The 103345-nt window shown below is 42.0% G+C and overlaps 4 protein-coding genes and 1 long non-coding RNA gene across 8 annotated transcripts in view; 3 read left to right on the forward strand and 2 right to left on the reverse strand.

Moving 5' to 3' along the window:
• Positions 1 to 2026, reverse strand: part of LOC120057297 (matrin-3-like) — a 12412-nt gene extending 10386 nt beyond the window's left edge. The window contains exons 1-3 of one of the 2 annotated variants that reach the window (XM_039005864.1): positions 1919 to 2026; positions 283 to 851; positions 100 to 161 (exon numbers count right to left, since the gene is read on the reverse strand). In XM_039005864.1, the coding sequence (XP_038861792.1) occupies positions 100 to 161; positions 283 to 819 (599 nt within the window). In that variant the 5' untranslated portion in view covers positions 820 to 851; positions 1919 to 2026. Of the gene's footprint in view, positions 1 to 99; positions 162 to 282; positions 852 to 1681; positions 1796 to 1918 lie in introns of those variants that run through there. The other variant, XM_039005865.1, reaches the window with a different exon arrangement.
• A 24040-nt stretch (positions 2027 to 26066) lies between these two features.
• On the forward strand, positions 26067 to 27089 carry LOC120056630. The gene is made up of 3 exons (XR_005477817.1): positions 26067 to 26152; positions 26545 to 26572; positions 26898 to 27089. It is a non-coding gene; the product is annotated as an uncharacterized LOC120056630 (long non-coding RNA).
• Positions 27090 to 28566: 1477 nt separating this feature from the next.
• Positions 28567 to 41631, reverse strand: LOC120057300 (matrin-3-like). Its single transcript, XM_039005868.1, has 20 exons — positions 41528 to 41631; positions 39743 to 40299; positions 39559 to 39620; positions 39391 to 39429; positions 39205 to 39283; positions 38977 to 39093; positions 36514 to 36639; positions 36266 to 36430; positions 35984 to 36102; positions 35351 to 35873; positions 32812 to 32905; positions 32664 to 32683; positions 32444 to 32572; positions 32082 to 32204; positions 30382 to 30510; positions 30177 to 30304; positions 29808 to 29922; positions 29385 to 29547; positions 29127 to 29248; positions 28567 to 28832 (listed from the first exon to the last, which is right to left on the reverse strand). The coding sequence occupies exons 2-20, from the start codon at positions 40265 to 40267 to the stop codon at positions 28800 to 28802; spliced, it is 2811 nt and encodes a 936-aa protein (XP_038861796.1). The 5' UTR covers positions 40268 to 40299; positions 41528 to 41631; the 3' UTR covers positions 28567 to 28799.
• Positions 41632 to 59999: 18368 nt separating this feature from the next.
• On the forward strand, positions 60000 to 67073 carry LOC120057301 (beta-1,4-galactosyltransferase 4-like). 2 transcript variants are annotated; one of them, XM_039005869.1, is made up of 7 exons: positions 60000 to 60081; positions 61398 to 61817; positions 62419 to 62651; positions 62790 to 62977; positions 63201 to 63323; positions 65600 to 65704; positions 65807 to 67073. In XM_039005869.1, the coding sequence occupies exons 2-7, from the start codon at positions 61535 to 61537 to the stop codon at positions 65940 to 65942; spliced, it is 1068 nt and encodes a 355-aa protein (XP_038861797.1). In that variant the 5' UTR covers positions 60000 to 60081; positions 61398 to 61534; the 3' UTR covers positions 65943 to 67073. The 2 variants fall into 2 exon arrangements, with proteins under 2 accessions (XP_038861797.1, XP_038861798.1); XM_039005870.1 differs by having other exon boundaries at positions 60066 to 60133.
• Positions 67074 to 71442: 4369 nt separating this feature from the next.
• On the forward strand, positions 71443 to 90362 carry LOC120057302 (rho GTPase-activating protein 31-like). Of its 2 annotated transcripts, none has more exons than XM_039005871.1 (12): positions 71443 to 72142; positions 75562 to 75664; positions 75943 to 76087; positions 78679 to 78761; positions 78862 to 78969; positions 79176 to 79315; positions 79471 to 79678; positions 80040 to 80164; positions 85207 to 85263; positions 85432 to 86142; positions 86304 to 86470; positions 86583 to 90362. In XM_039005871.1, exons 1-12 carry the CDS (start codon positions 72043 to 72045, stop codon positions 88701 to 88703), a joined length of 4068 nt encoding a protein of 1355 aa, XP_038861799.1. In that variant the 5' UTR covers positions 71443 to 72042; the 3' UTR covers positions 88704 to 90362. The 2 variants fall into 2 exon arrangements, with proteins under 2 accessions (XP_038861799.1, XP_038861800.1); XM_039005872.1 differs by having other exon boundaries at positions 80043 to 80164.
• Positions 90363 to 103345: the final 12983 nt, after the last annotated feature.

Below are 103345 nucleotides of genomic sequence, written 5' to 3' on the forward strand. Positions count from 1 at the left end.
GAATTTGAATAAAACCTTGTTATAGAAAATATCCCAATTGATTTTGTGAACTGTATCAGTCCAGTTTCTAAATGTTTTACTTTGCATGAAAACACTTACAGACGCGAGAGTTCTAGACAGCCATCCGCATGGCGTAATCCATTGAGATGTTCCTTCCATGTCTGTGAAAAAAACAAACCCATATTAAGCTAAATTAATGCCATCATGGAAGGTTGAGTTCTGATTAAAATGATATAGAAATACAGTCCAACAGCAAGAATTTTGAAATATAACAAAGCTTACCTTATTAGAATTCAACATGCATAAGCATAGAGAGCATGTGTGTGGGTAAATCTTGGGCACAACTCCATGAAAATCGTCCACTTGATAGGAGAAAGGAATCTTTTGCTGGCTGTCAGATGGTTTTTCAATTGGGGGCCTAGTGTGACGGGAACCTCTCCTTGCTTCAGTCCGCTGTGGTCGCCGCCCTGGTCGACTGTGAATCTCCACTTTCCTATAGTCAGTGTCACAATGGCTGTTTGACCGACGAGGGACTGCAGGGGGACTGTCCTGTTTGCTAAGATCTCCATCATCTGTATCCTCCTGACAGCTGTCTCCCTTTGGGGAGGCCTGTCCCTGCTCCTCTTGCTTGGCTCGATTGGCCTTCAGTTTCATTATCAGATAGGGTAATGTCTCCACACTGATCTCATTCTCTGGAATCTGGGCCAGAGCATCCACGTCTTCTGGAGAGAGCCCCAGAGTGGCATATAAGTTCATAGTGCTCGTCGCACCATCACCAGATCCTTTGTGTGCAGAGCTGTGACCCTCACTGTCCTCCATCCTCAAACCGTCAGGGCACAGAGAAGTTTATTCTGAAATTGGGGGAAAATGGTGTTCAGTCATTTCAACTGATGTTGTAACATATAAACATGTCTAAGGCAACCTATATATCAGGTAGTGTCAGAGGAAGGGCCCCAAAAAGTGTCAAAGACTCCTGTCACCCAAGTCATAGACTGTTCTCTATGCTACCGCACGGCAAGAAGGTACCGGAGCGCCAAGTCTAGTTCCAAAAGGCTCCTACCCCGAAGCTATACGACTGCTGAACAATTAATAAAATGGCCACCCGGACTATTTACACTGCTGCTACTCGCAGTTTATTATCTATGCATAGACACTTTACCCCAACCTACATGTACAAACTACCTCGACCAACCTGTAACCCCGCAAATTGACTCGGTACCGGCAGACCCTGTATATAGCCTCGTTATTGTTATGTCATTTTATTGTGTTATACATTTTTTACTTAATTTATTTGGTAAATATTTTCTTAACCATTTCTTGAACGGCATTGTTGGTTAAGGGCTTGTAAGTAACGTTAAGCATTTCACGGTGGTATTCGGCGTGGTTGGGTATAAAGTGTAGGCCCTAATGAAGAGGCTTGGGAAGAAAGTATCCTTCGCATTTCTGAAATACTACCATCTTTAATCATTCAATAGCTAACTAGATGTCAACTGATGTCCTTCACATAAATAATACGTTTCCCAGCCCAGACCAACGTAGATGCAAGCTAACGTTAGCTACTGTAGCTAGTTACAGCGAATGGGCCTTGGCCGAAGGGCTCGGCACAATAACAGCCAGTTGCTATTAACTAGCTAACTACGCATCTTTAGCTCTGAAAAACGAATCGCCAATATCTCCTCACCCCTGATGAATAAAGATTAGCTATCAAGTATGTCCCATGTAGCTATAAAGTAAGTGCATTATTGTTAACTAGCAGCACGCAACGCTGAAGAATGCTGCCTAGTCGCCCACAGCTAGGAAGCTAGCGAACAAGAAGAAGCTAACCATAGCTTTCTAGCAAGATAGTTTCGGGGTGAAAGTTTATGCATCCAGTTCAACTATCACATGAAATACAAATGGTGAATGCTGTAAAACAAACCTTTTAAGTCCCCTTTCAGGTATTTCGTAAAATTTGGTGGCTAACGTTACAGTCTGGACAAAGATATGTGTAACTATTCCATCAACCAGCGTCTCGTCAGCGACATTAAAAAAGTATTTCCCTATCACGGAATTTAGAAAATGTTCATAATAAAAGTCCCCACGTAATTACATTAATGTATTTATTCATGATATTTGAAAAATAATTGTCTAAACTTGAACTATGATTCATATTTAAGTGAAATTTGCATTAAATGTATTTTTTTCTTCTTTTTAATTTTCAAAGTTAAATAAATGCCCCAATGCAATACACTGTATATGAAATACCTATTGGCTTATAGAGAAAAAAGTATACTATGTGTCAATGTAAAAGTGGGGTTGGGAATACTCACTGGCGTCAGTAGAATCTACATATGGTGTTATTTCATGGAGGACTCGTCTAAATACATAGCAACACTACTTCACCCACTCCACAGCCCTGAATGCAATAAACTGTAGGCCTATAAATTACATTTTGGCTTATAGAGAAACATTTGATGTAAAAGCAAGGCACTTAAGCCTAATTCCTCCTGTAAATCGCTCTGGATAAGAGTGTCTGCTAAATGACTCAAATGTTGTTGTTTTTTAAATCAAACAGACTTCCTAGTTTAGCAAACCGTCAGTTCTGGCTTGCTATTATGAAAATCAAATTGAACAATGCCAATAATGTTGTCAATTTGACTTTTGCCTTCAAAATCGGCTCAAACATAGAACATGTAAGAATGAACTATAGCCATTGAATTCTACCATGCTGATATACCATGCGTTCTAAAATGCCCTTCAAGCCAAACAGAAACAACTATTCAACACATGCCATACCTGGTATTCTAAACTGGGTGGTTTGAGCCCTGAATGCTGATTGGCTGAAAGCAGTAAAAATAAATGACATAACATGCATTTTTACTGCTGTAATTACTTTGGTAACCAGTTTCTAATAGCAATAAGGCACCTCGGGGGTTTGTGGCATATGCCCACTATACCACGGCTAAGGGCTGTATCCAGGCACTCCGCGTTGTGTCGTCCCCAGCTGTGGACTGTTCTCTCCCCTACCGTCCGGCAGGCAGTACCGGAGCATTGGGTCTCGGACCAACAGGCTCCTAAACAGCTTCTTTCCCCAAGCACTGAGACATTTCAACAGCTAGGCAATGGCTGGCCACCTTCACCCACAGTGTATCTGCACTGATTATCTGCACTGACTAAATGCCACTCACAGGTCTCTATACAGAAACCCACACACACCTACACTGACAGTCCTGCACACACACACATACATGTACACACACATGCACATACTATCAGGTGTGAAGGTAAGACCCAGATGCAGACAACGTCGAATTAACAATGGTTTAATAATCCAACAGGGGCAGGCAATAGACAGGTCAAGGCAGGCAGGGGTCAATAATCCAGAGGTGGGGCAAAGGTACAGGTTGGCAGGCAGGCTCAGGGTCAGAGGGTCAGGGGCAGGCAGAGTGGTCAGGCAGACGGGCTCTGAGTCAGGACAGGCAAGGGTCAAAACCAGGAGGGCGAGAAAAAGAGAGCCTGGGAAAAGCAGGAGCTGAGATACAAAAACGCTGGTTGAGTTGACAAACAAGACAAACTGGCAACAGACAAACAGAGAACACAGGTATAAATACACAGGGGATAATGGGGAAGATGGGCGACACCTGGAGGGGGGTGGAGACAATCACAAAAACAGGTGAAACAGATCAGGGTGTGACAGTATCCCCCCCTCTAGGGTCGCCACCTGGCGTCCTACCTGATCGCATACCTGGTTAACCGGGGTGCCTGCGGAAGTTGGCGATGAGGGCTGGGTCTAAGATGTGCTGGGTCCCCGCTAGAGACCTCTCCTCTGGGCCATAACCCTCCCAGTCAACCAGGTACTGGAAACCCCTGCCCCGTGGTCGAACACTCAGGAGGCGTCTCACCATGTATGCCGGATGGCCATCGATGACACAGAGAGGAGGGGTGGGCCTGGAAACAGAAGACAAAGGGCTGTGAGACATGGGCTTAATCCTAGACACATGGAAAGTAGGGTGAATACGGAGGTTACGGGGTAACAAAATATGAACAGCTGTGGGGCTAAGGACTCTAGAGATGGGGAATGGGTCGATAAAACGGGGGGAAAATTTACGGGACTCCACCTCGAGGGGCAGGTCCCGGGTGATGAGCCATACCCTTTGCCTGAGACGATAGCATGGAGCAGGGGTCCGGTGGCGAGCCGCTTGTTGCCTATACCTGGAAGTGGTCTTCAACAGAGCGGCCCGGGCTCTCTTCCAGGTATGGCAACAGAGGTGGATGAACATCTGGGCAGAGGGATTGCTGACTTCCTCCTCTTGCTCGGGGAAGAGCGGAGGCTGATTTCCCAAGGAACACTCGAAGGGCGAGAAACCCGTGGCAGGGCAAGGAAGGGATTTTGCGAGCATACTCAACCCATACCAGTTGCTGACTCCAGGTGGTAGGGTTGGCGGAGAGTAGACAGCGAAGAGTCGTCTCTAAGTCCTGGTTGGCTCGCTCCGACTGGCCGTTGGACTGGGGGTGGAATCCGGACAGGCTGTCCGACGACCCAATGAGCGTACAGAACGCCTTCCAGAACCGGGACGAGAACTGCGTATCCTGGTTGGAGACCATGTCCACCGGGAGTCCGTGGATCTGGAAGACGTGCTGCACCATAAGCTGTGCCGTCTCCTTGGTCGAGGATAGTTTGGGGAGAGGAATGACATGGGCGGCTTTGGAAAACTGGTCGACCACAGTCAGGACGGCATTGTTGCCCTCAGACGGGGTGAGACCCGTGACGAAATCCAGGGAGGTATGGGACCAGGGACGGTGAGGGACAGGCAGTGGTTGGAGAAGACCAGCCGGAGCTTGCCGAGTAGTCTTGTTCTGTGCGCAGACCGTGCTGGCGGCGACAAACGCGGCAACATCCGGAACCATTGTCAGCCACCAAAAGCATTGTCGCACGAAGGCCAGGGTGCGACGAGAGCCCGGGTGACAGGCAAGCCTAGAGAAATGGGCCCACTCCAGTAACGCGGAGCGGACAGCGTCAGGCACAAACATCTGGTTATCTGGCCCCCCCAGAGTTCGGCTGAGACCGCTGCGCCTCCCGGATATGTTTCCCTATACCCCAGCTGAGTGCCGTCGCCAGGCACGAGATGGGAAGGATGGTTTCGGGCTCCAAGGTGGTAACCGTGGTGTTATAGTGGCGAGACAGGTCATCCGTCTTGACGTTCTTGGACCCCAGCCGGTAGGAGAGGGAAAAGTTGAACCGGGTAAACAGCAGAGTCCATCTCGCTTGCCTGGAATTTAGATGCTTGGTTGTGCAGAGATACTCCAGGTTTTTGTGGTTGGTCCACTCAATGAACGGATGTTCCACCCCTTCTAGCCAGTGCATCTATTCCTCCAACACCTCAATTTCTTCACAGCGAGAAGCTCCCGATTCCCCACATCGTAGTTCCTCTCCGTGGCATTGAGGCGGTGGGAAGGCGCAGGGATGCAGCTTAAGGTCCAGGGCAGAACGTTGGGACAGAACAGCCCCCATTACGACATTCGAAGCATCGGCCTCCACCACGAACTGATGGGAAGGGTCAGGGTGAACCAGGATAGGAGCAGTGGTGAAGTGGTGTTTAAGGTCCCGGAACACCCGGTTCACACTTTTCCACTTTAACAAACAACTGGTTCTCCAGAAGGCGCTGGACATGGAGCACATGTTCTTGGGAGGAGCGGAAGAAGACGAGGATGTCATCAATGTAGACGAAGACGAACCGGTTAAGCATCACACGGAGAGCATCATTCACCAGAGCCTGGAACATGGCAGGGGCGTTGGTTTGGCCAAAGGGCATGACCAGATATTCGTAGTGGCCACTGGCCATGTTGAAGGCGACCTTCCACTCGTCCCCCTCTCGTATCCGCACCAGGTGGTAGGCATTTCGTAGATCCAGCTTGGAGAAAACATGACTGGTAGCGGATAAGGGTTCTTCACAGTAATGTCATTGAGTCCCCAGTAGTCAATGCACAGGCGCAGGGTCTTGTCCTTTTTCTCCACAAGGAAGAAACCTGGGCCAGCGGGAGAGGAAGAGAGACAGATAAACCCTGTAGCTAGGGAGTCCCCAATGTAGGTCTCCATAGCCTTGGTCTCTGGTTCCGACAGAGAGTACAGATGTCCCCGGCGCGGCGTGGTGCTAGGGAAAAGGTCAATCCCGCAGTCATAGGGGAGGTGCGGCAGAAGGTAAGTGGCCCGGGACTTGCTGAACACCTCCTAGAGGGTGCTGGTACTCCGCGGGAATGGCGGAGAGGTCCGGAGCAACTTCCGAGCCCCCCAGGAAGATGTCCCGGGGCAGGTTGCACCGACTTCAGACAATGGCCGTGGCAAAATGGACTCCAGCCCATGATAGCACCCGTAGACCAGTTGATGAGGGGATTGTGCCGCTGAAGCAAGGAGAATCCCAAAACCATGGGAATCTGGGGGAACTTGATGAGCAGGAATTGAATGGTCTCCCTGTGATTCCCTGACATACGTGGGTTGATGGGGGGGGGGGGGTGTTATGGGTGACCTGACCTATAGAGCACCCGTCCAGCGCTCTAACATCTATGGGAATGGAGAGGGGCTGAGTGGGGATGTTCAGCTCGGAAGCCAGTGTGGCGTCCAAAAAGCACTCATCGTACCCAGAGTCAATGAGGACCTGGAGAAAGTTGGACTGGTTTCCCCACAGCACAATGACATGAAAAGGGGTGTGAGTAAGGGAAGCAGAAAAGTTCTCCATATGGCCAACCAGAGTACTCGCTCCTACCGGTGAGCCTGGTCTTTTACAGGGCAAGAGGACACAAAATGACCAAAAGTCCTGCAATACAGACAGCTCCTTGTCTTGATCCTGTGTTGCCGTTCTGCTGGCGACAGCCCAACTCTGCCTAGTTGCATAGGCTCGGGAAACAGTGCCTCGGCCGTCTTTGGCGACTCTCGAGGAAGGTCGGGAAGCGTCGGGTGCTCTCGGCAACGGGACCGTCGGGGACCTCCAGGATGACTCGGAGGCGAGGTTGAATCCCTGGACGTGCGAGCGAAATCGAATTTCCTCTCCATCTGTCGTTTCCGCAATCGGCCATCGATGCAGATGGTCAAGGCGATGAGGGAGTCAAGATCCGTGGTTAACTTCCGAGCAGCAAGCTCGTCCTTATGTAAAAATACTTGAAAGTACTACTTAAGACGTTTTTTTGGGTATCTGTACTTTACTATTTATATTTTTTGACAACTTTTACTTTAACTTCACTACATTCCTAAACAAAATAATGTACTTTTACTCCATACATTTTCCCTGACACCAAAAAGTACTCGTTACATTTTGAATGGCTAGCAGGACAAGAAAATTGTCAAATTCTGGCAATTATCAAGAGAACATCACTGATCATTGCTTTTGCCTCTGAATCACTAAACACAAATGCTTCATTTGTAAATTATGTCTGAGTGTTGGAGTGTGCCCCTGGCTATCCGTAAATTTAAAAAAACAAGAAAGTAGTGCAGTCTGGTTCGCTTAATATAAGGAATTTGAAATTATTCACACTTTCACTTTTACTTTAGTAATTTTTTATTAAGGTATCTTTACTTTACTGACAATTTGGTACTTTTTCCACCACTGAATGATAGTAAGACAACTGCTGGGCACAGCACATAGCATTATGGTTTCACAGAACTAGAACAAGACACATGAGGATTTGAGCCACTAGGATGCTACTAGAACAAGACATACACTGAGTGTTCAAAACATTAGGAACACTTGCTCTTCCATGACATAGTCTGACCAGATGAAAGCTACAATCGCTTATTGATGTCACTTGTTAAATCCACTGCAATTCCTGGAGATAAAGGGGAGGGGACAGGTTAAATAAGGATTTTAAGCCTTGAGACAATTGAGATATGAATTGTGTATGTGTGCCATTTAAAGCATGAAGAGGCAAAACTAAGTGCATTTGAATGGGGTATGGTAGTAGGTGCCAGGAGCACCAGTTTGTGTCAAGAACTGCAACGTGCTGGGGTTTTCACACTCAACAGTTTACCATGTGTATCAAGAATGGTCCACCACCCAAAGGACATCCAGCCAACTTGACACAACCGTGGCAAGCATTGGAGTCAACTTAGGCCAGCATCCCTGTGGAACGCTTTCAACACCTTGTAGAGTCCATGCCCGGAAGAATTGAGGCTGTTCTGAGGACAAAAGGGGGGTTGCAACTCAATATTAGGAAGGTGTCCTAAATGTTTTGTATACTCAGTGTATAAGCCACTAGTCCATATAATCATCTAGGAATACATCTCAACCAAACTTGAAATAAATTAAAACGTGATAGAATCTGTAAGAACCAAGAAACACTTTTAAGCATAGCACCAGTCATAGCATACAATGACAACATTAAAAACAGCCATTTCGCAATGTGCTCCACCTTATAATATTATTTATCTTATATAAAGTAGTCATTCTCTTTAGTTTAGATTTTTCCGTGATGTAGCTATAATTTTGTAACATAATTTTAACATTGGCACTATCCAAAGCTGCAAAATAAGATTTTCACCGAAGACTTTTATTTTGAAGGCAAAATCGGAAAACCGGAAGTCTTAATATTGCTGGCGGGTTGCTAATGCTGCTGCTGTGATGCTAATCCCTTGTTCTATCTGCGTCTGGCTCATGGAGTTTTCCGCGCGCCCTGGAGGTCTATGGAGGTACTGCAAGGGGTCTGCGTATTCTTTTGGGAGTGTGGAATATTTTTGGGGATTTTTTAATATGACCCCAAAAAAATCAATATCGCTAGCTACAAGAGAATACCATCGTGAATACCATTTGTATGTCTCTGTGTCCAGTATGAAGGAAGTTAGAGGTAGTTTAACGAGCCAATGCTAACTAGCACAAGCACAATGCCTGGAAGTGTACAGGAACATTTAGCATGCTAGCTGTTCCAGTTAAATAATTATTAGGCAAGTTAATAGTTTTGTATGGGGAAATGAGTGTCGAATTTGGTCAAGATAAACATTTATTGCTAGTTTGATATGTGAGGTTTATTTGATCTAATATAAGTTTCATAATGCTTAGGTTGTTACAAGATGAATCCAGGTGAAGCTATGATCCCTTATTGATGTACACTTCAATCAGTGTAGATGACAGGAGGAGACATGTTAAAGAAGGATTTTAAGTCTTGACACAATTAAGACATGGAGTGTGTATGTGTGCCATTCAAATGGTGAAAGGGCAAGACAATAGATTTAGGTGCCTTTCAACGGGGTATGGTAGTGGGTGCCTGACACATAGGTTTATGTTTGTCAAGAAATGCAACGCTGCTGGGGTTTTCACAGTTGCCCGTGTGTCTCAAGAATGGTCCATGTTTTGGTCCTTAAATTAAATTGGTATATTTTTTTATTTATCACAATTTTCTTTAACAAATTTTGGTATTTAATGCAGGGCCGACAGACAAGTTCCTTACATTTTCCTCGTGCAATGTTTTTTCAATTCTTCAGTGTTTTCGTTACTTAGCCCACAAGAAACTGAAACCACAGTTTGTTTTTTGCTGAAAGGAGTGGACGTCTGTAAGGTCATGGCACAGCTCGGCTGCCATACCCCATTTGTGTCAAGGTACGCCATATAGGGTATAGTTATATAGATTGCAAAATAGTTGGGAAGAGATTTCTGAAGAATTGCAACATTTACCTGGAGCTAACGCTGCAGATAGCAATAGTGGGTGATTTGAAAAGTCATAGTCAATCGATCAATAATATAATACTTTTAGCAAAAATGTTTCTTTAATTTACAAACTGTAGAAACTATGAGAATGGAAAGGTTCAGAACTTTTGTGAAGCATCACAGCACAGTTAAAAAATATATGGCAAATAGAAATCCAATATGGATGGTGTTAAGAGATAGATGGGAGGAGTTGAATGGAGCTGAAGAGTGGGACTAATAATAACAAGATAACAAATGTAAAATATACTGTGTCTGGAAAATGTATATAGGTTCAGAACTTTTGTGAAACAGCACAGTTAAAAAAATATGGCAAATAGAAATCAAAGTGGATGGACATCAGAAATAGATGGGAGAGGTTGGGGGTAGAGGAAGGACAGGACTTAAAACAAACAAAATGTAACTTGTAAAATAGATTGTGTCCGTGAAATGTATATAGTATGTATAAGCTGGAAGTAGAAGCCTAAGTGTTGTTGTTCATTAGTTTACTCCAATTAGGGGAGGGTGGTAGGGTTATAATGGAAAATAAGAAAGGAATATATATATATATATAAAATTATATATGATATATATATATTACCGTTCAAAAGTTTGGGGTCACTTAGACATTTCCTTGTTTTTGAAAGGAAAGCCAATTTTTTGACCATTAAAAATAACATCAAATTGATCAGAAATACAGTGTAGACATTGTTAATGTTGTAAATCGCTATTGTAGCTGGAAACTGAAGTTTTTTAATGGAATATCTACATAGGCGTACAGAGGCCCATTATCAGCAACCATAACTCCTGTGTTCCAATGGCACGTTGTGTTAGTTAATCCAAGTTTATCATTTTCAAAGGCTAATTGATCATTAGAAAACCCTTTTGCAATTATGTTAGCACAGCTGAAAACTGTTGTCCTGTTTAAAGAAGAAATAAAACTGGCCTTCTTTAGACTAGTTGAGTATCTGTGTAACGGATGTGAAATGGCTAGCTAGTTAGCGGTAGTGCGCGCTAATAGCGTTTCAATCGGTTACGTCACTCGCTTTGAGACTTGAAGTAGTAGTTCCCCTTGCCCTGCAAGGGCCGCAGCTTTTGTGGAGCGATGGGTAACGATGCTTCGTGGGTGACTGTTGTTGATGTGTGCAGAGGGTCCCTGGTTCGCGCCCAGGTCGGGGCGAGGGGACGGACGTAAAGTTATACTGTTACATCTGGAGCATCAGCATTTGTGGGTTTGATTACAGGCTGAAAATGGCCAGAAACAAAGAACTTTCTTCTGAAACTCGTCAGTCTATTCTTGTTCTGAGAAATGAAGGCTATTCCATGCGAGAAATTGCCAAGAAACTGAAAATCTCGTACAACGTTGTGTACTACTCCCTTCACAGAACAGCGCAAACTGGCTCTAACCAGAATAGAAAGAGGAGTGGGAGGCCCTGGTGCACAACTGAGCAAGAGGACAAGTACATTAGAGTGTCTAGTTTGAGAAACAGATGCCTCACAAGTCCTCAACTGGCAGCTTCATTAAATAGTACCCGCAAAATACCAATCTCAACGTCAACAGTGAAGATGCGACTCCGGGATGCTGGCCTTCTAGGCAGAGTTGTAAAGAAAAAGACATATCTCAGACAGGCCAATAAAAATAAAAGATTAAGATTGGCAAAAGAACACAGACACTGGACAGACACTGGGTCAACGAAATCAGGGCAAGAGTTAGTTGCCAAAGTGATATCTGGGATTGTAACATACTCTGCTTCACGGAAACATGGCTAGCTTGGGACATGCTCCAACGGGATTTTCAGTGCATCGCACCGACAGAAATAAACATCTCTCCGGTTACAAGAAGGGCGGGGGTGTATGTTTCATGATTAATGACTCATGGTGTAATTGTAACAACATACAGGTACTCAAGTCATTTTGTTCACCTGACCTAGAATTCCTCACTCTCAAATTCCGACCGTATTATCTCCCAAGAGAACTCTCCTCGGTTATTGTCACAGCCGTGTATATCCCCCGCAAGCGGATACCAAGACAGCCATCAAGAAACTTCACTGGACTTTATGCAAACTGGAAACCATATGTCGTCCTGAGGCTGCAATTATTGTAGCTGGGAATTTTAACAAAGCTAATTTGAGACCAAGGCTACCTAAATTCTATCAGCATATCGATTGCAGTACACGAGCGAGTAACACACCCGACTATTGCTACTCTAACTTCCGCGATGCATACAAGGCACTACCCCGCCCTCCTTTTGGCAAATCTGACCATGACTCCATCTTGTTGCTCCCCTCCTATAGGTAGAAACTAAAACAGGAATCACCCGTGCTTAGATCTATCCAACGCTGGTCTGACCAATCGGATTCCACTCTTCAAGATTGCTTCGATCACATGGACTGAGATATGTTCCAGATAGCCTCAGAGAACAATATTGACATATAGGCTGACTCTGTGAGTGAGTTTATAAGGAAGTGTATAGGAGATGTTGTACCCACTGTGACTATTAAAACCTTCCCTAACCAGAAACCGTGGATTGATGGCAGCATTCGCGGAAAAATGAAAGCACGTACCACCGCATTTAATCATGGCAACTGGGAATATGGCCGAATACAAACAGTGTAGTTATCCCCTCCGTAAGGCAATTAAACAAGCAAAGTGACTGGTGTTTTTGAGGGTACTATTTAATGAAGCTGCCAGTTGAGGACTTGTGAGGCATCTATTTCTCAAACTAGACACTCTAATGTACTTGTCCTCTTGCTCAGTTGTGCACCAGGGCCTCCTGTAATAATCAAACCCACAAATGCTGATGCTCCAGATACTCAACTAGTCTAAAGAAGGCCAGTTTTATTGCTTCTTTAATCAGGACAACAGTTTTCAGCTGTGCTAACATAATTGCAAAAGGTTTTTCTAATGATCAATTAGCCTTTTAAAATGATAAATTTGGATTAGTTAACACAACGTGCCATTGGAACACAGGAGTGATGGTTGCTGATAATGGGCCTCTGTATGCCTATATAGATATTCCATAGAAAATCTGCTGTTTCCAGCTACAATAGTAATTTACATGTCATTTACATGTCTACACTGTATTTCTGATCAATTTGATGTTATTTAATGAACAAAAAAATTGCTTTTCTTTCAAAAACAAGGACATTTCTAAGTGACCCCAAACTTTTGAACGGTTGTGTATACACTGTATATCGTATCCTACACTATCTATTGCATCTTAGCCGCTCTGTCACTGCTCATCCATATATTTTTTATTTATATATTCTTATCCCATTCCTTTACTAGATTGTGTGTATTAGGTTTTGTTGTGGAATTTGTTAGATATTAGGTTTTGTTGTGGAATTGTTAGATATTACCTGTTAGATACTGGTGCACTGTCGGATCTAGAAGCATAAGCATTTCACTACACTCGCAATAACATCTGCTAACTGTGTGTATGTGACCAATAAAATTTGATTTGGATTTGAAATAGCCTTTACAGAGCCTGGAGGTGTGTTGGGTCATTGTCCTGTTGAAAAACAAATGATAATCCCACTAAGCACAAACCAGATGGGATGGTGTAATGCTGCAGAACACTGTGGTAGCCATGCTGGTTAAGTGTGCCTTGAATTCTAAATAAATCACTGAAAGTGTCAGCAGCAAAGCACCCCCACACCATCACACCTCCTCCTCCATGCTTCACGGTGTGAACTACACAAGCGGAGATTATCCGTTCACCTACTCTGCGTCTCACAAAGACAGCGGTTGGTAACAAAAATGTCAAATCTGTACTCATCAGACCAAAGGACATATTTCCACCGGTCTAATGTCCATTGCTCGTGTTTTTTGACCCAAGCATGTCTCTTCTTATTATTGGTGTCCTTTAGTAGTGATTTCTTTGCAGCAATTCGACCATGAAGGCCTGATTCACGTAGTCTCCTCTTTACATTTGATGTTGAGATGTGTCTGTTACTTGAACTCTGGCTGCAATTTTAGAGGCTGGTAAAATCTAATGAACGTGTCCTCTGCAGCAGAGGTAACTCTGTGTATTCCTTTCCTGTGGCGGTCCTCATGAGAGCAAGTTTCATCATACCGCTTGATGGTTTTTGCGACTGGACTTTAAGAAACGTTCAAAGTTCTTGAAAATTTCCTCATTGCCTGACCTTCATGTCTTAAAGTAATGATGGAGTGTCGTTTCTCTTTGCTTATTTGAGCTGTTTTGGCCATAATATGGACTTGGTCTTTTACCAAATAGGGCTATCTTCTGTATACCACCCCTACCATGTCACAACACAACCGATTGGCTCAAACACATTAAGAAGGAAAGAAATTACACAAATTAACTTTTAATAAGGCACACCTGTTAATTGAAATGCATTTCGGGTGACTACCTCATGAAGCTGCTTGAGAGAATGGGAAGAGTGTGCAAAGCTGTCATCAAGGCAAAGGGTGGCTACTTTGAAAATATATTTCGATTTGTTTAACACTTTTTTGGTTATGACATGATTCGATATGTGCTATTTCATAGTTTTGATGTCTTCACTATTATTACACTAGCTTCATGAGGTGGTCACCTGGAATGCATTCCCTTAAATGAGTAGGTGTCCAAACTTTTGACTTGTACTGTATATATAAAATATACAATCTGCCAGCAGTGAAGCCGCTCAACATTTACATTACATTCCCCCATCAATCGCCACCCCGACCCACCGTCCAACCCAACCAAAACCACCACCCACCCGATATGCCAACAACCAACAAAAATAAAAAAAAAACATGAAAAACAAAGGTAAACAACAACAGAAAACAACAATGCAAAAACAAAAGACATTAAGGGCAACAAAAATCTAAACAGCAAGGCCAACTGTACACATTTGTGGCAATATTTACATGTGTGTGAGTGTTGCTGATTTTACTTTTTTTTTCCACTTTAAAATGTTTACCAAACAAAAGCCAATGATCGCAATGTTAACTCTATCTACAGAAAATTGTACAAAAACACACTTACTTAAAGAACAGTGCACATACAAAGTTTGGTAACAGAATGACAGCACAAACCGTCATTCTGTTACCAAACTTTGCATCTGCACTGTTCTTCAAGTAAATGTCTTTTTGTAAAGAGTTCAGTGGAAACTGTTAAAGTAGTCCTTGTGCATAGAGTTGTATGGTTTGTTTAACGTTGAAATCATTGGTTTTTGTTTGACATATTAAAGTGAAAAATCTGAGTTTCTCTTAGCCTCATTCTGTTATCGTGGAATTGCCCTTGGGGAGACAGGAAAGGTAGAGGGGTGTTTCAGATGGATGGTGAGTTAGATTTCAACCCTTTCCGACAGTGGTATACTGTAAATGTACATTACTGTATTGTACATAGGCTGGTCATCTAGGTTTGTACCTGCAGACTTTCTATCACCATAAAGAAAAACAATGACCAATACAGTAACTGAGTACATTGAGACATCAAGTGGTTTGTGATGATGTGATGATGTGGCTCAGTTGGTAGAGCATGGTGTTTGCAATGCTAGGGTTGTGGGTTCAATTCCCATGGGGGGGACCAGTATGAGAAAGTATGAACTCACTACTTACTGTAAGTTGCTCAGGATAAGAGCATCTACTGAACAGGAATGAATAGACTATTTCATTTTTCACATTAAAATACATTTAATTTCAAGAAACTGCAAATTGAATAGGTGGCCCAGCATGGTAGAGCAAACATCATACTTGAGTGTTGGGAACTTAGGAAGCAATAGATTGGAAAAGGCACGATTCCCTGAATCCACATCTGATCTGGTTTTAGGGTTATAAGGAAATCGGTCCCAATATGATCTATGACATCCAAATATGACATCCAAATATGATTTAGGACATCAAAATATGACATACACATCTGATCTGGAGTTAGCGTTATAAAGGAAATTCATCCAAATGTGATCAAGATCTATGAAATCCAAATCTCAATCGCAATTTATCCAAATATGATTGAGATCTAGACATCCTTATTGAATAAGCCTAACACCCACTGAGTGGGCAGGATATTTCAAAGGAGGGAATTTCCCACTTTTTTCTTCACATACTTGTCTGCACAGATGAAAATAGGAACATATGTTGAAACCAGGTGTTTCTGAGCACTTTTTGGGGGAATCCTTCCAAATTCAATCTAGGTAGGGGTATGTATCCTTATTTAGTCTAAGAAGCCCCCTCAAACCTTTAGGGTTGCCAGATTATCGTTGGGGTGCATCTAAAGAGCAACACGTGAAGATCAGATGTCTCTGACGTTGTCGGGGCAAGATTTTGACTGTCATTAAAATAACAACTTGCAATGGGTTGATTGACTACTAAGAGGGATAGAGGGCAAAAGCGACATGTCTTTCACCCCAGGTGGTGCCAGAATAACAACCTATCCCTCAACGTAACCAAGACTATGGAGATTATTGTGGACTACAGGAAAAGGAGGACCGAGCACGCCCCCATTCTCATCGACGGGGCTGTAGTGGAGCAGATTGAGAGCTTCAAGTTCCTTGGTGTCCACATCAACAACAAACTAGAATGGTCCAAACACACCAAGACAGTCGTGAAGAGGGCACGACAAAGCCTATTCCCCCTCAGGAAACTAAAAATATTTGGCATGGGTCCTAAGATCCTCAAAAGGTTCTACAGCTGCAACATCGAGAGCATCCTGACTGGTTGCATCACTGCCTGGTACGGCAACTGCTCGGCCACCGACCGCAAGGCACTACAGAGGGTAGTGCGTACGGCCCAGTACATCACTGGGGCTAAGCTGCCTGCCATCCAGGACCTCTACACCAGGCGGTGTCAGAGGAAGGCCCTAAAAATGGTCAAAGACCCCAACCACCCCAGTCATAGACTGTTCTCTCTACTAACGCATGGCAAGCGGTACCGGAGTGCCAAGTCTAGGACAAAAATGCCTCTCGACAGTTTTTACCCCCAAGCCATAAGACTCCTGAACAAGTAATCAAATGGCTATCTGGACTATTTGCATCGTGCCCCCCCAACCCCTCTTTTTACGCTGCTGCTAATCTCTGTTTATCATATATGCATAGTCACTTTAACTATACATTCATGTACATACTACCTCAATTGGCAAGACCAACCAGCGCCCCTGCACATTGGCTAACCGGGCTATCTGCATTGTGTCCTGCCACCCACCACCCGCCAACCCTTCTTTTACGCTACTGCTACTCTCTGTTCATCATATATGCATAGTCACTTTAACCATATCTACATGTACATACTATCTCAATCAACCTGACTAACCGGTGTCTGTATGTAGCCTCGCTACTTCTATAGCCTCGCTACTGTATATAGCCTGTCTTTTTACTGTTGTTTTATTTCTTTACCTACCTATTGTTCACCTAATACATTTTTTGCACTATTGGTTAGAGCCTGTAAGTAAGCATTTCACTGTAAGGTCTAAACCTGTTGTATTCAGCGCACGTGACAAATAAACTTTGATTTGAGAAGAGTATTTAACAAAACATTGCAATTTGCTCATCAACTCTCCCCTGTTTTTCAGTTGACACAAAAGTCTTGATGTGTATAAGCCCTAACACCCATTGAGTGAGTTTTCAAGAAATTTCAAAGGGTGGAATTTCCCCTTTTTTTCTTCAGACACTTGTCTGCTCATATGAAAATAGACACATGTTGAAACCAGGTGTTTCTGAGGGTTTTTTATGCCCTGTTTTGGAAGACTTCCAAATGTAATCTAAGTAAGGTATTCATCCATTTGTAGTCTTTCAAACTATTAAGGGGATTTGTCTGGGGGTCATAGCTTTAGCGTGTCTATGTTGATGAGGGGATATGCATATGTGAGTCTCAAGCCAATCTGACCATGTATATAAGAAGGCTTGCCCCTAGACACTTGTAACTTCAGTGGGTGGCTCAATGTGGCACTCCAGACATCATACTTGAGTGTTGAGCCAATATTAGCATATATATTAGAGTTAGCCTTATGGACTTTGGAAGTGCCTAATTGTATAGGACACGCACCCTCCCCCCTCCCCCAACATGCCCCATGACTCCTCGCCAAATCAGAGCAATGAAAGATTATATTCGGCTCTAGGCCATCTGTATATCCATCTATACATCTACTAGATTAGATTTCGCACTAGACACTTACCATGTCCATCCATACACCTACTATAGGCTGGAAGACTGAACTTAGCCCCCTCTGGTGGCCAAAACACCATGCCATTTTTGAAATTGGATTTCCATATTCGTGATCCAATAGAAGATTTATGATAAGCACAGGCCTGGATGTGACATCCAAAAGTTCGCCCTCCATTTTCACATCTATTTTTTTCCGTTCGCCCTCCATTTTCACATCTATTTCAATGTTAACTGAGGCCAAAATGGAATCCTGGCCACCTCTCCTGAAAGCACATACATGCCAGCCCCCAGTGTGCTGCCAACTCTCAGAGCCACCAGGTCAAAGGTAGTCAGACATCGTTTGAAACTGGACACCTCCCGCTCTGGCTCCAGGGGCTTCCTAAGAGATAAGCGCTGTATGAACAGTAACAGTCTGGCACCAGACATTCTGTAAGAGCAGAGGATCTGTCCATCAACATATCATTTATCACATCATTTGGACAATCAACTTATTTAGAACGCTGCAAGTAATGGTAGGCCTATATTCAATCAAAATAGAATAACAATTATTGGACCCACTCTATTTATTAACCAATGACAAGCAATCTTGGTTTTAATTAGATAACCTGAACACTGCTGTCTATACTTCTGATAAGACACTACAGACAAACCTAATATGACTGTTAACTTTTGCAAGCAGTTAATTTAGTCACTAGAATTTAGGATCATACTCTATATTGTATTACAAATTTGATCACCAGATCAGTGACAAATACAATATTTAATGTCAAAATCAAACAGAGCTATGACCAGCCACAACCAATATTGAACTTAATCAAGCACTCAATTTGCTGTTTTCTTTTCAAATTATATTTTTGTAAGACTAGGAGTGGATTGTCTTCTCCCTGTCTGAATGTTGATATTAGATGCAGTTCTTACATTGAAGAGATACTGCCTGTAAGAGCAGTAGATGAGACCAGTCAGATCCATCTCGTTGGGACAAAGGCTGCAGTACATAAGGCTAGTTTCAGTTCATATAACGAAAAAAAACAATTCATTTTTTCACACAAAAGTGCTTTATTACAGACAAAACACTCCTCAGTTTCATCAGCTATCCGGTTGTCTGGTCTAAGACGATCCCGCAGGTGAAGAAACCGGATGTGGAGGTCCTGGGCTGGGTTGAATGTTTATGCATACAGTTCAACTGCTACATGTGTAACGGATGTGAAATGGCTAGCTAGTTAGCGGGTACGCGCTAATAGCGTTTCAATCGGTTACGTCACTTGCTCTGAGACTTGAAGTAGGGTTTCCCCTTGCTCTGCAAGGGCCGCGGCTTTTGTGGAGCGATGGGTAACGATGCTTCGTGGGTGACTGTTGTTGATGTGTGCAGAGGGTCCCTGGTTCGCGCGAGGGGACGTACTAAAGTTATACTGTTACACATGCAATACAAATTGTTAATGCTGTAAAACATACCTTTCAAGATGTCCGCTTTCAGGTATTTCGTATCATTTGGCGGCTACAGTCTGGCCAACGATATTTATAACTAATCAATCTACCAGCGTCTCGTCAGCGACATTAAAACAGTAGCTTCTTCTCTTAACGGAATTTCAAAATAAAAGTCCCCACGTAAACACATTAACATGAAACATAATTGTCTAAACATGAACTATGATTCATATTTAAGTGACATTTGTATTAAATGTGGATATTTTTTTTTAATCCAAAGTTAAATGGCCCCAATGCAATACACTACATGAAATACATATTGGCATACAGAGAATTCTATGTGTCGATGTAAAAGTGGGGTTGGGAATACTCAGTGGTGTCTGTAGAATGTACATATTGTGTTCGAGGTGCGGCAGGTAGGTAGCCTAGTGGTTAGCGCGTTGGCCCAGTAACCGAAAGGCAAGATCGAATCCCGAGCTGACAAGGTAAAAATCTGTCGTTCTACTCCTGAACAAGGCAGTTAACCCACTGTTCTTAGGCCGTCATTGTAAATAAGAATTTGTTCTTAACTAACTTGCCTAGTTAAATAAATAATAAAACAGAGAGAGCGCGTCTGGTCTAAGTAAAGACCAACACTTCCTACTCCTCCCATTCCATAGCTGCCAATGCAATACACTGTAGGCCTATAAATTACATTTTGGCTTATAGAGAAAAATGTAATCCATGTTCCGATGTAAAAGTGGGGTTGCAACTCTAGAATCTATATGGAAGGGATAATCAACAAGGGGCTAGCAGATGACGCCTAGCAGAGTGGAATTTACCTTCCATATACAATAACGTTAGTTGCATTATTTTCCAGAGAACACATAGACCCGAGGTGACTATCCCTTTTATACAATGGCTATAATTTAACACATTTGCAGCAAAAAAATCGGTTCATTTGTAGGTATACATGTGTTCAACAACCACTAAAGTAGGTAGCAAGTTTACTACTAGATAGGTACAGTGGTTGCCTTTGTAACGGATGTGAAATGGCTTGCTAGTTAGCGGTGGTGCGCCCTAATAGCCTTTCAGTCGGTGACTTTACTTGCTCTGAGACCTTGAAGTAGTGATTCCCCTTGCTCTGCAAAGGCCACAGCCTTTGTGGAGCGATGGGTAACGACGCTTCGTGGGTGACTGTTGTTGATGTGTGCAGAGGGTCCCTGGTTCGAGCCCGGGTATGGGCGAGGGGACGGACTAAAGTTATACTGTTACACCTTGGTAACTTAACATACAGATTTGCTAGTTTAGCTAACCAAAACCATCAGTCCGAGCGTGCTATTAAGGAAATGAACAATGCCAAAAATATTTTAATTTCGACTTTTGCTTTCAAAAGCAGCTCAAACATAGAATATGTAAGAATGAACTATAGCCAGTGAATTTTACCGTGCTGATATACTGTGCTTTATAGAGAAATCATGCACGCTCTAGAATGCCCTTCAATGCATTTACAAAGTATTCAACAATGCCATCCATCTAATTTTTGAACGCTTTTAATACATGGAAGCCAAACGCGGAAACTTTTGTATTGAAGCAGGCCTCGAACCCTCGACCTTCTAGTCCGAAGTCCAGCGCACTATCGACTGTGCCCCAAAAGTATGCTCAAGCGGCAGAATCGATATCCGCGCTATATAAACCCAGGGTCGATACACTATGATACAACTTCCTCCTCGCTGGCTTATTATATACCTTTTTCTAGACACATTGACGTCAAACACAGATGCGCACGACTCTAGGCCGCAGTAAGAAAGCCATCTCCATCTACGCCCATTCAACATAGCTTAGATTTATGTTTTCTAAACAAAATCACTTTTTTGAGTTCTCAATGATGTTTGATTCTTGCTTGAACAGTCGCTAAGATTATATTTGGTTGTATTCTTTGCAAAATAACTATTTTGGAAACAACAGTTGTTAGCTAGAATGCTAACTCTAATTGATATAAAGGCTTTAGCAAAAGCTAGCCAAAGAGCCATTTTACTGGTTGAAGTGTTTTTTTAAAGTGTAATGCAGTTGATTTGTGATGATGACACAACCATTATATCAAGCAGGACATGCATACGAGCATTACAATCAAATTATAATCAAAAGGTAGTGTGAAATAGACTCATAAGCAACATGTAAATAGAGGCTTTTTTTGCTGCCGTTCTATAAGAACTCCCCGCCACCAACTTGTGCATATTGCCCTAGTGCAGCAATAATTGCAAACACAGAAAAGGGTCTATTGTTATAATTCATATGTGCACCACTAGAAATCCCTGCATTAGCATGGTTTTGTTAGCTGATACATCATGACAAAATTCACCATATTACTGTCCTGCTAATGTGCCTGGACCTTGTGTATGTAAACTTCTGACCCACTGGGAATGTGATGAAAGAAATAAAAGCTGAAATAAATCATTCACTCTACTGTTATGACATTTCACATTCTTAAACTAAAGTGGTGATCCTAGCTGACCTAAGACAGGGAATTTTTACTAGGATTAAATGTCAGGAATTGTGAAAAACTGAGTTTAAATGTATTTGTCTAAGGTGTATGTAAACTTTCAACTTCAACTGTAGATGGATGTCATGTTCCCATCAAGTGTCTATCAACTCCTGGTGCTGAGGAGTACAGGAACCGTAAGAACTGGTTTTCCATCAATGTTGCGGGAGTATGCACTCCTAATTTAGAGCTTTCAAACATGGTTGCCCGTTGTAAAGGTGTTGTGAAAATTCAGTACTGAGAGAGACTTGGTCATTTCTTCTTCAAACAATCGTCTTTATTTAATATTGATTAATTAATGTAATAATGAAGCTATCAGCCCAGCAGTTTTGACTGTCGGACCGAGTGCTTGAATCATACAGAGAATACTGTGTATTTATATGTAACAGTTTAACTTTATGTCCGTCCCCTCGACCCGGGCGCGAACCAGGGACCCTCTGCACACATCAACAACAGTCACCCACGAAGCATCGTTACCCATCGCTCCACAAAAGCCGCGGCCCTTGCAGAGCAAGGGGAATCACTACTTCAAGGTCTCAGAGCAAGTGACGTCACCGATTGAAAGGCTATTAGCGCGCACCACCGCTAACTAGCTAGCCATTTCACATCCGTTACATATATACCAAACCTAAAAATGCTTTAACCATGGCTTGCTCCACCCTTCCCATATAGATTGGGGGGCACCATGAGCCACTTTGGGCACATTCTGTCTTTATTTGCCCGACGTTATCTTAACTCCCGACCCTGGCCTAATATCCCAGATGTCTAAGAACCAGAGGCCTTTGTTCTACTCCTCTCTATCCCAGTTACAACCACCCCACATCCTGTCACTGGAATGCCAGCTGTAGGTTTTAAATCACCAGGTCAATCAATTGTCAGTTCCAGCTATCTCTAGTAAAACCCATGTCCACAACACTCAGACTAGCTGCAGGAAGCTAGAGTGGACACCATAAAACTCAGCATTAGCAAGAGAGAAATATCTTGTTTGTTAAGTAAATAATTGTTCCATATCCAACAAATAAGGTGAATACATAATTTTTCCCCTCACAAAAGGTGCAACTCGCAATTCAAGGATTTTTCCTCAACTCTTCATTGTGGGCTTAGTTTCAGAGAGGACAACATAGTGGACTACTACTTGGTGACAGTGGATATGGTCAGAGTAACTTTTTATTCACTCCATACATAAATCCCACAACAGCGGAGCCGCAAAGATACAACTGAGCTCATATGCGCACAAGAGGGATGGTCAAGCGTATGTTTGGAGTATGGAAAAATCGATTCCAGTTTACACAATACACTTGGTTTCAAGACGAGATGCTGCAAAGTGATCATTGCTACGGCTGTGCTGCACAGCTACCTGAAGCAGCATTGCTGTCCTCCAATGGAAGATCAGGATCAAGCAGATGTGCCCATGGATGAGGCAGGCAAGGACCAACGAGGACTGGCACACAGAGTTGCTTTCAAATTGCAGCACCTCAACTAGATGAGACGCATCTAAATATGGAATTATTCATTATGGCTTATTTTTGCATGTTCTGTACAAAATTAAAATAGTCTGCAGCAAAATGAAATGAGTGACTAAACCAAGGCTGGTTTAAAATGTAGTTTGTGGTGATTAAAATACTCACTCATGAATATCCAAATGACAAAACATTTTTTACATATATTGTTCACCATGGCTGGTAATCACAATTGTCTCATTACTGTATTTAGTTTGCATTATACCACTCTCTTCCAACTTCATATCCAGTTCAACCTGTAGAACTCACATTTTCATTTCATGTTCTTCAGATTTCATTTTATGCTCGTGAAATTCTCTGGCTAACTTTTCATGCACGGTCATCTTTTTTGTTCTCTGCTGAAAGGTGGTGGCAGAATCTTATCTCAGGGATGCTATAGCAGATGTGGTGGGTACACTCACTCTGCACTGGCTCTTCCAACCTGTTCACATTCCTTTCCTCTGGAAAAAGAACAGAAGCACAAATAAACTCACATGGTCCTTAGATCGATGGAAGAATACAGATTGACAGACAGTGGAATATATTTACCAAAGGAAGTGACCAATTTACTTTATTTCGTATAAGTACCATTTGTGCTCAGTGCTTCTTCTGAACTGTCCAAATGGTCATCATCTGGTATACCATCCAGAGGTTGCTGGTGCACTATTATTCCAGACAGCAAGTCACTCAATTCATCAGTCTCGTCTTTTTTTGGTGTTCCACCAGCAGTAGTAAATCGCTCTCTTCTGAAATCTGCATTCTCTCTTTTTAAAGCCAGTTTAAAGGTTCTTTCAGTCTATAAAAGCAGATATCATTCAATATAAGTGATGTCACAAAAATATGAATATGATGGATGTGAAATACTGAAAATAATGGAGATGGCTCACCTGAAGTTGTTATACTCGTGGTTACATTTTCATTTAATTCACTCCAAATTGCAGCCCAACCACTTTTTCTTTTGCTCAGTAGCAGTAGAATGGTTTTTACTTTCAATAACTGGATGGTTTGACAAATTTTGTTTTTGTTGCATTTTTTCATACTCAAGTTTTTTTTAACAAATTATTTTTGCCTCTGCCATTGTTTTGTCTCAAGATTCACACCAGTGATGGTGTTTTCTATTCCATTCCCGGGGTTTTATGAGCACCATTAGACCAACAGCATGTGCTCATACTTAACCTAATCAGGCTTAACCCAGGTGTTCTCATTTAGGCTTACTTACCTTACTCCAGGACTCCATAGTCTCTGACTAAGCCAAATTTAAACCACGTTCATGAAAGCTACTTAAATGTCCTAGTTTAACTAGTACACATTAAGGCCTACTCCTGGCTTAATCTAAGCCCTGTCTGACACGGCCCTAAAAGTCTGGCCATGTGGAGAAGTGCAGTTATAGTGAGGGGCAATTTAAAGCCAATTTATGCTTGATCTGAAAAAACATGGTTGAAGCGTAGTATTGCTGAGCCGCAGTAGGCATGCAGAGGTCAAATGGAGCTCCATACCGCAAAGCCATGCACGGGACAGATTTTGTAACAATGTGGAGGGCTCCGCATAACTCCGCATTGACATGATTGGTTGACGGTAGGTGGGGTCGGGAAGTCCTGCTCTGCTCAACGAAGCGCAAGTGTATGTTACAGTATAACTTTAGTACGTCCCCTTGCCCCGACCCGGGCGCGAACCAGGGACCCTCTGCACACATCAACAATGGTCGCCCACGAAGCATCGTTACCCATCGCTCCACAAAGGCCGCGGCCCTTGCAGAGCAAGGTGCAACCCTACTTCTAAGTTTCAGAGCAAGTGACGTAACTGATTGAAACGCTACTAGCGCGTACCCGCTAACTAGCTAGCCATTTCACATCCGTTACACTCACCCCCCTTTCAACCTCCTCCTTTTCCGCAGCAACCAGTGATCCGGGTCACGGCACCAATGTTACAGTATAACTTTAGTACGTCCCCTCGCCCCGACCCGGGCGCGAACCAGGGACCCTCTGCACACATCAACAACGGTCGCCCACGAAGCATCGTTACCCATCGCTCCAAAAGGCTGCGGCCCTTGCAGAGCAAGGTGCAACCCTACTTCTAGGTTTCAGAGCAAGTGACGTAACTGATTGAAACGCTACTAGCGCGTACCCGCTAACTAGCTAGCCATTTCACATCCGTTACATGTACATGCCCTGACTTCTGCAGAGGCTGTATCACAGTAAATGCCGTACGGCCACTGCAGATATCATTTTAGCAATACAATGTGTTCTATAGTACTGCCAACCTTCTCATCCCAATCTGAGGTCCTGAGCGCTCTGGAGCAGGTTTTCATCGAGGATCTCTCTGTACTTTGCTCCGTTCATCTTTCCCTCAATTCTGACTAGTCTCACAGTCCTAGCTGCTGAAAAACATCCCACCCAGCTAATCTTCTGAAATGAGCTGAAAATAGGAAACGGTGAGAGTACTAGGGCGGCAGCTATTTAAGGGGGACAGCCGCAGCACTACCCGGTACACAGGACTAAATGTATCCTGCCGAGCAGAAGGATACCATATTGGAGTGATCCAATATTGTGCTACACAAAGTCAGAGGCGTTAGGCTACTATTGTTGGTCCTAGTTTGTCTGTAACATCAAATAAAAAAGGAAATAGTTGCTGCGAAAAAGGGGTAATACTTTCTGTGTTAATATATATTTTTTTTTTAAGTGCTCATGTTTGGGTTTCCTGTGTTGCCAATCAGAAATGTTAGAGAATGTGAGATATATGGTAACCTAATCTGCTATTTGTATTCATGTATAGTCAAGGGGTGTGCTTGTTTCTTCCCGCAGAGTGGGAAGTGGTTACTTCACGTGGTTACTTCACGTGCTCTCACTCAGTGGCTCTCACACTAGCTTGCCTGCCTAGTGAAGTTGAATGAGAGAGCCAACTGAAAACTGAAGAGAGAAGCACCAGATAAACAAATTATTTTAAACCTTATCTTCGCGGTGAGCGAGTTATAAAGCATATGATGTGAAATACCAAGTTAAGCGGAGTTTAATGATAATATTGTCATGTTTTTATGATGTTTCCATAGTTTAATTAATTTATAAAACTCGGTTAGCATAGAAGTTAACATCGTCCAACGTTAGCTCCAGCCAAGCTAGCCTACCATAGTCATGTCATCTGAGGACTCCAACGAACGTTCACACAGAGTGTAAATAAAGGGAAACGTTGTAACTTGCTGTTGTTAGGGATATGTTGAGAATGACATGATGAAAATGTGTATTTGTGAGATAAGATGATAATTAATACATATTTACAAATAGTTTTTAGTAGCTATTTTTAATTGTTGAAAATTACTATTATTAATACTAAAACTAACAATTATGTTTTGTAGAACTTCCACCGCTCCTCAATGAATAAGGGTAAGCATCAGTCATCTATCTTACTCAATTTAATTTCCCCATCCCTGTTGTGCATACAGTATTGTGAATGGCAGATATAATTCTTACATTCACAATGCATGAGACACAGTTGATTTTAGTACATCTGAACAGATTTACCTATTCCTTATCCTTTCCCCCCCATTTCCATTATTTTGTATTAACTAGCCAACTGTGAATAGGTGCATTGTGAATAATGTAAACGCATGTTTAATAACATTAACAAGGCTACATATCTCCTCATTATTGGAAAAGTGACCACATGCCTAAACTAATGATGTATGATAAGCTTATGTGTTTTCTATAGATTGAACTGGAAGAGGGCTCCAAAATCCAAATTCCAAAAATCTTTCTGTGCAAGGCTTAGCTAAGAACCTCCCTCCAAAAGGTGTTGGAATTGATGGGGACACTCTTTAGCCTCACTTACCAGCAAGAAGGCCAATGCCTTTAAGGACCATGAAGCAAAACCTCAACAATGTCCCACACGAGTCTCTGCCATCTGCTGTAAGACCAAGTTCAAAACCTTTGTTATAGTTTAAAGATAGTGTTTTCTGCATGCAGGGTCACCAACAACAAAATGTAGCCTACACAGATGCATTTCAACATACAAATAGCAGACCTGTCAACATTGGGAAATGTTTTTGAATAACAGCACAACCCCACCATTTGTTCTCTATAGCTAGGTTTCCATCTAATTGGCGACAGATTTCCAAGCAAATACTAAAAAATCTGCATTAAAAACATGCGCATTTACACATCAGAGATGTATTTCCATCAAATTGATTTGTTGCGAATAAAAAGCCGTGCGCATAAAATTTAAATTTCCATGTACCGAATAAAAAATACAAGTAAATGGATTTCCATCGCATTTTTAACTCTAGGCTACTGATCATTTTGTCCTAAAATAAATTGCATTATCGAGCAAATGTGCACACTCTGGTCTTTGCGCGTGTGCTCAAGCCAACAACTAAAATACCGCCGGGCTGGCGTGCCGTCTGAGAAAAAACTCGAAAGATGTGTACTGTCTTAATAAAACCTTTTTCCACCACCATTTTCTGACAATTTGGGATGTTTCACACCCTTATCCAAAAATGGGGGTGGTTAATGGTGTTTTATTAAGAAGTACACATTTACCCTGTTTTTCCCCCCCCTGCCATTATTAAGGAGGGAAATTATGCCTTTGCAGCCTGAATGGAGGATGCTTTATGTGCGAGCCGGTCCACGGGGGACAGGAGTGTATTACCCGCTGGACATAACAATCCTAAATGATAGTGCAGATTTCTATAGTAATTACTAGAATATTTATAGGATTACTAGATTCTTTCTGCATATTGTGCTTTACGGTTGAACCAAAATATAAAATGTGTATATGTAATTAAATCATGTTGATGCTAATACTATGTAAAATATCTACTTATGTTGCAATTTGATAGCCTAATATATTCAACATCCTGTAAACTATTCTTTTTTTTCATTCTCATCCCTCTAATAACGTGACACACCCCTTGACTATTGTCATTGGTTGCACTAATTACACTGTCTACATAACCTGATTCAAGCTTTCATAACATTACCATGAAGGCAGTGTTCCAAAACAGTGGTAGCTTGAATATAAAGTGCGCAACAATTTTTATAGCCTCGAGTTTGTGTGAAATGTAAAATGTTATGGAATACATTCACTGAACTATCCCCCATCGGAAGCGTCTAGGCCTGTTTCTCCCTCATTTGTCCTTTCCTCAAGCGATGTGCTGCTCCTTGCTACAGACGGGGTGAATCTTCTTAGCCAGCTCTGCTGTCACAGTCAAGCACCAGATGGTTCTCTGGATTATGGGATGTAGTTCAAGCTAATCCTGTCCACATGTCCTTGATAAATGACAGTTGACCATAAACAACCATAGGCCTCTGTCAAGTATGTTAAGTGCAGTAGTTTCAGAGTAAATGTTAGCCATAAGAGGTGACAAAAGTAATGGCAGAAGTCAAAGAACAAGTCCAACATTTGTTTATTCAATAAGAGGAAACTTTATCCAGGTACTATTCCTAACCACAGAATGGGACTACATTTCATAATTGGCTGCATTAATTAATTTCAAATGGGTAACAATGTTAACAGTAACAAAAAAGACTGGAATGTTAAACAAATTGGACAGAAATGTTTATACTAAAACGGCCTTCCTCTGGGAAGACTACAAGGGGACGACAATCCTCTCAATCAGACAAGGTCTGTTTCTTTATCCATCTTTCTCTGAAAGAAAAGAAAATCAGTGTACATTTTCAATGCATTATCTATGTTAACCTATTACCAAGAACAGCTAAAACAGATCCAAGTCTCATCTTTCCAATTGGTTGAGATTCCACAAGCATAGGTGATACTAGCTTTAAATAAACAAGGTTTCCCTTGAAATTGATGAATATTTGACACTTAACAGTGAAACATTTGGGAATGTATTCTGGCCTCCAAGGTGAATAAAAAAAATAAAAAACGCCACACCACAAAGAATGATTCATAAGACTGACTCTTGTCATAGTTGAGAAGTACCTTAAGGTTCAGATAATGTTCCTCACTGCTACAGTGGACTGATTTGGCTGTTTCCTCATTGTTGTAGAAGATGTTGCACAGCTTGCAGAAGAATCCAGTCCTTGGCACCAGATAGTCTAACCCTGCAAGTAAAAGGAGAGAGAAAAAAAGGGTTGTTATCGCAATATGGCACTAAAAGCTCTTTAGCAGATCCCTGTCACACCTGATAATAAAAATAGGCAGCCACACAAACAGAAGTCAGTTTCTCTAGCATCTTACCAACAGGGTTGTCAGGTTGATAAGGACCCAGAGGTTCCTCCTGCTTCTTCTCCTCATCCTCCTCCTTCTTCTCTCCCTCTAGGATAGCTTCCACACCACTGGCTACCTCACCCTCAGGGTCCCCACAGACCCCCTCACTGTCAGACACAGGACTCTGGACATCCTGGCCATACAAACACAATCATGTCTTTTACTCATTTGTTCTACTTAGCCTGAGAGACCAACATGAATAAATATCAGCACTCTTCCCTGTGTGAAGTGCAATAACTGATTACTTCTTGACTAACCAGTAACTGTAAAAGGATTATTCACGGACATGCCAAAATTAAATACATAAATATTCAGCAAGCATTTAACTAACAAGGCAATATTTCACCTTGTTTAAATTAAGGAAACAAAAACACAGCAATAACCATCTTTCACCTCTGGATAGGGGCTTTTGGCTGACTGGCCATTAGTCTTTTCATCTCCATGATGATCTCTTGATCTTCTGTCTTTCTGACTGGCCAACCACAGCTCATATTTGACTGGAGGCTTCCTGTATCAGGAGAACAGAATATGTCATGGAGTACTATATCATGAAAGTGTACTTAGATACAGCCCAGTTGAACCATAGATCACAACATTCTTTATCAGATTATTCTTTGGCTGTATATTCTTCCAATAAATTCCAATCAATTGAACTGGCAGTGGACATAATGCTAGTATCCAGTCTTCAAATTCCATTTAGTCTAACTATCATTTCCATCATCTACTTTACTGCATATGCTTAGGGTCATTAAAATTATTTACCAGTATATTAGGGAGTCTCCCTTTTTGCACAAACTGACCCTTAACAGGGTCCCATAGAACTTGTGTGGACGTTGGAAGTACTTCACCATTTTCTGAGCAGCTTCCACGCTCTCCAACTGGATATAACACTGAAAGAAAAGAAAGAAAACATCCATGTGAAAGTCCTTTATTAATAGAAAAACAAAATGGGCAGGTGAAACTTTACCTTTCCATGACGCCAGTTCAAATTATAGCCAGTGATTTTCCCGAAAGGCTGGGCAAGTCGTAAAAGAGAGACGTCCGAGTACTTCTGGAGTGGAAGCATACAAATGTAGATGGATCTCCCACTAGGACTCTATATTGACAGAAACAAAATCACATTACACACATTGACCAGGTCTGTAGTTGAGTTTATAATACAGTGCATTTGGCAAGTATTCAGACCACTTTACTTTCCACATTTTGTTATGTTACAGCCTTACTCTAAAATGTATTCAATATTCCCCCCCCCTCAATCTATCTATACACATCACCCCATAATGACAAAGCGAAAACAGATTTAGAAATGTTTGCAATTTTATTAAATATAAACTGAAATACCTTTTTTACTTAAGTATTCAGACCCTTTGCTATGAGACGCAAATCTGATCTCAGGTTCATCCTGTTTCCATTGATCATCCTTGAGATGTTTATTCAACTTGATTTGAATTTACCACAGGTGGATTCCATTGATTGGACATGATTTGGAAAGGCACTCACCGGTCTATATAAGGTCCCACAGTTGACGGCGCATATCAGAGCAAAAACCAAGCTGTGGTTGAAGGAATTGTCTGTAGAGCGCCGAGACAGGATTGTGTCAACGCACAGATCTGGACAAGTGTACCAAAACATTTCTGCAGAATTGAAGGTCCCCAAGAACACAGTGACCTCAACCATTCTTCAATGAAAGAAGTTTGGAACCACCAAGACTCTTCCCTAGAGCTGGCCGCCCAGCCAAACTGAGCAATCGGGGGAGCAGGGCCTTGGTCAGGGAGGTGACCAAGACCTCTGTGGAGATGGGAGAACCTTCCAGAAGGACAACCATCTCTGCAGCACTCCACCAATCATGCCGTTATGGTAGAGTGGCCAGACGGAAGCCACTCCTCAGAAAAAGGCACATGAGAGTCCGCATGGTTTGCAAAAAAGCACCTAAATGATTCTCAGTCCAGATGAAACCAAGATTGAACTCTTTGGCCTGAATGCCAAACGTCACAACTGGAGGAAATCTGGCACCATCCCTACGGTGAAGCATGGTGGTGGCAGCTTCATGCAAGGGGGATGTTTTTCAGCGGCAGGGACTGGGAGACTAGTCACGACCGAGGGGAAAATTAACGGAGCAAAGTACAGAGAGAGACTTGATGAAAACCTGCTCCAGAGCGCTCAGGACCTCAGACTGGGGTGAAGGTTCACCTTCCAACAAGACAACGACCCTAAGCACACAGCCAAGACAACGCAGGAGTGGCTTCGGTCCAAGTACAACCTGACAGAGCTTGAGAGGATCTGATGAGGAGAATGGGAGAAACTCCCCAAATACAGGTGTGCCAAGAAGATTTGAGGCTATAATCACTGCCAATGGTGCTTCAACAAAGTACTGAGTAAAGGGTTTGAATAGATAAGTAAATGTGACCTCTTTTTTGTTGTTTAATAAATTAGTTTTTAAAAATCGAAAAAACAGTTTTTGCTTTGTCATTATGGGGTATTGTGTGTTGTACATGAGGGGGAAAAAAACCAATTGAATCAATTTAGTATAAGGCTGTAACGTAACAAAATCTGGAAAAAGTCAATAAAGTTTGAATACTTTATGAATGCACTGCAACTCAATTCTTTCATCAGATGCATAACGCGTACAACATAGATACTACACCATTTAGCAGACACCAAACCCACCTCCAACTCTTTCCGTGAAAAGCACATGCTAATATTGACATGTTTCCTCAACAACTGTCCTTTTCCTTTGTAGAATTTCACCATTTCACGTACTTCCTCGGTAGTTTCAAGCTCTAACCATGCCTGAAAATATAGAAAAAGCTCAATGTCATAAAAACAGACAGCAAACATTTGCACAAATCAGGTGTTGAGTAAATAAACTCCTTCCTGTATGCCGAACTACATGAATGTCAAATTATTCACCACTGTTGCTATGACAACATTATTTCCATCACATGAAGAAACCTAGATAAGTACCATACAAAATAAAATACACTGATCCCCAAATAACATATCTGCAAGTAACATAATTATGAACATACCTCCTGTCTGAGGAAGGATATGGAATGGTTTACAACTTTCACGTTTGCTCGCTCTGCCAGTTTCAATAGGGCCACCTCCACATTGCCATAGCCCTTTCTAATTGGGCTAATTTGGACAACTTTTCCATCCTGTAGAAAACAATTTTAACCGACTATCAATAAAAACAACTTTTCTACACGTTTGACACATTCCAACTACTCGGTATGGAGGAATACCCACCCATGAAGCATCCTTTGACTCTGCAAATAAAAACAAAAAGTAATTATTACTATAAATTATCTGGAGATTATCTACACAGGCTAAACTGTAATAATTGTTTTTGTCCATTGCTGCCAAGTAAGAATGTTTTGCATCATTCATTGCTTACCCAGTGATGTGTCCCCTCCAGTACTGTCGTCAAGTTCATCCAATGTAACGAAGTCATCCATATTCTCAGGGAAATCCATGTCATCCATATTGTCCTGTTGGAAATAAGTCCACAACATCAATAAGTTAAAGAATTTGAGTTTCAAGGTCCACAGTGCTGCACCAAAACCATAACAAATATCACAAATATTTGTGAGGTTGCAATTGGAAACTCAAAAGCATTTCAAACAATGAACATAAAAGTATGAAAAACTGTATTCAATAGTACTGAAGTATGATAAAGATCCATGTCACAAAGCTAGGAAGTGAACTGTGGCTGCACTATTACAATTGACATTGACAGCTTAAATGTCCAAAGTTATTCAAACCTCTTGGTCAGTCCAGGTTTTAACCGTGCTAGGGCTGAACAGATAAGCATGTCTGATCAAATATAATTGTACTTTGTCACATGTGCCGAACACAACAGGTGTAGACCTAACCATGAAATGCTTACTTACAATCGCTTAACCAACAATGCAGTTCAACAATGTTTGGCTGACTTTTGAGCGATTAAGTGCCTGTTCTGGATTACTACTGTCAGTCTAGGTTTTCTGGAAACAATTGGAGCTTGTACAGAGATGGTTCTATAACCTTTGCTATTCAACCATGAAACATAAGGAGATCCTTCAAAGCTGATCTCCATCTGATTTGTAGGGCACTCATAAAACTGATGGAATTAATAACCCCTGAGCACATCATATAGCCTACATACAGTGCCTTCAGAAAGTACTCACACCCCTAGACTTTTTCCACATTGTTGTGTTAGCCTGAATTTAAAATGGATTACATTTAGATTGTGTGTCACTGGCCTACACACAATACCCCATGTCAAAGTGAAATTATGGTTTTAGACATTTTTACAAATAAAACATTTTAAAAGCTGAAATGTCTTGTGTCCAATAAGTATTCAACCTTTTTGTTATGGCAAGCCTAAAGTTCAGGAGTAAAATTGTGCTTAACATGTCACATAAGTTGCATGGACTCTTTTTTTAATGACTACCCCATCTCTATACGCCACACATAAAGATAATTGTAAGGTCCCTCAGTCGAGCAGTGAATTTCAAACAAAGACCAGGGATGTCATCCAATGCCGCGCAAATAAAGGCACCAATTGGTAGGTGGGTAAAAAAAGAAAAAAAATCTGGACATTGAATATCCCTTTGAGCATGGTGAAGTTATTAATTACACTTGCGTATCAATACACCCAGTCCAACTCAGTGGAAGGAAATAGCTCAGGGATTTCACCATGAGGCCAATGGTGACTAAAACAGTTCGTGTTTAATGGCTGTGATAGGAGACAACTGAGGATGGATCAACAACATTGTAGTTACTCCACAATACTAACCTAAATGGCAGAGTGAAAATAAGGAAGCCTGTACAGAATAAAAATATTCCAAAACATTCATCCTGTTTGCAATAAGGCAAAGAAATTAACTGAGGACTACGTCATATTTTCAAGCATGGCGGTGGAGGCATCATGTTATGAGTATCCTTGTCAAGGTCTAGGGAGTTTTAAGGATAAAAAGGCACTGCTTAGAGCTAAGCACATGCCAAATCCAAGAGGAAAACCTGGTTCAGTCTGCTTTCCAACAAACACTGGGAGACGAAAATCCGAAAATCACCTTTCAGCAGGACAATACCCTAAAACACAAGGCCAAATCTACACTGGAGTTGCTTACCAAGACAAAATGTAATGTTCCTGAGTGGCCTAGTTACAGTTTTTACTTAAATCTGCTTGAAAATCTATAGCAAGTCTTGAAAATGTCTGTCTAGCCATGATCAACAACCGACTTGCCAGAGCTTAAATAATTATGTGCCAATATTGTACAATCCAGGCGTGAAAATCTGAGCGACTTAACCAAAAGGTGATTCTAACATATTGACTCAGGGGTGTGAATACTTATGTAAATTAGATATCTGTATTTAATTTTTAAATAAATTTGCAAACATTTCTAAAAACAGGTTTTCACTTTGTCATAATGCTTATTTTGTGTAGATGGGTGAGACTGTAATACATGTTTAATTCAGGCTGTAACAACAAAATGTGGAATAGTTCAAGGTGCATGAATACTTTCTGATGGCACTGTAAATAGCGTGCTATGGTACCAAGCAAACTCAATATTCCAACAAGCCATGAGTCAAACCGGGCATTGCTGACATGAGTCACAGAAAACATCTTGACTGTTTGTCTATATTGACGAGGTTCAATCTGAAGTGTCAGATACATTTTATTTGCCACTGAAACTTCAGCCAGATTTCAGTGGTTCTAGGCAATAGATGGCCACATCTGTTTCAACTGATCAGTGGAGGATCTCACTCAACCAAACTATTCTCAGGAATGCTCCCAGAACTTCAACCAAGTTGAAGAGTTGAAGCATACATGCTTTAAGCCATTGCTAGGAACCCACATCTTGGTTACTTGACAAACTTATTTTCAATTCTGGGAACAATAAGCCTTTTGTTGGTTCCGGTCACAAATATGAATGACAAGAATTTCTTACATCTTCTTGAAAGCTCTCCTGTTCCAGCATGTTCTCCATTGAGACGTCAGCATCACACAGAGCTGGATCATCGGCAGCCTTGATGTCAGAATCCTCCAAGGTATCGTCTGCCAATAGTTCTGAGATTTCGGGTTCCCCCTTATCTTTAGAATCAGCCACCAGAGAGGCACTTTTGGAAGGAGCAGGGTCTTTAGTATCAACACCAGCACCAACCTCGTCATCTAATAAGCTTTGTTTAGCTTCCACCTGGATAATCTCTTCGTCCAGATCTTTGTTTTCCAAATCAATGTCCTCCTCCTTGACCACCTCCTCGATGTCCTGCTTGACCACTTCCTTGACCTCTTCTGAGGTGCTTTGTTGACCTTCTCCTTGTTCCATCACTTTCTCAGCAGGTTGTTTGCCTGTACTGGGTTTCTCTTTGTTCGTGGAGTTTGAGGTCTTGCTAGTCTCCTCGCTCTTGTGTCTGCTGCTGCGGCCTTTACTGGAATCTGCTCTTCTGGATGTGGTGGAGTCAGGACTTTCTCTACAAGGCAAAAACCATTGAGGTAAACTTCCCTGAGACATACTTCCTGATGAGTCCCACAGGAAAATTGGTCGGGCCGCAATAGCCCCAGTTGAAGGACTCTTACTTACCTCAGGCGTTTCAGTGACAAGTATACTTTGACACTCTTTCCATTGATCTTGAGGGGGTTGGAGTGGTAGTACTTCACCATAATGTCAGCATCCTTCCAATCTACCATCTCAATCAGGGCCTGCAGATGAATAAGGGAGAATGCATTAGACAAAGCTAAATATGGTGCTGCATAATGAAGGTTTTGGAGTAAATTGTTTTAATAATTGTTTTCTATTTGAAATCACCAGAGATTTGCAGAATTTGATTGATCACACTTCAATTCCATATTGCTCGAACCTTACCTGATCACTTGAAAATGTTGAATGCCGCACATCCCCAAACATCTTGGCGAGATCGAGAATCTCTGATTCTCTTTCCTTCCCAGGAGGTAGGCGGGAAAAACAAACCACTGTATTGGTAGCTTGTTTGGTCGGCCGTTTTTCTGTTGGTTCATCCAACCTTGGCGGCTAAAAGAAAAAACAAGCTCATACTGCGATCTCTGTGATTAAGAACACAGAATCTCAAACTTTTAAGAGGCAGCTGCACTTACATGAATACTGCACACCATAGGTGACAAGTACAGATTCAACTTATATCCCTTCACGAAAGCTTGCTTTTCACTGAAGTGATTCACCATATTGACTGCCTCTTTGTGAGAATCAAACTCCAGGAATCCCTGTAACAAAAAAATACAACAGTGAATCATCCAAGACATTCAACTACAGATTTTGAGAGAGAGAATATTAAAGCTGCAACATGGAACTTTTTGGGCGACCCGACCAAATTCACATAGAAATTAGATATATCGGTCATTCTCATTGAAAGCAAGTCGAAGAAGCAGTAGATATAGGCCACATAAACAGAGGAAGCATAGAAATGTTCTAAGTTTCCTCTTTAACCTTCGGTTTTGTACACCAGCTTCAAATAGCTGAAAAGACAATAGCTGTGTTTCGAAAACTCATACTAACCGCAATATTTGTGACATGAATTGAGAATATAGTATGCTTATTGGTCATAGCATGGATATAGTTAGTATGCCAAAAGTACCCGGATGTTGTACTAACTTCGCCAAAATACAAAGTATACAAGCAGTGTACACTTTCTCCGTGCTTTTAGGGCTGTTAATGCAATTCCTCAGAAAATGGCCGTGGCTTCACAACGTTTTCAGATTTGAAGAAAATTGCGGAAAATATGCAGCGAAAGGTGAAGGAAGAGTGACTGAGGATTGAAGATGGCGAAAACTTGAGTCGAGTGAAGCTAATAGTACAGAAAGTAAGAATGAGTGGGTTAGTGGCGAAGAAAAAGGGAAACAAGAGTAGCAAAGCTATGTTTTTTTGGTCCGAGTCAGGGTTTTGGATCAATGCTACTTGGGAAATCCGTCTAACGTCTCCAGGAAAACCTGTAATGTGTTGGAGGAAAGTCTGGAGTCGGTGAGAGTCGCAAGAAGAAGCGTGTTTTAAGATATCGGAGTGGAATGTTTCCTGCATGGATTTTTGTAGCAGGGCGCCTATCAAGGTGCTTATTTCTGGGGTGGTGCAAAAACTAAAGGCGGAGGATATAACTGAAGACATCGATGGTAGTTGGTCCACGTCGACTGACCTGTATGGTGGACGGAGAAAAGAAAGACTTCATCCATGCTACTGTTCTTTGATGAAGAGTCTCTCCTATCTCATATAAAGTTAGGATTCATGAGATGCCCTGTAAGAGATTTTGTGCACAAGACCCTTCAGTTTCATAAATGTAAAAGGTTTGGTCATGTGTCAAGTGTGTGCAGAAGGGAAGAATATTGTATGCCAGATGAAGGGAAATGCTTCAACTGTGGAGGTGAACATGCGCCTGAATTCTTGAAGTGTCCTGTTAGGGTGAAGGAGAATGAGGTAGCACGGGTAAGGAGTGTCCAGCGTGTATCCTATCTGGAGGTGGTGAGACAATTGGAAGGAACGAGTAGCGGGGAAGAAGCAATAGTAGTAGAGCCACCATGACCAGTGAAGTTTCTCATCAACCGAGGGATAGTGAAATGCTACATGTTAAAAAGGTGGACTTTGTATTATTTATTGCAATGGTCATAAACTGTAGAGATTTCAGAGCACTGTTGGTTAAGGGCTTGTAATTAAGCATTTCACTGTAAGGTCTGTTGTATTTGGCGCATGTGACAAAGAAAATTTGATTTGACTCTCGTCTGAGTGTGCCAGAGCGCAGAATAACTGATGAACGCTCAACACTCGGCAGTAAACGTCGGCAAAAAAAAATTGTAATTCAATTGTTGCCAGCAGCACAGTTAGTCACCAACGGTCTGGATAACATAAAAGCAGCCTAACCCAGCTCTGCCTGGGTGAGTGAAATGGTCAGACTGAGGTTCTCTCTCATTATGTCTGGAAGTAGCTAGCCAACGTTAGCCAGTTAGCTTGGGTGCTTGACTGCCGTTGAACGCACAGATCAACCCTACTCCTCGGCCAGAGCATCTGGTGTGCGCTCTAAACCCTCAGAGCGAAACGCTCTGAAATTTACGAAGATCAATCTGGCAATGCTCTGGATTTACAAACGCCCAGAGCGCACGCTGGCACTCCAGATTGAATTTACTAACACACCTGGAACCGTAAACCGTCTAGCTAGTCATTTGTTATGCGAACAAGCTAGCAAGAGGTTGCATAGCAATAGCATCAAATTCCAGTAGACAGGCGAAGCGCTAGTACGCTCAACTGAAACGATACCATTCGTTTACAGTATACTAAAATGAACAAATAGTATATACACTCATTAAGTATGTAGCATACAGTAGGTTAGTATGGGTATTAGATCAGCAAATATTTTTGGTTATTGAAAATAAATGTTTCACAGAGGTTTAGATGGTATAATGATTCTCTACACTATACTAAATTGTTCTGTCACACACTGAAATTAGGTGAACTATTAATTTTAGCAACCAGGAAATGGCGGAGCAATTTCTGCATAGTGCATGTTTTAGAGTTTAGTGTTTATTACTCGGTTTTTCTTATCAATTTGTGTAACTTACCTTGCAGGGGAACACCAGATGTTTTACAACTGTGCCGAATGGCTTAGCCAAAGTCATCAAGTCTTCAACACAAACAGAGCCATGGGGAAATTTTGTGACCACCACCTTCGTGCCAGCCTGAAGCAAAATAGAAATACATTCAAGCATGCAGCTTTAAGCAAATAAACATAAGTGAATTAAAAATGCTCTATTTATAAGAAAATATTGTCACAAAAGGGGCATCATTACCCTGGGCTTCAAATAGTGTCTTTCTGATGCAGACTTCTGGGCGGTTGAAATAGCATCTCTACTTGGAATGGAGTTGGACCTGGAAGACAACGTAAACAGTGCTAAGTAAGAAGAGGAACAGCTAATGGTTTTACATCATGACATGCCTGTTTTCAACATAAAGCTTAATTTCATGTTTTCCCTAACATTTCCTTCCGGGGATCTTGTTTTTTCCAATCTGGATATCTGTAAAAAAACAAACAGAAAAGACAAAACAAATTTAAATAAAACCATGTTATAGAAAATATCTCAATTGATTTTGTGACCTGTAATAGTCCATTATCTAAATGTTTTACTTTGCATGAAAACACTTACAGACGCGAGAGATCTTGACATCCCTCCGCATGTCGTAATCCATTGAGATGTTCCTTCCATGTCTGTGAAAAAAAAAAAAAACATTAAGCTAAATTAATGCCATTATGGAAGGTTGAGTGTTCTGATTAAAATGATATAGAATAACAGTCCAACAGCAAGAGTTTTGAAATATAACAAAGCTTACCTTATTAGAATTCAACATGCATAAGCATAGAGAGCATGTGTGTGGGTAAACCTTGGGCACAACTCCATGAAAATCGTCCAATTGATAGGAGAAAGGAATCTTTTGCTGGCTGTCGGATGGTTTTTCCATTGAGGGCCTAGTGTGACGGGAACCTCTCCTTGCCTCAGTCCGCTCTGGTCGACTGTGAATCTCCGCTCTCCTATAATCAGTGTCACAGTGGCTGTTTGACCTGCGAGGGACAGCAGGGGGACTGTCCTGTTTGCTAAGGTCTCCATCATCTGTATCCTCCTGACAGCTGTCTCCCTTTGGGGAGGCCTGTCCCTGCTCCTCTTGCTTGGCTCGATTGGCCTTCAGTTTCATTATCAGATAAGGCAACGTCTCCACACTGATCTCATTCTCTGGAATCTGGGCCAGAGCATCCACGTCTTCTGGAGAGAGCCCCAGAGTGGCATATAAGTTCATAGTGCTCGTCGCACCATCACCAGATCCTTTGTGTGCAGAGCTGTGACCCTCACTGTCCTCCATCCTCAAACCGTCAGGGCACAGAGAAGTTTATTCTGAAATTGGGGGAAAATGGTGTTCAGTCATTTCAACTGATGTTGTAACATATAAACATGTCTAAGGCAACCTATATAGTAGGCAGTGTCAGAGGAAGGGCCCAAAAAAAGTGTCAAAGACTCCAGTCACCCAAGTCAAAGACTGTTCTCTTCGCTACCGCACGGCAAGCGGTAATGGAGCACTAAGTCTATGTTCAAAAGGCTCCTTATCAGCTTCTACCCCCAAGCTATAAGACTACTGAACAATTAATCAAATGGCCACCCGGACTATTTACATTGACCCCGCCACCCTTTGTTTTTACACTGTTGCTACTCGCTTTTTATTATTTATGCAGTCACTTACCCCAACCTACATGTACAAACTACCTCGACCAAACTGTAACCCCGCACATTGACTCAGTAACGGTAGCGAGTTACTTTTTACTTTACTTAGTAAATATTTTCTTAACTCTATTTCTTGAACTGCATGGTTGGCTAACGGCTTGTAAGTAAGCATTTCACGGTAAGGTCTACACACCTGTTGTATTCGGCGCACGTGACAAATAACATTTGATGTCTAAATCAATGGTTGTTTTTGTATTATTATTATTAATATTATTATTATATTTTTTTTTTATCTAACCGTTTACTAGGCAAGTCAGATAAGAACAAATTATTATTTACAATGACGGCCTACCCCCGGCCAAACCGTGATACAGCCTGGTATAAAGTGTAGGCCCTAATGAAGAGCCGTGGGAAGGAAGTCTCCTTCGACGACTGTGTATCTGAAATACTACCATCTTTAATCATTCAATAGCTAACTAGATGTCAATTGATGTCCATCACAGAAAGAATAATATGTTTACCAGCCCAGAACAACGTAGATGCAAGCTAACGTTAGCTACATCGAATGGGCCTTCGCAGAAGGCCTCCGCACAATAACAGCCAGTTGCTATTAACTAGCTAACTACGCATCTTTAGCTCTGAAAAACGAAGCCCAATATCTCCTCACCCCTGATGAATAAAAATTAGCTATCAAGTATGTACCATGTAGCTATAACGTTAGTGCATTATTGTTAGCTAGCAGCACGCACCGCTGAAGAATGCTGCCTAGCCGCCCACAGCTAGGAAGCTAGCTAACAAGAAGAAGCTAACCATAGCTTTCTAGAAAGATAGTTTTGGGGTGAAAGTTTATCCATCCAGTTCAACTACCACATGAAATACAAATGGTGAATGCTGCAAAACAAACCTTTTAAGAAGTCCCCTTTCAGGTATTTCGTAAAATTAGGTGGCTAACGTTACAGTCTGGACAAAGATATGTGTAACTAATCCTTCTACCAGCGTCTCGTCAGTGACAAAAAAAAAGTACTTCCCTATCACGGAATTTAGAAAATGTTCATAATAAAAGTCCCCCACGTAAATACATGAACATGTATTTGTTCATGATATTTGAAAAATAATTGTCTAAACATGAACTATGATTAATATTTAAGTGACATTTGCATTAAATGTTTTTTTTATTGTTTTATTTTTTCAAAGTTAAATAAATGTCCCCAATGCAATACATTGTATATGAAATATCTATTGGCTTATAGAGAAAAAAATATACTATGTATCAACGTAAAAGTGGGGTTGGGAATACTCAGTGGCGTCAGTAGAATCTACATATGGTGTTATTTCATGGAGGACTCGTCTAAATACATAGCAACACTCTACTTCACCCACTCCACAGCCCTGAATGCAATAAACTGTAGCCCTATAAATTACATATTGGCTCATTTTTTTATTTAATTAACCTTAATTTAACTAGGCAAGTCAGTTAAGAACAAATTCTTATTTACATTGACGGCCTACCCATAATTGTTCTTATAGAGAAAAATGGCGATCTAAAAGCAAGTACTTATGAAGCCTAATTCCTCCTGTAAGTCGCTCTTGATAAGAGTGTCTGCCAAATGACTAAAATGTTTTTTTTTTAATCAAACAGACTTGCTAGTTTAGCAAACCATCAGTCCTTTGGAATGCCAAAAAGATCATCAAGGACAACAACCACCGAGCCACTGCCTGTTCACCCCGCTACCATCCAAAAAGGGGATGTCAGTACAGGTGCATCAAAGCTGGGACCGAGAGACTGAAAAATAGCTTATATCTCAAGGCCATCAGACTGTTAAACAGCCATCACTAACACAGAAAGGCTGCTGCCTACATACAGACTTGAAATCATTAGTCACTCTAACAAATGGATCACTAGTCACTTTATTAATGCCACTTTAACAATGACGTTTACATATATTGCGTTACTCATCCCATATGTATATACTGTATTTTATACCATCTATTGCATCTTGCCTATGCCGCTTGGTCATTGCTCATCCATATATTTATATGCACAAATTCTTATTCCATCCCTTTACTTAGAATTGTGTGCATTAGGTATTTGTTGTGGAATTGTTAGATTACTTGCTAGATATTTCTGCACTGTCGGAACTAGAAGCACAAGCATTTCGCTACACTCGCAATAACATCTACTAATCATGTGTATGTGACCAATAAAATGTGATTTGATTCCTAGCTTGCTATTATGCTAATCAAATTCAACAATGCCAATCAATCAATCAAGTTTATTTTATTTAGCCCTTCGTACATCAGCTAATATCTCGAAGTGCTGTACAGAAACCCAGCCTAAAACCCCAAACAGCAAGCAATGCAGGTGTAGAAGCACGGTGGCTAGGAAAAACTCCCTAGAAAGGCCAAAACCTAGGAAGAAACCTAGAGAGGAACCAGGCTATGAGGGGTGGCCAGTCCTCTTCTGGCTGTGCCGGGTGGAGATTATAACAGAACATGGCCAAAATGTTCAAATGTTCATAAATGACCAGCATGTTCAAATAATAATAATCACAGAAGTTATCGAGGGTGTAGCAAATCAGCACCTCAGGAGTAAATGTCAGTTGGCTTTTCATAGCCGATCATTAAGAGTATCTCTACCGCTCCTGCGGTCTCTAGAGAGTTGAAAACAGCAGGTCTGGGACAGGTAGCACGTCCGGTGGACAGGTCAGGGTTCCATAGCCGCAGGCAGAACAGTTGAAACTGGAGCAGCAGCAATGCCAGGTGGACTGGGGACAGCAAGGAGTCATCATGCCCGGTAGTCCTGACGCATGGTCCTAGGGCTCAGGTCCTCCTCAGAGAGAAAGAAAGAGAGAAGGAGAGAATTAGAGAGAGCATACTTAAATTCACACAGGACACCGGATAAGACAGGAGAAGTACTCCAGATATAACAAACTGACCCTAGTCCCCCGACACATAAACTACTGCAGCATAAATACTGGAGGCTGAGACAGGGGGGGTCAGGAGACACTGTGGCCCCATCCGATGATACCCCCGGACAGGGCCAAACAGGAAGGATATAACCCCACCCACTTTGCCAAAGCACAGCCCCCGCACCACTGGAGGGATATCTTCAACCACCAACTTACAATCCTGAGACAAGGCCGAGTATAGCCCACAAAGATCTCCGCCACGGCACAAACCAAGGGGGGGCGCCAACCCAGACAGGAAGATCACGTCAGTGACTCAACCCACTCAAGTGACGTACCCCTCCTAGGGACGGCATGAAAGAGCACCAGTAAGCCAGTGACTCAGCCCCTGTAATAGGGTTAGAGGCAGAGAATCCCAGTGGAGAGAGGGGAACCGGCCAGGCAGAGACAGCAAGGGCGGTTCGTTGCTCCAGAGCCTTTCCGTTCACCTTCACACTCCTGGGCCAGACTACACTCAATCATATGACCTACTGAAGAGATAGGTCTTCAGTAAAGACTTAAAGGTTGAGACCGAGTCTGCGTCTCTCACATGGGTAGGCAGACCATTCTGCCTACCATTCCAATAATGTTTTCAATTCGACTTTTGCCTTCAAAAGCAGCTCAAACGTAGAACATGTAAGAATTAACTATATCCATTGAATTATACCATGCTGATATACCGTGCGGTCTAGAATGCCCTTCACGCCAACAACTATTCAACACATGCGATAAATGGTGTTCTAAACTGGGTGGTTCGAGCACTGAATGGTGATTGGCTGAAAGCCGTGGTATATCAGACCGTATACCATGGGTATGACAAAAACAATACTATTTACTGATCTAATTACCTTGGTAACCAGTTTATAATAGCAATAAGGCACCTCGTGGGATTGTGGTGTATGCCCAATATACCACGGCTAAGGGCTGTATCCAGGCACTCCGCATTGTGTCGTCCCCAGCCATGGACTGGTTTCTCCTCTACCGTCTGGCTGGCGTTACAGGAGCATTGGGACTCGGACCAACAGGCTCCGAAACAGCTTCTATCCCCAAGCACTGAGACATTTCAACAGCTAGGCAATGGCTGGCCATGCTCACCCACAGTGTATCTGCACTGATTATCTGCACTGATTATCTGCACTGACTAAATGCCACTCACAGGTCTCTAGACAGACACTCACACACACCTACACTGACAGTCCTGCACACACACGCACACACACAAACGCATGTAAAAACGAATGCACATACACACACACAGACACACATGCACGTACACACACACGGACGTACACACACATACATACATACACTCACACCCACACACCACTTATACTGCTGCTATATTAATTATTATAATGATTATTTATCCTGCTACCAGTCACTTTCTCCTTACCCCTGCCTACATCTAAATCTACCTTAACAACTCCAGTATCCCGACCCTGTACATTGTACATTTGGTACTGGTACTTACCCTGTATATACCCTATATATGCAAAAGTATGTGGACACCCCTTCAATTTAGTGGATTCGGCTATTTCATCCATACCCGTTGCTGACAGGTGTATAAAATCGAGCACACAGCCATGCAATCTCCATAGACAAACATTGGCAGTAGAATGGCCTTACTGAAGAGCTCAGTGACTTTCAAAGTGGCACCGTCATAGGATGCCACCTTTCCAACATGTCAGTCAATCAAATGTCTGCCCTGCTAGAGCTTCCCCGGTGAACTGTAAATGATGTTATTGTGAATTGGAAACGTCTAAGAGCAACAAAGGCTCAGCCGCGAAGTGGTAGGCCACACAAGCTCACAGAACGGGACCGCCAAGTGCTGAAGCACGTAAAAATTGTTCCCGGTTGCAACACTCACTACCGAGTTCCACACTGCCTCAGGAAGCAACTTCAGCACAAGAACTGTTTGTCGGGGAGCTTTCATGAAATGGGTTTCCAAGGCCGAGCAGCTACACACAAGCCTAAGATCACCATGCTCAATGCCAAGTGCCGGCTGGAGTGGTATAAAGCTTGCCGCTGTTGGACTCTGGAGCAGTGGAAACACGTTCTCTGGAGTGATAAATTACGCTTCACCATCTGTCAGTCAGACTGACGAATCTGGGTTTGGCGGATACTAGGAGAACGCTACCTGCCCGAATGTATAGTGCCAACTGTAAAGTTTGGTGGAGGAGGAATAATGGTCTAGGGCTGTTTTTCATGGTTCAGGCTAGGCCCCTTAGTTCCAGTGAATGGAAATCTTAATGCTACAGCATACAATGACATTCTAGATGATTCTGTGCTTCCAACTTTGTGTCAAGTAGTATTTTACTCAGTGACTTTCACACTTACTTGAGTAATTTTCTATTATCGTATCTTTACTTTTACTCAAGTATTTGTTTTCCAGCACTGAAAGATAGTAAGACAACTGCTGGGTACAGCACAAAGCTTTATGGTTTCACACAACTCGGACTAGGCACATGAGGCTTTCAGCCACTAGAGGGTGCTACTAGGACAAGACGTACACTGAGTGTACAAAACATTAGGAGAACTCGCTCTTTCCATGACATACATTGACCAGGTGAATCCAGGTGAAAGCTATAATCCATTTGAACGGGGTATGGTAGTAGGTGCAAGGCGCACCGGTTTGTGTCAACAACTGCAACGCTGTTGGGTTTTTCACGCTCAACAGTTTCCCGTGTGTATCAAGAATGGTCCACCACCCAAAGGACATCCAGCCAACTTGACACAACGGTGGGGAGCATTGGAGTCAACATGGGCCAGCATCCCTGTGGAACGCTTTAGACACCTTGTAGAGTCCATGCCCCAACGAATTGAGGCTGTTCTGAGGGCAAAAGGGGGACAGCAACTGAATATTAGGATGGTGTCCTAAATGTTTTGTATACTCAGTGTATAAGCCACTAGTCCATATAATCATCTAGGAATACATCTCAACCAAACTGGACATAAATTATGACGTGATAGGATCTGTGAGAACCAAGAAACACTTTTAAGCATAGCACCAGTCATATAACATAAAATGACAATAGTAAAATGACAATAGTAGCCATTTCACAATGTGCTCCACCTTATAATATTAATTATCTATATAAAGTAGTCATTCTCTTTAGTTTTGATTTTTCCCTGATGTAGCTAGAATTTTGTTAAATATTTTGAATATTTGAACTATCCAAAGCTGCAAAAAAAGATTTCTTATCATACACTTAGTGTTTCACCGAAGACTTGTATTTTGAAGGCAAAATCGGAAAAACGGAAGTCTTAATGCTGCTTGCCGGGTGCCAATCCCTTGTTCTCTCTGGCTCTGGGGTTTTTCCGCGCCCCGCTGGTGGTCTATGGAGGTACTGCAGGAGTTCGGCTTATTTTGGGGGGGGAAATATTTGTGGGGATTTTTTAATATGACAAACACATTTTTATGAATATCGCTAGATACAAGAGAATACCATCGTGAATAACATTTTATGTCTCTGTGTCCAGTATGAAGAACAGGAGGTAGTTTCACGAGCAAATGCTAACTAGTGTTAGCACAATGACCGGAAGTCTACAGGAACAGTTGGCATGCTAGCTGTTCCAGTTCATCCGACTCTGGGGAAGTAGATAACTGGCCTCACTGCAAAAATCTCAAACTATCCCCTTAATATGGAGGACATTACAGTCATTGGAGCTAATTACAGGGGTTTTTCTGTGTAGAATATTCTTAGGTGGGCCTTCTAAGTGGTAATGTTCGGGATGGAAAAACAGATTCAGTGTCAACTTAAACGACCAAAACCAGATAGAAATCATACAGAAATTATATTTTTATACCATCTTTGAGAACTAACAAACAAATGAAATCTATACAGTCAGGGATCGAAAATAAAAAGAAGTCAGCCATTCAGGGCACATGCCCATTGATTTTGTTATGTTTGAGCAGCCATGGCAAAATGCATAGAATTGCAGGAAATTTGCTTTGAAACTGCGAAGTTCTTTCTCAGCTCTGTGTAGAATTGTTGGAAATTAGCTTAAAATCTGCTATTTTTTCTTTCAGCTCAATGGAAAAATGTACAAAAGCAAAATTTTCTCTCCACTGCCAAGATACCTTTACCTTTTCTAGCAAATAGGTTATGATAGAGTTTACATATCCTCTTCCAATGAACTCTGACGAGGCCAAAATAATAATATTAATAATAATATTCATTTATTCAACTTCTATAGAGATCATACATCATGATCAGAGATCATACATTTTTTTATTTCACCTTTATTTAACCAGGTAGGCCAGTTGAGAACAAGTTCTCATTTACAACTGCGAATTATGAAGCATGCGAATAGTTTTGTATCTAAAATATAAGTGTTGCAACATTTGAGTGCCACAGGATATCTAAACATCATTTGGGTCGGCAGCGTAGCCTAGTGGTTAGAGCAGTTAATTAACTGGAAGGTTGCAAGGTTGGACTAGTAACTGAAAGGTTGCAAGATCAAATCCCTGAGCTGACAAGGTACAAATCTATCGTTCTGCCCCTGAACAAGGCAGTTAACCCACTGTTCCTAGGCCGTCATTGAAAATAAGAATTTGTTCTTAACTGACTTGCCTAGTTAAATAAAGGTAAAATAAAAAATTGCCAGTCAGGTGCATCCCTTCATGGTAGCAGTGTATCCATCTGCAAATATATTTTATTCAGCAGGATAATGCCCCAAGCCACAAAGCTAAGCCATTTGTGGTTTAATTTAGTGCAGATGTGAAGTTTCTGAAGGGATATATGACACACTTCATGTTGTTTGAATATCAATTTACTGTACTTTATTAGAACACATCATATTTCATAATAGTGCTGAGATTAACGTTTAAAAAATGTATAAAGTTCCTACTCATTTGTTGTTCCATTCAGGATAGTGTCCTCACTAATGTACCAGTTGTCAATGTCACCTTTGATGAAGCCAGCGATGATAACAAAAACAAACACTACTGTATTTACTGCTGTAAAAAATCTTATTCACAATAGCAGACTCTTTAAATGCCAAATCCCTATGGAAGAAACAAGTGATAAATTGTTAGAACCAAGAGTAAGCTCATTGTTCACAATACAATATATATAATTAAAGAGTTCTTTACTGTGACCATTTACCAGTTATTTTGCCCCATAAAACCTTTTTGATAATATAACTTGCTTGCCAACAGCATTCTGAGGGCAGCAACAAAGAAGTCTGGGTAGGAAGCGAGGCCTGGCAAATCCATTGCTGCATGTTAACCCAAAGAGTTGGCAATGGCATTTCCAATGAGGTCATCAAAGGTACCACTCCATGCCCTGGCTACACTTGATGTTCCTGGTCAGAGAAGAAAAATACTGTATCAAGAAACCAAAGGTGGTTACGTCTGCTTTGTATAAAGGATTTTTACAGTATGTCAATGAGAGACATTTTCAATGCAACAGTGAGCTCTGATTGGTATTGTTGATATATTTTTGTCCGTATGGGCTTGAGCTCTGACGGAGCATCCAATAAAACAGCTTATATCTAATATTTTATATTGATTATGAGATTTGACATGCCTATGACATAACAGCAGCAAGTTCCAGACAGTGATGAAGGCCCAAATCTCCCCCACTATCACATAGCTGTAGAGATAGGCAGAGCCAGTCTTGGGCACCCAAGCTCTAAATTCAGCATAGCACAGTCCTACAAAGATGGAGGCTATTGCTGCCGCAAGGAAATATATAATTATACTGGGCCCAACCACGAACCTGGCCATATCTCCTGACAGCACATACACACCAGCCTCCAGTGTGCTGCCATCCCCCAGAGCCAACAGGTCAAGGGTCATCAGACATTGTTTGAAATTGGACACCTACCCCTCTGGCTCCATGGGCTTCCTAAGAGACCAGCTCTAGATGAACAGTAACAGCCTGGCACCAGACATTCTACAAGAGCAGAGGATTTGTCCAAATATATTTGATGACATCATTTGGACAATCAACTCATTTAGAACGCTGTAAGTAATGGTAGGCCTATATTAAATCAAAATAGAACACAAATTACTAAACCCACTTTATTTATCAACCAATGACAGGCAGTCTTGGTTTTAATTATAGATATACTGAACACTGCTGTCTATACTGCTGATAAGACACTACAGACAAAACTAATATGACTGTTAACATTTGCATGCAGTTCATTTAGTCTCTAGAATTTCATAAGTAGGATCATATTCTACATTGGACAACAAATTTGATCACCAGATCAGAGACAAATATAATATTTAATGTCAAAATCAAACAGAGCAATGACCAGCCATAACCAATATTGAACTTAAACAAGCACTCAATTTGCTGTTTTCTTTTCAAATTATATTTGTGTAAGACTAGGAGTGGATTGTCTTCTCCCTGTCTGAATGTTGATATAAGATGCAGTTCTTGCATTGAAGAGATATTGCCTGTAGAGCATCAGATGAGACCAGTCAGATCCATCCCGTTGGGACCAAGGCTGCAGTACATATTGCTATAGTTGTCACGCCCTGGCCTTAGTATTCTTTGTTTTCTTTATTATTTTAGTTAGGTCAGGGTGTGACATGGGGAATGTTTGTGTTTTGTCATTTTGGGTGGTTATATGGTAAAGGGGGTGTTGGGTGTAATGTATGAGTTTGTGTTGAGTGAATGTTTCTAGGTATGTCTATGGTTGAGTGAATGTGTCTAGGTATGTCTATGGTTGCCTGAGTGGTTCTCAATCAGAGACAGATGTCTTTCATTTGTCTCTGATTGGGAGCCATATTTAAGGCAGCCATGGGCATCATGCATTTGTGGGTAATTGTCTATGTCTAAGTGTTTAGTGTCAGCACTTATGTTTGTATAGCTTCACGGTCGTCTGTTTTGTTGTTTTGTATAGTGTTCGTTTCGTTTTCGTCTTCTTCCTTAAATAAAGAAGATGTATTTTCCACACGCTGCATTTTGGTCCTCACTCTCTCCCATTGACGATCGTGACAGAATTACCCACCAATGCGGGATCAAGCAGCGTGATAAGCGGCAACAGGAGCAGCGCAAGGAGGAATGGCAATGGGAGCGTAATCTGGACTACACTACGTGGGAGGAGATCGACAGGTGGGCGATGGACCCAGGGCGAGTGCCGGAGCCCGCCTGGGATTCTCTGGCGCAGTGCGAGGAGGGATACCGGCGAATGGAGGCAGCACGACGACGCGGTAGGAAGCCTGTGAGTCAACCCAAAAAATTTCTTGGGGGGGGCTTAGAGGTAGTGGGCCGAGGGCAGGTAGGAGACCTGCGCCCACTTCCCAGGCTAACCGTGGAGAGCGGGAGTACGGGCGAACACCGTGTTACGCAGTAGAGCGCACGGTGTCTCCTGTACGTGTTCATAGCCCGGTGCGGGTTATTCCACCTCCCCGCACTGGTAGGGCTAGATTGGGCATTGAGCCAGGTGCCATGAAGCCGGCTCAACGCGTCTGGTCTCCAGTGCGTCTCCTCGGGCCGGCATACATGGCACCAGCCTTACGCATGGTGTCCCCGGTTCGCCTACATAGCCCGGTGCGGGTTATTCCACCTCCCCGCACTGGTCGGGCGACGGGGAGCATTCAACCAGGTAAGGTTGGGCAGGCTCGGTGCTCAAGGGAACCAGTACGCCTGCACGGTCCGGTATTTCCGGCGCCACCTCCCCGCCCCAGTCCAGTTCCACCAGTGCCTACACCACGCACCAGGCTTCCAGTGTGTCTCCAGAGCCCTGTTCCTCCTCCACGCACTCGTCCTATGGTGCGTGTCTCCAGCCCGGTACCACCAATTCCGGCACCACGCACCAAGCCTCCTGTGCGTCTCCAGAGTCCTGTGCATCCTGTTGCTGCTCCCCGCACTAGCCCTGAGATGCGTGTCCCCAGCCTGGTCCCACCAGTTCCGGCACCACGCACTAGGCCTAATGTGCGTCCCCAGGGTCCAGTATGCCCTGTTCCTTCTCCCCGCACTAGCCTGAAGGTGCGTGTCCTTAGCCCGGTGCCTCCAGTTCCGGCACCACGCACCAGGCCTACAGTGCGCCTCATCCGGCCAGAGCCATCCGTCTCCCCAGCGCCATCTGAGCCATCCGTCTCCCCAGCGCCATCTGAGCCATCCGTCTCCCCAGCGCCATCTGAGCCATCCGTCTCCCCAGCGCCATCTGAGCCATCCGTCTCCCCAGCGCCATCTGAGCCATCCGTCTCCCCAGCGCCGTCTGAGCCATCCGTCTGCCCAGCGCCGTCTGAGCCATCCGTCTGTCCCGAGCCATTAGAGCCGCCCGTCTGTCCCGAGCCGTCAGAGCCGTTAGTCAGTCAGGAGCCGCTAGAGCCATTCGTCAGTCAGGATCTGCCAGAGCCGCCAACCAGACAGGATCTGCCAGAGCCGCCAACCAGACAGGATCTGCCAGAGCCGCCAACCAGACAGGATCTGCCAGAGCCGCCAACCAGACAGGATCTGCCAGAGCCGTCAGCCAGCCAGGATCTGCCAGAGCCGTCAGCCAGCCAGGATCTGCCAGAGCCGTCAGCCAGCCATGAGCGTCCAGAGCCGTCAGCCAGCCATGAGCGTCCAGAGCCGTCAGCCAGCCATGAGCGTCCAGATCCGTCAGCCAGCCATGAGCAGCCAGATCCGTCAGCCAGCCATGAGCAGCCAGATCCGTCAGCCAGCCATGAGCAGCCAGATCCGTCAGCCAGCCATGAGCAGCCAGATCCGTCAGCCAGCCATGAGCAGCCAGATCCGTCAGCCAGCCATGAGCAGCCAGATCCGTCAGCCAGCCATGAGCAGCCAGATCCGTCAGCCAGCCATGAGCCGTCCAGCCAGGATCCGCCAGAGCCGTCCAGCCAGGATCCGCCAGAGCTGTCATCCAGCCAGGATCCGTCCCTCAGTCCGGAGCTGCCGTCCCTCAGTCCGGAGCTGCCCCTTATCCTGGTGCTGCCCCTCATCCTGGTGCTGCCCCTTATCCTGGTGCTGCCTCTTAGTCCGGTGCTGCCCCTTAGTCCGGTGCTGCCCCTTAGTCCGGTGCTGCCCCTTAATCCAGTGGGGTTCATGTGGAGGGTGGCCATTTGGAGGAGGCTACGAAAGCGGGTAGTGACTATGGTGGGGTGGGGACCACGACCAGTGCCAGAGCCGCCACCGTGGACAGACGCCCACCCAGACCCTCCCCTAGACTTTATGCTGGTGCGCCCGGAGTTCGCACCTTAAGGGGGGGGTTATGTCACGCCCTGGCCTTAGTATTCTTTGTTTTCTTTATTATTTTAGTTAGGTCAGGGTGTGACATGGGGAATGTTTGTGTTTTGTCATTTTGGGTGGTTATATGGTAAAGGGGGTGTTGGGTGTAGTGTATGAGTTTGTGTTGAGTGAATGTTTCTAGGTATGTCTATGGTTGAGTGAATGTGTCTAGGTATGTCTATGGTTGCCTGAGTGGTTCTCAATCAGAGACAGATGTCTTTCATTTGTCTCTGATTGGGAGCCATATTTAAGGCAGCCATGGGCATCATGCATTTGTGGGTAATTGTCTATGTCTAAGTGTTTAGTGTCAGCACTTATGTTTGTATAGCTTCACGGTCGTCTGTTTTGTTGTTTTGTATAGTGTTCGTTTCGTTTTCGTCTTCTTCCTTAAATAAAGAAGATGTACTTTCCACACGCTGCATTTTGGTCCTCACTCTCTCCCATTGACGATCGTGACAATAGTGCATGTTACTATAAGTAATTATAATGAACAAAAATACAAACGCAACATGCAAAAATGTCTACGATTTTACGGAGTTAAAGTTCATATAATAAAATCCCAATGGGAAGCCAGGCCCAGCCAATCAGAATTAGTTTTTTCACACAAAAGGGCTTTATTGGCCTCCCGGGTGGCGCAGTGGTCTAGGGCACTGCATCGCAGCGCTAGCTGCGCCACCAGAGACTCTGGGTTCGCGCCCAGGCTCTGTCGCAGCCGGCCGCGACCGGGAGGTCCGTGGGGCGACGCACAATTGGCCTAGCGATGAGACAAGATAGTAATTACTAGCGATTGGATACCACGAAAATTGGGGAGAAAAGGGGGTAAAAAAAGAAAAAAAAAAAGAACATAGAGTTTCCCACCCGAGTCACCACACGACCACGGCCACATGAGAATAAAAAGATCTCTACGGTCAAGGCGTGACAGTACCCCCCCACCCCCACCCCCACCCCAAAGGTGCGGACTCCGGCCGCAAACCTGACACTATAGGAGAGGGTCCGGGTGGGCATCTATCCTGGTGGCGGCTCCGGTGCGGGACGCAGACCCCGCTCCACCTCTGGCTCCACCCACTTTGGTGGCGCCTCTGGTGCGGGGACCCTCGTCGCCGACCCCGGACTGGGGACCCTCGCTGCAGGCCCCGGACTGGGGACCCTCGCTGGAGGCTCCGGACTGGGGACCGTCGCTGGAGGCTCCGGACTGGGGACCGTCGCTGTAGGCTCCGGACTGACCCGTGAAGCAGGCACAGGATGAACCGGGCTGTGGGGGAGCACTGGAGATCTGGTGCTTCTCCTTGGCACCACTCTTCCAGGCTGAATGCCCACTTTAGCCCGGCACATCCAGAGCGCAGGCACAGGTCGAACCGGGCTGTGGGGGAGCACTGGAGATCTGGTGCTTAACACTTGCACCGCTCCTCTTGGCTGAATGCCCACTTTAGCCCGGGCACGTGCGGAGCGCAGGCACAAGATGCACTGAACTGTCACAGCGCACCGGAGACACCGTGCGCAGGGCCGGCGCAGGATACCCTGGGCCGAAACGGCGCAACGGAGACCAAAAGTGCTGAGCTGGCACAATCTGCCCTGGCTGGATGCCCACTCTAGCGTGGCACTTGCGGAGAGCTGGCTCCGAGCGCACCGGAGACACCGTGCGCTTTACCGCATAACACGGTGCCTGACCAGTACCACACTCCTTGCCGGGAGCACGGGGAGTTAGCTCTGCCAACCTCCCCGTGTACCTCCCCGTGTACCTCCCCGTGTGCCTCCCCCAAAATTCTCCTCATATCGCCGCCGCTCCTCCTTCGCTGCCTTTATCTCCTCCTTTGGACGGCGATATTCTCCAGCCTGCCTCCAGGGTCCCTTACCGTCCAGGATCTCCTCCCACGTCCATGAGTCTCTTTCTCCACGCTGCTTGGTCCTTTGGTGGTGGGATGTTCTGTAATGCCCGTCGGAAGAAGTGGACCAAGGTGCAGCGTGGTACGTGAGTTTCCCAACCGAGTCACACCCTGACCAACCAAACATAGAGAATAAAAAGATCTCTACGGTCAGGGCATGACAATTATTGTATATCATTGTTATTATTGTAAGCCTATTTATTAATCGGAACCAGTTCTTTAAACATGCAAAACCTGTTTTGTTTAATTTGGCTGAGACATTTTCTTTGGCTAAATTAAATTTTATTTGAATTGTGTGCTCCATTTGTTGTATAAGATAGATTATAAGTAGGTCTGTTGTAAAATAAATAACATTAGCCTATTTCTCTAATTGGTTGGGTATGGTAGGCACTTGTCTTTGTTGGTAATTGCTGCAATATAGCCTGTTCAAAACTTTTGTAAAGGTTTAAACCAGTTCGCAAGTGTTTTGTTTCATTCTATTGAGTCATTTTGTTTGGCCAAATTAAGTTCCAACTGTATTGCTGTGTTTGCCGCAATATAATAGCCTGCTCCTATTTGTCTTGTAAACAATGGCTTAGAAATGTAGAAACTTTGTGACGGTTTGGTGTGGTGTGCCTTTTCTTAAGCTTTAGCTACTGCAAACCTATGATATAAAGGCAGTGTGCACTTGTGCTCCAACTGACTCTGACATTTGAACTTGACGGGAGAAATAAGGTTTTAGGCCTAGCAGATTTACTCCTATAATCTAACAGTATAATGCTTATCTTTAACAAATCAGCCTCCTCACGTACATCTATATCTGTATATCAGACGCAGTAGCCATCTGACATAAAGAAATCCATGGACACCCTATAGACTCTGGCAAATGCGCTAGTCCAGTGTCACTTTGATTATCCCTCCATTTCATGGTTCACCAGCAGCCCCAAACATCTAAAGAATGATCTAGACTAGGGTTGAATATTTTCCCACTATTTTACAAATGTTCCACCCCGAGAATAATAACTTTTCTCCAGGGCAACCCCGTGTTTCCTACCCAGACCGGAAGTGTCATTCTAAAGCATATAAAGCATATGTCTGGATTTGATTAGAGCTTTGTTCGGCATGAACATTAAAGTCTGATGCATGATGAGCTATATATTAAACACATTTTATGAGCCGTGCATTAAAGACATTTTATGAGCCAAAGCCCAAAAGATTGTCTTCTTATCCAGCACATTTCGCACGACAGAAAAACGTAAAAGCTGATGTAGCTATGTTCAAAAACAAGGTGACCCGCAAAAGCCAGATGGAGATATGTAAGTAAGACATGCATTCAGTCCTTATATTACCGTAGCATATGCTGCAGCAAATGTATGGACCACAATGAAAATAAGTACCCAACTTTATTGTGTAATCCCGGTCACTTTTACAGTTATTTGTCTATAGGCCTAAAACGTTTCATTCAGATTGCCAAGCCAAGCCTTCGATACTGGGTAAGCCTACAAGGTAGGGAGGGATGTGTTTTCTGTTTGTCGAGATTGACATACCGGTAGTCTATTTATTGTGTTGTTGAAAACACAAACCATGTCGGTATGATTTGTTTAGACCTATTGGTTGTGTGGTGCATTGGCACAGTAACCTGTTGGTGGAAAATTCGTTGTATACATTTTATATAGTTATCAATATGGCATCAAAATTGAGAAAATCTGATTTCTCCCTCGCTGATCATTGTCTGCAACCGGCTCTTATCGTGAAGTAATGAAACATGTAGGGAGAGTGCAATTTGGATCTGGCAAAAAATACTTGAATCAGTTATAGAACCCATTGCCCTTCATGGTTAGCAACCCATGGATATCTACTTTGTTTTTGTGGCTGTAACGGCTTTCGTTGGTGGAAGGAGAGGAGGACCAAAATGCAGCGTGGTACGTATCCATAATATAATTTAATCGAGAATGAATACAAAAAAAACCAAGAGACTAAATGAAAACCGAAACAGTCCCGTATGGTACTAACACAGGAAACAATCACCCACAAAACACAATGAAAACAGGCTACCTAAATATGGCTCCCAATCAGAGACAACGACTGACACCTGCCTCTGATTGAGAACCATACTAGGCCAAACACATAGAAATATAAATACAGAACAAAACATAGAAAAACAACATAGAATGCCCACCCCAACTCACGCCCTGACCAAACTAAAAAAAAGACATAAAAAAGGAACTAAGGTCAGAACGTGACAGTGGCACAGTCATTGCCACCCAGGGACTACGGGACAGAAGGTTGAGGGTTCGCCGACCACAACACAGGCGCTGCACTCAATTCAATTTCAATTTAAGGGGCTTTATTGGAATGAGAAACATATGTTTATATTGCCAAAGCAAGTGAAATAGATAATCAACCAAAGTGAAATAAACAATATAAAATGTACAGTAAACATTACACTCACAAAAGTTCCAAAAGAATAAAGAGATTTCAAATGTCATATTATGTCTATATACAGTGTTGTAATGATGTGCAAATAGTTAAAGTACAAAAGGGAAAATAAATAAACATAAATATAGGTTGTACAGTTGAAGTCAGAAGTTTACATAGACCTTAGCCAAATACATTTAAACTCAGTTTTTCACAATTCCTGACATTTAATCCTAGTAAAAATTCCCTGTTTTAGGTCAGTTAGGATCACCACTTTATTTTAAGAATGTGAAATGTCAGAATAATTGTAGAGAAAGGGTTTATTTCAGATTTTATTTCTTTCATCACATTCCCAGTGGGTCAGAAGTTTACATACACTCAATTAGTATTTGGTAACATTGCCTTTAAATTGTCTAACTTGGGTCAAATGTTTCAGGTAGCCTTCCACAAGCTTCCCACAATAAGTTGGGTGAATTTTGGCCCATTCCTCCTGACAGAGCTGGTGTAACTGAGTCAGGTTTGTAAGCCTCCTTGCTCGCACAAGCTTCTTCAGTTCTGCCCACAAATTTTCTACAGGATTGAAGTCAGGGCTTTGTAATGGCCACTCCAATACCTTGACTGTGTTGTCCTTAAGCCATTTTGCCACAACGTTAGAAGTATGCTTGGGGTCATTGTCTATTTGGAAGACCCATTTGCGACCAAGCTTTAACTTCCTGACTGATGTCTTGAGATGTTGCTTCAATATATCCACATAATTTTGCTTCCTCATGATGCCATCTATTTTGTAAAGTGCACCAGTCCCTCCTGCAGTACAGCACCCCCACAACATGATGCTGCCACCCCCGTGCTTCACTGTTGGGATGGTGTTCTTCGGCTTGCAAGCCTCCCCCTTTTTCCTCCAAAGATAGCGATGGTCATTATGGCTAAACAGTTCTGTTTTTGTTTCATCAGAACAGAGGACAATTTTCCAAAAAGTACGATCTTTGTCCCCATGTGCAGTTGCAAACCGTAGTCTGGCTTTTTTATGGCGGTTTTGGAGCAGTGGCTTCTTCCTTGCTGAGCGGCCTTTCAGGTTATGTCAATATAGGACTCGTTTTACTGTGGATATAGAAACTTTTGTACCTGCTTCCTCCAGCATCTTCACAAGGTCGTTTGCTGTTGTTCTGGGATTGATTTGCACTTTTCGCACCAAAATACATTCATCTCTAGGAGACAGAACGCATCTCCTTCCTAAGTGGTATGACGGCTGCGTGGTCCCATGGTGTTCATACTTGTGTACTATTGTTCGTACAGATGAACGTGGTACCTTCAGGCGTTTGGAAATTGCTCCCAAGAATGAACCAGACTTGTGGAGGTCTACAATGTTTTTTCTGAGTGCTTGGCTGATTTCTTTTGATTTTCCCATGATGTCAAGCAAAGAGGCACTGAATTTTAAGGTAGGCCTTGACATACATCCACAGGTACATCTCCAATTGACTCAAATGATGTCAATTAGCCTATCAGAAGCTTATAAAGCCATGACATAATTTTCTGGAATTTTCCAAGCTGTTTAAAGGCACAGTCAACTTAGTGTATGTAAACTTCTGACCCACTAGAATTGTGATACAGTGAATTATGTGAAATAATCTGTCTGTAAACAATTGTTGGAAAACTTACTTGTGTCATGCACAAAGTAGATGTCCTTACCGACTTGCCAAAACTATAGTTTGTTAACAAGAAATTTGTGGAGTGGTTGAACTACAAGTTTGAATGACTCCAACCTAAGTGTATGTAAACTTCCGACTTCAACTGTATTTACAATGGTGTTTGTTCTTCACGGGTGGCCTTTTTCTTGTGGCAACAGGTCACAAATCTTGTTGTGGTGATTGCACACTGTGGTATTTCACCCAATAGATATGGGAGTTTATCAAACTGGATTTGTTTTCAAATTCTTTGTGGGTCTGTGTAATCTGAGGGAAATATGCGTCTCTAATATGGTCATAGATTTGGCAGGAGGTTAGGAATTGCAGCTCAGTTTCCACCTCTTGTTGTGGGAAGTGTGCACATAGTCTTCTCTTGAGAGCCAAGTCTGCCATCGGTGTAAATTATTTCCAATGTGTCAGGTAATTATCATTTTGTTTTCTCATGATTTGGTTGGGTCTAATTCTGTTGCTGTCCTGGGGATCTGTGAGGTCTGTTTATGTTTGTGAACAGAGCCCCAGGACCAGCTTTCTTAGGCTTTCTTATTTCTCTGTATGTGATGGCTTTGTTATGGAAGGTTTGGGAATCGCTTCCTTTTAAGTGTTTGTAGAATATAACGTCTCTTTTCTGGATTTTGATAATTAGCGGGTAACCGCCTAATTCTGCTCTGCATGCATTATTTTTGTGTTTTACGTTGAACACAGAGGATATTTTTGCAGTATTCTGCATGCAGAGTCAATTTGGTGTTTGTCCCATTTTGTGAATTCTTGGTAGGCGAGCGGATCCCAGACCTCACAAACATTATTATTATTATTATTATTTTGAATGAATTCTATGAGGAGGGAGGTTGTTCGATTTAGGCCTAACTGTCTCCAAATTTAGCTGGAATTTAGGATTTGAGAAATGTGATTTGGTTGACGATAGTCCTATGACATTGGCCTACTGTCTCGTTTTGCGCTGCACAAAATATCAGATCTCAACAACGATTGGATACGTGTTTAACATCACCAGTACCACATCCTTATGATATATTTTCATAAGCGCAACGTGATTATAATAGACAGGTTGGAACGTCTGACTGAAATACAGGACAACTTATTTTTCTAAACGAGTGGTGTTTGAATTTGTTGATAAAATGCGGGACATGATTGTTTGGTTGAGGGACAATGGGCCAAAATTCGGAACTGTCCCAAACAATCCGGGACATGTGGTCACCCTACCCCTTATTTTTCTATTTGACGTTCATGTGTGAGTCTTGAACGCGCATATCTTTCTAGAACGGCGTTTGCAGGAGTAGTACCAACGGGGAGTGGCCAGCCAGCTGCCCAAAACAACAGCAGAAGAACTCTAGGCAACTGGCAAGTAAGACATCCGCTCATCATTCTCTAAGAACATGTATTTCTCGTTAAATATGGTAATTGCTGTGTACATTTAAACCCGTATTCTCCGGGACTTCATTCATACCGAAATAGCTAACCCAATGTGGTCGCAGTAATAGCTGTTGTTTAGTTTCAGCAAGCTAAAAAGCTGTTATCTACATTGGACTTCACGAGCTACTTGCTAGCTAACGTTACTTAGCTAGTTAAATACTAGCTTTTGGTTGCAGGACTACACGAGCCATTTCTTAAGTTCTAAAGTAAAATGTGTCACTGTTCAGAGAACAATCAGTTTGCAAGTCAGGTTAACGTTATATTTATGTGTGACCCTAATAAATCAATTCATTTGACCACCCAAAAAGATGTCAGCATCGAGCTAAGTTAGCTAACTACAGCCAGTTTGAGGAACGTTGAATGTGTAACAGGCAACATTCAAACAACAACTTACATTAATTCCCTGACTGTACAATTGTGCAGAAGGCTACTGGCTTTCTGCACAACATGTCATGTTTAAATTCCACTGCTCATGTCATGATAGGTAACTAGCTAGTAGTGCAAGGACTTTATAGCAAGTTGTCTTTTTACAGTAAATTTGAATATTTTGTCCTGGGCCTGTTGTTTAGTCATTTTAGCTAATGACCGTTTTGATTAGGATAGGTATCCCATTTTGGTTATGTGAATAGAGAAGGAGAAATAAGAACAACGTGGCAACATGTGATGTGTCTAAGCTTAGCACACACAAAAGCAGGCTACAGTTAAAGCCTAAGATTACTATCCAGGACATCCCTGAATAATGTGCATTGAAAGACAATGGATTGTAATTGTGTCAACATGAAACCAAAGCGCAAACAGGTGTGAGGAAGTAGAAAAGAGAATCGTTCCACTTCAGTTACCGTTTCTTTTGGGTGGAGTGTAGCTGGGAGTACATAGAGCCGGGTGTGTATAGATTAAACGCCTCAGTGCACAGCCAATGTAAAGTACTGTGAATTCTGTTGTCGCATAGGCCTAGCCGCTTTCACCAAAGCCCGGGCACCTGAGGCTACTTTTTGCATAATGCACTAGTCAAATGCTATAAATTCAAGTAGGAAGTGTCAATGGAACTGAAATATTTTATTTTACATAACAGGTACAGCAGTCAGAGGAACTCAATTCCTCTAAGTGGCACACCTTCCTTCACATGCAACTATATTTTCTGGAAAATCAACTAAATAATATAAAGTACCCAAATGCTTTTTTACATGACAAACATTTTTTTTTAACTGACAAAAATAATGAAACTCATCCAGAATGTTGTCATCATAGGTTGAATGTCAGGGGGCCTGGTGCTCTCTACTAAGTAATTTCTCCTGTGGCTGCTGCAAAGGAGAACCAGATGTCATAAACCAAGATTGAAGCCTCCCACATTTTGAGGGATTTAATACCTGTACAACCAATCAGCCATGGGAGTCTGTCCTGCTGTGTCCAGGTACTTCCGGAGGTGGAAGTATATGATACTGTTGCTGCTCTCTGTCTCTGTTTTGGCTTGGATCGCCACTTTTGTCGGCGAAACAGTGAAAGCAATTCAGGATACACATAGGTCAGCACAGACACTTGAGGATAACGCTGAGGTCCTGAGGGGGGGCATACAATACTCATGGAAAACAGTGACGCAAGTCTTCTCCAATCCTCTCCCTGACACCCCACCACCAAAAGAAAGCTGTCCTGAGAAATCACCACTGCTTCGTAAGTAGGGCTACACAGTATCCACAGATGTTATTGTAAGCTTAATACAGGCTTTGCTATAGCTTACTTACTGATGATAATGCCATGTTACTGTGTACTTCCTTGTAAAGAACATTATGTGCAGTGTGGAGAGAAGAACATTGGTAATCAAGTGAATACTTTAATGTGCAATGTAGGGATTGTGTAACCGCATGATTTATTACTCAAACATTGCTAGGCTGAGGCTCATTTTGATTATTTTCAGACTGTAGCCTATGTGGTAACAGTTTGCATGTAGCCTACATAAAATGGCTCCTTGTTGACAGGAAGTGGACAACTGTTGTAATAAGGCTTACATCATATGGGAGGCAGATGGCACAGCGTTACAGCGGGTTTCCATCAACATAAATTCCTGTTTGAAGACGGCTTGTGTTTATGTCTGTGGCCCAAACAGAATGCACACACACGTTTGTAATTATCTGTCCAGACCATGCTGTTTTTTAGTTCATGATATTGTATTTTAAATTAGTGCCATGTAAATATATTGCAATTTAGTTTCTCCGTAAGACTTTACAATTTAGTTGTCTAGGTTTTCATCATGCCTATTATTTTCTGCCTACAGGTGGAGCCCTGAAGCTGACATTCGAGGACTCTCTAACGCTGAAGGAGGTGGAGAGTGAGAACAGTGGAGTGGCTGAGGGCCAATACCAGCCTCCAGACTGCCTCGCCCAGCAGAGTGTGGCCATCCTCATCCCTCACCGTAACCGGGAGAAACACCTCCTCTACCTCCTGCATCACCTGCACCCCTTTCTTCAGAGGCAGCAGCTGCACTACGGCATCTACGTCATCCACCAGGTATTACTGTCATATGAAGTTACACTACATTATGTCATTTCCTCAATTATATTTGTATCGATTTTTGAGCCGATAAGGGTTACAGACTTTGAACTTGAAAAAGGTTGATGTTTGTGGTTGATTTGTGTGTTGTGACAGGCTGGAGAGGTGACGTTTAATCGTGCCAAGCTACTTAATGTGGGGTACTTGGAGGCACTCAAGGACTACGATTGGGATTGCTTTGTTTTTCATGACGTGGATCTGGTTCCAGAGAACGACTACAACCTATACAAGTGTGACCAACAGCCCAAACACTTAGTGGTCGGCAGGAACGCTACAGGATACAAGTAAATATCTTAGCTCTCAACTCATGTCCACCTTTATGCAAAAGCAGGTAAATGTCTATATGCTCTCTCAACAGCATGTCCGAAGTGATGTGGCAGCTATCACTATAAATGGACTATTCATACCAAATTCACTTTTTAACATTTCAATTATTACCAATGTTCAATCAAAGTCCTGGGAACAGGTCTGTAATGTCTTGCTTTTTTTTTTTTTTTGCTCTCGTAGATTGCGATACAAAGGGTACTTTGGAGGGGTGACGGCCATGACGAAGGACCAGTTTCACAAAGTGAACGGATTTTCAAACACTTACTGGGGATGGGGTGGGGAGGATGATGACCTTCGCATCAGGTGAGACCCCTATTACTTTTAACCATGGTTAGGGCTGTGGTGGTCGTGAAATTTTGTTCACCGATTATTGTCATGCAAAAGAGTGCCGGTCTCATGGTAATTGACCGTTAATTAGCTGGAACACATTTAGCATATCCAGGCCTCCACTCATACAAGTCGCTGATGCGCACCTTTGGAACATCTACATATTTTTTTATTTTTTTTAAGTCTAATTAATCAATTTCATATATACCATCACAATAAATCCATTATTTTAGTCGGGTCTAAAGAAACTTTATGATATGAAGAAAATGTATTTCAGAAGAACAGAATATGAGTTGGCCCACTGACATATGCTGTAGGCTTGTTCATTTAGCTGACAAGATATGCTTAAGTCCTGTGCCATTATTTTATATGATTTTATAGTAAGAAGAATATAATTGAACTTAGCTGAATAAAAGGAGGATATTTTTTGCATTCCGTAGCAAGTGCTCCTATGAAGTGGCTATGTTGAGCATAAAAGTGATAATTTGAAACAGATTCTATATGCTTTTTTTGGGGGGGAAACTTTAGTTGTGAATGATACAAACCTTAAAATGTCTTAGAAATCAAAACGTATATGGACTGCATGGTGCGACTTTAGGCTTTTTAATGATTTGGGAAGCAGCTAAATAAAGCTTGCGCTCTGCTCTGTCCCTTGCCTCAGGCTGCACAGCTGTTCTCTCATCAAGTGATCATATTTTCACATCAGACTATTCTCAATTTAATCTTGTCTTTACTAATATGTCAAATTAGTTTTGATTTAGATTGGACCATTATCAAATGGGCAGGGGAAAAAATACATCTGTATGTACTCGAATAGCGAATGGAGGCCAAACGCTTTCCCGTCGGTCCGTTTTGTAGGCTACTTCGGTTTTATAGCGGAGCATGTGCTTTATACGAGCAGCTGAGAAACAAATATAAGGACACTTATTTCACTCCAGGCGTCAACCACTGTTTGAGGTGCATGCTCTCGCTGCGCGACAGGATATATTCTGCCCAAACTCTGTATGCCATGGGCGCTCCAATCTTGTTCCTGCAGCTACCCAATGCTTAATTTGTGAAACCAAGTGAAATCTGTTCGGGAACATCGATAGTAACTTTTTTTCCCGTAACAACATATTTTACTAAACTATTGTTGGGCTGTCTGCGCGTTCGAGAAAGGAATAAAGGAGAGAGGAGGAGCTGGAAACACGTTGCGGTGAGATGTTCTGCACAGCTAAAGGTATTGTTCCACTGAATTTAATTATGAAAATATAAAAAAAATCCCTATTGTTAAGCTATTCAAAATCCAAATAATATCCAAATTCACTAATTGTAGGCTAACGGTAAGCCGCCCTGCACAATCAATGAACCAACAGCATTGCTATATGTTCTCTCCCAGACTCATTCATAGATATTTTGGAGTGTAGCGTAAGGTAACCAGTCCATCCAGTATGCATAGTAATACAGTCCACACTCAAAGGCGATTACTCGATTTTTGTTTAATTTTGGAGTATAGGCTAGACCGTTTGTACAAAAGACATCTTAAATAATTTTTGTTTTATGTTTTTCAGCCTACCGCATATTACGCATGGCATTCTATAAGGTTGCAATCATTTAATTCAGTTTCTTTTTTGGGCTTGGGCTCATAAGCCTATCCTTCCTTTGGCCGCCTTTCCTTCCAGTTCTCTGCTGCCAATGACTGGAAAAAATTGCAAAAATCACTGAAGCTGGTGACTTATATTTCCCTCTCTAACTTTAAGCATCAGCTGTCAGAGCAGCTTACCGATCACTGTACCTGCACACAGCCCATCTGTAAATAGCACACCCAACTACCTCATCCCCATATTGCTATTTATATTCCTGCTCTTTTGCACCCCAGAATCTCTACTTGCACATCATCATCTGCACATCTATCACTCCAGTGTTAATACTAAATTGTAATTATTTCACCTCTATGGCCTATTTATTGCCTTACCTCCCTAATCTTATTTCCATTGATGTCAGTGGTTAGAGGGATAATAGAGCCCTGAGTACCAGGTCATTAGCGACCTGATAGTAGTTAGCAGTGCATAAAAGGAGATCAGCATGACACAAAGGTCACGTGGAATTTAACTGCGGTCATGACTCATGACTGCCGGTGTGGCGGTAATACGGTCACCGCAACAGTCCTAACCATGTTGGCTTAATGTACAATTTTTGGACCTTACTCCATTTGTGTCCTACATCTTAGTCAATGCGGGATGTTATCGATTGATTTAATTTGTCTCTGATAGGGTGGAGCTCCAGAAAATGAAGATTATACGGCCACCCCCTCTTATAGCACGCTATACCATGGTATTTCATAAAAGAGATAGCGGCAACGAAATTAATAAAGACCGGTGAGTCACTGTGGACACATCAATTTATAAATTGCTTGCTGTAATCATAAGCTATTATTCGTCATTTAATTCCTTTTATTCTGAAATTGTCCTCCTTCACAGGATGCTCTTGTTAGGACGGACACCTCAAGTCTGGAGAACGGATGGCCTTAACACCTGCTCCTACAGTACTCTCTCAGTTGAGAGGCCACCTCTGTACATTAATGTCACAGTGGACATTGGCAAACCACTGCACTGAGGCTTCAGAGCATCTGTCTTGATTTACTGCATTGAATACAGTAATGGTGCTCTGGTATGTCCATGCCTACATGTTATGTACCTGCCCTAACAAACAGTGGCAGTAGCTGGTAAGCAAAAGTTTTCACTGTAAACCATTCCAAGCAGGGCACTTAATATTGCCAGGTCCTAATAACGTAAAGTCTGGAAGCCCTTCAGTCAAAACTGGTGAGTAGTTTCTAGGGGTGAGAATAAAACCACAATTAAATTTTGCTCTGCGTTAGAGGTTTGCTGTGACTTGATTGTTTCAACAAGTATTTGCATTCTAATAGAGCATGTTGTCATTTTTTTTTTTTATAAAGAATCCTGGATTTGGTAATTTCTTAGTCTCTGGTTGTCAAATAAAAATGGGAACCAAGAATTGTTCTCAAATCACTCCTACATGAATTGATGAATGTAGAAGGTAAGATGGGGAAACAAGGGACAACATAGGACGCAAGGATCACGTTTTCATATATGAATCATTCTCACATTTGTGAAAGTATGCTACATGGAAATTAATTGTAGTTTTTATGCAATTTTATTACAACAGACAACAGCAATATCACAGTGTAGATGGCTTCATTTTCTAGACATCACAAGTTTTATATTTTGAATATGCTGCTACAAGATTTGTGAAGTAACTCAAAAACACAAATTTAGTCAAATGTCTAATATTGTAAAATACTTTGCTTCTGTTGCCTTAATTCGTCCAGTTGTAAAAGTACCAGAGGTCCATTCCTTTTTTTTCTTATTGCTGAGCTATACAGTTCCGGTCAAATATATTGCCACCCTTACATGATTCACTATTTATTCTCAAATAAGTTGAAATAAACCAAAACATGTGTTCTTCACTTGTGTATTTGTAGGTTTTACAACTGCACAGACCCCCCTCCCTCCCCAAAACAACTGAAATTTAGATTTTTCACATCGAAGTCAAATGGCCTGCAATAACTTATTCAACATTCTAAATAATTTGGTTGGAGGCAAGTTCTCGTTTACTGTGTCATTTCTCACCTGTGGGAAGTTGCAGGTGCCTACATGGTAAAAATATCAATCCAACCAGTTAAAAAAAAAAAAAAAACATTCTGCTCCATTGGAAAGTTACAAAGGTTCCATCTACCCCCCCATCTAGGTCCATGTGGGCCATCTTGAGTTGAAGCAAGCTGTCCCATTTAGGCTGTTAAGAGCCACCTACTGCCTTTGACACTTTCACCGTTTTGCTCAAATGTATTCTTAGTCTATGCCTGTTTTAACAATGTTATTTATCATATCATATAAGACTATTGTTTAAATGTTTTATATATTTTAATATGGTTTTGGTATGGCCTGCTCTTTCACATATATGCTTCTGTAAGTTATGCGTCATTCATATTTGCATGGTGTGAGGTTACAGCTATATGAGTAGTACTGTAGCGTTCAACATTTGTTTCTTTCTGTGCTCCTACTTTATCTGATGATTTATAAATTATTGATGTTTAGAATATGTTTTGGGATGCCATAATGACTGATTAATTAAGAGTGCCTTGTTCGGTGAGACCTTTCTCTCTTGAATCTTTTCCTTTCAAAATAACGTTTTTAGTTTTGTAGATTGTATTATAGGTGGGGAGAGACATGAATCAGATGGGACTTGTGAATTGAAGAGAAATAAATGATCTATTTCTATAAACAAAGTCATTTTCAAGTGTGTTTTTAGTTAGGGCTATTCTTTGAATTTGCTATGTGATTGTTTAGACAGTGGGTTGATGATACTGATTTGTAAAGTCCCTGTTCTTCACCCTCTACTTTGCTCTATAAATGATGGACAAGATGGAATATAACGTTTTTATCTATACAAAATAAAAATATAAATGCAACAATTTCAACAATTTTACTGAGTTACAGTCAAAATAAGGAAATTAGTCAATCCATTAATGCCTAATCTATGGATTTCATATGACTGGGCAGGGGCGCAGCCATGGGTGGGCTTGGGAGGGTATAGGCTAGAGGTCGACCGATTAATCGGAATGGTCGATTAATCGGGGCCGATTTTAAAGTTTTCATAACAATCGGAAATCGGTATTTTTGTGCGCCAATTTGCCTATTTTTTTTTTTTAATATATATCTTTTTATATATATATATATATATATTTTTTTACACCTTTGTTTAACTAGGCAAGTCAGTTAAGAACACATTCTTATTTTCAATGACGGCCTAGAGGCAGAACGACAGATTTTTAACCATGTCAACTCGGGGGATCCAATCTTGCAACCTTACAGTTAACTAGTCCAATGCTCTAACACTGATTACATTGCACTCCACGAGGAGCCTGCCTGTGGCGCGAATTCAGTAAGCTAAGGTAAATTGCTAGCTAGCATTAAACTTATCTTATAAAAAAACAATCAATCAATGACTCATTGCTCCAATATGTACTTGACCATAAACATCAATGCCTTTCTTAAAATCAATACACAAGTATATATTTTTAAACCTGCATATTTAGCTAAAAGAAATCCAGGTTAGCAGGCAATATTAACCAGGTGAAATTGTGTCATTTCTCTTGCGTTCATTGCACGCAGAGTCAGGGTATATCCAACAGTTTGGGCCGCCTGGCTCTTTGCGAACTAATTTGCCAGAATTTTACGTAATTATGACAACATTGAAGGTTGTGCAATGTAACAGGAATATTTAGACTCATGGATGCCACCCGTTAGATAAACGTTTTGTTTTCGAATTGATAGTTTCCGGATTAGTCAAAGGTATATGGTTTAGAGAGAAATAGTCGACGCGTTATAATTCCTGTAATAACTTGCGGCTGAACTTGAAAGGGGTTCCTTCGTAATTTTACCGTTCATGTCTTCCGTAGAGAATGTCTTGATCTACTTCAAATAAGGTCTGTGTTTCGTGCAGGCTTAAACCGCCTTGACGTTTTGATACCCGTGTAAATCTCACTAGGATAAGGTAACGTTTGTCAACATATTTTCATAAATCCACTCTACAAAAAAAATGATCTTCGCTTATATTTAGCCAATATTGATCAGAGTTACCTTGTCCTATGGATATCTACACAGTTATAAAATTGGCAAGGTGGTGTAAACCTACACGAAACACAGACCTTATTTTAAGTGAATCTAAAAAATATCCTATATAAATGTAGGAACCGCTTTTCAGATTTTGCTAGAAGGTGTCATGGGAATTATGACTCGCACTTTGGTCGTCAATTCTTACCATGCCCATTATTAAAATAGGATTTCCTGCATATAGAAATGACAGTTTTTGTTTTCAACATTCATCACAGGTAACTTAAACTCTATTTTTATTCAAACAGTTGAGAGTATTTGTCTCCTAAGCAGACTCTTCAGTATCATTGTCACTTCAGAGCTGTGTGTGTGTATTTATGTATTATATTAAGTGAAATTAAAGTGTTCATTGTTCATTCAGTATTGTTGCAATTGTCATTATTACAAAAATGTGTGTGTGTGTATGATATATATATATAAACCTTTTTTATTTATTTATATAAATCGGCCGATTAATCGGTATCGGCTTTTTTTGTCCTCCAATAATCGGTATCGGCGTTGAAAAATCATAATCCGTCGACCTCTAGATAGGCCCACTCACTTCTGAGCTAGGCCCAGCCAACTAGAATTCTCTGAAATGATGATGGAGGCTTATGGTAGAGAAATGAACATTAAATTATCTGGCAACAGCTCTGATGGACATTCCTGCAGTCAGCATGCCAATTGCATGCTCCCTCAATTTGAGACATCTGTGGCATTGTGTTGTTAGAGTGGCCTTTTATTGTCCCCAGCACAAGGTGCACCTGTGTAATGATCACGCTGTTTAATCAGCTTCTTGATATGCCACACCTGTCAGGTGGATGGATTATGTTGGCAAAGGAGAAATGCTCACTAACAGGGATGTAACCAAATTTGTGCTCAAAATTTGAGAGAAATAAGCTTTTTGTGCATATGTAACATTTTTGGGCTCTTTTCTTTCAGCTCATTAAACATGGGACCAACAATTTACATGTTACGTTTTATATTTTTGTTCAGTATAGTAGTTTTTGATTACAAGTTTGAAGGCTGTGCTCTGAAGGGAGCACTAGTTTCACCAGTCCAGTCTTGTGGAGGGAACCAAAGAGGGGAAGGAGTGTGATGTCCGAGCCTTTGTATGGGCAAAATGATGTCATCTCTTTTTCCTGTGGTGCAGAAAGAAAGCTTTGTTCAGTGGAGGCCAGGATGGCCAGGGCACCAAAGGCTAACTTTTGACATTTGAAACATTAAGCTTTGAGCCCAGCAAACAAGATATCACATGATATCATAGAATGTAGAGTTTGAAATGTACTTCGCACTACAGCAGACATAAAGAGCTTAAAATTATAATAAAACCACAGCAAAGCGTCCTACTGTACTATTAGCCAGCTGTCCTCGAAAAAATAAAATAAAATACTCAGGATATGTCGAAACTATTGACTCCCTACGTGGGTTGTTATCTCAATGGCTCAGCAAGCCTGGTCACTTGACTGGAAACTTTATTTTAAGCCAAAACAAATGTTCAATTAAATGACCCTTAATGGCTAAAGACCTAGTGCTAAAGTTAGGGACCTGACAACATAACCTCACCTGGAAAAGCTATGGGCCCAAGTTATAGCTTACAACTATAAACACCCTTGTTTGACTCTACTTGACACTACCTAAGGAACAGCAAGGGCATGTGAATTCACTTGGTATTTGGTAGTGTACTTATTTCTTGTTTGAACAGGGAGGGCTACAAGACCATGCTGTTTCAACAGTTCTACAGATTGCCAAGAAACAATTTAAACCAAATCAAAGAAATGTATAGCTGTAGTCGGCCTATGTTCATTTAAAGTTATAGTTTTATTCACTCCAAATTTTGTCTGATGTTTTCAGACCTCAAAAGTGATATAATGTGTTAAGTTTATTCCACATCCGACGTCCATCAGTTGTGTAGATCCAGGTATATGCTTTAAAATGAAATGGAAAACCCTGAATGTCTTTCAACCAACGCAGTAGCTATGTATCTAGGCCTACTGAGTTTTAGTAAGGTTGTTTTAAAGTATTGATTCATTCTGATCCGTTAAACATTAATTTGATATGAGGAAGTGTACTTCAAACACGTGGTTGGAGCTTCAGTCTGCTTTAGAGGGAAAAGGATTAAACTGCTAAGCAGTCAGTAACAAGAACCATGTGTCCTTTTTCCCAGTTTTCCCATCTGTGCCCTTAAAGCCCTCATTTCACTCTCCCCCCACTTCCCCCTTCCTTAAGAACCAGTCTGTTTTTGTTTTCCAAACAAGGCTCTCTGTACAGGAAATTGTGTACTTTGGGAGCATTCAGGAAGGCAAAGAGCAGATTTCCTGTTAGGACCATGGCAAAAAAAAAGTGTGGATAAAAGGGGTCAGTAATCTCTAAACCAGAGGAGAAAGACCAGTCAGCTATTCCCCTCCCATGACTTCACTTCCCTCCCCTTCTCACAGACTTGACATTTCAAATCTCCATACCACGCCAGTGCCACAACTACCATGACCTTCGAAACATGGAAAACTGGAAGCAGAAGGATAAAGAAACAATATTCCTGCGCCTCACTGGGTACATTTCCTCATATACAGAGGAGCCAAAGAACAGGGAGATTGTGTGGACGAGAGGAAAAGAGGAGGAGAGAAAAAAGGCAGAGGGACACTGAGTAAAAAACCGACAGGAAACCAAATAATTCTGGTGCTGTTTTCTGCAAATCCTCCTGAGATAAATCACTTCAGAGGACTGCCATTCCCAATCCACATTTTACAATTATAACTGACAAAGGGTTTTCCCATACATTTTTGTAAGATTGATTGGAAATGTATAAAGCACTAAAACTCTGACAGAAAAGTGACGTCTGCTTCATTCTTCTCTCAAGGACTTTTCAGTCTCCCACACATTTAGTGTGGTTGGTCAAGATGTGAGCGGCTGAATCCTTTTTGGGAGTTTTGTGTGGTTTTTACTTCTGGGCTACATCTCACCCCTTTCCCAGGGTCTGTTGGATCAATGGTTGTGAATTTGAGGATTTGTTTGTTCTGAACTCCTGGACTACTAACTGGATCCAGATGAAGAATAAAGGAACCAAGCAGAGGTCCAAAAAGAAAGGAAGTGAAAATGCATTCGGCTGTGACTTGACAGAACATCTACAGAATTCAGGACAAGACGGTAAACTTGTTTCTTTCTATGTTTATTATGTTGCTTCCCTTTCCTGCTGCTTCCCTTTCCTGCTGCTTCCCTTTTCCAGCAGATTTCAGAAAATGTCATCATGCCCCATAATATTGACCTTATGAATTCTGAGTTACACAGAAACAGAGCCTAATTATTGGCCCATTATTCAACATGTACTAGAGTTATTGAGGCCATTGTCATATTTCATGTGTACAGATTTATTAGACATGTAGTATTAACCAAATAAACAACAAATAATCATAATAATAGTTATGCTAATTACAAAAATATTAACACAGTGTGATCGTTGAGAAAACACTTTCCCAAATCAACCTACATTGGGAAAACGTTTTTTTTTTAGACTAAACAGGTAACAATTTAACAACTTAGTCTAGATTTAGTTTTTAATTTAGCTATTACAATGTTGATGACTGTTTGCGACAGGATGTGTAATGGTACAGTTGAATTGTCTATACATGTTCAGTATGGAATACCTCTATGGTTTTAGGAGAATTCCGAATTAGATTGAGACTTATTTAACCCCATACATTTGGGAAAAATAATGTTAAACCTCTTTGCCTTGGATGATTTTGTAAACTTAATGTGAAATTGGTTAGGAAAGATCCATGCTGTTTTTAACAGTTGTATAGAAGAGGATGTCGTTTATTCAGGTATGTGGCACAGATGTATATTGCAATATGGACATCAATGTACATATGTTTTACATTCCATTAAGTCCTTTAGGCTCCCACAGAGTTTTAAATAGGGGATTTGTGAGTTAGGGTGTGGCTCATAGTCTTTTTGTCAACTTCCCCTGCCCACCAAGAGGCCTGTGTCTGGCTCTCTGTCTGAGGATTCTGGGTGGGCAACACTGCTCATAGGGGGGAGTGTCAGCCAACAGATCATATATTAGACAACAATTGAGGATGGGTGTGTTTACCCAGATAGTATTTGAATGTAGGTAAAATTGTAATATGAAGTGAGGTAATGTGATGTGACTTGGAAACCTTTATTTTGAACAGATTTAACAGATGAACAGATGTAACAGATTTGATACAGTAGATCTTTGTTGCACAATACACATTTTTCTCTGCTACAGGGGAGAAGGTATAAATTACTGTATATGGTTAATATGATGATACTTTTAGTTGTTATTTGTCAAATGGCATATATAATTACGAGTGGCTTATAATAATATCTGCTTTTGTTGACATGGCACTTTGAGATATCAGTTGTTGTTGAGTTGGTATTGAGGTTGCTGAAATGTCACTAACTCTGTTTGACCCTAGACAGGGACGAGAAAGGATGTGTGTAATTAATTCATTTACACAGACAATTTACCTACGAGGATGTTATTTGATTTAACAATTGTCGTCTAAAATAACAGCATCTTATTCAATGAGCCGTATTCTTGGATTCCTTTTGAATCCACAAGGAGATTTTCAGGCAAGCAGGAGTTTTCTATCTGAGAAAATACTCTGAACTCATGGTGACTCAAATCCCATTCAGACCAGCCACCATTTTGACCACAGGCATGTCACTGAGAGTGTCTGTTCAGATGTGTAGTCCCTAAGCAAGCCTCATGTGGGAGAACAGACTTTCATTCATACTGCCCAGGGGAACCTCTGACTAGTACGTTTCAAAGCTCCAAAGATGGAATAAATTGTTTTAGTTTTGCTTAGCTAATGTTCAGCTGCATATAAATAATATCAAATCAAATTGTATTAGTCACATGCGCCGAATACAACAGGTGTAGATCTTACAGTGAAATGCTTACTTACGAGCCCCTAACCAACAATGCCGTTTTAAGAAATCATCATGTCTATGTGCTTACTGATTTATTGTTCAGGTTTAGTTGTGTTGCTCATGAGATATGTTAAGAGTCTGCAAATAAGGGAAACAATCTTTAAACTGTCATTCATCTATGCCACTGTTCCACTGTAAGTTGTTGAGTAGACCTACACTATATCGCTCTGCATTCTCTGGGGACACGAGAGATTGACCTCCATGCTTGCCATTGTGCGGCTAAAATGTGAAACGGTCCCCTGTCACTGGGGCACTGGCGAGATGGTTCCTTATCCCCTTGTAAAGAGTTCTGGGAAGGGCCTCATCTAGTGTATCTGTGAAGTGGGGAATGCCTGGTTGCAAAGTGGGAAGGTCTATTTAACTTAAATTAGTTGAGCTATGAGTCTCAAGTGCTTTCCTTCAGGGATAGAGGAGCTTACAGGAACATTGTGCACGGTGTATTTCTCGTCTAAGGTTGTTGCATACATTGGTTTGCTGATTTCAGTCCAGAGTGGAACAACTTTGGAAAAAGAAGTGAGCTATATCATCTGGTTTTTCGATTAGCGTAGTAAGGAGGGACACTAACTGCTGTAGTCTACGCCATACCGTGCCAAAGCGGAGCTATACATGTTTCAATTCCAGTTCAAATGTATTATGAAGATGTTCTTTGATCTACAAGTATTCATTGGTGTGGAAAGCAACCCTACATTCCTCTCGAATACAGCATCGTAGATAACATATTTTAAGAATAGAGACATCCCAGTAGGGAATAGAGTTTGGAAAGCAATAGAGAATTGGGTGGTAACATTTGAAAGGCCATTTCTATTAGAGGAAGTGTCACAAGTAATACCAGCTGCAAGGATTGGGTGTGTCAACCTTCCTCTGAAACAAACAAACCATTTTTAACTTCCTGTGAAATTCCACCTTCTTCACAATCAGCAACCCTATGGAATACAAAGCCAAGCTACAGCGTAAAGTATGTTAAGTATGATTTAAAATACTAAATAAGTACTAATACAATTTATACTAATGGAAATTGGTTTCTCCCAAAGTATACTCCTAACGCTTCTCTGTCCTTTTCTGCCATGGAAAAAAGGGTTGTCTCAAAGAATGAGCCAAAGATCCAGATTCTGACTCTGTTTATAGTAAATACAGCATTAAACTGACCCTGTCCAGTTCATAGAGGCCCTCTCTGTCCCTCCTCTTTCTGCCTTATGTCAGCAGTTGAAAATGGAATGCCAGCATTTTCCAGACTGCTAAAACCCAAGTTGCCACGTTTTCCATCCACCTCCCTAGACTGTAGACATGGCATTACGTTTTAAAATAATATAATGAAAGATATTCAGTTGAACATCATTTCTGCGAAAACGAGAATGTTGCCTCTTACAGAACACCAAAAGATACGTAACTTCGTATGTTATGATTTCTCTCATAAATATTCACGTACCTTCTTTACAACATCCATGGCAGTTTAATATGACCACCCTAAAATATGTTGACCTTCCCTCCTCAAAGTCTGTCTGTTGCCAGACTGAACCCTTAAAATGTTTTTATTTGGTTTGCCATGTGTGTGTGTCTTTTCATGTCGAACGGATGGTTGAAATAATATTTGTTTATCATTATTTTTTCAGTTCCCCAAGTTTTAAAGACGTGTGCAGAGTTTATTGAGAAACATGGCGTTGTGGATGGGATATACAGACTCTCAGGGGTCACCTCCAATATCCAGCGACTCAGGTAACTATTTTAACCACATACTGTGCCTTCCAAAAGAATTTGGACAGGGAAGTCAACATTTCAGTTTGGGCTCTATGCTAAACGTGTTTGTCTAGTACGTTTATTGATTTAGGCCATTATGAACGTATCATGTTGTACAACTTTAGTTTATTCAATATAAACCCTTAGCAGCCTACATTTCAATCTTACAAAACAACCTGCACATACGAGAGGGATTGTGGAAGCATCATTCGTCTAGAGCTGTATCGATACCCATGTGTTTGTGTGCTTACTTACAGACAGGAATTTTGCACTGAGTTGTGCCCTGACCTCACAAAGGACATGTACCTCCAGGATATCCACTGTGTGGGCTCCTTATGCAAGCTGTACTTCAGGGAGCTACCCAATCCTCTACTCACTTATGAGCTTTACAAGAAATTCACTGTGAGTACTGTTCAAAGAGGCAGTGTTTTTAGCCTGGCAGGTAGGAGCGTGGGGCCAGTAACCGAAAGGTTGCTGGATCGAATCCCCGAGCTGACAAGGTAAAAATCTGTCGTTCTGCCACTGAGTAAGCAGTTAACCCACTGTTCCCTGGGCGCCGATGACGTGGATGTCGATTAAGGCAGCCCTCCGCACCTCTGATTCAGAGGGGTTGGGTTAAATGCGGAAGACACATTTCAGTTGAATGCATTCAGTTGTACAACTGACTAGGCATCCCCCTTTCCTTTCTACCTATAAAAATCGAATCAAAATCAAATCAAATGTTATTGGTTACATGCGCCGAATACAACAGGTGTAGACTTTACAGTGAAATGCTTATTTAAGAGCCCATTTCCAACAGTGCAGAGTAAGACAAATATTTGCTAAAGAAAATAGTAACACAATAAAAACAAGAACGAGGCTATATACAAAGAATACCAGTACCGAGTCAATGTGCAGTGGTACGAGGTAGTTGAGGTAATAGAGTATGTGCATGTGGCTAAGGGTAAAAGTGACTAGGCAATCAGGATACACAGTGCTGTAAAAAAGTATTTGCCCCCTTCCTGATATCTTATTTTTTTGCACATTTGTCACACTTAAATGTTTCAGATCTTCAAACAAATTTAAATATTAGACAAAGATAACCCAAGTAAACACAAAATGCAGTTAAGTGATGATTTTATTTATTAAGGGAAAAAAGCTATCCGAACCTTCATGGCCCTATGTGACAAAGTAATTTCCCCCTAAACCTAATAACTGGTTGTACCACCCTCAGCAGCAACAACTGCAATCAAGTGTTTGCGATAACTGGCAATGAGTCTTTCACATCGCTGTGGAGGAATTTTGGCCCACTCTTCTTTGCAGAATTGTTTTAATTCAGCCACATTGGAGGGTTTTCGAGCATGAACCTCCTTTTTAAGGTCACGCCACAGCATCTCAATCGGATTCAAGTCCAGACTTTGACTAGGCCACTACAAAACCTTCATTTTGGTTTTTTTAAGACATTCAAAGGTGGACTTGCTGATGTGTTTTGGATCATTGTCCTGCTGCAGAACCCAAGTGCGCTTCAGCTTAAGGTCACGAACTGATGGCCGGACATTCTCCTTCAGGATTTTTTGGTAGAGAGCAGAATTCATGGTTCCATCAATCAAAGCAAGTCGTCCAGGTCCTGAAGCAGCAAAGCAGCCCCAGACCATCACACTACCACCACCATCACTACCACCACCATTACCATCACACTACCACCACCATATTGGACTGTTGTTATGATGTTCTTTTTCTGAAATGCTGTGTTACTTTTACGCCAAATGTAAGGGGACGCCCATCTTCCAAAAAGTTCAACTTTTGTCTCGTCAGTCCACAGATTATTTTCCCAAATGTCTTGGCGATCATCAAGATGTTTTTCTGCCAAAAGTGAGACGAGCCTTTATGTTCTTTTTGGTCAGCAGTGGTTTTCGCCTCGGAACTCTGCCATGGATGCCATTTTTGCCTAGTCTCTTTCTTATGGTTGAGTCATGAACACTGACCTTAACTGAGGCAAGTGAGGCCTGCAGTTCTTTAGATGTTGTTGTAGGTTCTTTTGTGACCTCTTGGATGAGTCGTCGCTGCGCTCTTGGGGTAATTTTGGTAGGCCGGCCACTCCTGGGAAGGTTCACCACCGTTCCAAATTTTCTCCATTTGTGGATAATGTCTCTCACCGTGGTTCGCTGGAGTCCCAAAGCTTTAGAAATGGCTTTGTAACCCTTTCCAGACTGATAGATGTCAATTACTTTGTTTCTCATCTGTTCCTGAATTTCTTTGGATCGCGGCATGATGTCTTGCTTTTTGAGATCTTTTGGCCTACTTCACCTTGTCAGACAGGTTCTATTTAAGTGATTTCTTGATTCAACAGGTCTGACAGTAATCAGGCTTGGGTGTGGCTAGTGAAATTGAACTCAGCTTTCAAAAAATGTGATTAACCACAGTAAATTCATGATTTAATAAGGGGGGGCAATTACTTTGTCACATAGGGCCATGGAGGTTTGGATTGCTTTTTCCATTAATAAATAAAATTATCACTTAAAAACTGCATTTTGTGTTTACTTGGGTTATCTTTGTGTAATATTAAAATGTGTTTGATAATTTGAAACATTTAAGTGTGACAAATGTGCAAAAAAATAAGAAATCAGGAAGGGGGCAAATACTTTTTCACAGCACTGTATAATGAACAGAGTAGCAGCAGCGTATGTGAAGTGTGAACGTGTGTCTATGTGTGAGTGTGTGTGTGGCGTCAATATGCATGTGTGTGTGTGTGTTTTGAGTGTGAGCATATGTAGTGTGCGTATCTGTGTGTTGGAGTGTCAGTGTAGTATGTGTGAGTGTGTGGGTAGAGTCTAGTGAGTGTGCATAGAGCCAGTGCAAGGGGTTCAGTACAATACATCTGTAATGTGTCCACTTTGGTCACAAGAATCCCTGTTTGATTTACATGAGAGATTAGTCATTTAATACTGTGGCACATTCAAAGAAAGAATGATGTGCAACACTGATAATACTTGTCTTCGTCTTTTACTGTTTAGGAAGCCGTCTCAGTCCAGCAGGATCATGAAAGATTACAGCATATTCAGGATGTCATTAAAGAGCTACCACTCCCCCACTTTAGGTAAAACTCACTTCAGACTTTTGTTTCCCTTGTAAAGGACCTTCCCAACATTTATATGTGGTTTATAAGCTAAAAGGAAGTGTGTGTCCTCTCTTTTCAGGACTCTGGAATATCTTACCAAGCATTTGGCCCACCTGGCCACCTTAAGCCCCCAGACTAACATGCACAGCCGCAACCTGGCCTTGGTGTGGGCTCCAAATCTGTTGCGGTGAGCTCTACACATATTGTACACAAACCAATATCACCTTATCCAAGAACATACTAAAACAGTTCTGTGATAACTACATTTGGTTTGAGTTATACCCTATCTGATGCATTATTCCATATGGTAACTCTCAATGAGCAACGGTAAAATCCCTCCTTGGTTGTGACTGAAAGCATTTCTACTTTCTCTCTTGGCTTCGTGTTTTGTAGCTCTAAAGATATTGAAGTTGCATCCTGCAATGGGGACATGGCTTTCCTGGAGGTGCGGGTACAGCAGTCAGTGGTTGAGTTCATTTTAAATCACACTGAGCAGATCTTCAACCATGCAGCTGCACCAATAAAACCTAAAGGTATGCATGTCACAATGTTTGAAAGTGTCCAATGTGTGCATTTAGACATTTCATGAATGTTGCCCTCTTGCTTGTGTCATTTATATGGCCATTGGACAATGGATTGTATTTATTGTCATGCCAACAGTAAAAACCTACAGAATGTATTATTATAGGACCCGGTTTGATGTGTGGGGAGAAGTATGCCACTTTGCCTATCAGTGGCCAGGGTGGGCCAATGAAGCTGATGAGCCTGGAAGAGGCCCAGGCCCGCTCCCTGAGCCCTAACCACCCAGCACGGAAAGAGCGTCAACGGGAGAACAGTCTACCAGATACCAGCACTGCCACGCTGTACCATACCGTCATAGACATATCGGATAGCAAGTAAGATGGATGAGGATTCAACTGACTGATTTATTTAGTTTACTTATTAACATGCTTAATACACAAATCCTCTGGGCTGTCAGGCACCTGGATACATTTGGCAGTGAAAACATAAATTCAAAAAAATACCTGATCAAACATAATGTAGTATACAATAACTCATACACTGTGCAGTGTATGCAGTACAGTGCCTGGCAAATCAGTCTAGGTTGATCGTATGGTTTTAGCTACTGTACCCTTATTGTTACTGCATTGTTTTGCTGTACATACTGCTTTTACTCTTCAATAAACACACTGATTATCAACAAATACAAAACCAAACAGGCCATATTGTTCACAAATGTTTCTCCTTTTCTGTCAGAAGAAAGCTTTCTGGGAAATCCAAAACGTGGAAGTCCATCTTCAACTTGGGCAAGTCTGTGACAGACTCTAAGGGGAAACTGAGCCGGAATGGGAGCGTGTTCTTGAGAGCACAGAACATCACAGGTAAAAGCACTTTAACAATTTACTGCAGTAGGCTAAATCAGGGTCACACATAGTGATTCTTGGTGGTCTTAAACAAATCTACTTTGAAATAAAAGTATACACCTCATACAGATGGTTATGGGCTTTAAAAAATAAGACACCTGTACCATGTCAGATATAGAGTTGAAATGTATTCAAATGTGAGTTTGCATCCCAATATTACACTTTATATACATCACAGAAGACTGAAATATAACAAAACTGTTTGACATAGAAACACCGGATTTTTTATAATATTTATTAATTATGAAATTCTGAACAATATTAATAACATTCCACCCATGAGGCCAAAGAGGGCCCTTTTGGTCACTGATTGCAGGAAAGAGTTTTAACTAGTAAGGCTAAATAATTTGTCATGGAAAACATAGTAACATAGTAGGGGAGTGTGGGGTATGTTGAGACCAATTTTGTTACATTCAGCATCACTACATCCATGTAAGTATAGTATTATTTCTAACAAAGAAGTCTACATATATCTCTGGATGTTGTGTATCCCTGTAAATAATCCAAATTATTTCAGACATAAGTTTTGAAAACACAGGTTGTCCAAAAAAAAGTTGTCTCTTGGCACAACTTACTCCGGGTACAGGGTAAGTTGAGCAGAGGGACAGGGTAAGTTGAGCCGCCTTAGTGGGTGATGGTGTCCTGTGACAGTGTGTGATGGTGCGGCTTGGTCAAAGTTTAATTAACGGAATGGGGGTGTGGTATATTGTACGGCATATCTTAAATGTATGCCTACAGTCAGATATAGATCTCTCTGTTAAATATCACTTACCCTTCCATTTCTTGACCAGGGATGTTATTTCAATGTGCCAATTCAAAGTTTATTTGTCACGTGCGCTGAATACAACAGGTGTAGGTAGATCTTACAGTGAAATGCTTACTTACAGGCTCTAACCAATAGTGCAAAAAAGGTATTAGGTGAACAATAGGTAAGTAAAGAAATAAAACACCAGTAAAAAGACAGGCTATATACAGTAGCGAGGCTATAAAAGTAGCGAGGCTACATACAGACACCGGTTAGTCAAGCGGATTGAGGTAGTATGTACATGTAGATATGGTTAAAGTGACTATGCATATATGATGAACAGAGAGTAGCAGTAGCGTAAAAGAAGGGTTGGCGGGTGGTGGGTGGCAGGACACAATGCAGATAGCCCGGTTAGCCAATGTGCGGGAGCACTGGTTGGTCGGCCCAATTGAGGTAGTATGTGCATGAATGTATAGTTAAAGTGACTATGCATATATGATAAACAGAGAGTAGCAGCAGCGTAAAATATAGGGGTTGGGGGGCACACAATGCAAATAGTCTGGGTAGCTATTTGATTACCTGTTCAGGAGTCTTATGGCTTGGGGGTAAAAACTGTTGAGAATCCTTTTTGTCCTAGACTTGGCGCTCCGGTACCGCTTGCCATGCGGTAGTAGAGAGAAAAGTCTATGACTGGGGTGGCTGGGGTCTTTGACCATTTTTAGGGCCTTCCTCTGACACCGCCTGGTGTAGAGGTCCTGAATGGCAGGCAGCTTAGCCCCAGTGATGTACTGGGCCGTACGCACTACCCTCTGTAGTGCCTTGCGGTCAGAGGCCGAGCAGTTGCCGTACCAGGCTGTGATGCAACCAGTCAGGATGCTCTCAATGTTGCAGCTGTAGAACCTTTTGAGGATCTCAGGACCCATGCCAAATCTTTTTAGTTTCCTGAGGGGGAATAGGCTTTGTCGTGCCCTCTTCACGACTGTCTTGGTGTGTTTGGACCATTCTAGTTTGTTGTTGATGTGGACACCAAGGAACTTGAAGCTCTCACCCTGCTCCACTACAGCCCCGTCGATGAGAATGGGGGCGTGCTCGGTCCTCCTTTTCCTGTAGCCCACAATCATCTCCTTAGTCTTGGTTACGTTGAGGGATAGGTTGTTATTCTGGCACCACCTGGCCAGGTCTCTGACCTCCTCCCTATAGGCTGTCTCGTCTTTGTCGGTGATCTGGCCTACCACTGTTGTGTCGTCTGCAAACTTAATGATGGTGTTGGAGTCGTGCCTGGCCATGCAGTCGTGGGTGAACAGGGAGAACAGGAGGGGACTGAGAACGCACCCTTGGGGAGCTCCAGTGTTGAGGATCAGCGTGGCAGATGTGTTGTTACCTACCCTCACCACCTGGGGGCGGCCCGTCAGGAAGTCCAAGATCCAGTTGCAGAGGGAGGTGTTTAGTCCCAGGATCCTTAGCTTAGTGATGAGCTTTGAGGGTACTATGGTGTTGAATGCTGAGCTGTAGTCAATGAATAGCAAGGCAAGTTCTCTGCATTTGTTAAGGCTACTAAGCCCATGAAACTGGTCCTCGAGATTCTTGATATGTTTAGCAAGCTCAGACTCCATGTCATCAGATAAGACCTTATGTTCCTCTGCTAGTCTATCATAGCCTCTCTTTTGCACAGGTACATGTTCGTTTTTCTTTTTTGTTAATAATGTACCTCTTCAATGTCATTCAGTAAAAAAAAATCATTCCTTGCTTCTGCTCAAATGGACTTCTTCCCTTCTCCCACTTCCTTGGCTACTCTCTCAAGAACCTCAAGGGGGGCTAGACCTCTACTTGTTTTGCATTTGTATACACAGGGAATGATGATGTCTGCACTATCTTTTGTTCATATGCATGATGCGTTGCAAAAATACTATGCACATTATACATACAACAGACAAAATGCAATCATTTGTTTGGGGTATGGTGGCCATTGGCTCAGGATGCACTTTCATGCTAGGTTTAGGACCTCATATTGTAGCTATAGAGACCCAGCTGATGTACAAAACAATCTTATGACTATTTACTTTGGTTTAGATACAAGCATCATGAAACCTATAACCAATAAATGTAATAATCTTTGTGAAAATCAGTTTTTGGGACCTAACTTGCTTACCACTTTTTCCATGTGGTTTCTTCCTTCACAGACTCCATGAAATGATGACCTCTTCCTAAATATTTGGTCACATTGTGAATTTTGTGTATGGTTTCCGAGAAACAAGGGGTGGCTCAGCTAACCCTTTGGCTCACCTTACCCCACTCTCCCCTACACATTTTATTTCAACCTTATAGTGAATGATCAATGAAAATGACTATCACAGAAATGAACATTCTACTTGAAATAATTGATATTAACAGAACAGGGCTGTGCATATTTTTAGCAGGTGCTCCAAATGAAGGGGGAAAAATACTCATATTTCATATCTCGAAATTCATAACATAGCCTACTAACTGCCTCTGTAGGGATTTTTATTTATATATATTTTTTGCATAGGCCTATTTATTTCTGCAACAACACTCATCACAAATTGTAAGCAAGCTAGTTACAGGGCCTCCTAAAGGCATGACTGACATCGGGAAAATAGGGTGTGCTATCAGTTGATCATTGTTGATTGATGTAAATCTGCTTGTTAGCTAGCTCCATATGACATTTTTTACTGATTTTGATTTATCTTCAATGCTCTTAAATAATAACTTCATAATTTAATATTCGGAATATTTTAACTCATGATATACAGTTCAGGCTGGCTAGTGGCTTGTGTGGATATTTTAGTATATGGTGGTTAGCAAGAGTCCAAACTACCTGCTGCCCTGACACACATGTGTAACTCCCGACTGAGGAAGGGATGGATTTGGGTCAGAGGGTCGTAGATGCAGCCGCTCTTCTCTACTGTGTCTTTCTGATGCGCATAGGCTATCAGCCAACCAGACCGACTTCTGATGACGATGTAAATCAAGTGTTATGCTGCAGCCGCTGTGGCAGGACTGTTGACGGCTCATAATAATGGCTGTAACAAAATGTGGAAAAAGTCAAGAGGTCTGAATACTTTCCGGAGGCACTGAATCACTAGATTTGATTTACTACAAGATTAAGGGTATACTGTGCAACTTTCATAAGGTCTGGATGCCTTATATGGAATACTGTACGACAAAAGGAGTCTATATTGAAAACATGCCCATGTCAGGGGAGATACCTATTTAAGCAATCCCTAGTTGCTGGGCCGCTCAGTCCTGGCCCTGCGGGTCTGCCGTACTGTTGGTTGTCACTGTTGGTTGCCTTGGCCTAACATACCTGAAACCAATAATGAATGTTTCAATAAGATCTTAAAGCTGAGTGGGGTGTGTTGGGTTGGGGCGCTGTAGGGCCGTGGACCCCTAGGGGCAGGACCGGGTGACTCCGCCATGTTGTGTGCAAGTAAAAATAGCTTTACAGTACTTTTAGGCCTATGATACGAATTATATGGAGGGTGTACTTTTTTTCTCTGTGTTAATGTGTGTTTTTCTCTCAAATTTTGTGCACAAATTTGTTTACATCCTAGTTAGTTAACATTGTGTGTTTTTATTAAACTTTTGTTTTCCCTTGAGACATAAAAAAATGATGGGAAAGAAGCTGTGTTGGGGAGAGAGTTAAGTTATTGACTAGACTGGTGGGGGGTCTGGTGTGCAGGCGGCTTGGGGCAGCTGGGCGGTCTGGATGAAATTTGATAGAGGTTGTCTTCACAAAGACAATCAAAAGTATTTGTACTTTATTTGTAAGAGTTGTTCATTTGTTAGGCTTTTGGTTAAAGGTGCAACACAATATTGATTATTGAATTATCATTGACCTAGTTCAGTCTTATCAATCACTTAAACATATTTAATAATGATCTCTTACCAAGCTTGATGACTGTTGGCATTTTTGGTAACTTTTTGTTGTTCTAAATAGATGGCTAGAAGGTCCATGGGTCATATTAGATGTGTAGAAATGCAGGAAATGAGCTTTAGATGCCCAAAATAATGGAGGACCCCCAGATCCCCCGTGGGGTGGGTGATGCAAAATGGGTCAACTTTGAGCATCTCTATCTCCTAAATGCTTTGGCATTCAGGTCCAAAAAGTCACTCTCTGACCACTTCTTCCATGGGCAGACATGTATGGAAAGTTTTGTTTCAATCAAAAGGGATGCTGTCAAAAATGTATTCAATTCAAATGGATTTACCCCATGACTGCATTCTTGATTCACAGAAAAGGCAGCTATCCGACCAGCTAGAAGCATGGACTCTTTGTGCTCTCTGCCAACAGGTGGGGCTGAATGCACTACATTGCATACAAAAGACTTTTGTCGTCGTGAAATCTACTCACAGCAGTTCTCTCCAATAAACAAATCCTCATTGTAGCATTTGCTTTGTAAATAAGGCTGAGAAGATGTATATCTAACAATTTGTTTCACATTTGATTTCCAACACACAGATGATGACAAGGCAGGAAATTTCAACTCAGCAGGCGAGGCCAACGGTTTCTTTGCACCAGGCATAAAATCCAGAACACTTGGATCTGACTCGCTCTATGACCTCAGTGAACACCAGAGGTGGGAGTTTGAGATTAAGAAATCGAGCGAGGCCACAGGTGGCAGCAGCCCTAACATGAAGAGAAGGGGCTCTCCAAGTGTCTCACCACCCCAACAGAAGTCTCTACCTGAACAACTGAAGGTTTTCAAAGGCGATGACCTCAGCACCTGCCAGCCCACCTCTCCTAAAAACAGGAGGATGCTGTATTCTGGCTCCACCCACAGCAGCACATCCAGGCCCTCCTTCCCAGGAAGCCTCTTTCCTGAGTCCTCCCCTAGGCATCAGCGCAAGGCTCTCAACATATCAGAGCCCTTTGCTGTGTCCGTGCCCCTGAGGGTGTCTGCAGTCATCAGCTCCAACAGCACCCCCTGCAGGGCAACAGGGAAAGAGAGGCCTGCTGCAGCTGCCCTGAAACCCAGCAGAGAGACCTCCCAGTCAGAGCAGAGTGATAGCAGCGGCAGCTCAAGTTTCAGAGAGCACCCCCTTGTAGAGAGCAGTGTGGGGAGTGAGAGCAGTATTTACAGTAACAGCAGCTCAACCCCTCTGGAAAAGGAGGCGAGACCAGCAGAGGAGAGGAGCAGAGAGGAGGCAGCTTCCAAAAGTGTGCCAGAAGGTAGGACATTTTCACCTGATAACATAGAAAAAAGCCTGTGACTGTGTGTGTGTGTGTGTGTGTGCATGCACTCAGATTGAAAACCTTCCTCATTATCCATGGTAACAGTGTCTATTAATAAAATTAAAATAAATAAAATCTATTTATGTTATTCGTTTCAGGAAGTGAAGGAGAGGTGAAAGAGGTTCAAGGGAAGGTGGAAGTATCTGACCTGAGACAGTCCTCCACTTCCAACACAAGAGAGGAAGATAAAGAGAAACAGCAATCTCCTGGGAATCTGGACAGCCCGCCAGCACCACAGCTTGAGACAAAAGAACTGACACAACTGGTATGTTTAATCTCCAGTTTAGCTCTGTGCTTCATCACAGATAATATACAAAGGATAATACAATGACAATGGCTGTCGCTTTATTAGGGCGTTTGTGATTTATGTTTTGCAGGATATGGGATCTCTACCTATCAAGGAAGAACTCTGGTGTGAACTCCATCTTGAGCTGAAAATCACTGAGCCTGAGCTTGACATTATGGAAGAGGAGTTCATGCCTGTTGTTTGTTCCACCAAGAACACTCGTGAGGATGTTAAGGCAAAAAGAAGAACCAGTCTTCCAACTCACTCGTTGTTATATAAGGGACAGCCTTTGATGCCCACCAGGCCTGCATTGACTGATCAAAGTGCTTCTACAGTAGCACATTCAGCAAGAAAGAACTCCTCAGACACACTATTTCCATTTGACAAAACATTACATTTCATGGTTGGCACAGATATGAAAAATACACCTCTACATGCTGCTGATTCAACAGATAAAACAGAAAACAAATCACACATTTCCCCAAAATCTAAGCTCACAGAAACAGAAAAACCCATCAGCGTCAAGCCACGACTTGTGGTTCCTCACCTCGCAGAGCCAAGTTTACGTTCTACTCAACAAAGCCAGGTCATAAACCATTTGCAGCCAGGGGATGACATAACATACATAGGCACGTCTGTAGTAGAGAAAGGAAAAGGGCCATCGTGGAAAAGTAAAAGTCAAGATTGGGTCAAAGGGGTTTTCCATGACGATGGAAAGAATGCTTTGTCAGTTGTCATGGGAGGCATTGAGAGGCTTTCAATATGTTTGGAGGAAAGACCCCACACCTTGGGGCTAGCACGCCAAGATGATGAGGATGGATGTGGAGGACACTCCGAATCGGAGGACTTGGAGGAGGAACCTTGGGAGGAGGTCTTCAGCTCCACCAAACAGTGGGTAACCAGTCCTCTTCATTCACCCACATTTAAGGATTTGTTTGGAAAACTAGATGTGTCATCGTCTTGTTCTGCGGGAGAAGGTTTGAGCTCCAAAGATCTAAACGTTCCTCCTCGATCTAGAGAAGACAAACCAACAAATGGATCATGTCCCGTTAGGAGCATAGAAGTGTTCCCAGGAAATAGCTCTCTAGCATGCAGCGGCAAAACAGAGACCAAAATCACACATCCACTTCCGTTACCCGCCAAAACCACCATGGTCAGTGATGACGCAATGAGACCACACAGAGGGAACAGCTGCATAGCCAAGCAGAAAAACACCACCTCCTCCCAGAGATTTCACAGACAGACGTCTTATGAAGCATGTTATTCAGAAAAAACTGTGCAGGACAGTTTTTCCAAACACAGACCCTATTCACTCAATTTGGATTTAGGACTTCGATGTATCAGAGACATTTCCAATCAGCAAAACCTTGAGTCAGCTGAGTTATCCTCCATTCAGAGAGGGGCAGTGACCCCGTCTGGGACCAAATCCAACGGCCTGTCCCAGGAACTGGAGCTGTTCCTGAGCGATCGTCAGGCCCCTGTGCGCCGGAACTCCGCCCCCGTCAGTGTGTCGTCTGTCAGGACGGCCTTCATGATAAAGACTTGCCAGGCCAAAGCCGTGCCTGTCATCCCCCCAAAGGTGCAGTACAGCCACATACCTCATTCCACGAACAATGATGCAGGAAATGAAGCCGAGAAAGAACTCACAAAAACCAGGGGAGAGAAACTAGATACTGTACCTCTTCTTCCATCTATCAGGGATCTAAAGGAGGAGTTGGAGAATAAGGAGCCAGCCCCCAAATCCCAAATAAGGCAGGCTATTGCAGAGAAATCTACAGAGACTAATAAAACCACATCTATTTCAGACCCATTGGTGCTGAGGAGGAAACGCTCCTCCAATGCAGAGGCCTTTGCTGACTGTCCAAGACCTGAACGGTCTACTGTTCTACAAAGACCGTCCTTTAGGAACCGCCAGAGACCACAGAGCCTCATCTTGTTCAGTCCACCCTTCCCCATCATGGATTACCCACCGCTAGGGGATGATGGCAAGCTCCTCCTCCCGCCCATCAGAAGTCCAACTGAAACATCAGCACTCGATGTCTTTTCTAAAGAGATGGATGAGAATCTCAGGACCCCAGAGGGGGTGACCCTGCGGAACAAAATGACATTACCCAAGAGTGGACAGAGGCTGGAGACCTCGACCAGCTGCTTTTATCAGCCACAGAGGAGGTCCATGATATTTGACAATAGGAGCCACAGACAGATTGAATGAGACACTGGACAGGTTAACCAGTTTCCTAACACTACTCTGGTTATCCTTCTCCTCATCCTCCCTGTTCTTGGACTTATGTAAATGATTTTAGCAATATTGGGCCTATAATTCTACCTTTGGTATGAAACTATTCTGGGAAATGAACCGTTTATTTGTTTCCAATGCTCCTACAATCACCTCTCTGTCCTGCACTAAAATAAGTATTCTCGACTAGTGGTGAAGATTTTAGTCCAAATCATATGCAGTAATGATCGATTAATATTCAAATTATATTTTTTTAATTCAAATGTTAGACATGTTTGTAATATGCATATGAAGGATAGACAGCCAAAGAAAGGAAAATGTTACATCGACCCGTATTGCCATTGGTATTTGAGAAAATGTCTTTTACTAGTTTGCATGTCATCATTGGTAATCACAAGATTGCCTTTTTGCCAAAGAGAGTTGTACCTTCAGTGATCGCTGCTTTGTTTTTATTTCTACCTTTCGTCTTACATAATTTGTGAACTGAATAACGACTCCATACAGTATGAACCCACTGACGCCCAGCTATTGTCGCTGTGATCAGCTTTTATCCTGACATAGTATCAGGGTAGTGTTTTTCCAACATTCTAAGTAATGAGAACAGGAGAAAGCAGCTACTTTAGTTGTAATTGTATTATAGACACTAATGGTATTTATTTATCCAATTATGAATCTATCGATAGTCATTAACACACTTGACCAATTCTTTGTTGTTGTGGTTTTATTTGGCTTCAATTCTAGTAGCCAGACATTACTTCACCAATTCTATATTGTGTAATGTTACCAATACTTATACTGGTATGTGTTACCAGTGCTACCAGGGATTTATCAGAACTGACATAGTTGGTGTTCTCTTAATTGGACTGTAAAGTGACGTTTTGGTAAAGTTTTAGGATGAGGAGGACAGATGACAAAAATACCTAATGTAAAGTGTCTGTTGTGATGAAAACAGGCTTTGAAGAGAAACGTTTGCGTTTTAAAGAAAAGGATAATGAGAGAAATGGATGTGCTGACACTTGTATTTGTGTATGATACAAGTGCAGATTGCAAAAAGAGAGGACTCAAACGCTATGCTTTAAATGTTGCGAAGAGTTAAACGAATATCAGAACAGGGATGCTAGTTTTTTGCAGCTGTATTGACATAATACTACATTTGTGACCTGTACAATTCTGTATGGACCAAAATTGGATGTATTGTGTATAGCCACGGAAAGATATGAAAATTAAAAACACGTATAGGCCTAACATATTTTCTAGGGATTTGTTCATAGAATGATATGTCGTAATGATTTATTTGGAAAAAAAAGCATGAACTGGCGTACACCCAGAGAAAATTATTTAGTTTAGAGGTGCTGACTAACTGCAAATAATCTGTAAGCTATAAAAAACAAAGAGAGTCGCACACTGTATATATATAAACTCCCAGTAATTTATTGGGTATAACACCAATGTTTCGGCATCACTGTGACTTCTTTATTTTTATGTGTTACAGTTTATAATGATTTATTTTGACAACATAGTCAAAAGTTTGAACACAGCTACTCATTCAAGGGTATTTCTTTATTTTACTATTTTCTACATTGTAGAATAATAGTGAAGACATCAAAACTATAAATAACCCATATGGAATCATGTAGTAATAAAAAAAAGTGTTAAACAAATCAAAATACTTTTTTTGTATTTATTGGTTCTCTTAATTTTGATAACAGAGATGAAAATGTATTGAATTTAAGGTTATTTGCTGAACAAAAAAGGTAAATATTTGTATTACTTCTTTACTGGTAGCTCTGCACTGAAGTTTATTTGAAGCATTCTTTGTCATCCTCAGTAGTCCGACTCAGTGTAGTGGAAAATTACTCCCAATATCACAAAGAACTGCAGAACTGCAGGAAAACAAAGATCTAATTCTCCATGTTGCTATTTTCAGCTTTTCTTCAGCACATTTAAGTGGCATTTTAAGTAATGCCATTTTACCTTATTTGGGCCTATTTGCTAAAATTAAACAGATTTTGATTAATGCATACATTGTCTCAATGCAAGAGCAGCTACAGTGCCTTCAGCAAGGATTTTGTGTTACATCCTGAATTAAAAATGGATGAAAAATATTATTTTCTCACACATCTACACACAATACCCCATAATGACAACGTGAAAACCTGTTTTTAGAAATGTTTGAAAATGTATTGAAAATGAAATACAGAAATATCTGATTTACATAAGTATTCACACCCCTGAGTCAAAACTTTGTAGAAGTATCTTTGGTGGCAATTACAGCTGTGAGTCTTTTTGGGTGTCTCTAAGAGCTTTGCACACCAGGATTGTACAACATTTGTCCATTACTCTTTTCAAAATTATTCAAGCTTTGTTAAATTGATAGTTGATCATTGCTAGACAACCATTTTCAGGTCTTGCCATAGATTATCAAGTCGATTTAAGTCAAAACTGTAACTAGGTGTAACGGCTTTCGTTGGTGGAAGGAGAGGAGGACCAAAATGCAGCGTGGTACTTATCCATAATAAATGTTTAATCGAGAATGACTACAAAAAAACCCCAAGAGAATCAAAATAAAACCGACACAGTCCCGAATGGTGCAAACACTGAAACGGAAACAATCACCCACAACACACAATGAAAAACAGGCTACCTAAATATGGCTCCCAATCAGAGACAATGATAAACAGCTGCCTCTGATTGGGAACCACACCAGGCCAAACACCTAGAAATATAACCCACAGAACAAAACATAGAAAAACAACATAGAATTCCCACCCCAACATAAAATAAAGACATAAAAAAGGAACTAAGGTCAGAACGTGACAGTACCCCCCCCCCCCAAAGGTGCGGACTCCGGCCGCAAAACCTGAACCTATAGGGGAGGGTCTGGGTGGGCATTTACCGCGGTGGCGGCTCTGGAGCGGGACGTGGACCCCACTCCACCATAGTCTCGGCCCACTTATGTGGCACCTTAGGAGTGGCGACCCTGGATTGGAGACCCTAGTAGAAGGCAGCACTGGACTGAGGGGCGCCTCTGGACTGAGGGGCGCCTCTGGACTGAGGGGCGCCTCCGGACTGGCGGGCGGCTCCGGACTGGCGGGCGGCTCTGGCAGCTCCGGACTGGAGGGCAAACCTGGAGGGAGAAGACGGAGAGACAGCCTGGTGCGTGGCGCTGCCACAGGACCCACCAGGCTGGAGAGACCTACAGGAGACCTGGTGCGTGGAGGAGACACCGGAAAGACCGGGCTGTGGAGGAGCACTGGAGCTCTGGTGCGCAGCCTTGGCACCACTCCTCCAGGCTGGATGACCACTTTAGCCCGGACCCTCCAGAGTGCAGGCACAGGTTGAACCGGGCTGTGGGTGAGCACTGGAGATCTGGTGCATACCACTCGCACCTCTCCCTTAGGCTCAATGCCCACATTCGCCCGGCACGAGCGGAGCGTAGGCATAGGACGCACTGCACCCTCCCAGCGCCCCGGAGACACAGCACGCAGAGCCGGTGCAGGATACCCTGGGCCGAAACGGCGTACCGGAGACCAAACACGCTGGGCTGGCACAATACGCCCTGGCTGGATGCCCACTCTCGCATGGCACTTGCGAGGGGCTGGCATATAGCGCTCCGGGCTATGAACGCGTACTGGCGACACCGTGCGCTTCACCGCATAACACGGTACTCAGTGATGTGTTGGATTTGCCCAAAACAACACTGTATTCAGGACAAAATGTTTTTTCAGTATTACTTAAGTGCTTTGTTGCAAACAGAATGCATGTTTTGGAATATTTTTATTCTGTACCGGCTTCCTTATTTTCACAGTAACTACAATGTTGTTGATCCATCCTCAGTTTTCTCCTATCACAGCCAATAAACTCTGTAACTGTTTTAAAGTCACCGTTGGGCTCATTGTGAAATTCCATAGCGGTTTCCTTCCTCTCCGGCAACTGAGTTAGGAAGGACACCTTTATTTTTGTAGCCTAATTAATAACTTCACCATGCTCAAAGGGATATTCATCGTCTGCTTTAAATAAAAAAAAATACACATCTGCCTATCGGTGCCCTTCTTTGCAAGACATTGAATAACCTCCCTGGTCTTTGTGGTTGAAATTCACGACTTGATTGAGGGACCTTACAGATAATTTGTATGGGGTAGTTATTAAAGAATCATGTTAACCACTATTATTGAACACGGGATGAGTCCATGCAACTTATTATTTGATTTGTTAAGCACATTTTTACTCCTGAACTTATTTAGGCTTGCCATAACAAAGGGTTGAATACTTATTGACTCAAGATCAAAGATCAATTACATTGCTGATCAAAGGACCAGCAATGTAATCATAACAACCCGAAAATAAAGATTACATTTTATATTAGAGCACTGTACTGTTTCATGCAACAGGACCTCTCTAGTCACTTCCATAATGTTACCACACATCAGTCAGATCTAAACTGGAAAACAGTGCAAAAAATAAAGGTTCTTCAATGGTTCCGTGGTTCTTCAGTGTCCGTTGGGGTTCCTGGAATAACTATTCACCAATAAATCTTAGAAGTATTATAAAGGTTCTCTTGGAGTGACAAAAAGATTCTTGAAAAGTACGCGACATCTTTGCGATCGAAAATGTACTATTTTCAAACAGTCTAAACAAAAAATGACATCATATTCAAACATCTTTGCCAGAGGCAAGCAAGTCCACGTGCTAATGTACCAACGATCTCGGTAAGTCACTTACTATTTCTAACAATATTACTGATGTGTTTAATGAGCAATTAGATCTGTATTTTCACGGTAGCTTGACATTACCTATCACTCTAGCAATCCAAAGCTAGCTAGCTAGCATTGCAAGTATTTCGCTAGCTACTGCTAAAGGGGCGTCTTGCACCCCAAAAGTATAAAGAGGGCAGTCAGTACGTGAGGATGGCTGGGGGGGGGGGTTCTACTAAGCTAACATATGGAATTGTTTTAAGATGCTCATACCATGGATCATTTAGCTATTTTATTTGGAATTGTAGGACCCCTTTAGGTATCATAAAATATATTTACAAATAATTTTATTAAATATTGAATTTGACATTTACTACTATAGCCAATAGAAACACATTGAATAACACATTCATAAATGGCAAAAAAGACAGTCAAACAATTTATCATAAGGAATAAGGTTTTGAAGTGTCTGTCTTATATCTAAGAAATATTGTCGTTTTTTTTGGATACATATTTAATGTTGGCACTTATTTTTGTTGGCACAAAACTATCTCCCTACTTTCATTCGTTTGTATGGGTTACCTTCAGATGAGTCCCGTGACACTCAGGGTCGTAGAGAAAAATGGGCATGACGCCTCTGCTAGTTAGCTAGGGAAACCTTTGGCTTTGCGCTTTTTTGCTGTCCTCCCATAGTCTTTTGTTTTTGGGGTTTGTGGGGCAAGAATGAGAAGTTGGTGAACACTTCTGTGTGGGAATGGACAAAGTCATATTTGAAAATGACATGCGCATGCAGAAAAGGGCTGACCCCCATTTTGCAGGCCTCTACTTGGCTGATGGCTCCCATAGTGTCCTGCTGACAGCACTGTCTCTAGGCCAAGGATAATCAGCATCTGTGTTCTGCAGCCTGAAGTGGGACTCACACTTCACCCAGTCCTCTGACCCATACACTCCACAGTACTTAGACTGCAAGAGGAGCACTCTGGTTACTAAAACACTTCAGTTAATAGAGTTTATTCAGAAGTTTATACAGTTCTGACTAGAGGGAGTGAGTACAGCTATGACCGGAAGTTGACCATAGCAGGTTAGGATAATTTATGCTGCAGGTTAGGTTAATTAACGTGGCAGGTTAGGAGATTTAGGTTCAGGTTAGGAAAAGGGTAAGTGTTAGCTTAAATGCTCTCCTTACCTGCTACGAAAAGCCACTTCCGTTAGTAGCTGTACTCCCTCTAGTCACAACCCGTTATACCTGGTTCTAACATACATCCTTTGTCCTGATCTTGTCCACATTCCGATTGTGCCCACATTTTCTCAAAAGTGTAGATGATTAAAGATGCATTGTGATCTGATTGTGATCAGATTTTCCTGACCACCTCCGGAGTTAATCAGGCATGCATTGTGTCTGGAATATAGACAGTTAAACCCTTTAAATCATAATTATCCCGCAATCTCAGTATGACTCCCTGATAAAATAGAGGTTCAATAAAAATGGACAGGTGGCACCATTGACTTATGGCATCAATATGTGTCTTCAAATAAATCAATCAATATTATTTGGAATGAATAGTTGTCAAATAATGCACATACAGGGAGGGACCAGGAAATCTGGTCACAATGCGGACACAGTGGATGGATATGAGACGTGTTTTAATACAGTGCCTTCAGAAAGTATTCACACCCCTTGGCTTTTTCCACATTTTGACGTGTTACAGCCAGAATTTAAAATGGATGAAATGTCGATTTTTTTGGTCACTGGCCTACACACAATACCATATAATGTCAAAGTGGAATTATGTTTGACATTTTTACAAATTAATTCAAAATGAAAAGCTTGTCTTGAGTCAATAAGTATTCAACCCCTTTGTTATTGGCAAGCCTAAATAATTTCAAACACAGATTTAACCTCAAAGACCAGGGAGGTTTTCCAATGCCTCGCAAAAGGCACCTATTGGTAGATGGGTAAAATAAAGCAGACATTAAATGTCCATTTGAGCATGGTGAAGTTACTAATTATACTTTGGATGGTGTTTCAATACACCCAGTCACTACAAATATACAGTTTCCAGAGAGGAAGGAAACCACTCAGGGATTTCACCATGAGGCCAACGGTGACTTTAAAACTTCTTATGGCTGCAGCCCGAGGCCGCCCACAATATGACAACAGCCAGCTCAAGTGCAGGGCGCGAAATTCAAAATATATATTTTTAAAATATTTAACTTTCACACATTAACAAGTCCAATACAGCAAATGAAAGGTACACATCTTGTGAATCCAGCCAACATGTCCGATTTTTAAAATGTTTTACAGCGAAAACAGCACGTATATTTATGTTAGCTCACCACCAAATACAAAAAAGGACAGACATTTTTCACAGCACAGGTAGCATGCACAAAGCCAACCTAACTAACCAAGAACCAACCAAACTAACCAAGAAACAACTTCATCAGATGACAGTCTTATAACATGTTATACAATAAATCTATGTTTTGTTCGAAAAATGTGCATATTTCAGGTATAAATCATAGTTTACATTGCAGCTACAATCAGAAATTGCACCGAAAGCAGCCATAATAATTACAGACACCAACGTCAAATACCTAATTACTCATCATAAAACATTTTTGAAAAATACATAGTGTACAGCAAATGAAAGACAGGCATCTTGTGATTCCAGCCAATATTTCCGATTTATTAAGTGTTTTACAGCGAAAACACAATATAGCGTTATATTAGCTTACCACAATAGCCAGAAACACATGCCATTTCCCAGTAGCAAAAGGTTAGCGATCGTAACAAACCAGTAAAAGATATATAATTTTTGACTAACCTTGATATTCTTCATCAGATGACAGTCCTATAACATCAGGTTATACATACACTTATGTTTTGTTCGAAAATGTGCATATTTAGAGCTGAAATCAGTGGTTATACATTCTGCTAACGTAGCTACTATTTCCCACAACGTTCGGATATTTTTCTGACACTTTTTCTGACACACATATTCTGACCAAATAGCTATTCATAAACATAACTAAAAAATACATGTTGTATAGGAAATGATAGATCCATTAGTTCTTAATGAAATCGCAGTGTTAGAATTCTAAAAAATAACTTTTTATTTTTTTATTTTTTTAAATTTTATCCCCTTTTCTCCCCAATTTTCGTGGTATCCAATCGCTAGTAATTACTATCTTGTCTCATCGCTACAACTCCCGTACGGGCTCGGGAGAGACGAAGGTCGAAAGCCATGCGTCCTCCGAGGCACAACCCAACCAAGCCGCACTGCTTCTTTAACACAGCGCGCCTCCAACCCGGAAGCCAGCCGCACCAATGTGTCGGAGGAAACACCGTGCACCTGGCCCCCTTGGTTAGCGCGCACTGCGCCCAGCCCGCCACAGGAGTCGCTGGAGCGCGATGAGACAAGGGAATCCCTACCGGCCAAACCCTCCCTAACCCGGACGACGCTAGCCCAATTGTGCGTCGCCCCACGGACCTCCCGGTCGCGGCCGGCTGCGACAGAGCCTGGGGGCGAACCCAGAGACTCTGGTGGCGCAGTTAGCACTGCGATGCAGTGCTCTAGACCACTGCGCCACCCGGGAGGCCCTAAAAAATAACTTCATTACGACATCCAGCTTCGGTATAGCTAGAGTACCCAAAAGTTGGGCGCCGACGACTAGTTCACATGTACGACAGATATATGAAATAGCATCATAAAATGTTTCTTACTTTTGCTGATCTTTCATCAGAATGTTGGACAAGGGGTCCTTTGTCAAGAATAATCGTTGTTTGGATTTAGAACGTCCATTTTCCCTCTTGAATTAGCAAGCGCACTAGCCAAGTGGCGCGAATCTCTCCATCGTCAACAAAGTCAGAGAACGGAACACGGCAAAACTCCCGAAAAAATTTCAATAATCTGATTAAACTATATTGAAAAAACATACTTTACGATGATATGGTCACATGTATCAAATAAAATCAAAGCCGGATATAGTAGTCGCCTATAACGGCAGCTAAACAGAAGGCAAATCCAGGTACCTCCTCGCGCTCTCCAGAAAACAGGAAATGGGGGACACGTCATACAAAGAGCTTGTATTCCACTTCAGACCAAGATAAACACTAAATTTCTTCTCTCACCGCCTCTTGACATCCAGGGGAAGGTCTATGAAGTGCATGTATACTAATACGTATCATGCCCATTTATAGGCAGGAAGTAGAACAGAGCCTCGATTTCAGACTTTCCACTTCCTGGTCAGGAAGTTTGTGCCAAATGAGTTCTGTTTGACTCACAGATATAATTCAAACGGTTTTAGAAACTAGAGAGTGTTTTCTATCCAATAGTAATAATAATATGCATATTGTACGAGCAAGAATTGAGTACGAGGCCGTTTGAAATGGGCACCTTTTATCTGGCTACTCAATACTGCCCCTGCAGCCCAAACAGGTTAAAACAGTTTCAGACATTGTAGTTACTCAGTGGAGATTTTAGCATGTAAATCTTGGTGTGGCAAACTAAAACACCTTTTTTATGCCAGCAAACCCACTACACTACACAACACAACACTAAACAATACATGAATTGCTCTATAACAGTGACAAATGGTGCCCACACACTATTAGAGCCTACAGTACATAAAGCTGTCCCAAAAGCAGAGTCCCAACACCTTACCACTGCTACACCTGGCTATCAGCGGAGCCTTGTCTGGCAGTGAAACAGTTCATTCAGCCTCATTTACTGCCTTTAAAAAAACTGCTGATATGGCTGACTTGCTTAAACAAATGTGGTTTCTACTGACAATTGAGATGTACAAACTATGCCATAAGTTTATTTGTGCACTTTTATTTATTTGTGCACTTTTGAAATGTACAGTGACAGAATTCAGAACATGGCCATTCTTACAGTGTTCTCGCTGTACACCAAGTCAGAACCGTAGGATAAATAAATGGGGCATATAAGCAGATAATGAAAGCTCTTACAATATTCAATGAATACATTTCTCTAAAACAGGTTAAAGGCTACATGTGCACCACCAAGTCAGAACAGTAGGTGAAATTAGGATGGGAAAATAGACCAAATTATTAGGGTGAGACACATGGGCTACTAACATATTACTACACAACATACACTTAGTATTACTTTCTTAGCCACAGTATACATATCTCCCGGCCATATCATTTATGCAGCAGCATATAAGACATTTTTGGACTCACATTGTTGTGCTGTGCTCACTTGAACAGGAAGGTTGTGCGGCGCTCCTTCGTGGGCAAATTTCTCATCAAACTTTGTGATCAAAGTCTGGCATTCTCTGGATTTATGGTGCTTTCAAGACAACTGGGAACAAGGTCGAATCATGATGACGTTAGTGATCTTCAGGTCGGAGCTCTAGAAAGAGGTCTGAGTTCCCGACTTGCAATTCCGAGTTGGATGATCGTTCAAAACGTGTTTTCCCAGTCGTATCTCGTTTTTTTTCTCTCGAGTTGTCAGTTGTCTTGAACTCACGGAAATCAGATTTCCAAGTTCTGAGTTTCCAGTTGTTTTGAGCATGGCAGAAGTCATGCTGGATTGACAACATGGCCAATGTTGAATATTTATCATTTTAAGCTTGGAAAAGAGACCCTTGGCGGGTCTTTGGCATCATTGAAACTGAAGACTTATTTATCAAATAACTCTCTGTAATTATTATTACGTGATTAAACTAATTAATCATGTAACTGTAATTAACTAGGAAGTCGGGGCACCAAGGAAAATATTCAGATTACAAAGTTATAATTTTCCTAATATAACTTTCAGATATTTTAACATCTGATCACTTAGTCTTCTGGTTAATGAATTATTCTTTACCTCACGTTAGTCTCATTCCAAATGTCGTAAATTGTTGGTTATCTGCATGAACCCAGTCTCCACTATGAGTCATCCATATACCAATTGTCTTAAATCATTTATTTACTAAGTAATTAATCACAGAAATGCACACACAAACAAACAAAGTACATATGGTTACAAGGAAATGATAGGGGAATGTGCCCCAGTGGGCTAAACCGGCATGGCGGCTTGGTGGACAAAAGACTGAGGGGCGCGAAAGATAAAAGACACTACAAAGTTGATAATTATAACAATTGAAATGCTAATCCTTTGCACATGAACGGTCACTCATTCGGGAATAATTGCAATCAATATATATATTTACGCTCAGTGTGTCATGTGATCTCTGTTGGAATCGTCCTTCTTTCTGTTGGAACTTCATCCGTGGTTAGAATGGATACTTCAGAGCCCCATTCAGAAATGTTGTATTAGATAGATGTTTCGGCGGTTGTCGGTCTTCTCGTTCAATGATACCGAATTCCTAGCTGCAGACTAGTAATTAATATCAAAGACTTGTTCTTATTCTGTTGGTATCGATAGTCTAAGAGTTTAACCACGTGGGATGGTTAAAAGATTCAGCAATCTACTTAAACCTTAAACCTCTGTGATAGAGGTACTGGTCTGGTCTCAAACCTTGGCCCTCTCGTTATCGAGGTAAGCTGGTCTGAAGTGGGAAAACCCGGGTGGGGGTTTTATTTGGAAGAGCAGAAAGGGCCTGTCCCATGACGCCAGACCATAACTGTGCTCATGGGCGGTCCTCTGATTTAGTTAAACTCCAAAGGGAATTGGAGTTTCCTTCATTAAACAGTCTAAAATCACATTACATAATTTTACAAATAGTTTAATCTTTACTCATTCATTTTATACAACCATTAGATGTAAGCCTCATAACGGAGACTTTTGTATAAACATGGTTATGGTAATGTGGCTGTATTGTCTCTCATGAGTTTCACAAAATTGTACCAAACGGACCAGTTCGTAGCTGGATTCTTCACCGATCTTTTATACCTTCTCCAGAACATGAATATTGTTCAGTTGTCAAGTTCTGTGAGGTGGAAGAAATTCATTTGTTCTCTCTATGAAAACTCACTCTCTCTCTATACTGTCTGGCCATTTAGGAAGATTCTCCTCTAGGAATTTACGGCCTGAGGTCGCAGCAGCCTGGGTGTAGGAGAGACAGAGGGAGGGGGAGGGGAAATAGTGCTCGCTGTACCCAAAGAGGGCAACGTCATGACACCCTTAAACCCATACTTGAGACCACAAACCGAATCCACTGAATAGCAGGCTAGTGATTGCTTTGCAATGCTTGCAGTTAGCCACTGATTCCTTCCAAAACACTCATTTTTGAATTTGCGATATCCAACTTGTTGTGTAATGTTTATGTCCAATGGCCGATGAGCACCGATATGTTTATCTATAATTTATCTTCATGTGACAAGGATCAAAAAGGATTTGCCAGTAGATTGTCGACTTGATTCATGATGATGACTGCTAGCTTGCTTGCTAAGATTTTGAAAGTATGATGTTGACATGATCAGTCCAATCAAGGCTGCTGCAGATATGTGATTTGACGTCATTTTATCTGTGGCCAATGACCTTGAGCCTTCTTGGATGGGCACTTCTAATGTAACTCTATGGTAGCACCCAAGGGGCTTGACTTTTCGAGCTCTACCCTTTTTGCTGGGCTCATTTGATGGTGACGTAGTGTCCCTGTGATGTGATAAGGTTGGACCCAGGTGCAGAGAAGAGACCACACGAGAAATCAGTGGTTAAGGATAAACATAATACTTTACTGAGAAACAGTAGCCGCAGGATCACAGTACACTTGAAAAAACAACAAACACTAAGTCTCGAAAACTCACTCAGGAAACGAACGCACATGGTATACAATTCAAGCTTCTGCAAAGGACCACAAAAAACACACCTCAAAACACAACAGGGACACAATCATGAAATAAGACACATCTGAGGCCTATAAAAGTCTCTAGGGCGGTCTCTGCCGCCCTCTGGTGCCACAAGGAACCATGACAGTCCCTATGAGTGACAGAACACTGAGCCAATCGCAACGCAACTAGAGAACATTACCAACCCCTACGCTCTATTTTCCGATGGCTTCCTCACCACCACAGAAAGCACTGAGCTAGGCTGAAACACCTGGATTTTGGAGCTGCCTTACTCAATTAAGCAAAAAAAGAGACCATGTTTGTATGCAGCTTTATTAATAACTCAATGATTTTATTTTTTTATTTTTTACATTGTTTGCAAACTGATTGTGACATGCAAAACGGGCATCCCCCCTCAAAAACAATAAAAATATATGTATGTACACTACCGTTCAAAAGTTTGGGGTCACTTAGAAATGTCCTTGTTTTTGAAAGAAAAGCGCATTTTTGGTCCATTAAAATAACATCAAATTGATCAAAAAATACAGTGTTATTGTATATATATTGTTAATGTCATAAATGACTATTGTAGCTGGAAATGGCTGATTTTGAATGGAATATCTACATAGGCGTACAGAGGCCCATTATCAGCAACCATCACACCTGATATCCAATGGCATGTTGTGTTAGCTAATCCAAGTTTATCATTTTAAAAGACTTATTGATCAATAGAAAACCCTTTTGCAATTATATTAGCACAGCTGAACTGTTGTCCTGATTAATGGCTAATTAATATTATAATACTATTAATGGCTTCCAGTTGAAGCTCGCATCCGCTACAAGACCATGGTGCTTGCCTACGGAGCTGTGAGGGGAACGGCACCTCCGTACCTTCAGGCTCTGATCAGGCCCTACACCCAAACAAGGGCACTGCGTTCATCCACCTCTGGCCTGCTCGCCTCCCTACCTCTGAGGAAGTACAGTTCCCGCTCAGCCCAGTCAAAACTGTTCGCTGCTCTGGCACCCCAATGGTGGAACAAACTCCCTCACGACGCCAGGTCAGCGGAGTCAATCACCACCTTCCGGAGACACCTGAAACCCCACCTCTTTAAGGAATACCTAGGATAGGATAAAGTAATCCTTCTAACCCCCCCCTCCCCCCCCTTAAAAGAGTTAGATGCACTATTGTAAAGTGGTTGTTCCACTGGATATCATAAGGTGAATGCACCAATTTGTAAGTCGCTCTGGATAAGAGCGTCTGCTAAATGACTTAAATGTAAATGTAAATGTAATTAAAGAAGCAATACAACTGGCCTTCTTTAGACTAGTTGAGTATCTGGAGCATCAGCATTTGTGGGTTCGATTACAGAATCAAAAGGCCCAGAAACAAAGTACTTTCTTCTGAAACTCGTCAGTCTATTGTTGTTCTGAGAAATGCGAAAATTGCCAACAAACTGAAGATCTCGTACAACGCTGTGTACTACTCCCTTCACAGAACAGCACAAACGGGCTCTAACCAGAATAGAAAGAGGAGTGGGAGGCCCCGGTGCACAACTGAGCAAGAGGACAAGTACATTAGAGTGTCTAGTTTGAGAAACAGACGCCTCACAAGTCCTCAACTGGCAGCTTCATTAAATAGTACCTGCAAACACCAGTCTCAACGTCAACAGTGAAGAGGCAACTCTGGGATGCTGGCCTTCTAGGCAGAGTTGCAAAGAAAAAGCAATATCTCAGACTGGCCAATAAAAAGACAAGATTAAGATGGACAAAATAACACAGACACTGGACAGAGGAAGATTGGAAGAAAGTGTTATGGACAGATGAATCTAAGTTTGAGGTGTTCGGATCACAAAGAAGAAATTTCGTGAGACGCTGAAAAGATGATGGAGGAGTGCTTGACGCCATCTGTCAAGCATGGTGGAGGCAATGTAATGGTCTGGGGGTGCTTTGGTGGTGGTAAAGTGGGAGATTTGTACAGGGTAAAAGGGATCTTGAAGAAGGAAGGCTATCACTCCATTTTGCAACGCCATGCCATACCCCGTGGAAGGCGTTTAATTGGAGCCAATTTCCTCCTACGAGAGGACAATGACCCAGAGTACAGCTCCAAACTATGCAATAACTATTTAGGGAAGAAGCAGTCAGCTGGTATTGTGTCTATAATGGAGTGGCCAGCACAGTCACCA

The sequence above is a fragment of the Salvelinus namaycush genome, chromosome 12 (assembly GCF_016432855.1).
Source record: "Salvelinus namaycush isolate Seneca chromosome 12, SaNama_1.0, whole genome shotgun sequence".
In the NCBI taxonomy this organism is placed as follows: domain Eukaryota; kingdom Metazoa; phylum Chordata; class Actinopteri; order Salmoniformes; family Salmonidae; genus Salvelinus; species Salvelinus namaycush.

Excerpts from the sequence above, each read along its gene's own strand:
- LOC120057301 (XM_039005869.1), top strand. The coding sequence starts at position 61,535 with ATGGGAGTCTGTCCTGCTGTGTCCAGGTACTTCCGGAGGTGGAAGTAT. Across the intron at positions 61,818-62,418 it reads TGAGAAATCACCACTGCTTC|GTGGAGCCCTGAAGCTGACA; the intron begins GTAAGTAGGGCT and ends TTCTGCCTACAG. Across the intron at positions 62,652-62,789 it reads GCATCTACGTCATCCACCAG|GCTGGAGAGGTGACGTTTAA; the intron begins GTATTACTGTCA and ends GTGTTGTGACAG.
- LOC120057302 (XM_039005871.1), top strand. The coding sequence starts at position 72,043 with ATGAAGAATAAAGGAACCAAGCAGAGGTCCAAAAAGAAAGGAAGTGAA. Across the intron at positions 72,143-75,561 it reads ACAGAATTCAGGACAAGACG|TTCCCCAAGTTTTAAAGACG; the intron begins GTAAACTTGTTT and ends TTATTTTTTCAG. Across the intron at positions 86,143-86,303 it reads TTCCAAAAGTGTGCCAGAAG|GAAGTGAAGGAGAGGTGAAA; the intron begins GTAGGACATTTT and ends TATTCGTTTCAG.
- LOC120057300 (XM_039005868.1), bottom strand. The coding sequence starts at position 40,267 with ATGGAGGACAGTGAGGGTCACAGCTCTGCACACAAAGGATCTGGTGAT. Across the intron at positions 32,684-32,811 it reads TGGAGGGGACACATCACTGG|AGTCAAAGGATGCTTCATGG; the intron begins GTAAGCAATGAA and ends TTTTATTTGCAG. Across the intron at positions 30,305-30,381 it reads TGAACTGGCGTCATGGAAAG|TGTTATATCCAGTTGGAGAG; the intron begins GTAAAGTTTCAC and ends CTTTTCTTTCAG.